The following is a 138,796-nucleotide window of genomic DNA, read 5'->3' on the forward strand; positions in this document are numbered from 1 at the left end:
TCCCCCCGAGCCCGCCGCGCTCCCCGTCCCAAGGAAGGGCTGGCTGGAGCCGGGATTCCCGCAGGGATTCCCGCACAAGCCCGGGCAGGAGCCGGTGCCGGGGCTGACTCAGGGCCCCCGGGGTCAGGGGAGCGCCCAGAGCTCGGCTCTGCCGGGAAAGGCTCTGCCGGGAGCGGCTGGAGCTGCTCTGCTCCCCCAGCCTGCTCACGGCTGCTCCCACCCCAAAATTCCCTTTTTTCCCCTTTCTCAGGGCGCTGCCGCTGCTCGGGGCGATGAGGATCCATGGGTGAGGGGGATCCAAGCCTCAGACACGTCACCCATGCCAGCATTCCCATGGAAAATCTTTGGGAATGCCCAATTCCCATGGCTGAAAGTCCCTACACCTGTCCTATGGCGATGGTAGCAGCCCCAAACCAGTGGGAAGCACCAATTTCCCCCAGGACCGGCTGGAGAAGGGTCCAGGGTGGAGAATCCCTTGGGATTATCCCAGAGAAACTTGGATCAGTGGATACAAACCTACAGGACAACCCCTCCATCCTCCAGGACAATTCATCTCCCGCATTCCAGGATTCCAGCCCCGCTCCCACACCCTGCAGAGCAGCAAAGCGCAGCGTCTGGGGCTGAAGTCACCCCTCAGAAATGACATTTTCTCAGCAAAAGGCGGCTGAGGTCATTTCCAAAGCGCCGCGGGGCCGGGCGGGGCGGGCGGGGGCTGCGGGAATTGCCCAGGCCGGGGATGAAAGAGCGGCCGATGATGCTGGGGGGCTGCCGGGGGGGCTCGGGGGCTGCGGGAATCGCGGCTGGGATGAAAGGAGCGTTTCCAGGGGCTGCCGGGGGAATTCCGGCGCTGCGGGGACCGCGGTGTCCCCGGGCTCCGGTGCCGCTGTCACCGCCTCGTCCCGGGGCTTTTCCCACCCTTCCCATGGCCGTGCCCGGGACAAGGGACTCGGAGCGGCCCCGGGGAGATGCCACAGCTCAGGGCTGGGCTGAGCTGGCCACGGGAGCGGGACAAGATCCGGTGACACCGGCGGGGACACGGGGTGGGCAGCAGGACAAGCTCTGGTGTCACCAGCGAGGACAGAGGGCAGGATGGACAGCAGGACAAGCTCTGGTGCCACCAATGGGGACAGTAGGACAAGCTCTGGTGTCACCAGCAGCGACACAGGGTGGGGTGGGCAGCAGGACAAGCTCTGGTGTCACCAGCGAGGACACGGGACAGGGTAGGCAGCAGGACAAGTTCTGGTGCCACCAATGGGGACAGCAGGACAAGCTCTGGTGCCACCAGCAGGGACACAGGACAGGGTAGGCAGCAGGACAAGTTCTGCCACCTGCGGGGACACAGGGCAGAGATGGACAGCAGGACAAGCTCTGGTGCCACCAATGGGGACAGCAGGACAAGCTCTGGTATCACCAGCAGGGACACAGGGCAGAGATGGACAGCAGGACAAGCTCTGGTGTCACCAGCAGGGACACGGGATGGACAGCAGGACAAGCTCTGGTGTCACCAGTGGGGGTGAGCAGCAGGACAAGCTCTGGTGCCACCAATGGGGACAGCAGGACAAGCTCTGGTGCCACCAGCAGGGACAGGGGGCAGGGTGGGCAGCACGTTCCTCACACCCAGTGGTGCCCACCCAGAGGCCACCAATGCTCCCACCCCAGTGGGATCTGGGGTGGGTTTTGGCTCAGCTGTGACCCGGCCATTCCTTGTGCTCCAGGAGCAGACATGTCACACACCCCAACATTCCCATTCAAAATCCTTGGGATTGCCATGCCTGGAAGTCCCCACAGCTGTCCTTTGGCAGTTCAGTCCCAAAGCCTGGGGTGCAGCACTGCCCACCCCGAGCTGCCACGGCTCCAGAAACAGCACATGGGGATGTTTTCTTGAAAATCCTGGATGAAACAGGGTCGGAACACCCCGGGATGCTCCAAACCTAAAAAGGACCCTCTGCTCCATGCCTGGCCCCAAACAAGTGCATGGGGATGTTTTCCAGCAAATCCTGGAACAAATGGATGAAACAGGGCCACAAAATCCCAGGATGCTCCAACAGCAAACCTAAAAAAGACTTTTTGCTCCAAGCCAGGCTCATCCCATCCCATGGATCCCATCCCATGGATCCCGTCCCATCCCATCCCATCCCATGGATCACATGCCATCCCATGGATCCCATCCCATCCCATCCCATGGATCCCACCCCATCCCATCCCATGGATCCCACCCCATCCCATCGATCCCACCCCACCCCTGCAGCCCCCCGGGCACCGGGACTTTGCCCGGGCTCAGCCCTGGGAGCCGCTTTAAGGCTCTGGAATTCCTGCGAGGCTCGGGAAGCACGCGGGGAATGCGCGGCAGGGGGGCCGAGCGTGGTGACCCCCCCTGCCAGGACACAGGGTGGCATTCCGGACATGCCCTGCCACCCCTGCCAGGACACAGGGTGGCATTCCAATTCCGGACATGCCCTGCCACCCTGTGACCCCCCCTGCCACCCCTGTTGGGACACACGGTGCCATTCCGATTCCGGGCATGCCCTGCCACCCTGTCCCCGCTGCTCGGCGAGGGGGAGGAGGCGCGAACGGCCCCGGTGAGCCCGGCTGGACGCGGGGGATGCTCACGGGGCAGCCGAATGGATTTCCGTGCCAAAGGGGGAGAAGGGAAAGGGTGGAGAGGCAGCTCCTTCCACCAAAACACGGGGATTTCCCCCAAATTCAAACCCACGGAGGTTCAGGGATGTGGGAGGGGTTTGGGAGAGGGGGTGGGATGGAACGGGGGGGCTGCTCGTGGTGGGGAGAGAAAGGATCCTGATCCCCACTGTTCTGCTTCCATCACAGCTTTCCCTAAATTTTGGGTTCTGTTTGTCCAGCAGCTGCTCAGCCTTAAAATCTGGATTTCCCAACCCTGCCTCAGGGATGTGAGAGGGGTTTGGGAGTGGGGATGGGACAGGGGGAGTTGCTGGTGGTGGGGAGGGGAGAAGGGATCCTGATCCCCACTGTCCTGCTTCCATCACAGCTTTCCCTAAATTTTGGGCTCTGTTTGTCCAGCAGCTGCTCAGCCTTAAAATCCGGATTTCCCCACCCTGCATCAGGGATGTGAGAGGGGTTTGGGAGCAGGGCTGGGACAGGGGGGCTGCCCACATTGGGCTCCTCATCACGACTTCCCCGAAATTCTGGGTTCTGTTTGTCCAGCAGCTGCTCAGCCTGAAAATCCCCAATTCCCACTCCCGGGAGCGCTGAGCCCCCACACCAGCGACGTGTCCAGGCCCAGTTCAGCACCAGTTAAACCCAGTTTGAGGAGGGGCCGAACACACAGAGGGACCCTGCAGGACGTGTCTGAGCCCAGCCACCCTCACCTGGGCTGGAGCAGGGCCCCATCCCAGCAGGAAAGGGACAGGGACACAGGGACACAGGGAGAGGAACAGGGACACAGGGACACAGGGACAGGGATACAGGGAGAGGAACAGGGACACAGGGACACAAGGATAGAGACAGGGACACAGGGACAGCCCCATCCCAGCAGGAAAGGGACAAGGACAGGGACACAGGGACAGCAGCCTCTCCCTCAGCCCCAGCAATCACAGTGACAACTCAGCTTTACCGTTTGCTTTAATTTAACGTTTTTCTCCAGCCCGTGCTGTAGGAAGGAGGGAAAACACAGCAGCCTCCCCCAGAGAGGGGAAAGGGCCAGCGAGCACTCGTGGCAACAGTGCAAGGGAGCCTTGTGTGACACAAGGACACAGCCACCTCCCCAGAAACACCCCTGGACGGCCTCTGTGGAGCCAGACACATCCTGTGCTGCTGCCCTCCACACCAGCCTGGGCCAAGGCAATAAATCAATAAATAAAGTCACGGTGCCTCACCAAAGGCACCTTTTTTTTTTCTTTCTTTTTTTTTCTTTTTTTTCTTTTTTTTCCACATTACAATGAGAGATGTTGGCATCACAGCATTTCCCAGCCTGGGCATTTGGCCACAGGCAGTTTCTCAGCACTCAGGAGAGGGCAGAGCCGTGGCCTGGGTGCCCCCAGCACCTCCCAAAGCCCAGCCCTGGGGCAGCACCTTGGAGCCCTCACCAGCACCCTGCTACATCTGCAGCTTGTTTGAGGTATATCACCCACCCCCTCCTTTACCTTGTGCAGCCAAAAAACAGTGCAAAAAACCCCCAAAAATCCCCCCCAACCCCTTGCTTACACCCCCAGTGATGAGATGAGCCTGTTTGAGAGGGAAGGACGGCAGCGAGGACCCCCGGGACCCCCCAGCCCCTCCTCAGGGACCACTCTGGGGGCTTTGGTCCATTAAATGTCCTGGCCCTGGGGCATTCCCTGCCCTGAGGCTGCCAAATGAATCCTGGGATGTGGATCAGCAGCACCGGCAGCCCTGGGGAGGGAAGGGGAAAGAAGGGAAGGGAAAAAGAGAAAAAAGGGAAAAAAAAGGAAGGAGAAGGTGGGAAAAGGGGGAAAAAGGGAAAGGCAGAAAAGAAAAAAGGGAAGGGAGGGAGGAAGGAGAGGAAGGAGAGGAAGGAAGGAGAGGAAGGAAGGAGAGGAAGGAAGGAGAGGAAGGAAGGAGAGGAAGGAAGGAGAGGAAGGAAGGAGAGGAAGGAAGGAGAGGAAGGAAGGAGAGGAAGGAGAGGAAGGAGAGAGGCTCAGCCCCCTCCCCAGAATGCACCCCCAGGGCAGCCCTGGGGAGCGAGGTGGGCTCAGCTCAGCTTCCCCCCGACGGCCACCGCTCGCCGGCAGAGCTCGGTGCCGCTGTCACACCCGGCCAGGGACGCGCTGCTCCCGGCCAAGGGGCTGCGGCAGTGGGTGACAGTCCAGCGGCGCAGCCGCCGCCCTTCCTCCCGCTCCTCCTCCTCCTCCAGCCGCAGGAGGCTCTCGGCGGACGCGCAGCCCCGCATGGCTGCCCCGGGGGGACGGCGGGCGGGCAGCTCCAGCTGCTCGAAGGACTCTGTGGACAGGATGCTGTCCTCGCTGACGGCGCTGCCGGGCCGGGCGCGGGGGCCCTGCGGCAGCGACACCTCCCCGAAAGCCCCAAAACCGCTCCCGGGGGGGGTCCCGGGGGGCTCGGCGCCGCCGCCCGAGGAGAATTTGCCGTTGTGTTTGAGGATTCCTTTCCTGCGGGCCGGCAGCCCCTGCGGGGCCGGGCAGGGCTCGGCGAACACGGGCCCGTCCAGGTCCAAGCTCCCCGCGTCCAGAACATCCCCGGAGTCGCTGCACTCCAGGGACGAGTAATACCCGGACTCCCTGGCCGAGGGCTTCTTCAGGATTCCCTTCCTGGGCGCCGCTCCCGCTGCTCCCGGCGGCTGCAAGAGCCGGGACAGCCCCGCGGGGGGACCCTCGCCACCCTCCCCGGCCGGGGCTCCAGGGCCGGGCACCTTCTGCTCCACAGAGTTCCTCTTCTTCAGGATGCCCTTGGGCCGCTTGAGGACGGACTTGGAGGGGTTCTCGGGCCCCGGGGGCACCTCCTGAAGGGCGTGCGAGATGTCGTTCTCCTTCTTGGATTTCTTGAGGGAGCGCTGGCGCTCCAGGGCCGCGCCGGGCAGGTGCTGCTTGAGGAAGCAGCGCACCTTGGAGCCGTTCTCCAGCAGGGGCCGCGAGGAGCGGCGCAGCCACTCGGCCACCGTGGCCAGCCGGGATTCGCCGTCCCGCAGCAGCTCCTCCTGCTCGCCCAGAGGCGTTTTGTAGCCCCAGTTGACCCACCAGTGCGTGGCGATGTCCTCGATGGTGGCGCGGCGCTCGGGGTTCACCATCAGCATCCAGCGGATCAGCCCGCAGGCGTCTGCGGGAGGAACGAGTCAGGAACGGGAGGGGACGCGGGGAGGGACAGGTCAGGAACGGGAGGGGACACGGGGAGGGGACAGGTCAGGAACGGGAGGGGACACGGGGAGGGGACAGGTCAGGCACAGGAGGGGACACGGGGAGGGACAGGTCAGGAACGGGAGGGGATGCAGGGAAGGGACAGGTCAGGCACAGGCAGGGACAGGTCAGGAACGGGAGGGGATGCAGGGAAGGGGGACACACAGGGGGACGGGGGTGTCCCTACCTGAGAGCTTTGTGGGCTCCCGGTAGTCCCCGCTCGTGATCTGCTTGACCAGAGTTTTGTAGTCGTGGCCATCAAAAGGCATCGTGCCGTGCACCAGGATGTAGAGGAGGACACCCAGGGACCAGCTGTCCACCTGGGAAAGGGACAGAGGAGCCTGGAGGGGACAGCAGGACCGGGCTGTCCTGGTCCCCACCCCAGCAGGGTCTCATCGGGACTCTCCGCAGCCACCAGGGAAGGGACAGAGTGTGGGGCAGGACCCCAGCACACCCAGCAACCCCACAGTGCCCGGGCTCAGGGGTCCTGTCGGCCCAAAATGCACTGGGAAAGCCCCAGAGCCATTCCCACACCCCGCAGGGAGGCAGAACCCACCTCGGGGCCCTTGTAGGGGCGCCCGTTGATGATCTCGGGGGACGCGTACAGGGGGCTGCCGCAGTAGGTCTGCAGGAGCTTGTCCTGCTGGAACACGTTGGACAGCCCGAAATCGGCGATCTGGGGGACAAACACAGCTGTCAGCCAGACCAAAGGCCCCTTGCCCAAAGGCCCCTTGCCCAAGTTCTCCTTTCCCAAAGCTCCCTTGCCCAAAGGCCCCTTCCCCAAAATCCCTTTCCCCAAGTTCCTGTTTCCCAAGCTCCCCTTTCCCAAGTTCCTCTTTCCCAAAGTTCCCTTTCTCCAAAGTCCCCTTCGCTAAGTTCCTCTTTGCCAAAATCTCCTTTTCCAAGTTCTCCTTTCCTAAAGCCCCCTTTCCCAAGTTCCCCTTTCCTAAAGCCCCTTTTCCCCAAAGTTCCTCTTTCCCAATGCCCCCTTTCCCAATGCCCCCTTTCCCAATGCCCCCTTTCCCAATGCCCCCTTTCCCAATGCCCCCTTTCCCAAGTTCCCCTTCTCCAAAGTCCCCTTCCCTAAGTTCCTCTTTGCCAAAATCTCCTTTTCCAAGTTCTCCTTTTCTAAAGCCCCCTTTTCCAAATCCCCCTTTTCTAAAGCCCCTTTTTCCCAAAGTTCCTCTTTCCCAAAGCCCCCTTTCTTAAGTCCCCTTTCCCAAGTTCCCTTTCTCCAAAGCCCCATTTCCTAAGTTCCCCTTTCCCAAAGGCCCATTTCTCAAGTTCCCCTTTCCCGAAATTCCCTTTCCCAAGTTCCCCCAGGGCTGAAAGCTCCCCTGGAGCTCTCCAGGGATAACCCTGCTCCAAGCCAGGGCTGCCCTTGGTTCTGAATCCCCTCAGCCTGGTTCTCCACCCCTGAGCTCGCTCCCGCTGCTCTCTGCCTCCCAAAAACGTCACCTCAGGAGCTGCCCTGCGGCGCTGGCAGCGGCAGCAGAGTGGGGAGGTGAGGCTGGAAGCGCTTCCAGGCTCTCCTCCAGCTCATTCCCAGCCACCCCGGGCTGCAGCGGTCCCCACCTCGCCCAGGTGCTCATTATCCTCATTAGAGCTGTCACCTCCCAGCCAGCACGCGCTTCCCTGGCTGCCCTCGAGCTCCCAGTTACTAAATTATCCCTGGTGGAGATAAACCCCGCTATCAGTGACCGCAGGGATGCCCAGGCCAGGCCCTGCCCTTCCTCCCTGGCAGAAATCACCACTGGGGGAGCTGGGATTTCCTGGCTGGCACACACAGAAAGCAGGAAAAGAGCCAGTGCTGATCAGGGCGCTCAGAATTTGCCCTTCTCATCCACCAGTGCTGATCAGGGCGCTCAGAATTTGCCCTTCTCATCCACCAGTGCTGATCAGGGCGCTCAGAATTTGCCCTTCTCATCCACCAGTGCTGATCTGGGCGCTCAGAATTTGCCCTTCTCATCCACCAGTGCTGATCTGGGCGCTCAGAATTTGCCCTTCTCATCCACCAGTGCTGATCTGGGCGCTCAGAATTTGCCCTTCTCATCCACCAGTGCTGATCTGGGCGCTCAGAATTTGCCCTTCTCATCCACCAGTGCTGATCTGGGCGCTCAGAATTTGCCATTCTCATCCACCAGTGCTGATCTGGGCGCTCAGAATTTGCCATTCTCATCCACCAGTGCTGATCTGGGCGCTCAGAATTTGCCATTCTCATCCACCAGTGCTGATCTGAGCACTCAGACTTTGCCATTCTATGCCAGTGCTGATCCGGGTGCTCAGACTTTGCCCTCTTATCAGCAGATAGGATCTGCTAAAGCCAACAGCAGTTACGGCTCCACCACATCTGCCAGGCTCTGCCAGCTCTCCACAGAGTTCCAGGGCGTGCCAGAGCTCAGCGCCCCGAGGGGACTGAGGCCCTGTGGGCACCTCCAGGCTGGGCAGCTCCCCCTGGGTGCCACCCCAGGCCCCTCACCTTGATGTTCCCGTTGGCATCCAGCAGGATGTTCTCCAGCTTCAGGTCCCGGTGCACGATCCCGTTCTGCGGGAAGAGAAGGGGTTAATTCGGGCAGGGTTGGAGGCAGGGAAAGTCCTGCACGCCTGGAGGTCACTGCCGGGCAGGGCAGGGCAAAGAGGAGCCACAAACAGCCCGGGTGTGGGCCTGGCATGGGTGGCCCAGCCTGGGTGGCACCAGCTGGGCAGCAGGAGCAGGGAGGTGCCAGCACCTCCTCCATTGTCACCAGCTGCGGCAGCACTCAGTGCCAGCCCCACCTGGGCACAGCTCCTGCTTGGGCAGGGCCTGCTGTGCCCAGCTGAGCCAGTCCCTGATCTGGTTTGGGGTCAGGAGCTGCCCTGACACCCCCTGATCCCACCGAGGGCTGGGGCACAGCCTGGGAGCATCCTACAGAGAGACCCTCGGGCTGGAGGCTCCTGCCAGGGCTCCATCCATACCCTGGGGAGGGTCCTACAGAGAGACCCTCGGGCTGGAGGCTCCTGCCAGGGCTCCATCCACACCCTCAGGAGGGTCCTGCCAGGGCTTCATCCATACCCTGGGGAGGGTCCTGCCAGGGCTCCATCCACACCCTCAGGAGGGTCCTGCCAGGGCTCCATCCACACCCTCAGGAGGGTCCTGCCAGGGCATCATCCATACCCTCAGGAGGGTCCTGCCAGGGCTCCATCCACACACAGGGAGGGTCCTGCCAGGGCATCACCCACACCTGGGGAGGGTCCTGGCAGGGCATTGTCCACACCTGAGGAGGGTCCTGCCAAGGCATCACCCACAGCCCCAGGGAGGTCCTGCCAGGGCTCCATTCACAGCCTGGGGAGGGTCCTGCAGCTTCACACTCCCATCAGGAACGGAACAGGTGACCCAGACAGGACAGGTGACCCAGGCTTGGCTTCCAGCCCCGAGGGCAGCTCTGGGTGTCTCCTTCTGCTCTGGAGGCAGGGGAGGTGACGATGCCAGGTCGGGTTAGTCACCCTCACACCGTGGCAGCCAGGCCAGGAGCTCCCAAAAGCTGCCGGGGCACTGCCACACCCTCGGGACTCAGGATCAGCCCTTGCGTGGGGAAGGTGCAGAGCCACGAGATCCTCTCAGCTCCCATGGGGCTGCAGGGAGGAGCTCGGGGAGCACATCCAGCAGGGAAACCCTTGGGAGGAGGGCTCAGGAACCCACCCTGCTGGGAAACCATTGGGAGGAGCACTTGGGAGCCCATCCCACCAGGAAACCATCAGGAGGAGGCTTCAGGAGCCCATCCAGCCCAGAATCCATTGGGAAACCATTGGGAGGAGCACTCAGGAGCCCATCCCATCGGGAAACCATTGGGAGGAGGGCTCGGGAGCCCATCCAGCCACTCTCCCACCAGGAAACCATTGGGAATCCCTCAGGAGAAGGGCTCAGGAGCCCATCCCACTGGGAAACCATCAGGAAACCATTGGGAGGGCTCAGGAGCCCATCCAGCCCAGAATCCATTGGGAAACCATCAGGAGGAGGGCCCAGGAGCCCATCCAGCCCCAAATCCATTGGGAGGAGCACCCAGGAGCCCATCCAGCTGGGAAACCATTGGAAGGAAGGCTCAGGAGCCCATCCAGCCTGGAATCCATCGGGAAACCATCAGAAGGAGGGCTCAGGAGCCCATCCAGCCACTCTCCCACCAGGAATCCATCGGGAGGAGGACACGGGAGCCCATCCCACCAGGAAACCACCAGGAAACCATCAGGAGGAGGGCTCAGGAGCCCATCCAGCCACTCTTCCACCGGGAAACCCCTGGGAAGCCCCAGGCAGGGCAGTGTCACCCACCCTGTGGCAGTGGTGTCACCCACCATGTGGCAGTGCCACCCACCCTGTGGCGGCGGTGCCACCCACCTTGTGGCAGTAGTAGACGGCAGACACGACCTGGCGGAAGAAGTGTCGCGCCTCCTGCTCCGAGAGCCGCTGTCTCTCGCTGATGTACTCGTACAGGTCGCCCTTGCTGGCGTATTCCATCACGATGACGATCTTGGCACTGTTCTCAAACACTGTGGGGCGCAGGAAAGGGTTAAAAGGGATCCCCAAACCTCGTTAGGGGATTCCTGTTAATGAGCAGGTGGAGCATTGATTGACCCTAACGCCAATCCCTGCCCTCAGTCTTGGGTTAAACGGGGACCTGCAGGTCAGGGGGGGCCACCAGAGCTGTCACCCACCCACAGCCCCCAGGGCCACCAGGGCTGCTGGCCCAGCAGCTGTGCCACCCCTGAGGCTCTGCCACCACCGAGGCTCTGCCACCAAGGCTGTGCCACCACCAAGGCTGTGCCACCACTGAGGTTGGGCCACCATAAAGGCTCTACCACCACCAGCTGTGCCACCACTGAGGCTGTGTTATCAGCAACTCTGCCACCACCAAGGCTGTGCCACCACAGAGGTTCTGTGCCATCACAAAGGCTCTGCCACCACTGAGGCTCTGGCAGCAGAAAGGCTCTGCCATCACTGGCTGTGCCACCACTGAGACTGTGCCACCACCAGATGTGCTAGCACAGCAGCTGTGCCACCATAGAGCTTGTGCCACCACCAAGGCTCTCCCACCACCAGCTGTGCCACCAGAAAGGCTCTGCCACCAGAAAGGCTCTGCCTCTGCCACCACCGAGGCTCTGCCTCTGCCACCACCAAGGCTCTGTCCCCACAGGTGACTCAGGCGTGCTGTCTTTGCTTGAACCCCGGCCAAGGGGAAGGTGACAGCGCCGGCACAGCCGTGACCTTCCTGCCCGCTCCCATCGCTCCCAAAAAAGGCTCTGCTGGAGCCAGGAGCGATTTTTTGTGGGTTTTTTTTTTCCTGTTTTTAGCGAGGCAGCCTCGGTGGTTTTGGATTCCAGGCTCAGCTGTGAGTCAGCCCTCGCAAACAGCGCGGAGGAGCTGCCAGCCCCGCTCGCCTTTGTTTGCAGGACAAAAGGGCCCTGGATCCCTCACAAACACCGGGAGCAGGAGCAGAACCAGCCCCAGGAAAGGCTCAGCCCAAGGATCTGCTAAGCCTGACCCAGCTGCGGGTTTAGGCTTAGTCTGGTTCTGGTTCAATTTGCCCTGGGTTATCCCCAAGCCCAGCCCTGGCCATAAAGCCGAGCCCGGCAGCACCAGGAACTCTCCCAGCAGATGTGGTTTGGTTTTCCAGCGCTCCAGGGGAGGGAATGAGGAGGACTGAGATTAAATTAAACCCTGCCTCGGGCTCAGAGCAGATCCAGGGAGATGCCAGAATCTCCGGGATGAGCCACACTCAGCCTCCCTGCACAGCCCCAAAAATCCTCATTTGTGAGCAGGGGCTGAATGTGGGTTTTGGAATTCACCAAAATCCACCAAAATCCACAGGGAGCAGGGGCTGAATGTCCAAAATCCACATTTGTGAGCAGGGGTTAAATGTGGATTTTGGAAACCACCAAAATCCACATTTGTGACCAGGGAGCAGGGGCTGAGTGTCCAAAATCCACATTTGTGAGCAGAGACCAGGGGTTAAGTGTGGGTTTTGGAATCGACCAAAATCCACATTTGTGAGGAGGGAGCAGGGGCTAAATGTGGATTTTGGGAGACACCCTGGGGCTCTGCAGGGAGGCTGAGCAGGGAGCAGGGGCTGAGTGTCCAAAATCCACATTTGTGAGCAGGGAGCAGGGGCTGAGTGCCCAAAATCCACATTTGCAGCTGGATTCCCTGTCTGGGAAGGAGGGGATGGGACAGGAAGGGCCATTTCTGGAGCAGGTATTTCCCCTCGCTGGGGAAAACACAGAAACACAGCCCGGGAGCATCGGGAGTGGCCAGAAACAGGAGCCAGGTCCTGGAAGGGAGGAGAGGGCTGGGCTAAACCCACCCAAACCGAGCCCAAAACCCACCCCAAAGAGCCCCCAGGGGTACCCACCCCATTCCAGAGGCTGGGATCGTGGAAAAGGGAAGGGAGAGGAGGCCTCACCTTCGTGCACAGCGATGATGTGGGGGTGGTTGAGGGAGGACATGATCTCGATCTCCCTGCGGATGTGGACGAGGTCCTGCTCATCCTTGATTTTGTCCTTCCGGATGGATTTGATGGCCACCTGTGGGGGAGCAGCACGGAGGGGGCTGTGAGCTCCCCAGGGAAGGGATTCCATCCTCCCCTCTTCTGGGAAACACCAGAAACACCACAAACACCATCCCCAGGAGCTGAGCAGGGCAGCTCCATGGAAACAGCGCCCAGAAAAGCCAATTTTACCCTTTTGGGGTTTATCCTTCCCAAATCCTGCTGCTGAACACCAGGGGGAAGCTGCCCCTGAGGGACACCTGTGACATCTCCTCATTTTTGGGGCTCTCTGAGCCTCCTCCCAGGTAGCCCAGATGTGATTGTTGGGGCTCCCCAGGATTTCTCCATCAGGTAGCCCCGCTCCAGATTTTTGGGAGCCCAGCTCTGGTTTTTAGGGCTCTCCAAGATTCCTCCATCAGGCAGATCTGCTCCTGATTTTCGGGGCTCCCTGAGCTCTATCAGGCAGCACAGCCCAGATTTTTGGGGCTCCCCAAACCTCATCCCACAGGTAGCCCAGCCCTGCTCCTCATTTTTGGGGCTCCTCCATCAGGCAAACCTGCTCCTGATTTTTGGGGCTCCCTGAGCCTCTTCCCAGGTAGCCCAGCCCTGACTTTTGGGGCTCCCCATGACTCCTCCGGGGTAGCCCAGCCCTGATTTTTGGAGGCTCCTCGAGCCTCCTTCCAGGTACCCCAGCCCTGATTTTTGGGGCTCCCTGATCCTCCTCTATCAGGCAGCACAGCTGTGATTTTTGGGGCTCCCCAAGGCTCCTCCTCTCAGGTAGCCCAGCCCTGATTTTTGGGGCTCTCTGAGCCTCCTCCCAGGCAGCCCTGGTCCTGATTTTTGGGGCTCCCAGGATTCCCCTATCTGGCAGCCCAGCCCTGATTTTTGGGGGCTCTTTGAGCCTCCTCCCAGGCAGCCCAGCCCTGATTTTTGGGGCTCCCCAGGACTCCTCCATCAGGCAGCACAGCCCTGATTTTTCGGGCTCCCTGAGCCTCCTCCCAGGTGACTCAGATGCGATTTTTGGGGCTGCCCAGGACTCCTCCTCTCAGGTCACACAGCCCCGATTTTTGGGAGCCCAAGCCTCCTCCCGGGAAGCCCATCCTGGATTTCTGGGGCTCCCCAAGGCTCCTCCTCTCAGGTAGCACAGCCCCGATTTTTGAGGCTCCCTGAGCCTCTTCCCAGGCAGCCCTGGTCCTGATTTTTGGGGCTCCCTGATTCTCCTCTATCAGACAGCACAGCCCCGATTTTTGGGAGCCCAAGCCTCCTCCCGGGAAGCCCATCCTGGATTTTTGGGGCTCCTCGAGCCTCCCCCCTCAGCTCACACAGCCCCTCTCCCGATTTTGGGGCTTGGCAGTGATCGTGCCCTGCCTCAGGAATGTGCCCAGCACGCAGAACTCGGGAGATAACAACAACAACCACAACAACCACAACAGCAGCAGCAGCGGCCAATTCCTGACGTCGGGAAAAAGGAATAAAACCCCCACACCTCGCTTTTTTGTTGGTTTTGTTTTTAGCCTCTAAACGCTTCATTTCTACGAGCAGGAGAAAGTTTGGGTGATGAATGAAGCAGATCCCCCTCGGAAGGGGGTGGGAGACCCGGAGTTTTCCAGGCTTTCCTTGGCGTTTTCAGCTTTTCCTCCACGAGGAGATTGAAAAGGGAGGAGAAAGAGATGGGGTAAGAAAAGCCGCCCTCTAATCCCCTTTCAAAGGGGCTGCGGGCACACAAAGCTCTCCCAGGGCTGAATTTACAACTGAATCCACCAGAACCTTTTCATTTTTTTTCCTTTTTTTTTTTTTTTTTCTCTTTTTTTCTTCTTTTCCCCTCCCAGACAAGAATGCGGAACAGTTTTAATCCCGTCAAGGGACCCTCGCTCCGGTCTCCCAGCAACGGGAGAGGGGCCCCGGAGCCGGGGCGGCCCCCGAGGGGCGGGAGGGATGCTCAGCCCCGTCCCTGCCATGCAGGGGCCTTGCAAACCTCGCTCCTCAAAGCCCGGCCCAGCGGGCAGCTGGGCTTTGCTAAGCCAGGCCTGAGCCCCCCGCAGCAGGTGCTAAACCAGCGAGGCTTCTCTGAAAGGGGGCTCAGATGGGCACCTGAGGTCCTTTCTTGGCCCTAAATCCCATTTTTGTGGACCCAAATCTCATTTTTGTAGCCCCAAATCCCATTCTTGTGCCTCCAAGCCCCATTTCTCTAGCCCCAAACCCCATTTTTGGTGGCCCCAAACCCCATTTTTGGTGGCCCCAAACCCCATTTTCGTACACCCAAATCCCATTTTTCTGGCTCCAAAACCCATTTTCTGGCCCCAAACCCCATTTTTCTGTGGCCCCAAACCCCATTCTTGTAGCTCTAAGCCCCATTTCTGTGGCCCCAAACCCCATTTTTCTGTAGCCCCAAACCCCATTTTACTGGGGCCCCAAACCCCATTTTTCTGGGGCCCCAAACCCCATTTTTCTGGGGCCCCAAACCCCATTTTTCTGGGGCCCCAAACCCCATTTTTCTGGGGCCCCAAACCCCATTTTTCTGGGGCCCCAAACCCCATTTTTCTGGGGCCCCAAACCCCATTTTTCTGGCCCAGCCAGGGCAGGAATTGCTCCTGGAGGATCCAGCACGTGGATCCAGCGGACTCTGCCCAGGAGAAGTTCAACAACGCCGGCCCAAGTTTCTCGCTACAGCAATTCTGGAAGCGTTCAACGCTTCTGGGAAGCCCAGCCAGGTTTCCTTTCCCCTGACCTTTGCTTTACAGGTTAAATTTTAACAATATTTTCGCTGCTGCCCCAGTTCCCTGAGCCTTGCAGATCCTTCCTGCAGCCAGGCAACCTCCCAGATTCCTGCTGCCTCCTGCAAAGCAAAATGCCCCACAATTTTGGGGCATTTTGGGGCATTTTTGGAGCATTTCCTTGCTGCCTCCTGCAAAGCCTGACACCCTGCCCAGCAGCCAAAATTTTGGGGCATTTTGGGCCATTTTTGGAGCATTTCCTTGCTGCCTCCTGCAAAGCCTGACACCCAGCCCAGCAGCCAAAATTTTGGGGCGTTTTGGGCCATTTTTGGAGCATTTCCTTGCTGCCTCCTGCAAAGCCTGACACCCAGCCCAGCAGCCAAAATTTTGGGGCGTTTTGGGCCATTTTTGGAGCATTTCCTTGCTGCCTCCTGCAAAGCCTGACACCCAGCCCAGCAGCCAAAATTTTGGGGCGTTTTGGGGCATTTTGGGCCATTTTTGAGCATTTCCTTGCTGCCTCCTGCAGAGCCTGACACCCTGCCCAGCAGCCACAATTTTGGGGCATTTTGGGGCATTTTTGGAGCATTTCCTTGCTGCCTCCTGCAAAGCCTGACACCCAGCCCAGCAGCCAAAATTTTGGGGCGTTTTGGGGCATTTTGGAGCATTTTAGAGCATTTCCTTGCCGTCCCAGCCTCTCACACCCCCAAAATTCCGAGCCAGGGCTCAGGCCAAGAACCACAATCCATAAAAAAGACGGAGCAGCTCCAGGAGATGCCCCTGGCTGGATCCAGCACCATCCCAAAACTGTGACCTGCAGGCACAGGTGGAGCTGTCCCATCCTCCCCCAGGGGTGCCAAGCAGGGATTTGTTCCCAAATTCTCCCTGCCCAAGGGGTTTGGGAGCAGAGGGAGGGAAAAAGGCCACCCTGGAGCTGGGGACAGGCAGTGGCACAGGAGAAACAGCCCAGAAACGCCCCTGGAGCTCGGGAGAGCTTTCCAAGTCAAAAAAGGGCTTTGAATTCCAAGGTTTTGGGGGCAGAACAGGTATTTTCAGCAGCTGCTGAAAGATGCATGAGGTTGCAACCCCAGGCAGCGCTTCAGAAGTTGTTCCAGACTGCTTGGGGAAACTGGGGTTTAAACTGGGATTTAAATTGGGATTTAAATTGGGATTTAAATTGGGATTTACATCCAGCCGGGAACGGAGCAGGGTCGGGCCCTTCCCGCAGATCAAAGGAGGCTCTGGAATATTCCAGGTGCTGCTTTCCCGGCTCCGAGTGGCGCTGGGGACACCGGGAGAGTCCCACGGGAGGTCCCCGGGCGTGTTTGGCTTGGCTGAGGGCCAGGGATGGGGAACCGGGCTGGGAAAAACTCCGGGCTGGGAGGGAAAAAAGAGAAAAGAGCCCCGAGGCTGCTCGGGATACAGGTGGGGGGAAAGGGGAGGGAAAAAGGGAAGGGGAATAGAAAAGGAGGGGGGAGAATATAAATAGAAAGGGAAGGGGGGCAAATATGAAAAGGGAAGGGGGGAAATAAAGGGGGAAGAAGAAAAATAAAAATAAAGGGGGAAGAAGAAAAATAAAAATAAAGGGGGAAGAAGAAAAATAAAAATAAAGGGGGAAGGGAAAAAATAAAAAGGGAAAGGGAAAAATAAAAAGGGAAAGGGAAAGTAGAAATAAGAAAGGAAAGTAAAAGAAAAAGAGGAAAGTAAAATAAAAGGGGAAAATAAAAGAAAGGGGGGGAAGTAAAAAAAGGGGAAAAGTAAAAATAAAAAAAAAGGGGGGGGGGGAAGTGAAGGGAAAAAAAGAGAAGGGGGGGAAAAAGAGAAGGGGGGGAAACCAACCAACAATTCCCTCCCCACCTGATATTGCAGGGATTTTTGTAAGGATTGGGGAAGGCACTGAGCAGGAGCATCACTTCAGATAAAGGATTCCTAACAGGAAAAAAAAAAAAAAAAGGATTTTTCCCAGACAAATAATTCATGGAAGTCCCAAAACATCCTCCAGCTGCTGGAGCCTGGAATTTCCTGTCACCTTCCGAGCAAATCAGCCTGCCCTGAGTGCAGGGATCGGAAAATTCAGGGAGGAACGAGAAATGCGGGGCGGTGAAAGGAGCGGGATCAACACCCAGCGCCTCTGTCAGAGGCGATTCCCGCTTCGCCAGAGGCCAAAAATCCCCGTGGATGGAGCAGCTCCAGCTTTTCAGCCCCAGCCGGTGCCGCGAGGCGATCCCTCACATTTTGGGAAGCGAAAACCACTCGGGGAAGGAGCAGAACAACAGCGGAGCTCGGGATAAAGCTGCAGATGAAGGCGGCTCGGAAACGCTGAAGGAATTTGTGGGGAGAGGAGAGATTTTGGGGTTTGGAGTCTCCTGCTCCTCCAGCAGGGCCGGGGAGGGGCTGCTGAGCAGAACCTTGGATTTTCTGCCGCCTTGATTGAGGGCTCCGTGGCCCGTGGGTTGGATTTGCGTGAAAACAGAGCGATCCCGAGGGGTTTGCAGGGAACGGAGATTTCCGAGCTGCAGGTGCGGGCAGGGGAAGGAGAATTCGCTCGCCCGTGCCGAGGGGAGGGGATCCGTGCAGCTCTGGGGGTGGAAGTTGCATTTCCAGGCCCTGATTATGCAGCAAAGCAGCGGCTCGGATGGGCAGAGCTGCCTTCGGATCCGATTTCATCGAGATCATCGTTTCATCAAGGAAAGCGGCGGATTCGCCGCTTTTCCCCCGGCGTGTCCCCGTGGGATGGCGCTGATCCCATCTCAGCCCCTGGCAGGGCCAGTCCGGCCACTCGCAGCTCATCCCCCCTGCTCAGGCCGGGTTCCGAGGGGTTTTGGGGTCTCTCCCACCCTCCCAGGCTGGGGGTTCATGTCCGAGGTGGAATCTTTGCAGATTCCCACAGGACACAGCAGCACCGGGGGTTCCGTCCCGGGGTTTCAATATTTGGGGGTTCAATCCTGGCGGTTCAACCCTGGGGGATTCAATTTTTGGTGTTCAGCCCTGGGGATTTCAGTCCTGTGGGTTCAGTCCCAGGAGTTCAGCCCTGGGGGTTCAACCCCGGGGATTCAACCCTGAATGTTCAGTCCTGGGGGTTCAATCCCGGGGGTTCAGTACCGGGGGGTTCAGTTTTTAGGGTTCAGTCCTGGGGGGTTCAATCTCAGGGGTTCAATTTTTGGGGTTCAGTCCTGGGGGGTTCAATCCCGGGGGGTTCAACCCTGAATATTCAGTCCTAGGGGTTCAATTTTTGGGGTTCAATCCCCCTTTTTCCCGAGGAAATCTGAGCTGGGCTGAGCCGGAGCCACTTTCCCGCCGCGGCCTGGGGTGAGTCAGGATTTTGGCTGCACCCCGGGTGCCCCACACCGTGAGAAAGGCAAACCCAGGGTGAGAGGAAGGGAAAAACCCTTCAGCCTGGAGTGCGCTGTTTGCTTTGGCGGCCGCGTCCCCGCCCGCTCCTTCCCCCAGGAAGCGCCACCGCGGTCAAGTGGGCGAGAGGAGCCGCAGCCCCCCGGGACGAGGGGGGCGAGACCCCTCGGGGGTGCCCCCGGCCCCGCTGAGCCCCCCCTGAAACACGGCAGGGGCAGAGCCGCAGCTTCCCGCAGGCTGCGTGGGGAGCGGGGCCCGGCCGGGGCTGCGGAGAGACGGGAGCGGCGGCACCGGGGAGGCACCGGGGGCTGCACCGGGCTGGGGATGCACCGGGAGAGGCACCGGGGGCTGCACCGGGCCGGGGATACAACGGGGATGCACCGGGAGAGGCACCGGGAGAGGCACCGGGCCGGGGATACAACGGGGGCTGCACCGAGGGACGAAATGCTCGGAGCGGGGGATGCTCGGGGGTCCGTGAGGATGCTCCGGGAACGGATTGAAGGCGGCAGCACCGGAGGGGGAGGCAGCCGGGCCAGGCTGCGGGAAGCGGGGGCAGCTCGGGGACCGCCGAAAACCACGGCGGGGATGCAGCGGGGACAGCGAGGGACGCACCGAACCGGGGGGGGGGGGACACACCGGGAAAAAACTACAGCAAATCCCAGGGAAAAATGGCACCAAATCCCAGGGGAAAATGGCACCAAATCCTAGGGGAAAACTGCTTCCAAACCCAGGGAAAAATCACCCAAATCCAGTGAAAAACTGCAGCAGAGGACAGAGAGGGACGCACCGAACCGGGGGGGGGACACACGGACGGACGCACGGACCGGGGTATACACCGGGGACAGGGGATGCTCGGGGACCCCTCACGGTGACGATGCCCCCCCAAGGGGATCCTTACCAGCTTCCCGGAGCGCTCCCGAGCTTTCTTCACCTTCCCGTAGGTTCCTTTGCCCAGCGTTTCCAGGAACTCGTAGCGGTGCTTGAGGTTGTGTTTGTGGTGGTGCCGCTTCACCGCCTGCTTCTTCATCAGCGGCCGCGGCGATTTGATCAGCCCCTCGGCCAGCGAGGAACCGGGGCCGGCCCCGGGCCCTGCCGCCCCCTCCATCCCGATCCCGGCTCCGGTTCCGCCGCCTCCCGGCTCGGCCCCACCGATAAAGGCGGCGGCGGCTCCGGCGGCCGCGCCCCCCCGCGCCCATTGGCGGCTGCCGGGGCCGCCCCGAGCGGGGCTGGGACGGGAACGGGGCGGGGGACGGCAGCGGGGAGACCCCCACGGGCAGCGCTGGGAACGGGGAACCCACGGGGAAGGCGTGGGAGAGAGACGGGGAGCACCCCAAAAAAATTGGGGTGAGGGAGGGGGTGTGGAGAGGGGGGGAAAGGGAATTAAGGGGGTAAAGGGGGTGTGGATAAGGGGTGGAAGAGGGAATCCAGGGCACAAAGGGGGCACAGGGCTGTGGAGAGGGGGGGCAGAGGGAATTCAGGGGGCAAAAGGGGACACGGGGGTGAAATAGAGATGTGGAGAGGGGGGAAGAGGGAATCCAGGGGATGAAGGGGGTGTGGAGAGGGGGGGAAAAGGGAATCCAGGCACAGGGTGTGGAGAGGGGGGCACGGGGAATTCAGGGGACAAAGGGGGGACACGGGGGTGTTTCCAGGCTGGGGATTTTCCAGGGGATGGTGCAGGGAGGGATTTTCACCCAAAGGTTGGGAAGAGGGGCAGGCCCAGAGTGCTGGGAGGGGCAGAGGGGGTTTGGGAGTGCCAGGACAAGGGGGAATGGGTTGACAGTGACTGAGGGCAGGGTTAGATGGGATATTGGGATGAAATTCCTCCTGTGAGGGTGGGCAGGCCCTGGCACAGGTGCCCCTGGATCCCTGGAAGTGCCCAAGGCCAGGTTGGGCAGGGCTTGGAGCAGCCTGGGATAGTGGGAGGTGTCCCTGCCATGGCACTGGGTGATGTTTAAGGTTCCTTCCAGCCCAAACCATTCCATAATTCCATCATGGGGAGCAGAGCACCTGGATGTCCCACTGGGGGCAGAGGGACATGTACAGCCAGGCAGGATTTGCTGTGAGGAGTCCCAGGCACCCAGATCCCAGGAAAAAACTGCAGCAAATCCCAGGGAAAAACTGCACCCAAACCAGAGGAAAAATGCACAAAATCCCAGGGAGAAACTGCACCAAATCTCAGGGGAAAACTGCAGCAAATCCCAGGGGAAAACTTCATCCAAACCTAAAGAAAAACTGCACCCAAATCCAGGGGAAAACTGCACCCAAACCCAAGGAAAAACTACACCCAAACCCAAGGAAAACCCACCCAAATCCCAGGGAAAAACTGCACCAAATCCCAGGGAACAATTGCACCAAATCCCAGGAAAGAACCACCCAAACCCAGGGAAAAAATACACCCAAACCCAGGGGAAAAACTGCACCAAATCCCAGGGAAAAATGGCACCAAATCCCAGGGGAAGCCTGCACCAAATCCTAGGGGAAAACTGCTGCCAAACCCAGGGAAAAATCCCCCAAACCCAGTGAAAAACTGCACCCAAACTCAGGGAACAACTGCACCAAATCCCAGGGAAAAAGTGAATCAAATCCCAGGAAAGAACCACCCAAACTCAGGGAAAAACTGCACCCAAACCCAGGGAGAAACTGCATCCAAACCCAGGGAACAACTGCAGCAAATCCCAGGGGAAACTGCACCTAAAGCCAAGGAAAAACTGCTTCCAAACCCAAGGAAAAACTGCTTCCAAACCCAAGGAAATCTGGCATTTAGGGCAAAATCAGGGAGAGGAGAGGGCTGGGTGAGTGCAGCCTGTCCTCACTCTCCACAGAGCCCCCTTTGCCCTCCTGGACACACAGGCTGGGAGGGAGGAACCAGAACATTCTCCAAGCCCAGAGCTGGGGAGGGAACAGCAGCTGAGGCTCCTCAGGGCCATCCCAGCTCCCTCAGCAGCACCTTCTCCCCGTGTGGTCTCCCTGCGGTAAATCTTCCTTTGGAGATATTAAAAGAATGCAATTATTTCCCAGAAGAGCCAAAACAAAGGCGCTTGCCCGGCTCTGGCCTGGGTGAGGACACCCTGGATCGATGGCAGAGGGAGATAACTGCGGGATTACTCACCCAAACCTGGATTTTCCCACCGCTCCAGGCAAGCTCTGGCAGAGCAGGGGGTCCCAAATGCCTGCCAGGGATGATTTAAACCCTGGCTCCTCTCTGCGGGTTTTGGAGGTGACACAGAGTGACACAGAGTGACACAGGGCTGTCAGGACAGAGCCAGGCGGGTGGCACTGTCCCCTGGCTGGTTTTGTCACCGAGGTGAGGTTACAGGGTGACCTTTTGAGGAGAGGTGTCCCTCAGGGAAGGTGGGACCACAAAGTCATGGGCACAGCCTTGTACCAAACTGCTCCCCACGGCTGTCACCTGTCCCAGACACATTAAATGTCATTTTGGTACCATTGAGCCTGTTCAAGCACACTGCCACATGCATTAAATGTCATTTTGGTACCATTGAGCCCCTCTCCGTGGCTGTCACTTGTCCCAGTGTGGTGCCACATGCATTAAATGTGATTTTGGTACAACTGGGCCACTCTCTGTGGCTGTGACTGGTACCAGCAATGTCCCACATGCATTAATGTCATTTTTATACCATTGGGCCAATCTCCATGGCTGTGACCAGCACCAATGCGGTCCCACACACACTAAATGTGATTTTGGTACAACTGGGCCACTCTCCATGGCTGTCACCTGTCCCAGCACTGTCCCACATGCATTAAATGTCATTTTGGTACAACTGGGCCACTCTCTATGGATGTGACCAGTACCAATGCAGTCCCACATGCATTAAATGTCATTTTGGGACCATTGGGCCACTCTCCATGGCCATCATCTGTCCCAGCATGGTCCCACACGCATCAAATATAATTTTGGTACCATTGGGCCACCGTCCATGGCTGTCACCTGTTCCAGCACTGTCCCACACACATTAAATGTCACTTTGGCACAATTGAGCCACTCTCTGTGGCTGTGATCAGTACCAATGAGGTCCCACACACATTAAATGTGATTTTGGTACCTTTGGGCCACTAACCACGGCTGTCACCTGTCCCACACACATTAAATGTGATTTTGGTGCCAATGGGCCACTCTCTGCGGCTGTCACCTGTCCCAGCGCTGTCCCACACACATTAAATGTGATTTTGGTGCCAATGGGCCACTCTCCGTGGCTGTCACCTGTCCCAGCACACTGCCACACGCATTAAATGTCATTTTGGTAAAATTGGGCCACTCTCCATGGCTGTCACCTGTCCCAGCATGGTCCCACATGCATTAAATGTCATTTTGGTAAAATTGGGCCACTCTCTGTGGCTGTCACCCGTCCTAGCACAGTGCCACACGCATTAAATGTCATTTTGGTAAAATTGGGCCACTCTCTGTGGCTGTCACCTGTCCCAGGGCTGTCCCACGCACATTAAATGTCATTTTGGTACAACGAAGACACCCAGGTCCCTTCCCCTGCCACTGTCACTGTTTTTTTTGGCCACTTCAGTTCCTCACAGGGACGAGCAGCTCCGGGCTGCTCCTTCCCACCTCCAGCCTCTCCCCCAGCTCAACAAACCAGGCACAAATCTCTCTCTCTCTGCTCATTCCAAAAACAGCCCGCGACATCCGAAGACGATCCCCGAGCCGCAGCAATGGCGATAACGAATTGCGATAATGGATCGTGATAAAGAACGGCGATAATGAGCGGCGCTAATGAATTGTGGCCATGAATTATTCACACCGAGCAGCAACAGGAGCCGTTTCCAAGGGCCACGGGGGAAGATGAACACGGCGGGGAGGAGGAGCTGAACCCGAGTGCGGCAATTTCAGCCTCAAAGCAAACAGGATCCTGTCCGGGCCAGCCAAGGGATGGCACCGGCCCGAGGGGAAAATGTCACTGTCGCCGTCGTGGGATTGTTAAAAATAGCTTAGGAACGGTTGTAAAATAGTCGATAATTGTTATTGAGCGCTGTTAGTTGGGTTATTATATTGTAAAAGGGGTTTAAAGGGTGGTTAGAAGAAATTACACATAAGCGAAGGTTTTCACACCATCCCCAGAGGCTTTTAAACCTTTTCCAGAGCATTTCCCAGCTTCTCCAGGAGTTTTCCCAGTTTTTCCAGAGCCCCAGCGAAACGGGCTGAGCTGTAATGGCCAATCAAGGCCTGAAACCTTCATGCAAATGAAGGATCCAAACAGAAACCAATCCAGAGGGACAAAAAACAGGATAAAAAGGGACATCTGAGCCAGGGAAGCTGTGCCCTTCCCCTGGGACATGGGGACATCGCTGCTGCTGCATCCTCGGCCCAGTGCCCCTTGCTTTGGGCCTTTCTTTTTATTGTAATAAATGCTGAAATCACTTTTAGCACCATTGTTTTAGACCTTTCTTTTTATTAGAATAAATGCTGAAATCACTTATAATAAATAAATAAATAAATGCTGAAATAACTTTTAGTACCCCTTGGTTTAGGCCTTTCATTTTATTAGAATAAATGCCGAGATCACTTTTAATAAATAAAATTAATAAATAAATATTGAAATCACTTTTAGCACCGTTGTTTTAGACCTTTCTTTTCGTTAGAATAAATGCTGAAATCACTTTCCATAAATGAAATAAATAAATAAATAAATGGTGAAACAACTTTTAGCACCCCTTTCTTTGGGCCTTCCTTCTTATTAGAATAAATGTTGAAATCACTTTTAATAAATGAAATAAATAAATAAATGCTGAAATCACTTTTAATAAATAAAATAAATAAATAAATGCTGAAATCACTTTTAGTACCAGGAGTCTGGTCCCGTTTTTAACAGGATCTCTCCGGCCCCGTGTTTGGGGTCCCGGTGGATTTCTCGGGATGCCTTTCCCGAGGATTCCCCGCATTGTGCAAAGGCCCCACGGAGTTTCTGTTTCCAGCAGATAAATTCCTCCCAGAATCCAGAGGATTCTGTGCTGCTGTGGGAGGGAGGGAGGCTGGGGGATGTTTTTTTCCTCAGGAAGCCTTTCCCATTTTCATGGAAATGCCAAGGGACGCGGAGGGAGCCCGCTGGAATCCGCTGATAAGGATCCCCCATTGTGGCAGCGCCCACCGCTTTCTGCTTTCTCCGCTGGGGAAATCCACCGAAATTCCCCTGGAAATCCCAAACTGGGCTTGTCCCGTGGCCCCACTCTGTGTCCACTAAAACCAACCCGAAATCCAGCCAGGAATTTGGCTCCGTGTCAGAGAAACCTGCTCCGAGCACAGCTTGGTGCTCGGTCACAGCGCTGTCTCGGAGACCTCCCACAGGGAAAGGAAGAGTCATTAAAATGCCAGAGACAACAAAAAGCTGAATGCTCACCCCTCCTTCGTGGCCCTGAGCCCCAGCATTCCTCACCTGCTGCCGGGGATGCTCAGGCAGGTGTGGAACCCATTTTCCCTCTGAAAACCCCGGAGAAAGCCGGGAATGCTCTGATCCTCCCCATCCATCAGCAGGAGAAGGGAAACTCATCAGCGCCAATGGGAGCCTGTGGAAAAGTCATTTATGGCCTTTCAGGGATGGTGAGAGCAGCAGAGGCCACCCCAGGAGTGCAGCTGGGGGTTCCATCTGTCCGTCCATCCATCATCCATCCGTCCATCCATGGATCCATCCCTCCATCCATCCATCATTGATCCATGGATCCATCCATCGTCCATCTATGGATCCATGCGTGGATTCATCCATCCAGGGATCCATCCATCATCCATCCATCCATCCATCCATCCATCCATCCATCCATCCATCCATCCCTCATCCATCCATCCATCCATCCATCCATCCATCCATCCATCCATCCATCCATCATTGATCCATGGATCCATCCATCATCCATCCATCCATCCATCCATCCATCCATCCATCCATCCATCCATCCATCCACCCATCCATCCATCCCTCATCCATCCATCCATCCATTCCTCCATCCATCCATGGATCCCTCCATCCCAATTTTTTCACAAATCCACCCCTCCAAGGCTCCCTTTACCACAGATCCACCCCCCAGGTGTCCCTGTCACCCTCCTGGGCACTGGGGGTGTCACAGCACATGGGGCTGCAGAAACCCCGAGGCATTTTGAGGAAAAAGAAGAAAAATTCCGCTCAAAAATAACCCATAAAAAACCCACCAAAAGCCCACAGAAACCCACAAAAAAAGCTGGAGCTTTTATTTTCCAAGCAGGAAGCGTCTGTCTCTCAGGATGGTGACTCCACATCCGCTCCAGCGCCAGCACATTCCCAGGAATGGGAACAGCCGGGGGTGACTCTGCTGCTGGTGGCCCCACAGGGTTGGGGACATCCCAGGGATGAGGATGGCAGCGACAGAGGTGATCCCAGAGCTCAATTCCCAGCTCTCCAGAGAGGAATTCCCAGCTGAAGCTGGAGCAGCTCTCCCACAAGCCCGCATCGGGCTCCTTTTGGGAGCTGCCACCACAAACTGACCCCAAAAAGCAGCACTGACCCCAAAAAGCAGTGCTGACCCCCAAAAATATTGTCCCCACCAGCCAGGGCCAGCCCAGCCGCGTGTCCTGAGCCCATGGCAAGGTGCAGGAATCATTTCTGCTCCACCCCATCCTTTGGAGGCTGCTCCTTGAGGAAGTTTCCTGTTTGAACAGACAGAGTCTGCTCGGGGACGATAAATGAGGATTTTTGGCAGCAGGGCCAGCTCAGCCCTCAGCCTCTGTGCTGGAGCAGCCACCAGGGCTGAAAAGCCTCTCAGTAAACTCCGAGCATGGGGAGTTCAGGCGAGGACACGGCCGGGGCCGCTCCGGGATTTTTTTGTCGCTGGAAAATCCAAATGCTCGGCTGGGTTGGGATAAAGGAGGGGGCGCGGAGGGTCCTGGGGGCACAGGGACCATCCCAGGGCTTCCTGCAGCCCCCCAGGGCCAGGCTGGTGACAAAACCAACATTCATCCAGGGAAAGGAGCTCCAGGGCACTCTCATCCCAAGGGATTCACTGCAGAGCTCGGGGAGCTGCAGCCCTGGAGGCATTTCCTGGGCAGCAGCATCAGGGACTCTTCCGACCCAAATCCAGCCCTGTCCCAACTCCTGGACCCAAACCCAGCCCTGTCCCAGCTCCTGGATCCAAATCCAGCCCTGTCCCAGCTCCTGGACCCAAACCCAGCCCTGTCCCAGCTCCTGGAAGGTGTTTGGGTTCCTCGGGGGTGTCTTTCTACGGGAATAAGATACTGGAGGAGACGCACAGCACCCAGGTTATTTGTTGGATCTTGCAGCACCTGAAATGGGATTTTCGAGCTGCCCCGGTCCAGCGCCACCCGGGCAGGGCAGCCCAGGACAGCGGCAGCGCTGCCGGAGGCGCTGCTGCAGCCGCAGCTCGGCCCAGGGGTGCCATCTGCTGTTCACAGCGCTGGGAGGAGACCTGGGGCTCACCCAGCCCAAACCAAACCACCCGAACCCGCTCAGATCCTCAAGGATGCCATCTGCTGTTGACAGCTCTGGGAGGAGCCCAAACCCAACCACCCAAACCCGCTGAAATCCTCAAACCCGCCCTGCACGCACAGCCAGGAGCGCCCGAGCCACCCGAGCTGGGCTCAGGTCAAATCTCCGGCAGCTCTTGTGCCAAACCCAGGGAGGCCGTGTCCTGCTGGATCCCATTTCCCTGCAGGAGCATCCCGGGAAAGGGCAGGGATGAGGCCATCCCCACCTGGCACCCGGCAAAGGCGGAGGCTGTGCCAGTTCTGTGCCAATGCTGTGCCAGTTCTGTGCCAGTTCTGTGCCAGTCCTGTGCCAATCCTGTGCTAATCCTGTGCCAATCCTGTGCCAGTCCTGTGCCAGTTCTGTGCCAGTTCTGTGCCAATCCTGTGCCAATCCTGTGCCAGTCCTGTGCCAATCCTGTGCCAGTCTTGTGCCAGTTCTGTGCCAATCCTGTGCCAGTCCTGTGCCAGTCCTGTGCCAATCCTGTGCCAGTCCTGTGCCAGTCCTGTGCCAGCCCTGTGCCAGCAGAGAGGAGCCAGAGCAGAATTCACCCTCGGGAGCAGCCCCTGGCCCCAGCTCCTGCTGGAATCCCAAGGATCAGCCACGGACGGGATTGCAGGGGAAGGCAGAGAGCGATCCCGGATCCTGCTGCAGGTTGGGAGTTTCCTCTGGGAGAAAATCCATAGGGAAGCACTTGCAGATCCCAGGATGGAGGAGGACACCACCACTGTCCCCCCTGAGCCACCACTGACCCCTCTGGGGAGCCCCAGTGTCACCTGTGACCAGGATGGCTGCAAGGACACAATTCCCACACAGGGATCTCCAGACTCCTTCCCGTGGGGAGCAGCTCCTCCAGCTGGGTGTCCCCACGGAGATGTGAGGAGCAGTTCCTTGAACTGGGTGTCCCCACGGAGATGTGAGGAGCAGTTCCACCCCCATGGAGATGTCGGGAGCAGTTCCTCAGGCTGATGTCCTCATGGAGCTGTGACAATGACAGGAGGGGACCCCTGGCCAGTGTGGGGGTTCCTCATGGACAGCAGTGCCAGGAAGGGAGGCACCAGAATCCCTGGATGTGCTTCTGGAGGAGCTGCCAGCACTGTTGGATGCATCTGTCCCAGTCCTGGGAGCTTCCAGTGCTGTCCCCAATGCCACCACTGGGGACAGGCAGAGGCAGGGCCCTGCTCCAGGTGGGATTCTCCTCCAGGTGGTCTCAGATCAGGAGTCAGAGAGGCACAGGAACCTGTTCCAGGTGGGATTCTCCTCCAGATGAGTTCCAATCAGGAATCAGACAGGCACAGGGATCTGCTCTAGGTGGAATCCCCCCTCAGATGGGTTCCAGTCAGGAATGAGAGAGGCACAGGGCCCTGTTCCGGGTGGGATCCCCACTCAGGTGTGCTCAGATCAGGAGTCAGAGAGGCACAGGGCCCTGTTCCGGGTGGGATCCCCACTCAGGTGTGCTCGGATCAGGAGTCAGAGAGGCACAGGGCCCTGTTCTGGGTGGGATCCCCACTCAGGTGTGCTCGGATCAGGAGTCAGAGAGGCACAGGGCCCTGTTCTGGGTGGGATCCCCACTCAGGTGTGCTCAGATCAGGAGTCAGAGAGGCACAGGGCCCTGTTCCAGGTGGGATCCCCACTCAGGTGTGCTCGGATCAGGAGTCAGAGAGGCACAGGGCCCTGTTCCAGGTGGGATCCCCACTCAGGTGTGCTCGGATCAGGAGTCAGAGAGGCACAGGGCCCTGTTCTGGGTGGGATCCCCACTCAGGTGTGCTCGGATCAGGAGTCAGAGAGGCACAGGGCCTCCACGGCCGTGCTGAGCCCCTGGCTGACGCCCCCCACGGCCAGCAGGCAGTCCCTCAGCACGATGCTGGAGCAGGCGCAGCGCGGCGTGGGCATGGGGGGCAGGCTCTCCCACTTGTTCTTCTCGGGGTGGAAAGCCTCTGCCGACTCCAGCACGCTCGGCTGATTCCCTGGAAGCACAAAAGGAGGCGCTGGATGATCTGGGAAGCACCATCGAGCTTCTCTTGGCTGCTCTGACCACATCCCCTTATGGGGTTTGTTTTCCCTGCTCCCTCCCACCAGCCAGCACCGGGATTTCTCCTTTTTTTGGGGGGGTGACAACAATTCCAAGACCTTTTTAAAGGGTTCCCAGAGTCCCAGAGCCTCACCCAGGCCCCCAGCCACCACAACTCTGCCTCGCAGGTAGCCGGCCACGAAGTCTGCTCGCCTTTTCTTCAGGTAGCAGGAGCGCTCCATCTTCATCCACCCACCTGGAAGGACAGGACACGCCGGGGCTGGGGGATCACCCACCCCTGGAAAGGCACCCACCCCCTCTGAGCCCCTGCCTCTGGAAGGGCAGTTTGGCTGCGTCACCTTGGGGTGATAAAACCCCATGGGGTGGTTGGGTTTGGCCCCTGTTATCCCACTGTTGGATCCAGCTGCCTTGGGATTGAGGTTTTCCCATTGCACTCAGTAATCCTGACTGGAAATCGTCCTCTAAGCTGAGCTCAAGGCAGCAGCAGATGGGGGCTCTGTGCTCTGCAAGGGTGGCAGAGCCCCAAACCCAGCCCTGTGTGACCCCAAACCCCAAACCCAGCCCTGTGTCCTCAAACCCAGCCCTGTGTGACCCCAACCCAGCCCTGTGTGACCCCCAAACCCATCCCTGTGTTTCCCCAGACCCAGCCCTGTGTGCCCCAAACCCCAAACCCAGTCCTGTGTGTTCCCAAACCCCAAACCCAGCTCTGTATGACCCCAAACCCCAAACTCATCCCTGTGACCCCAAACCCCAAACTCATCCCTGTGACCCCAAGCCCAGCTCTGGGACCCCAAACCCCAAACCCAGCCCTGTGTCCCCAAACCCAGCCCTGTGTCCCCAAACCCAGCCCTGTGTGACCCCAAACACAACCCTATGTGCCCCAAACCCAGTTCTTTGTGACCCTAAACCCTAAACCCATCCCTGTGTCCCCAAACCCCAGACCCAGCCCTGTGTGTCCCCAAACCCCTCGGGAAGGTCCATGGCCGGTCCAGCTCCCACCTTGCTCCAGGTCGAAGACGTCCACGGTCCTCATGAACTTGGGCTGCCGGTAGAGCCGGCCCTGGCGCAGCCCCCCGAGGCTGAAGAGCTTCTCCTCGGTGGGCACGAAGCTGGAGAAGGCTCTTTTGGTGGGAATGTTGGGGAACCTGCTCCAGGAGCGCGTGTCCGTGTCGAAAACCTCGAAGGCGTTGACGGCGTACTTGGATTGCCTTCCCCCTGGGGAGGAGAGGGAATTGGGACGGAAGGGAAATTGAAATGGAGGAGGAGTTGGAGAGGAGAGGGAATTGAAATGGAGAGGGAATTGAAATGGAGAGGGAAGTGGAAAGAAGAGGGAATTGGAAAGGAGAGGGAATAGGAAAGGAGAGGGAATTGAAATGGAGAGGGAATTGAATTGGAGGGAATTGAAATGGAGAGGGAGTTGAAAAGGAGATGGAATTGCAAAGGAGAGGGTATTGAAGTGTAGAGGGAATTGGAATGGAAGGAAGTGGAAAGAGAGGGAGTTGAAATGGAGAAGGAATTGAAATGGGGAGGGAATTGGAAAGGAGAGGGAATTGGAGGAAGAGAAAGGATGCAAAAGGAAGCAAATGGAAAAAAGTGAAGGAGAAGGAAGGACAAGGAAGAAAAAGGAACAAAAATTAAGGAAAAGGAAGGAGAAAGGAAGGAAAAGGAAGGAAGAGGAAAGGGAAGGATGGAGAAGAAAAGGGAAGAGAAAGGAAGAAAAAGGAAAGAGAAGAAGGAGAAAGGATGGAGAAGGAAGGGGAAGCAGGAGAGGAGGAGGCAGGGCTGCTCCTTACCCAGCACGTAGATCTTGGTGCCCCTCAGGATGGAGGTGGCCGCGTAGCGGGGGGTGGGCATGGCAGCCAGGGACACCCAGATGTCCTTGAGCACATCATAGTGCTGCAGGAAGTTGTGGGGCCGCAGGTCCGAGCCCATCCCGCCTGCTGCGTACACCCTGTAGTCTGGATGGGGCAAAAAACCCCCAAATCCCATGAAATTATTGGGATAATAAATTATTGTAGGGAAGCACGAGAAATCCCCCTCCCCTGCTGTGTTAACCTGTGATCTGGATGGGAAACACTTGCCTTTGGCTGCCTCTGAGATGCCCATGGCCACCTCGTGGAAGCTTTCCACAATTTATTCTTCTTCTTCTATATCAAAACCTGCTTCCACCTCTACTCCACCCTCAGCTTCTGCATTCAGAGACCTTCCTGCCATCTGCGAAACTTCCTTCCCAAACTTTCCCTCTTTCCCACACTTGCCTTTGGCCGCCACCGCGATGCCCATGGCCGCCTCACGGAGTGAGCTGTGCCTCAGGGAAGCTTTCCACAATCCATTCTTCTATATCAAAACCTGCTTCCACCTCTATTCCACTCTCAAGTTCTACATTCAGAGACCTTCCTTCCATCTGTGAAACTTCCCAAACTTTCCCATCTTTCCAACTTCCCAACACTTGCCTTTGGCCACCACCGAGATGCCCATGGCCACCTCAGGTAAGCTTTCCACAATCTATTATTCTTCTATATCAAAATCTCCTTCCATCTCTATTCCTCCCTCAACTTCTACATTCTGAGACCTTCCTGCCACCTGTGAAACATCCCAAACTTTCCCTCTTTCCCACACTTGCCTTTGGCCACCACCGCGATGCCCATGGCCGCCTCACGGAGCGGGCTGCGCTTTGGGGAAGCTTTCCACGATCCATTATTGTATATCAAAACCTGCTTCCACCCCTATTCCACCCTCAGGCTCTACATTCTGAGACCTTCCTGCCACCTGTGAAACCTCCCAAACTTTCCCTCTTTCCCACACTTGCCTTTGGCCGCCACCGAGATGCCCATGGCGGCCTCGCGGAGCGAGCTGCGCTTCCTCCAGCGCCCCTCGTCCGTGTTGTACATCTCCACCACCTTCAGCGGCAGCTGGTTGGCGCCCACGCCGCCGATCACCATGATCCTCTTGCCCAGCACGGTGACGGCCACGCCGGCCCTGGCCGTGGGCATGGCGGGCAGCGCTGCCCACTGGTCGGCCTCGGGCGAGTAGACCTCGAAGGAGTCCACGGCGACGCCGTTGTCGTCGCAGCCGCCCACGGCGAACACCTGCCCGCCCGCCTCCACCAGCGTGGAGTAAACCCTGCGGCTGGGCAGCGGCGCCAGGGACTTCCACTGGAAGTCCTTGGTGTTGGGCAGCTCCATGGTGGCCGCCGGGAAGGGGTTGGTGCTGGGAAAAAAGAGAATTCCGGAATTGTTGAGGGTGGAGAAGTTCGCCAGGATCGGCCAAGTTCTGCCACTGAGTGCCACCTCCAGGAATTCCTTGGACACCCCCAAACCCCCCTGGGCAGCCCTTCCAGCCCTTTCCAGGAGGAAATTCCTGCTGGTGTCCAACCTGAGCCTCCCCAGCCCAGCCTGAGGCCGTTCCCTCTCCTCCTGTCCCTGTTCCCTGGGACAAGATCCCAAATCCCCCCGGCTGTCCCCTCCTGGCAGGAGTTGTGCAGAGCCAGAAATTCCCCCTGAGCCTCCTTTGCTCCAGGCTGAGCCCCTGCCCAGCTCCCTCAGGACTCTCCAAACCCTTTCCGAACTCCCTCAGGATTGTCCAAACCCTTCCCCAGCTCCCTCAGGACTCTCCAAACCCTTCCCCATCTCCATTCCCTTCCCTGGACACGCTCCAGCCCCAAAATGTTCCCCCTGAACTGAGGGAAAAATCCCAGAGTGCAAACCCCACCCTGGCAGGAGCAGAGCGGGACCAGAGCTGCCCTCCCACTGCCACCTGTCCCCTTGTGCCACCCCCAGAGCGCCACTCCCGCCTGTCCCCTGTGTCACCGCCACCTTTCAGCGCCTCTCCATCAATCCTGCGGCTCCAGAGCCGCCTCAGCAGCTCACGCAGAGACCGAGCCTAAAAATAAAACAAAACAAAAAGAGGTGGGAAAACAAAAGACAAAAAAAAAAGGAAAAAACAAAAAGCAAGCCAGGCGAGAAGGTTGGAGTCTGTTTGTTCTGCTGCTTCCCCGCCCCCAGGTGACTTCAAGCCAGGCTCTGCTCCCTCCGCGCCTGTTTTCCTGCCGGCTGGGGAACCTTTCCTGCTCTCACCCACCGGATTCCTCCTCCTCACCTTCCTCACATCCCCACCCTGAGGAATGCGAACCCCCGGCTCTGCAATCCCGGGGCGGAGAGCTGGGAACCCGCGGTCATTGCTCCATCTCCTCTCTCCTTCATTAAGCGCGATGCAGATGAGCTTAATTAGCGAGAGAGGGCGAAGGGAGAGGGACAAAAGCAGCGCTGGGAGGAAAATCCCTTCCCACCCTTCCCATCCAACCCCGAGCCTCCATAAAATCCGATTAATCCGAGCACGGCTGTTTGTTTTTATTATTATTTATCATCCCAAATAAATGTTCAGGAGCACACGAAACATAATTTACTGCATGAGGAATTAATAAATAAACGAAGAAATCCTGCTTGGGCTGCCAGCCTCCAGCAGCAGGAGCTGCTGTGGGCCCATCCACAATTCCCGGGGCAATTCCAGGAAATTCCCGGCTCCAGGGGGACAAAGGGACACGAAGCCACGATAAAAAGCAGCAGCAGCAGCACATCAAACCTCCCAGAATCCAGGGAAAAAGCAGCGAGCAGCAGCCCAGACTGCTCTGCCCTCCCTGAGCAGCATCCCCGGGATTTGTGCCCTGGCAGATCCGGGGTTCTGCTCCCTCGGATGATTGATTTCCTTTCCAGGTGAATTTTCATGGATAAACTCACCCTGGCCTGGTTAATTAGCAAAGCAGAGCCAGCTCCCGTTTCCAGGAGCTCGATGGATTTGCGTTCAGACGTTCCTGACCTCTAATCCTTCAAATCCAAACTGCTGGGATGAGACACAACCAGCACCAGCCCAGTGCCTGCCAGCAGCAGAACCTGCCTGGGGCCAGGCAATTTCTCCGTCCAAAACTCAGAAATAATTGCCTGAAATGGCCTAAAAATTCCTTTTCGACATCCCAGCAGGCAGAGAGCGCTTGGAGAGGGATGAGGAATTCTCCAGGCAGGTCCTCCATGGGAATAAAGGAGCAAAGAGCCGGGAATTCTGCTGGAATGCAAACCCCTGCCTGAATTCAGCTGCCTTGGCACACAAAGATTCTGCTCCTCTTCCCTCCCTTGCTATTTAAAGGAAATCAAGGTCAGGCTCACACCCTGAATTCCTGAATTCCTTCGCCTCCAGATCTCCAAAAATCACCTGGATTTCACCGAGAAGCGACACCAGCGCCGTGCTGGGATCTGGCAGAGTTTCCTGAGGCCAAATTCCCCTCCCAGACCCAGGGAATTATCGCCTCATCATCTCAGACTAATTGACATTGGAAATCCAAAGGAAGGAAATTGCGGAGCTGGGGCTGAGCCCTCTCCACTCCTTATCCCTGCAGGATGAAATTCCTTGATTCAAGGGTGGAAAGGATGAAATTCCTTGGTTTAAGGATAGAAAGGATTTAATTTCTTCGTTTAAGGATTGAAAGGATGAAATTCCCTGGTTTGAGAAACCCTCCGGGGTCTTTTCCAAGTGGATTTGGAGCATGGATGGGCAGGGGCAGCACCCCCAGAGAGGGGTCAGGGCTCCAGCGGGATTTCTCCCTGGATATTCCCTCCAAGGAAAACCCATCCCTCATTTTGGAGATCCCCTGGATGTGTGGCATTTATGGACCTGCAATATTTTGGGATTTATCAGAGCCGGGCAGGTGGAATTCCAAGGGATTCATGGGATGAACAGGGGGAGATGTCAGAGCAGCTCCTTCCCCTTCCCATCTCTTTTATCTCCAGGATTTGGAAGTTTTGCTGCCCCAGGGTCGAAATTCCAAGGGCTGGAACCCAAATCTGCTCCCATTTGGGAGCGGGGCAGAGCCAGGGTGATGCTCAGAGCCCCCAAACTCGCACCAGGAGCGGGTCAGACACACCCAGCCCCTCCTCAGCGGGGCACAGAAATCCACTGGGGAAACTTCGGGAAAAAGATTCCTCCTCTCCCCACCCGTGTCCCGAGGGAAAAGGGGCTGGGAACAGCCGGGTCCTGGTGCTTTTGCTCCAACCGCGGCAGCTGGGAATGAAAGGAACAGGCTCGGAATTATCAGCCGGGGATTCCTGACCTCCCCCCTCGCCATAGCAACAACCACCCGGAACACCACCACAACAACAACAACAACAACAACAACGAAACCTCACCGGATCCCCGCCTCTGCCTGGAAAAAAAAAACCGGCAAAAAGAGCAAAAAACCACTGGGATGAGAAGAGATTTCATTGTGTGGAGCAGAGCGGCGCTCTGAGCTGTTTTGTACCCCCCGATCCCGAGCATCCTTTGGGATGCGGGAGCGGCTGGGGCCGGTCTGGCCTCCCCCAGGCTTCACCCCTTCCCCCATCCCGGTCCCTCGGGAGCCTCTGCAGCCTCCTCCTGCCGGCTGCGATCTCCTGAGGGGAGGGACAGGGGCTGTGGAAGGAAATATTCCCCCACGGGAGCGCGTCAGGGGCGTCACAGCTCCGGGACGGGGGCAAAATCTGCTTCGTTTTTTGAAAGAGCCCAAATCAGCCTTCATTAAAAACCCTGAGTGGGCTGAAAGAACAGCAGAGCAAGGTGAGGTTTGCTCATGTCACAGCTGAGCTCAGGAGTTTGAATTTAATTTAAATAATGTAATTTCATTTAATTCAAGAGCAAGAACCCACCTGCAAGGGCAAAGGGGCTCCCTTCCCCACCCAGCTCCCACCAGGATCCTAAATCCCCTTCCTCACCCCCAAAAGCTCCCTGTGCCCCAGCAGCTGCTCTGCTGCACGGGTCAAACACAGAAAGGCGTTTCCAAGCCCTCAGGTCTCTCAGGTTGTGTTTCCAGAGCTCTTTTTTCTCTTTATTTCAGCTGCAGAGGGAATGGGGAGAGCTCGGGCCAGATCACAGCTGGGGGAGGTCACAGCGACCCCATCCCTGCCGGGCCTGGTCTGGGAGAAAGGCTGGAAAAAGGGATTGGGGATGCTGGGAGGAGAAAAGCTGAAAATGTGGAATTTTTGGGGAAAAAAGTACGGGAAAAACCCCATCCTTTTCCACAAAAAGTAAGGGGGGGGGGGGGGAAATTATCGTTCCCCACCCAATTTTTGGAAGGGAAACACAAACTCCAAGCTTTGTTTGTGGCTGTTCCTGGGGTCCCAAAGCATCCCCCCCCCCCAAAACGACCTCGAGTGAGGAATTCCCTTCCCTCCCTCCTTCCTTGCCCAGGGTTTCTCAGGAATACTCACAGCTCCGCTGGAGCATGGCTGGAAATGCTTCGGATTTTCCCAAATCCTCCGAGCATCCCCTTCCTCCCACTCCCCGCCGGGCTGCGAGCGGCGCCGGGAGCAGCCGGGGCTGGCAATTGCTGCGTGGGAAGAGAGAGGGGGAAAAAAAATAATAAAATAAATAAAATAAATCCGCGTAAATCCAGCGGCGCTGCTGTTCCCCCTCTGGAAGATGTAGGACACTCAGGGCGGGGAGGGTTTCCCCAGCTGGGCTCCTCCTCGGGGCTGTGCGTGCGAATTCCCGGCGTTCCCGATCCATCCCTGAGCCTTTTATGGCTCCCCACGCTCGCACAGGATGTTCTGGAACCGCCGCGCTCCCCGCCCTAAAGCGGCACCGGAGGAATCGCCCGGGGAATTTTGGCCAAAAAAAAATCGGGAAAGACGGAGCTGAGAGGAGGCAGAGATTGTCCGGGAAGGGATGGGTGGATCCCAGGGAAGAGCCCATCCCGTGGATGTCACCCCAAAATGGGGGAAATGGGCACGGCAAGGGCAGCTGGGGCGGCAGAACCCCAAAATTCTGCTCCTGCATCCCACAGGGAGCTCGGAGGAAAGGGATGTTGGAGCCTCTGGAGCTGATCCCCAAAATTCTGCTCCCTTCAGCTCCCACATCCCACAAGGAGCTTGGAGGAGTGGGGTGTGGGAGCCTTGGGAGCCAATTCCCAAAATTCTACTCCCCACATCCCACAGATTTGGAGGAATAGGACGTTGGAGCCTCTGGAGCTGCTTCCCAAAATTTCTTTCCCTGTATCCCAAAAGGAGCTCATGGGAGTGAGATGTTGGAGCCTTTGGAGCTGATTCCCAAAATTTATTCCCCTGCATCCTACAAGGAGCTCACAGGAGAGGGATTTTGGAGCCAATTCCCAAAATTCTGCTCTCAAAGCCCACAAGGAGCTTGGAGGAGCAGGATTTTGGAGCCCTTGGAGCTGATTCCCAAAATTTATTTCCCTGCTTGCCACAAGGAGCTCATGGGACTGAGATGTTGGAGCTTCTGGAGCCAATTCCCAAAATTTCTTTCCCTGTATCCCAAAAGGAGCTCATGGGAGTGAGATGTTGGAGCCTTTGGAGCTGATTCCCAAAATTTATTCCCCTGCATCCTACAAGGAGCTCACAGGAGAGGGATTTTGGAGCCAATTCCCAAAATTCTGCTCCCTGCAGCTCCCACGTCCCACAGGGAGCTTGGAGGAGAGGGATGTTGGAGCCCTTGGAGCTGATTCCCAAAATCCTGCTCCCAAATCCCACAAGGAGCTTGGAGGAGCAGGATTTTGGAGCCTTTGGAGCTGATTCCCAAAATTCTGCTCCCACATCCCACAAGGAGCTTGGAGGACTGGGATGTTGGAGCCAATTCCCAAAATTCTGCTCTCAAATCCCACAAGGAGCTTGGAGGAGCAGGATTTTGGAGCCCTTGGAGCTGATTCCCAAAATTTATTTCCCTGCTTGCCACAAGGAGCTCATGGGACTGAGATGTTGGAGCTTCTGGAGCCAATTCCCCAAATTTATTTCCCTGCATCCCACCAGGAGCTCAGAGCGGAGGAATGCTGAACCCTTTGGAGCTGATTCCCAAAATTCTGCTCCCACATCCCACAAGTTGCTCGGAGGACTGGGATGTTGGAGCCAATTCCCAAAACTCTGCTCTCACATCCCTCAAACTCACAGGAGTGGGATTTTGGACCCTTTGGAGCCAATTCCCAAAATTCTTCTCCCACAAGGAGCTCAGAGGAGCGGGATTTTGGATCCTTTGGAGCTGATTCCCAAAATTTCTCTCCCTGCATCCCACAAGGAGCTTGGAGGAAAGGGACGTTGGAGCCTCTGGGGCCAATTCCCAAAATTCTGCTCCTTGCATCCCACAAATTCAGAGGAGCAGGATTTTGGATCCTTTGGAGCTGATTCCCAAAATCCTGCTCCCACATCCCACAAGGAGCTCACAGGAGAGGGATTTTAGACCCTTTGGAGCCCATTCCCAAAATTTCTCTCCCTGCACCCCACAAGGAGCTCAGAGGAGCAGGATTTGGGAGCCTTTGGAGCCCATTCCCACCCTGCCACCCATCCCAGGATTTTGCTTCCCTGACCTGGTTCTCTCCAAAGCTGTTAAAATCATCTTTTTCTCCTCAAAGTGCTGCAGAATAACTTTGTGGAAAAATCTTTCAAGGATTTATTATTATTATTATTATTTTTGGTGCTGCTTCAAAAAAGCAGATTTTTTGTTTACCTCACCCTGCTTGGGAATGATAAAGGAAGTGTTGATGTTAAAGGGAAAAATAAATTATTAACAGTCCTGAAAATCGATGAAATCCCTGCAATTCCACATCTGTTTCCATGGGAACAGCAGGAGAGGTGCAGGAATTCCTGCAGATGACACCAGGGAGGTTTTAATTCCCGGCTTTAATTCCCTTTTTCTCACCTGTGGCACCTCAGGCTGAGCCAATTCCATCCCAAAATCATTCCTGGGATGGGAAAGGGGGAAAGAGCTGAAGGAGGAAGAAAAATGTGGGGGGAAATAGGAAAAATCAGCTGGGGAAATGGAGAAAAAGGGGCTTTGGTTGGTATTTTCTTCTTGAAGAAATAATAGTAATAATGATAATGATGATGCTAATATAAAGTAATTATTTTAATTAATCTAACAGCAATAATTTTAATAACAATCTAAAATAATATATTATATATAATTTTAATAATAATTTTTAAAAATAATGTTGTAGGTAAAGAGGGAAAATGGATTTTTTTTTGTGGCTAAAGAGGGAAAACAGGGATTTTGTTGTGCCAGCAAGGAGAAAAATACAGGGGATGGGAGATCCCTCATTTTTCCCAGCGATTTTTCAAGCTGACAGTTAATTAAGGAGTTAATTAAGGAATTTTTCAGTGCAGGCAGTGCCTTAATCCGTGCAGACAGGAGCCCAGAACTCTGGGATTTCTCCATCAGATTTTCACCCGTGGGGAGAAATCCACCAGCTGTGCCTGCCCGAGTGACAAACACGGGGAGACAGCGCTCCAGGCAGGCAGGAGCTGGGGAAAACAGGGAAAAAGGGAAAAACAACCCCAAAAACCATCCCAGAAACACCACAAAACCCACCACAAAACCATCCCAAAACCATTCTAAAACCTGTCCCAAAAACCACCCCAAAACCATCTCAAGCCCCCTCCCAAAACCACCCCTAAAACCACCCCAAAACCATCTCAAACACCACCCCAAACCCCTCCCAAAACCACCCCTAAAACCACCCCAAAACCGTCTCAAAACCACGCCAAAAACCACCCAAAAACCACCCCAAAACCATCTCAAAACCACCCCCAAAACCACCCAAAACCATCCCAAAACCATCCCCAAAACCACCCAAAACCATTCCAAAACCATCCCCATAACCACCCAAAACCATTCCAAAACCACCCCAAAAACCACCCTAAAACCCTCCCAAAACCATCCCAAACACCACCCCAAAACCCTCCCAAAACCACTCCTAAAACCACCCGAAAACCGTCTCAAAACCACGCCAAAAACCACCCAAAAACCACCCAAAAACCACCCCAAAACCGTCTCAAAACCATGCCAAAAACCACCCAAAAACCACCCCAAAACCATCTCAAACACCACCCTAAAACCCTCCCAAAATCACCCCAAAAACCACCCCAAAACCATCTCAAAACCACCCCAAAACCATCTCAAAACCACCCCAAAAACCACCCCCAAAACCACCCCAAAAACCACCCCCAAAACCACCCCAAAAACCACCTCAAAACTCATCCTAAAACCCTCCCAAAACCATCGCAAAAACCACCCCAAACACCACCCAAACACCACCCAAAAAGTACCCCAAAAACCACCTCAAAACCATCCCAAAACCACCTCAAAACCACCCCAAACCTCCCAAAAACCACCACAAACACCACGCAAAAACCACCCCAAAACCATCACAAAAATCACCCCAAAACCTCCCCAAAAACTATCCCAAAACCACCCCAAACACCACCAGAGCTTTTTCACCCAACTCTGTTCAATCTTAGAAAATCCCATAAAATCTGATTTTTACACCGATTTTCCCGCCCAGCTGCTCCTGGCCCTTATCTCTGCCATCAATGATTAACCCTGAGGAGCAAAGTCCCTCTGGCCTCTCTCCTTTTCCTTTTGGCTCATTCCCAAACCAAACTCCAGGATAAATCCAGGGGATTTTCTGCCCCGCTCTGGGATTTATGACCAGGAAGGGGATGCAGGGAATGAGCCCAAAAAATTAAATTTAATTAATTAAATTAAATTGTATTAATAAATAAATTAATATTAATTATTAATTAAGAAATAAATATTTATTAATTGCTACCCAATAAATTCAATTTAAATTCCTATATTGAATCTAAATGGATATATAAAAATAGAGATAAGTATTTTTAATTTTTTATTTAAATATATATTATTTATATATTATATATTATTATTATATAGAATAATTTTATTTATTTATTTGGTTATGTTATATTGTATTATGTTATGTTACATTAATAATATGATTTGATTGATCTATTCTATTCTATTCTATTCTATTCTATTCTATTCTATTCTATTCTATATTATTTATAATCTTTCTTCCCACCCTGCCCTCTTTCAGGGGGGCAAAAATGAAATGCAAGGAGATCCCACAGAAGCTGGGGCGCTGTGCTCACCCCCATATCTGCAGCATCGCAGCCTGAACCCCCCAAAACCCCTGAATCAAAGCCTGAAAAATTCCCTTTCATCACAAATTTTTTAATTTTTAGGGTTTTCTTTCCCCGCGGTGGAAAAGGGAGCCCCAACCGGGGCCCTGACCCCGACGTGATTCGAACACGCAGCCTTCTGATCTGGAGTCAGACGCGCTACCGTTGCGCCACGAGGTCCCGGCAGCGCCACCGCCGCCCATGCTGTTAAACCCTCAGCGCCGCCCCCGTGCTGACTCCTGCTACATATCGGGGACTCTCCGTACACCGGGAATTCTCTGCACATTGGAGGCTCCGCGCTCCGGACGCTCCGGTTTTCCCGGGACGGTCCCGGGGCAGCGGCCGCGCCGCCCTGAGGGCTCCGGTCCCGCCCGCCGCGCTGGCCACGCCCCCTGCCCACAGCTCCACGTGTGGGCTGTACCACCCGCAGAGGGGCGGAGGGGTGGAGAGACCGCGCCAGCTGCGCCCTGCAGCAGAGCGGAGGACAAATCCCCCCCCCCCGCCCGCGGTGGGCTGCGCGGGTTTAAAGGGGCCGCGCACGGAGAGGGGCCCGGGACGTGCGGAGAGCTGGGGGCGTTCTCAGCCTGCTGGAACCCAGGGCTTTATGTATTGTTTATATAATAAATCTATTCTATTCTATTCTATTCTATTCTAATTTATTTATTTATTTATTTCTAATAATTTAATTATTAATAAAATAATTATTATAATATATAATATACAATAATATACAATATATAGTACATAATAAATATACTATCTAAAACATATAGAGTGTATATATAATATATATAATATATATAATTATATCTATTATATATAATAGATATAATTATACATAATATATATAATTATACATTATATATGTTTTTATATGTAATATATATTATATATTATATACAATAATTATATATAATCATGTATTCTATATTAATAATGATATTATATATAATATATATTATGCAAAATAATTATAGAAAAATAAATAAATAAATATGTATTAATATAATAAATATTTCTCTGCCTGTCCTGAGAAGTCCTGACCCCCAGGGGAACTCTGCTTTTAACCTTTGTCCATGCAGAAATCTTCCAATACTTTGGAATGAACAGGAATCTCCAAGTGGGTTAAATGGATAGTGGTGGATCCTTTCCTGATTCTCAACCACCACCCCAAAACCCTCCCAAAACCATTGCAAAAACCACCCCAAAACCCTCCCAAAACCATCCCAAACAGCACCCCAAAAACCATCCCAAAAATGGGGATCCCCCTCTGATGTCTCTGGATCCCTCCCTGGTGCTCCTGGACCCCTCCTGGATCCCTCCCTGCAGTTCCTGGATCCCTCCCTGATTCTCCTGGATCCCTCCCTGATGTTCCTCGATCTCTCCCTACTATTCCTGGACCCCTCTCTATTCTCCTGGATCCACCCCCAATGTTCCTGGATCCCTCCTTGGTTCTCCTGGATGCTTTCCTGACATTCTTGGATCTCTCCTTGATGTCCCTGGATTCCTCCCTGATTCTCCTGGATCCCTCCCCAATGTTCCTGGATCCCTCCCTGACGTTCTTGGATCCCTCCTTGATTCTCCTGGATCCCTCCCTGCTATTTCTGGTTCCTCCCTGATGCCCCTGGATCCTTTCTTAATGTCCCTGGATCCCTCCCCAATATTCCTGGATCCTTTCCTGATGTTCTTGGGTCCCTCCTTGAAATTCCTGGATCCCTCGCTGATTCTCCTGGATCCCTCCCCAATAGAACAGGAACATTCCCCAAATCCTCCTGGGAAGGGGGAGCAGCCCAGGACAGGATGGATCACGGCAGAAAATCCTCCAGGAAAACGATAAATCCCAGCCAGTGATGCTCGTTAAGATGGAGCCCAATAATTAGTTATTCAAATTAACCTGTTGGGATTTTATCCCATCTGACTTCCAAAGGTTTGGCTGGGAGCTTTCCTGACATCTCAGGAATTGTTGTGGGGTTGGTTTGTGCTTTACCAACTCCTGTGCCCTTCCCCACATCCGTCCCACTCCCAAACATCCGGAATTTGCATTTCAGGCCTTTTTTGAAAGGCGAATTTTGGCGTTGGTTTTGAAGAACCAGCCAAGAAAAAGAGGGAGCAAAACCCCTCAGCTCCAAAAGACCATAAAATCCACACTCCAAAAATTACCATAAATATTTTATTTATTTTTTAAATCAGTTATTAATTGATTTATTTATTAATTAATGTGTTTCTTTATTCTTCTAGCATAGGAATTCCTATAGGAAGCGCTCTGCTCTGTGCGTGGAAGATGCCTGTGCTTATTTACAAATGCCATATCTATTTTTCTCCCCATAAATAAAATAAAAAATAATAAAATAATAAAAAATTAAAATAAATACCCCCAAAAAATAAATGTACAGTACAGATTCCTATGGCTCCTTGGCTGGGAGATTCCCCAGGGACATCCTGGGAGTCCCTTCCCAAAGAAATCCGGGCAGCAGGGATAAAAGAAAAGGACAATAAAAAGAGATTTAATGCTTTGATCCGTGTCAGGAGAGGCTGCAAGGAGGGTTCTGAGCCTTCCCCTCCTCGCCAGGGATCGATCCAGGCTGGAATCAGGAAAATCGGTGGGGTGGAGCAAAACCCCGAGGCAAAGCCTAAGGTTTAATCTGGGCTTTGTTGAGTCAGGACCTGCTGCTGAGCTGGCTTTGTTCTTGCTGGTTTTTTTGTGTGTTTTTGCATAGGAAAAACCTGGAGAAACAGGAGAAATCTGAGGCATGGGAGTCAGTCCAAGCTGGTTTCTCTATAATTAATATTTTTCTACATATCTCAGTGTCCCTTTGGATTTATCCTGGAATAAAACAAGGCCGGAATTCCACCCTTATCTTTACACCCCTGCTCATTTTCAGAGCAGGGATTAATCCCAACTTGTTTAAATCCTTCAACACATCCCTCGTGTGGCCACCACAAATCCTTGTGCAATAAAATAAAGTTACATTCAGGAAATGCCCTTGGAGTTCCACCGACTTCCTTGGATTTTGGGGTTTTTTTGGCCCAAATGTCCTCACCAAGGGCTGTGCTGGGGATGAAAGGTGGAACGGGCTCTGCTGATGTGCAAAAATAGGAACAGGACAAAATCAGCATTTCCCAAAGCAACTGGAGATGTCCTGGGCACACCTGGAGCTTTGTCCTTGGCATAACATTCGGAAAAACACCAATTTTTTGGGCAGCCACCAATTATTTTGGCCTATAGGAAGACTGGGAATACCTGGAAGAAAATCCTCCCTGTGGAAGGGAGGAGGGACAGCTTTGACCAGGAGAGAAAAATATTAAAAAAGGGGATTTTGGTTTTGGGTTGTTTTTTTGGTTTTTTGTGGTTTTTGGGGGTTTTTTATCTCTTGGCTGCCACCAGGATGCAGGAATTGCCCAAATTCCCAAATTCCCAGTGGGAACATGAGGAGGGCAGCTCAGAGGGAAGCTGGATCCTTTCCTTGCTGTGTTGGGGTTAAAAAAGGATTATTGCTGCTGGGAAAAAATTCATTTTTCTGCCTTCCCTCGGAGTGGAGGCTCCTTCCATGAACACCAGGAATCCGTGGCACTGGGATTTGTAGGAATTTGTAGTCCTGGCAGGGTGGCGGTGGCACCTCGGTGACATCCCCGGCAAGGACAGGGCAGGATCCAGCTCTGCCCTGGGGAGAGGAAACAGTGAGAGAATCTGGGTGATAAATGGGGAAATATGAGGGACAAATGGGAGAATATGAGGGATAAATGGGAGAATATGAGGGATAAATGGGAGAATATGGGGGATAAATGGAGAATCTATGGGGTGAATGGAAAATCTGGGGTGTGGACGGAGAATCTGTGGGGTAAATGGGGAATATGGAGGATAAATGGAAAATGTGTGGGATAAATGGGAAATCTGTGGGGTGAATGGGAGATAAATGGAGAATCTGTGGGATAAATGGGGAATCTGTGGGATAAATGAGAGAATATGGGGGATAAATGGAGAATCTGTGGGATAAATGAGAGAATATGGGGGATAAATGAAGAATCTGTGGATAAATGGCAAAACTGGGGGATAAATGGGAGAATCTGTGGGATAAATGGGGAATCTGTGGGATAAATGGGGAATCTGTGGGGTGAATGGGGAATCTGTGGGGTGAATGGAGAATCTGGGGGATGAATGGGAAAATATGAGGGATTTAAAGGATGAGCTTTAAGGTCCCTTCCCACCAAAAGGGAGGATCTGTGGGATCCGTGGAGGATCTGTGGAATAAATGGGGAATCTGTGGGACGAAAGTGAGAATCTGTGGGATAAATGGGAGAATCTGCGGAACAAATGGAAAATCTGTGGGATAAATGGAGAATATGTGGGATGAATGGGAGAATATGGGGGATAAATGGGAGAATCTGTGGGATGAAAGAATCTGTGGGATAAATGGGGAATCTGTGGGATAAATGGAGAATCTATGGGATAAATGGAGAATGTGTGGGGTGAATGGGAGAATATGGGGGATAAATGGGAGAATCTGTGGGATGAAAAAATCTGTGGGATAAATGGGGAATCTGTGGGATAAATGGAGAATCTATGGGATAAATGGAGAATATGTGGGATGAATGGGAGAATATGGGGGATAAATGGGAGAATCTGTGGGATGAAAGAATCTGTGGGATAAATGGAGAATCTATGGGATAAATGGAGAATGTGTGGGGTGAATGGGAGAATATGGGGGATAAATGGGAGAATCTGTGGGATGAAAAAATCTGTGGGATAAATGGGGAATCTGTGGGGTAAATAGGAGGATTTGTGGGATCATTGGGGAATCTGTGGGATAAATGGGGAATGTGTGGGGTAAATGGAGAATCTCTGGGATAACTGCACAGACCACGCAGCCCTCTCTGTGCTCCCCCAGCCCCTGATCACTCAGCTCCCTTCCACCGCCACCACCCCCCCGGACCCTTTATTTCAGCCCCTGAGCCCCCCAAACCCCCCAGACAGGGCAGGCAGAGGTGACCCCGCCTGGGGGCTGCTCCTCGCAGGGCTGAGAAAGAGACACCCGAGGTTCCCCGGCAGTCCCGGTGTACCCAGGGGAGCAGGAGGGTCCCGGGCAGGGCCGCCCCTCACACGGCCGTCTCCTGCCCCCCGCCGGCCTCCTCCTTCTTCCTCTTCATCTTGCAGAAGCCGTGGAGGCCGCAGAAGCAGGCGAAGGTGAACTGGGGCATCACCGGGAGCTGGAGACCTGGAGGGGAACAGGGAGAGGAGGCAGGGCAGCAGCTGGGGGTGCACGGCCCCAAAATCCCAAACCTGGGGCATCACCTTGGACTGGGACACCCACCCAACTGCCTTCCTTCCTTCCTTCCTTCCTTCCTTCCTTCCTTCCTTCCTTCCTTCCTTCCTTCCTTCCTTCCTTCCTTCCTTCCTTCCTTCCTTCCTTCCTTCCTTCCTTCCTTCCTTCCTTCCTTCCTTCCTTCCTTCCTTCCTTCCTTCCTTCCACCACTTCCGCCACTTCCGCCACTTCCTTCCTCTTTTCTTTTCCGCTTTTCCCCTTTTATCACCTTTTCCCCTTTTTTTCTCTTCTCCTTCCCTTTTCCCCACCCTTTTTTCACCCCTTCCCTTCCCTTCCCTTCCCTTCCCTTCCCTTCCCTTCCCTTCCCTTCCCTTCCCTTCCCTTCCCTTCCCTTCCCTTCCCTTCCCTTCCCTTCCCTTCCCTTCCCTTCTTTGTGTCCGTTTTTTGCCGTTTTTTTGTTAAAAACTGCCCCAAAGCCCAGCCCAGGCCACGGCCCAACAGCTGCAAAATGTAATTATGCAAATGCAAGGCTGGGGGGGGATTTAAATAAGTAACAAATCCTGGCAGAAACGCTGTCTGAAGGCAAAGCTTCCTTCTCTCCCTGCTTGAATCCTCAGCTTTTCACCAAATCACAGAATCCCAGACTGGGCTGGGTTGGGAGGGACCTTAAAGCCCATCCAGTGCCACCCCTGCTGTGGGCAGGGACACCTTTGTCACCATCCCGGGGTGCTCCAAGCCCTGTCCAACCCGGCCTTGGGCACTGCCAGGGCTGGCAGCATCCCTGGACACCCTCCTGGGCCGTTTCCCGATGATTTTACCCCAAAAGAGGCAGCGCTGGTGTTAAGGGGGTTTGGACTCCGGATCAGCACGAAGTGCATGAGGAGCGAGGGCAGCACGCAGGATTTGGGGCTTTGTCACCTCCCCAGGCTCTGGGGACCCCCATTTCCCCACCCTACAGCCCTGGCAGGGTGGCAGGATTCTGAACACCCTCCTGGGCAGTTTCCTGATGATTTTACCCCAAAAGAGGCAGTGCTGGTGTTAAGGATGGTTTGGACTCAGGATCGGCACAAAGTGCATGAGGAGCGAGGGAAACACGCAGGATTTGGGGCTTTGTCACCTCCCCAGGCTCTGGGGACCCCCATTTCCCCACCCTACAGCCCTGGCAGGGTGGCAGGATTCTGAACACCCTCCTGGGCAGTTTCCTGATGATTTTACCCCAAAAGAGGCAGTGCTGGTGTTAAGGATGGTTTGGACTCAGGATCGGCACAAAGTGCATGAGGAGCGAGGGAAACACGCAGGATTTGGGGCTTTGTCACCTCCCCAGGCTCTGGGGACCCCCATTTCCCCACCCTACAGCCCCGGCGGGGTTTGGAGCATCCTGGACACCCTCCTGGGCCGTTTCCTGATGATTTTACCCCAAAAGAGGCAGCGCTGGTTCTCAGGGGGAGCTGGACTCAGGATTGGCACAGAGCCCAGAGAGGTGACAGGATTTGGGGCGCTGTCACCTCCCCAGGCTCCGGGGACCCCCTTTCCCCATCCCACAGCCCCGGCGGGGTTTGGATCAGCCGGAATTCCCAGCCGGGAGCAAGCGGAGCAGGCGGAGCGAGCCCCGGCGGTGACAGCGGTGACAGCGGTGCCACATCCCCGCCCTCCCCTCGTGCCCCTTTCCGCGGGTGCAGCTGCAGCACAAAGCCCCAAAAATCGCCTTGAGTTCCCCCCTGCGGCCGCGGCCATCTGGGAACCTGCGTGAGGATCCCAAATTCAAACCGGGCACCGCTGGAGCTCCCGGAGCACCGGGAGGGCAGCGGCTCTGAGAGCCCCGCTCGGAAATGTCCCTTTGTGTGCTCGGGAGCGGCACAGAGAGAAAAGAGCTCGTTCTGATAAAGAGGAAATTTACATTTATTGTCTCAGATAAATTTTATATATATATATGTTTATTTATTTATTTATTTATATTCATTTATTTATATATATATTTCTATCTCTTTATAAATATATATTTATATATCTATGTATGTATATAAATATGTCTGTATATCTATGTATATGTATATATATATAAATAAATAAATAAATAAATAAATATAATGAAGAGGAAAATTCTTTTCTCAGATAAATTTATATATGTAAATATAAATATATATTTTTATATAAAAATACAAGTATATATAAATATAAGTATGTATAAACATAAGTATATATATATAATATATAAATATAAGTATATATTAATATATATGTAAAATATATACTTATATATTCTATATATTTTATTTATATGTAATACATATAATATATAAATAAATATGTAAATAAAATGTATATGTATATAATAGATTTATAATATATATTTAAAATATATATTATATAACATATATTATATATAAAAAATTATGTATACGTTTATATCTAGATAAAAATTTATGTGTACGTTTATATCTAGATATAAATTTTATATCTAATTTATAGATATATATATATCATTTATCTGAGCATTTTTCTGAGAAAAAGGGCCAGGAAGCCCATGGTACTTTTGCAAAGCATCTGCAAGGAAGAATTTTCCTCTCCCCCGTCCTTATTTGTTGCCAGGGGGCAAAAAATTTTGGGCCAAGGGGCCCGGGGGGACAGAGGGGAACAGGAGGGGGAACAGGAGGGGACGGGGACAGCGACAGGGACAGTGCGGGGCCGCTCCAGCCCTGCCCACCCGGCTCTGGCCCATCCTCTCCTGGCTGCGGGGCTGTTCAATAATGAAATTAAACCACGCTGCCCATAATCCCCAGAGAAACCCCAGACCTCCCAGGCAGGTCCCCAGGGGCGCCCTGTGCCACCCCACGTCCCCGTGTCCCCCCTCCGCCTCCTTTTACCGACACAAAACCCCCCCGAGAGCCTGGGGGGTCCGGCTGGGACCCCACCAGGGACCTTTTGAGATGTTCAGAGGGGTTGGGAGCTTTTCAGGCTGACCCTGTGCCTCCCATTCAGGCTGGGGACAATGATGAATGAGCCCCGGAGAATGGAGCAGCCCAGCTGAGGCTGTTCCCCTTGAAAAGGTGGAAAAAGGGATGGTGGAGGAGCAGCAATAATGAAAAAAAAAAATGAAACGAGCTGGTTTGGGGAGAGCTGACAGGAGCCCGGGCTGATTTGCAGGCTCGCCAGCCCCGCGCTGCCCTTTCCATTCAAGGCAGAAGATCCTGGGGATAAAACTGGGAGAAAATGAGCGGAGCATTAAAAATGTAAAGCCGGAGAATTCTCTTTTAGCCAACTGCATCACCCCGGGCCGTGTTTGTCACTGTCACGGTGATGAATTGGGAGCTGTCTGCAATCAGCACGCTCACTTTCATAATGTCACTTTTCCCCGAGCCCGGAAAAATGTCTGAGGCAGCTGGAGCGAGTCTGCCCCTCAACACAGCGATTCCCGTTTTTTCTGGGTTTGCCGGGCCTCAGGAAGCTCCTGGCACCGGGAGGGAAGGGCAGCAGGGGTGGCTGGGCTCAGGTGACGCTCCCAGGTGACACCAGCGGCCGCCAGCCCCTGTGGGATGCTCAGGCACCCGTACCTTTCATTCCAGCTGCTTCTTCTCCCTCAGCTTTCCTATTTCTGGGAGACACCATCTTTTAAAAATTCACTTTTTAGGGGATCCGTTGGAAAAACCAGCAAGTTTTGCATTGGAACCCCTGGATTTCAGAGGTTTTTCTCCCTCAGCTTTCCTATTTCTGGGAGACACTCTCTTTTAAAAATTCACTTTTTAGGGGATCCGTTGGAAAAACCAGCAAGTTTTGCATTGGAACCCCTGGACTTCAGACGTTTTTCTCCCTCAGCTTTCCTATTTCTGGGAGACACTCTCTTTAAAAAATTCACTTTTTAGGGAATCTGTTGGGAAAAACCAGCAAGTTTTGCATTCGAAGACCTGGATTTCAGAGCTGCCTTTTGCTGCTGGGCTCTTTCCTTAGGAAAGATTATTTGCAATGGAAATCTGAGCTGTGTTTTTTTGGCAGGGAGCAGAATGAAATTAAATAATTTGTGATGAAACGGAGGGAAAAATAATTTTAAAAAATAATAATTTCATTTGCCTTTCGCCATAACTGCTACATCCAGTTTTTCAATCGAAGCTGAATTGATTGAATATACCCAATGTATTCAATTGGGTATTGAATTGGTAAAGCCAAGGATTTGAGGAGGGACTGATGGTTTTGGGATCAGCAGCCTGGTTTTTAAGATCCCCCGTGGAAGGGTCACAGCTGGGCCTTCCCTGCTGAATCCTGGGCGTTTCTGGGTGATGGGGATGCTCCATCCACAGAGTTTTGCCTGGGGTGTTTTTTTTGTTCCTTTGATTTTTAAGCATCCAAAGTTCAGCTCCTGCCTCCCTCCTCTGTTGTGACATCCTCCCTGTGTGGACACAACCCCTTTCCCACACTCCTCACCCTCTTCCTCCCAGCCCCAAAATCCACCCAATTTAACACTTTTTCAGCCAACTTTTCAAACCCATTATTTCCTAGCCTGGCTTTTTATTCCCCCCCCCCAAAAAAAATAATAATAAAAAAAAATACAAAAAAAATACAAAAAACTCAGACTTTTCGCTGCTTACAACCAATCCTGAGCCAAACCCCAACTTCAAAGCCGCTTCTCTAATGAGCAGCCGAGCATTAACAACCCAACAACAGAGGAGCCAGAGGAGGGGATAAAAACCGACCTGAAAAGCAGCGCCATCCCTTTAAGGGGAGATAATGAAGGGAGAAGATGTTGCCTGGCATGTTTGCAGAGAATCGCTAATTAAAACATCGCTTCTGTAAAGTCTGCTGATGCCATTGATTCTTCCCCCCACACGGTTAATTTGCTGCTGGCGAGGCAAAGTCGCCAGGGTCCTCATTATAAAAATTTCACCGGCTGCAGCTAATGGTTGTAATTAATAGGTGCAATAAATTTCAAATGGGCAGCCGGGGTGTTCATTAGCTCGGGGCTGACTCAGCACCGGTGGCCTCACCAGTTCCTAAATAATCCATTCCCAGGCAGCCGGGAGGAGGAGGAGGAGGAGGAGGAGGAGGAAGGTGGCACAACCGGTGCAGCCCAAATTCCCCACCCCAAAAAAAAAAAAACTTTTTATTTTTTTTAAATAAAATATCCGGCAGAGCTGGATAAATAATTCCAAGATTTGTCTTTTTTGCCTCTTTTTTTTATTATTATTTATTGTCCTGCTGGTGAATTATCAGCGCAAAACTTCCCCAAGCTTTTCCCAATTTGGGGTGGGATCAGCGCTCCAGGAACTGAACCCTCTGAGGGAAAATATCCAACACCAACTCCTCACAACCAGGCATGGATCAAAGCCAGGCGTGGTTTGGGTCGAGGATATTTGGGATTTAACGTGGATTTTAATTTCCTGGCTCTTCTCCCGATCATCCTGAGCCAGGATTGAGCTCCAAACCACCCCAGGCTCCTCCTGAGCATCATTTCCCCCCCTGGAAAATCCCATGTGAGCACCAACCCTCCCAGAGGGGCTGAGTGTCCCACAGGGCTCAGCTTTGATCGAAAACCTCTCCTTTTCTGCTCATTATCATCAGGCTGTAATTAAAATATTCATAATTGGCACCCAGATTATCATCCCCTGGCACCGGGAGCAGCGGGGCTGGGTGACCCAGCAGGGAGGTGCTGCTGCTTCCCTGCGCTGCCAGGCCCAATCCCAGAGGCAATTTGGGAGCTGCAAATTGCAAAATTTGGGATCAATTTGGGAGCTGGTGCTCCCGCGCCTGCAAATTCCTCAGCCAAAATTTGGGAGCTGGTTCCGCTGAGCCTGCACGTTCCAAAATTTGGGATGAATTTGGGAGCTGGTGCTCGGTGCCTGCACATTTCTGAGCCAAAATTTCGGTGGAATTTGGGAGCTGCCACCTCTGTGCCTGCACATTCCAAAAATTTGGGATGAATTTGGGAGCTGCCACCTCTGTGCCTGCACATTCCTGAGCCAGAATCTGGGAGCTGGTGCCCTGAGCCTGCAAATTCCAAAATTTGGGCTGAATTTGGGAGTTCCTGCCTCTGTGCCTGCACATTCTAAAATTCAGGATGAATTTGGGAGCTGCTGCCCCTGAGCCTGCAAATTCCAAAATTTGGGCTGAATTTGGGAGCTGGTGCTCCATGCCTGCACATTCCAAAATTTGGAATGAATTTGGGAGCTGCTGCCCCTGAGCCTGCAAATTCCAAAATTTGGGCTGAATTTGGGAGCTGGTGCCTCGTGCCTGCACATTCCTGAGCCAAAATTTAGGAGCTGCCGCCTCTGTGCCTGCACATTCCAAAATTTGGGATGAATTTGGGAACTGCTGCCTCTGTGCCTGCACATTCCTGCTTGGAGCTGCTTCACCTACAGCAGACCCCAAAATATAACGGGAAATTTGGGGTTACCCCATCCCTGGAAGTGTCCAAGGTGGGGCTGGACAAGGCTTGGAGGAACCTGGGGTGAGCTTCAAGGTTCCTTCCCACCAAATCATTCCAGGGACCATCCAGAGAGGATTTTCCTCCCCACCACAACATTTTGGGGTGCAGCAAAGCAAAATTACCAAACCCAGGGTGGTTTTGGTTGGTTGGCCCCGCTCTCCTCTCCTTGGGACCCTCATTCCAGGATCCCATTCCCGTTTGGAGCAACACTTAGGGGGGTAGAGGGGCCAAGCCAAGCGTGAGATTTGGGGTTATCCCATCCCTGGAAGTGTCAAAGTGGGGTTGGACAGGGCTTGGAGGAACCTGGGATGAGCTTCAAGGTCCCTTCCCACCAAATCATTCCAGGGACAATCCAGAGAGGATTTTCCTTCCAGGGATCCCCAAGGAGACAGCAGGGACAATCCAGAGAGGATTTTCTTCCCCACCACAACATTTTGGGGTGCAGCAAAGCCAAATTACCAAACCCGGGGTGGTTTTGGTTGGTTGGCCCCGCTGTCCCCACCTTGTCCCCCTCATTCCAGGATCCCATTCCCAATTTGGAGCAGCCCTGGAGGGGTGGGGACAGAGGGGCCAAGCCAAGCGTGTCCCCCTGAATGGCTCGGGGCAGGCATTGTCACGGGTGAATTTTCTGAATGAGCAAATCCTCATTAAAAAATAATTAAAACAGCCCGGCGAGATTGGCTTAATTCCTTTCATTTTGACGGATGGTGTTTGGTTTTGATGATTTATGTGCCAGCTCTCCTGCTCTCATTGTTGGAACTCATGGGATTTCATGATTTTCTTCCTTCCACACCTCCTTGAGTCATGGGATTACAGCTGAACCTCAGCTTTTTTTCCCTTTTTTTTAAAATTTTTTTCTCCCTCCAAGGACTTTTATTTTTAAAGACGCATTCCAGGCTGGTGAAATAAACTTGAAAGCCTGACACCCAAATGAGTCAAAGCTCAGGAAGTGAGAAAAGAGAAACTAAAGGAGGGAGAAACTGCTCGTTTCCTGCTCAGCAAGGGGGGGGAACCCCACAGGGCTGGCGGGGGCTGCAGGAATGGGGTGGGGTCTGTGGGGTGGGGATTGTGTGAATGGGGCTTGGATAAATGGGGTCTCTGTGGGATGGGATCAGCGAGAATGGGGTCTGTGGGATGGGGTTTGTGGGGTGGGGTTTGTGCAAATGGGGTCCATGGCAGTGGGATCTGCAGGAATGGGATCTGTGGAGTGGGGTCTGGGTAAATGGGGTCTGTGTGATGGGATCTGCAGGAATGGGATGGGATTTGTGGGAATGGGGTGTATAGGATGGGGTCTGTGGGGTGGGATCTGTGCAATGGGGTCTGTGTGATGGGATCTGCAGGAATGGGATCTGTGGGGTAGGATCTGTGGGGTGGGATCTGCGGGAATGGGATCTGTGGAATGGGATCTGTGGGGTGGGATCTGCAGGAATGGGATCTGTAGAATGGGATCTGTGGGATGGGATCTGTAGAATGGGATCTGCAGGAATGGGATCTGTGGGGTGGGATCTGCAGGAATGGGATCTGTGCAATGGGGTCTGTGGGGTGGGATCTGCAGGAATGGGATGGGATTTGCGGGAATGGGGTGTATGGGATGGGGTCTGTGGGGTGGGGTGGGGTTTGTGTGAATGGGGTCTGTGGGGTGGGGGCTGCAGGAATGGGATGGGATTTGCGGGAATGGGGTCTGTGGGGTGGGATCTGCAGGAATGGGATGGGATTTGCGGGAATGGGGTGTATGGGGTGGGGTCTGTGGGGTGGGGTTTGTGTGAATGGGGTCTGTGGGGTGGCCTCTGTGGGACAGGACCTACAGGAATGGGGTCTGTGCGATGGGACCTGTGGAAATGGGGTCTGTGCGATGGGACCTGTGGAAATGGGGTCTGTGGGATGGAACCTATGGAGTGGGGTCCCTGGGGTGGGATCTGCAGCCCCCCTCCTCCCCCACCCCCCGGACCAGCAGATTTTGCCTCTGCACTTTTACAAATCCCGATTTGCCGAGCCCTGCCCTGGAGCTGAACCCTTCCTCCTCCTCTCCTGCTCCCGGCCACCCTCCCCAGCCTCGTGACACCAGCCAGGCCACGGCCTCCTGGCAGCTGTGGGGCAGCCCCTGCCTGCCACAAACCCCAGCTCTGCTTGGGCTGAGTGCCCAAATTGCCCTGAACCCCCTTTTCTCCCACGCGGGCAGCACCCACAACCCTGGGAATGCCCTTGGAAATGCCCTTGGCCTCTTCCTGGCGCTTTTATTCCAGGGGATGCAGGTGGGGATGCTTCGAACCCTGTTGGAAAAGCTCCAAAATGCCAAAAAAACAAAAACCTCTCCCTCGGCCGGCGCTGAATGGGGACGGCCCCGCTGCCCCCGGGCGCCTTTTGTGTCCCCACCCGTCTGGTAAAGGCCTGCGAGGCTTCAGTGCCCCCTTTCACTCCTTGTTTGACCCCAAATCAATCCCAGCGGCTCGGAAGGGGCTCGGGGAGGTGGTGAGGAGGCGCCTGGAAGGTGGAGTCCCTCCCCTGTGTAGCCCATGGCTTTTCGCCCTACATGAGTTCGGGAAAGCATCACATAGGAATAAAAAGCCATAGACCACAGCAGAGGGCTTGGCAGGAGAGGCAGCGGCCTGGGGGAGAGGGGAGGGCAAAGGGAAAGGAGAATGGGGGGAAAAACGATTCTCTGGGCTAAGCTGCCCTCCCTCCCCGTGACCAGCTGGGAGCACAAACCCAAAACCACGGCGGGCTCCGGCCACAAAACCAGGCTGGGCTCCCCCCACAAAATTAGGGTGAATTCTCATCCCAAAGCCAGGCTGGGTTCCCATCCTAAAACCAGGCTGGGCTCCCATCCCAAAACCAGGCTGGACTCCCATCCTAAAACCAGGCTGGGCTCCTCCTATCCTAAAACCAGGCTGGGCTCCCATCCTAAAACCAGGCTGGGTTCCCATCCTAAAACCAGGCTGGGTTCCCATCCCAAAACCAGGCTGGGCTCCCCCCACAAAATTAGGGTGAATTCTCATCCCAAAGCCAGGCTGGGTTCCCATCCTAAAACCAGGCTGGGTTCCTATCCTAAAACCAGGCTGGGCTCCCATCCTAAAACCAGGCTGGGCTCCCATCCTAAAACCAGGCTGGGTTCCCATCCTAAAACCAGGGTGAGTTCCTATCCCAACACCAGGCTGGGTTTTCACCCCAAAACCATGATGGGTTCCCATCCTAAAACCAGGCTGGCCTTCCACCCCAAATCCAGGCTGGTTTCCCATCCCAAAACCATGGAGGAGGAGCTGCTGGAGCCCGCGGGATCAATCCCAGTTTTAGGGGACAAAGATAAATCCCATTTTTAGGGAGAAAGATAAATCCCATTTTTAGGGGACAAAGATAAACCCCATTTTTAGGGAGAAAAATCCCATTTTTAGGGCCAAAGATAAATCCCATTTTTAGGGCCAAAGAGAGATCCCATTTTTAGGGACAAACACTCACCTCCGAGTGCAGCCTCCCCCTGCCCAGCAGAAGAAAATCCTGCAGATTTTCTTGTGAAAATCTGACTTTTCGGGCCACCACGGGACCGGGCCAGGAGCAGGAGCTGCAGGAGCTGCCCCCAGAGCTCACCTGGCTGCAGGGGCGGATGCTCGGCCAGGTTCACCCAACAGAGCCGCCTTTGTGGGCTCAGACAAAGGCCCAAAGAAAGGTCTGGCTGCCAACCCTCCTTTCCCCCCCCCTCGGGCCTTTTTCGGGGGAGTTTCCGTCTCTGGAGCCACCAAAAGAGGCGCTCAGGACAAGGTGACGCCGTTCAGCTCGGCCGGGAGCCGGGCACGGCGGGGAAAACCTCAGGAAAACCTCGGGGAAGCTCCTGGGATGGCACCAGCAGTGCCCAGGTGTCCCTGGATGAGCTCTGTGCACACCTGGGGTGGCACCAGCAGTGCCCAGGTGTCCCTGGATGAGCTCTTTGCACACCTGGGGATGGCACCAGCAGTGCCCAAGTGCCCCTGGATGAGCTCCGTGCACACTTGGGGTGGCACCAGCAGTGCTCAGGTGTCCCTGGATGAGCTCTGCACACCTGGGGATGGCACCAGCAGTGCCCAAGTGCCCCTGGATGAGCTCTGCACACCTGGGGTGGCACCAGCAGTGCCCAGGTGTCCCTGGATGAGCTCTGCACACCTGGGATGGCACCAGCAGTGCCCAGGTGTCCCTGGATGAGCTCTGCACACCTGGGATGGCACCAGCAGTGCCCAGGTGTCCCTGGATGAGCTCTGCACACCTGGGGAAGCTCCTTGGTGTCACCAGCAGTGTTCAGGTGTCCCTGGCAAAGCTCCCTCCCCCCCTGCCAGGACCCCGCGCTCATTAGCCGCTGTTAATTCGTTAATTGCCGGGGGGGCTGATGAGCTCAGGGTGGGAGATTCCCGGAATTCTTGGGAAATCCAGGCTCAGAAATGCAGGTTCTGGGAAATTCAGGTTCTCGGGGAGGGATTCTCTGCGGTTTGCAGCGGATAAGAGAACACGGCTGTGACCTACAAAGAGCTCCTGGGGCCAGGGCAGCTCTGAGCTGGCGTTTTCCCAGGGTTTTCCCTCTTTTATCTCCCCCGAATGGCGAGGGGGAAGGGGCACGGGGTGTCCCACCTGTGACACGGCCACGGGACCCTCCAGCCCCTCTCCAGGACCCCCCCGGTGTCCCAAAACATGGGGCTGCTCCAGAGCATCCCAAAATTCCATCCTTGGGAGCAGGTGCTGGGCTGGGGGGATCTTTGGGGGAACCTCCCAGGTGTGGGGGGCACGGCAGGACCCCCAGATGGGACTCTGCCCCTGAGTGTCCGGGGCAGTCCCTGTGGATCAGCCCCAAACCCTACGGGATAGCCCCAAACCCTATGGAACAGCCCCAATCCCTATGGAACAGCCCCAATCCCTATGGATCAGGCCCAGTCCCTGTGGATCAGCCCAAATCCCTACGGAACAGCTCCAAACCCTACAGATCCTCCCCCAAACCCTACAGAACAGCCCCAAACCCTACAGATCCTCCCCCAAACCCTATAGATCACCCCCAAACCCTACAGAACAGCCCCCAAACCCTATAGATCCCCCCCCAAACCCTACAGATCAGCCCCAAACCCTACAGATCCTCCCCAAAACATACAGAACGGCCCCAATCCCTACAGATCACCCCCAAACCCTACAGAACAGCCCCAAACCCTACAGATCCTCCCCCAAACCCTATAGATCCCCCCCCAAACCCTACAGATCAGCCCCAATCACTACAGATTAGCCCCAAACCCTACAGATCCCCTCCAATCCCTATGGAACAGACCCAAACCCTACGGATCCCCCCCAAACCCTACAGAACAGCCCCAAACCCTACAGAACAGCCCCAAACCCTACAGATCAGCCCCAATTCCTACAGATCCCCTCCAATCCCTATGGATCCCCCCCAAACCCTACAGATCAGCCCCAAACCCTACAGATCCCCCCCAGTCCCATCACGGACAGTGACAAATCTCTCGCTTGCTCCTTTGCAGCTCCTCAGGATGCGGCCCTGGCAGTACCCACGGAGGTGGCACCTGGCAGGGCACACCCTGCTGTCCCCAGCACGTGTCCATCCCGGTGCCACCGTGCCCTGGCCGTGCCGCAGGGACCCCAGGGGTGGCCGGAGCCGCCGGCCGAGCGCGCTGAGCTCACCTTTGGCAGCGTGGCACGGCAAGGGCGCGGTGCCAGCGGGCACGGGGCTGGCATGGCGCTGCCATCGCCCTCTCCGTCCTCTCCTCCCCGAGCCCCCCGGGGCACGGCGCCGCTCGGGGGGGGTCACCTCGCTGCTCCGAGCCTGTTTTGGGAGCTTTCCGTGGCTGCGCGGGCACAGGGATGGGGTGGGTGCGCTGCGAGGGGCTGGGAGAGGAGGGAGGGAAGGAGGGAGGGAGTGGGGTCAGGTATTTCTCCATCCCTGGCTCGGCAGGGCCGCTAACAAAGGCGCTATTGAAGTGCAGCCGCTCCGGTCTGTGAAGCAGAAACCTCTTGTATCTCCTCCGGTGCCTTTGATCTGCCTCCCCCCGGTGGGATGGAGATTACTCATGTCCTGCTGCTGCTGCTGCTGGGGCACGGCTGCCAGCGAGCCACGAACCCCCGGAATGTCCCGCAGGCATCGGCACCCAGCACTCACCCCACTGCTGCCGTGTCCCCAAACCCTACGCCAAATCCTACAGAACGGCCCCAAGCCCTACAGAACAGCCCCAAGCCCTACGGAACAGCCCCAGGTCCTGTGGATCAGCCCCAAACCCTACAGATCCCCCCCAATCCCTACAGATCACCCCCAGACCCTACGGAACAGCCCCAATCCCTACGGAACAGCCCCCAAACCCAACAGATCAGCCCCAGACCCTATAGATCCCCCCCAATCCCTACAGATCACCCCCAAGCCCTATGGAACAGCTCCAAGCCCTACGGAACAGCCCTAAGCCCTATGGATCAGACCCAGTCCCTACAGTTCAGCCCCAAACCCTGTGGAACAGCCCCAAACCCTACAGATCAGCCCCAATCTCTACAGATCAGCCCCAGACCCTACAGAACAGCCCCAAGCCCTATGGATCACCCCAAAACCCTGTGGAACAGCCCCAATCCCTACGGAACAGCCCCAATCCCTATGGATCAGCCCCAGACCCTATGGATCAGCCCCAAGCCCTATGGATTACCCCAAAACCCTATGGAACAGCCCCAATCTCTATGGAACAGCCCCAATCGCTACAGATCTCCCCCAAACCCTAAAGATCGCCCCCAAACCCTATGGATCATCCCCCACTCCCTACAGATCACCCCCAGACCCTATGGAACAGCCCCAATTCCTACAGATCCCCTCCAAACCCTAAAGATCACCTCCAAACCCTATGGAGCAGTCCCAATCCCTACAGATCCCCCCCCCCAGTCTCTAGGGATCACCCCCAGTCCCATCAAGGACATGTCCACGGATCCCCGCAGATCCCAAACTTTGTGGGATCCGCGCCGGCGGCGCTCGGCCAAGCGCAGGGATCGGGAGGAGCCGCGCTCCGGGCCTCGCATTCCTCGGCTGTAATTAAAGCCGCTGCGCCGGGCGGAGGGGGAATTTCCCAAAGGGTTTTTCTGGCGTCTGGACAAGGGTCAGACAATGAGAACATTTGACAGGGTGCCCAAATCCGCTGTAGCTTGGATACGCTCAAAGCCTCCCCCGTGCTCCTCCTCGGTCCCAGGCGCTGCTTTGGGGGAGGTTTGGGCAGGTTCGGGAGGTGGGGACGGCGCTGGGGGCTCTCACAAAACCCTCACGGCCCTCAAATCAGCCAGGCTGCCCCAAAAATGCCAAGGCTTGAGCAGCACAAAGGCTGGCAGCACATTCCCGGCGGGATGCGCCTGGAAACCCCCGGGGGAGGCACCAAACGCACCTCGGAGACTCCCAGCGCTCGGGTCGGGCTTTGAAAAGGGCTTTGCTGCCTTCAGCAGGTCCCTGCCTCGCTCCTCGTGGATCCAGGGGGGTCATCCTGGTTTTTTCCAGCCCCGGGGGATATTTGGGGTGCTCTGAAAGCTTGCACAGAATCCATCCCAGCTTCCCCAAAGCGCCTCCGGAGCACTCAGCCCCTCCTGCCTCTCTGGTGGGTTTGCAGCTCCTGTGGCACCCAGAGGGAATTCCCACAGGAGCAGGGAGGCCCCTGGGTGCCCAAATGAAACCACCCAAAACCAGAGCTCAGGAGGATCCTCCACAGACCCCAGCACCATTCCCAAGGCTCATTCACAGCTGTCACCCGCACAGAAAACCATCCCAGCTTCCCAAAAGCGCCTTTGGAGCTCTCAGTTCCTCCTCAGATCCTCTCTGCTGGGTTTGCAGCAATCCCTGGGTGCTCCTGTGGCACCCAGAGAGGCTCCAGTGCGAGCAGGGAGGCCCCTGGGTGCCCCCAATGGCAGTGCCCAAACCGAACCACCCAAAACTGGAGCTCAGGAGGATCCTGCAGAGATCCCAGCGCCATTCCCAAGGCTCATTCACAGTTGTCACCTGCTCAGAATCCATCCCAGCTCCCCAAAAATGCCCAGAAATTTTAAAGTTTAACCCTGGGATTTTGGGGAGCAGCTCAAGCCAGAGTTTGGGCAGGGATCCCTTTGGGGCTCTCCCTCCCTGCTGCCTCTCGGGTGGATTTGCAGCAATCCCTGGGTGCTCCTGTGGCACCCAGAGGGAATTCCCACAGGAGCAGGGAGGCCCCTGGGTGCCCAAATGGAACCACCCAAAATCAGAGCTCAGGGGGATCCTCCAGAGATCCCAGCACCATCCCTGAGGCTCATTCCTGCTTTTCCCAGCTCCCAGGAACGGGGAGAGCCCAGGACACACGAGATGGACAAATCCAAGTGAGAGATAGACACAAATAAAAACCCCCCAAGAGAGCTGGGGATGGACAGGAGGGATGGACAGATGGACAGACAGATGGATGGACGCTCCAGAGCAGAGCCTGGAACACCTCAGTTCCCCACTGAGATCCTCCCCAGTTGCATCCCAAGGAGGCAGGAACAGGCTCAGGTTTGGGGGATCAGCTGCAGCTCCCCCTCCCCAGCCCCACACTGGCTCGTGACCCATCAGGCCCCAACTCCTGGGGGATTTTTTCAAAGTTTAACCCTCAGATTTTGGGGAGCAGCTCAAACCCTGGTGGGTTTTTCAAAGTTTAACCCTCAGATTTTGGGGAGCAGCTCAAACCCTGGTGGATTTTTTTTAAGTTTAACCCTCAGATTTTGGGGAGCAGCTCCAATTCCTGGTGGGTTTTTTTAAAGTTTAACCCTCAGATTTTGGGGAGCAGCTCAAGCCAGAGTTTGGGCAAGGATCCATTTTCAAGTGGCTCCAGCCCAGGCAGATTAGATCCCCTAATCACATTTCCAAATGGGGGATTTAGAGAATATTTGTCGTTGTAACAATGTCCTTTCCCAGCCTTTCCCTCATTACACCCAGACTTTTTGGTTTCGTGGGAAAAGAGAGCTCTGGAATTATCTGTGGTGCAGCTGAAGCTGCACTGGGTGTCTGTCACTTGTACATCCCATGGATGGGGTGATTCTGGGGTTATTTATGGATTTGAATCAGCTTTCTCATCACCACCCAATTTTCTACTGAGAGCTGCTTGAACAGAACCCAAATCTTTGCAGAATTCCTGATAAATCTTCCAGGAATTAAAAGGAAGAAGGTGAGGAACCCCCCAGATCCTGCCAAGCTCAGCAGAGCAGAGGCCAGGGTGAGACCACAGCATCTCCAGCGCCTTTGTGGGGCCATTCCAGGGAAATGTGCCCCAGAAATCCCAATTTCCAGCCACAGCAGCACCACAGCTCCCTTCCCCATGGAAAATCCACTTTGGGAAGGGCCAAACCTCTCCTGAATTTCCAGGTGCACACAGACACACCCCCACAGGCTCCTTGCAGAGCACAGGATTTTCCACCCCTGGCTACTTCTGCACTTCATTCCCATTGGGATGCTCCTGCCCAGCCCTCTCAGGAGCACAGGCATTGCTCCCAGGCAGCTCAGGAAATGTTTTCCTTTTCCACTGGCAATTCCAGGCATTCCCCACATCGGGAATTTTGTGTGAGGAGTGGGGCTGGGGCGGTGCTGAGGGGACAGGGCTGTCCCCACACCAGTGGCTTTTCCTCAGTGCCTGAGCTTGCAGAAATGTTCCCCCAGGACAAGGAGGGATATTTTATATTTTACATTTTACATTTTATAATTTTATTTTACATCTCCAGTTTGTTTGTCCCACTCAGCTTCAGGCACAAAACCAGCCTGAGGGAGCTGCACCCTCTCCTTCCCACTTTTCCATCTGCAGCAGCTCGCCACTTCCAGCCCTCCTTCCCTCTCCCCCACTTATTTTAGGTGAAAAGGTTTTTGACTTATGACTTATTTTAGGTGAAAAGGTTTTTTTCTTTGTACCAAGAAAAAAAAAAATCCTCCAGCCCTAAATAATTTCATTCTCAGCTTGCTGGAAAAATTCCGGATAAATTCATTTCTGTTTGACCCAACAAATCCATCCTGAGCGGGGAAGTGACCCTTGGAGATGCCCCAGGATCCCAAAATCATCACTTGAGAGTGCCAGGTCCCAGCCCAAAGCCCAAATCCCTCTACTCCCCTTTGCAGAGAGAGCGCTGATCCCTCTGGATTTATTTCCAGCTGGAAGGATGGGAGAGGGAAGGGATGAGGTGATAACCCAGGTCTGTTCTGCCCACTCCATTCCTGCCAGCAATTCTTCCATGCAGCCCATGAGGAGAGGGCAGCAGCAGCTCAGCAATCAGGTAAGGCCCCGGCTGACCAGACCCTCCTGGGCCTTTTAGCACAACTGTGGTCACAGATATTTCAGCTCCTGCTGCCCCAGCTGGAATCAAGTCTGGGCTGTGAGCAGGAGATGCTGGAGGAGCCGGGGGGATTTGTCTGGGTTTGCCAGAGCAGCCACAGGGATGGTGAGGGATGGGCAGGGATGGGAGGTCAGTGGTGGGGATCACTCAGGGATGGGGATTGATGGTGTGGATGGGGCTGGGATGGGAATTGATGGTGTGGGTCTGGATCTGGGTCAGTTCAATGGTCTGGATCACTCAGGGATGGGGATTGATGGTGTGGGTCTGGATCTGGGTCAGTTCAATGGTCTGGATCACTCAGGGGTGGGGATTGATGGTCTGGGTCTGGACTGGATCAAACTCAATGGTCTGGATGGGGCAGGGATGGGGGATTGATGGTCTGGGTATGGATCTGGATCAGGCTCAGTGGTGTGGATCAGCAAGAGATGGGGAGATTGATGGTCTGGATGGGGCAGGGATGAGGGGTCAGTGGTGGGGATCACTCAGGGATGGAGGATTGATGGTCTGGATATGGATCTGGGTCAGTTCAATGGTCTGGATCACTCAGGGATGGGGATTGATGGTCTGGATGGGGCAGGCATGGGGATTGATGGTCTGGGTCTGGATCTGGATCAGGTTCAATGGTCTGGCCCTTGCAGGGATGAAGGGCTGATGGTCTGGATCAGGCAGCGATCAGGGGTGGATGCTCTGACTCCATCAGAGATCAGGGGTGGATGTTCTGGCTCCATCAGGGATCAGAGGTGGGTGTTCTGGCTCCATCAGGGATCAGGGGTGGGTGTTCTGGATCAGGCAGCGATCAGGGGTGGATGCTCTGACTCCATCAGAGATCAGGGGTGGATGTTCTGGCTCCATCAGGGATCAGAGGTGGGTGTTCTGGCTCCATCAGGGATCAGGGGTGGGTGTTCTGGATCAGGCAGCGATCAGGGGTGGATGCTCTGACTCCATCAGAGATCAGGGGTGGATGTTCTGGCTCCATCAGAGATCAGGGGTGGGTGTTCTGGCTCCATCAGGGATCAGGGGTGGGTGTTCTGGCTCCATCAGGGATCAGGGATGGGTGTTCTGGCTCCATCAGAGATCAGGGGTGGGTGTTCTGGCTCCATCAGGGATCGGGGTGGATGTTCTGGCTCCATCAGGGATCAGGGGTGGGTGTTCTGGCTCCATCAGGGATCAGGGGTGGGTGTTCTGGCTCCATCAGGGATCAGGGGTGGGTGTTCTGGCCCTGGCAGGGATGTGGAGCTGCAGCTGAGCCACCCTGGGCAGTGCAGGGGCTGGACCCTGCTGAGGAGGTCCCTGCTCCCCTCAGAGCTCAGGGACTGGGAGATGGGCTGAGGGTTCAGTGGTCAGGAGTGAGCAGAGCACAGGGAACACAGAGAGCAGGAATGAGCAGGGCCAGGGGAGGATGGAGCCCCTGGGGGTTTGTCCAGGGGTAAATTGAAGGCAGGGTGAAACCATCAGCTCCACAGGGGCCACTCCAGCCCCCCTGGGAGGAGCCTCCCGTGGGATCAACCCCATCTTGGTGACTCCAGGGACACCACCCTGGGCACAAACTTGGCAAGGAAAGAGATCAACCCTTCTCCCACATCACCCACCAGGGCTGAGCCCTCCAGCACAGGCACGGGGGGGGCAGTTTTGGGGATTTAGAGAATATTTGTCATCCTAACAATGACATTCCCCAGCCTTTACCTCATTCCCCAAGCCAGGACTCTTGGACTTTTTGGCTTTGTAGGAACACGTCCCATGGGAAAAGGAGGCTGCAGAGCATTTCTCATGCAGCTGAAGGGCAGAGGGTGGCCAAGCTCACACAGCTTCTGCTGCTCTCCCAGGGGTTGGGAATCCCTGCCTGGGCGCTGAGGGGCCGGGTTTGCTCTGGGTTTGGGGTTTCAGGGTCCTGCTGAGCACAGGGAAGGACCTGAGAGCCAAGCTCAGCTCCTCAGGCCATCACAGGTGCAGCAGGCAGGGGTGGGTGCAGGAAATGTGGGACTGGGATCAGAGCAGCACATGGATTAACCCCTGCAGGGCCAGCCTAGAGCCCGCTGAGGGCTGGGGGCACTCAGAGTGTCCGAGGGGAGGCAGGTGTGGGACATTTGTGCTCTGGCTGCTGCCAGCCCTGTTATTCCCTGTAATTTCCTGGTTTTCCCTGTTATTCCCTGTTATTCCTTGATATTCCCTGTAATTCCCTGTTGTTCCCCATTTTTCCCATTTTTTCTTGTTGTTCCCTGTTGTTCCCTTGTAACTCCCTCTTATTCCCTGTAATTCCCTGTTATTCCCTATTATTCCCCATTGCTCCCATTTTCCCCTGTAATTCCCTGTTTTTTTCCCCATTATTCCCCGTTGTCCCCTGTTATATTCCCCATTTTTCCTGTAATTCCTTGGAATTCCCTGTTGCTCCCCATTTTTCCCATTCCCTGTTATTTCCCATTTTTCCCTGTAATTCCCCTGTTATTCCCCATTATTCCCAGCTATTCCATGTTTTTCCCCGTTGTCCCCAGGGCCTGCTCCCATCCCACTGCCCCCTGGAGCAGGAACTGACCCGCACCCAGCGTCCCTTCGCCACCCCGAGCTGTCCCCTGCCCTGAGCAGGGCCCTGAGTGCCGCTGTCCCCTCCCAAGGGACAGCCACACCCGCGGGGGACACCCAGACCTGTCCCAAACCTGTCCCAAACCTGTCCCCGAGCTGCTCTCCCCGCCTGGAGCCAGCCCAGCCACCCTCCCTGGGGACACACAGACACCGGGAGGGGACATTTTTGGAGCCCCTCTGAGCACTCCCTGCCCTCTCATCCGAAAAGGGACCAGGGCTGGGCTCGCCCTCCCCTCCCCTCAGAGGGAATTTTCCCTTCTGGCAGGGAAAAATCCTCATTTTCCTGAGCGGTGCACACACGTGCGAGCCCCGCGGCGCGCACAGAGACCCCAGAGCAGCCCCCAAATCCCTGCAGGAGCCCAAACCCCCTCGGCACCACCACACACCTGAATGAGCAGCGGCTCCAGGTGACGCCGAACCCGCGGCAATTCCCCTCTCCGAGCCCTTAATCTGCCGTTCCCCGGCTGACATCACCGCTCAGGTTGATACACGCACCGCTCCCCTTATCTTTCTTTGGGATTACCTCATCGGAGAGGGCTCGCAGAGCCTTCCTCTCACCCTCATCCTCCTCTCCCAGCTCGGAGCTGCAAGTTTGCCCGGAGGAAGGAGCGGCTGGATGCGGCTCCAGCTCTTCCCTCCCGCATCCTTCCAGCATCCAGCAGCTCCAGACCTGCCCGGAGCCCTTCGGAAACCAAACCGCACCTCGCGCAGCCTCCGCGGGGTTTATTCCCACCGCGAACAATGCCCGAGTGTTTCACGCACACGCACAACCCCGTCCGGCTTGGCCTGGGCGAGATAAAAAACTTCAATTCCCATTCCGGCCCTGGAATGCAAGAGTTAACGAGCTCACGTGTAATTAACTGCTAACTACGTTAACATGTGTTGCATGTAATTCTCTGTCAACATAAATAAAGGGAATACAACACGAATATACCCACACACCTCCCAAATATTCATACAGAGACGAATTTCGGCCAGTTCGGGATTATTTTCACCCAAAACAAAGCCAGTTTCATGATTATCTTTCCTCCCGAGCTACCTCCACAAGAACAGAGCCACAGCAAGCCACAACCGCAACACCTCCACGAGAATGAAATCCCCACATTCCCACATTTTCAGCTCGGATCGCTTGGGGATGCTCCGGGCTGGGGATGCTGCCCAGGTGGGGAGCGGGGGATGCCGGTGCCCAGCGCCGATCCCAGCGCGGGCCGAGCGTTCCCCCGGTGCCCCCCACGCACCCAACTCCTGCAGGCAACGCTCCAGACAAAGAAAACCAGAGAAAAAAAAATAAATAAACGAAAAAAAAAAAAAACCAAAACGCCGTCTTACTTTTTTTTTTTCCTTTCCTCCTCTTTTTTTTTTTCCCCGCTTTTCTTTCCCCTTCCTCTCTCGTCCCGCAGCTTCACCCGCGGGGACTCCAGAAATTCTTTTTTTTTTGGGGGGGTGGGGGGAATCTTGCAAAGCAACTTCAGGAGGCGCTCGGAGCTGAGAGGAGGCACCGGGGAGGGCTCGGCCAGGCGGAGAAGAGAAGGAACAAAAGCCCGAGCGGTGCTGAATAAGGTGCCTTCCTAATTGTGAAGGGGATTGTGGTGAGGCTGTGTGCGGCTGCGGGGCGGGAGGGGGCGGGTGAAGGGGCGATGGGGAGAGGCCTCGCTCCCTCCCTCCCGCAACCCCCGAGCCGAGCTGCTGCATAAATTCTCTCCTGGCTCTCCATCCCTCGCCTCCCATCCCCGGCGCTTTCCCATTCCCCGCACGGCGGATGCGGTACCCAGGGCACGGCCCCTTCTGCCCCCCACCCCGGGCACCGATTCCGCCTCTCCGCTGCTTTTCCCGGCTCTCCCAGCTGGGTTTTTCTCCCGTTTTCCCCCCCTTCCTGCTTTGTCTCCGGCCCCGTCTCGCAGCCGAGCAGACACAAAAGAGCCTCTGACCTGGGAGGAGAAAATTCCCCTTTTCCAAAGGGAAAAAAAAAAAAAAAAAGCCCACCCGAGCTCCCCGCGTTTTGAGCAGCGAGGGGAATTAAAAATAGCTGGGCTAGTTCGGGCTGGGAGTTCATTGCTGCCCTAATGAGTGTAATTAGCGGGGTGAGGGTGGAAGCGGCTTCCCCTGCGGCTTCCAAGGGTTTTTGGGGGGGAAACGGCGTTTTCCCGCTTCCAGGAGCTGTCCCTGGGTCACCTCAGCCTCCAACCAGCGGGGTTCAGACAGGATTAAATCCCAAACTCATCCCGAGTCCTCCGGGGCTTGGCAAAGCAAAGACGAGTCGGATTTGGGACTTTTTTTTTTCCTCTCATTTTCGTTGCTATCCCTGCACCTCAGCTCTCCCAAATCCCGGCTGGCAGCGGAATAAGGGGGGATTCAGCGGGGATTTAGGCGGGCTCGGGAGCCAGATCCTCCCCCCGTGGCATCGCCTCAGCCCCAGCGGGAGCGGGGCTGCTCTGCCCCGGGCACACGGGAGGCCCTGGGGGTGGGCAAGGACCCGCCGTGCTCTCTGCCCTCTAAATAACCCCAAAAATCCGAATTTCAGCCGTTCATTTCGGCTGTAGGGCTGCGGTGAGGATGGAGCAGGGTCCATCCTGTGCACCCTCCCCTTAAATAAAGATGGGATAATTGATGAATTCCCCTGATGCGCCGGGCAGCTCATTAACTGCCGGGCCTAATGAGCTGCTGGGCTTGTCCGAAGAACCAGGAGGGTTGGGATGGGGGGATAATGTTGGACCTGGGCATGGGATTGCCAGAGCAGGAGGTCCAGGAGTGGGCTGAGCCCTCTCCAGCATCTGCTCCTCTCTGACATTGTGCTCACTTGGGCCTTTATTTATTTTTTTTTTTATTTTTTTAATTGTCTTGATGTCCCTCATTTGCATAATCCCCCATAATGCAGCGCAGCAGGACTTTTGCTCTGAGCTAATAAATAGACGACAAAAATAAATGTGTCATTTAAGATTTGCTTCCATCCCTTGCCTTTGTGAGGGAGCTTTCAGCCGGGAATGACGCTGCCGGCGTGGATCTCACAGGAGCTGTCAGCCCGGCCTTCCCCTCGCCCCTGGTGCTCAACTTTGCCAGATGTTTTCAGCAGAACTCGGCAGCCAGCAGCAGGAAAAGGTGGCTGTGGAATACCGGGATGCGCTCCTGGCAGCCCAGGGATTGCTCCCAAAGCTCTTTCCCCAAATCACCCCACGCCAAAAATATCAAAAATATCCCCCAGCCCAGCCAAAGGCGCCTTGTTGTGGTTCTGTGTCCCGTGATGGGCAGGCAGGTGGCTGAGGTGTTTTATTTTTGGAGTGTTTAATTCAGAATTCCGGAGCGCTGTGATTTCCTCGCCTCCCCTGAGCCTTGCCCGGCTCTCCTCTCACCGTGGTGTTGAATTACTGATGAAATTCTGTTCCCTGAGCTGAGAAAAGGAGGAATTGCTGGGCCATGAATATCCGAGTGGGCTCAGGAAATGCATCTTTTTGCTGCAGGATTTCCCCCTCGGGTTCCACGAGAATCGATTTGTCCCCTTCCAAGAAATCGTCTGGATGGAGCTCGGGATATTGGTGGGAACAGCAGAGATCCCATTCCGAAGCAGTCAAAGCAGGTCCCGGGTGTCAAAACAAGATTTTAAAATAAATTCGCTTGGTGTTTTCCCAGGATGGAGCTGGGCTGGAAGATCCCAGGAATGCAGAGCACCCCTGGAATGTGAGGACGTTTGGGTCTGATGGAGCAGTGGGAGCCCTCAGATCCCTGGAGGTGTGGAAGGGACGGTTCCTTTGAAATCCTTTCACACCTCGTGCATTCCAGAAGTTGGGTTTTCCCTCTTTTTCCCCCCAGCCTTGTGATCCTGGAGGATTCTCAGCCCTGACCTCAGAACACTTCAGCATTTTTGCTGAGAAAAGCCTGAAAACACCAACCCTAAAGGCTAAAAGCCACAAGAGAAATTAAAAAATAAAAATTAAAAGTAAAATAAAAATAATGGGCAAGGTTGCTTATTTTTCTTTTAAACCCTGACCCATTTCAACTCATTTCTATGGCTGACTCTGGGGTGGGAGATGGAAAAGAAATTCCATCCACAACAAATCCTCCCCCAGCTCATCCTGGCGGTGAAATCTTCATCCCCAGGGTGTGGACCAGCACCAGATCCGTGTGCTGGGATGGGATAAGGGAGCTCAGGGATCCATGAGGATGGGAGGAAGGGAAACCCATCGGGAATGAGACGAGGCAAGGGCTGCATGGCTGTGGAGTCTCCCTGCAGGATGCAGAGAATAATTTCCCTCTTCCCCCCAGCAGCAGGGCGAGAGGATGGGATCATCAGTCTTCATTACACGGCCAGAATAGGCTCTGTCAGGTTCTGCTGTGAAACCAATCAATATTCCCTTGGCCTGGCTGCCCAGAGCTCCCTGCCAGGGTGGGCACTGGGACATGCCAGGGACAGCAAGGTCCCCCCCATGGGGCTGGGGACACGCAGGGAGACACAATTATTGCCACACATTTTGGGGCTTTTAAAGGAATTCGGGGGGGTTTCTCATCCAGCTCCTCAGGGGTTTTCCTTTGCCATAAAATGTGCAGAAGAAACAGAAAAAACGGAAGGGAAGGGAAGGGAAGGGAAGGGAAGGGAAGGGAAGGGAAGGGAAGGGAAGGGAAGGGAAGGGAAGGGAAGGGAAGGGAAGGGGAAAGGTGAAAAAAGGGTGGGGAAAAGGGGGGGAAAAGGGAAGGAGAAGGCGGGAAAAGGGGAAAAAAGAGAAAGGCAGAAAAGAAAAAAGGGAAGGGAAAAGGGGAGGGAGGGAGGGAGGGAGGGAGGGAGGGAGGGAGGGAGGGAGGGAGGGAGGAAGGAAGGAAGGAAGGAAGGAAGGAAGGAAGGAAGGAAGGAAGGAAGGAAGGAAGGAAGGAAGGAAGGAAGGAAGGAAGGAAGGAAGGAAGGAAGGAAGGAAGGAAGGAAGGAAGGAAGGAAGGAAGGAAGGAAGGAAGGAAGGAAGGAAGGAAGGAAGGAAGGAAGGAAGGAAGGAAGGAAGGAAGGAAGGAAGGAAGGAAGGAAGGAAGGAAGGAAGGAAGGAAGGAAGGAGAGGAGTTTTTTAGGAAGCAAAAATCACCTGTTTTGCCCAGTTTCAAGCACAAAATCCCTCCCTGCCCTGTCCCTGTCCCTGCAGTGCCACCCCCGGTGCAGCTCCAGCCTCACGGGACGCTCCGGGCGTTCTCCCCCGTTTATCACGGGCATCTCCCGGCATTTTTATCAAGGGCAGATGAATTTCGGGGAGCTCCCGGTTCCCGTTTCCCCCAGCAGCGGCTCTGGCATCGCGTCCTCCCCGCTGCCACTGCTGGAATTCGATTCCGCGGGGCTGCGAGCGCACTCCTGATTAATGGGACTCATTTCTGCTTGAGAGAAGGTTTGAAATGAGCAGCCGAGGGGAAGCGAGCGCAGAGGGATCCCCCCCTGTCCCCCACTCCCCCGGCGTCGCTGCTGTTGGCATTTCCCAGCCCGGGGATGGGCCAGCAGCTGAGCAGACGCGCTGGCCCCGTTTCAGCGCGGCAGAAGGTGCGGGAGGCGGGGAGGGGGGTGCGGGGATGGGAGGGGGGACGAGCCGGGGGATCCCCGGACCCCGGGATGGACGGGGAAGGGACCCCCGGGCTCGTGGTGCCCGGCCCTGCTCAGCGGCACCGGGGGGAAAGGGGGCACGGGGGGGGGACACGGAGGGGACATGGGGGGACACCCAGGGACACGGGGGGAACACAGGGGGACAAAGAGAGGACATGGGGGGATACCCAGGGACACGGAGGGGACATGGGGGGACATGGCGGGGACATGGGGGGATACCCAGGGACACCCAGGGACAGGGGGAACACAGAGGGGACATGGCGGGGACACCCAGGGACACGGAGGGGACATGTGGGGACATGGCGGGGACATGGGGGAACACCCAGGGACACAGGGGGAACACAGAGGGGACATGGGGGGGACACCCAGGGACACGGAGGGGATATGGGGGGACACCCAGGGACACGGGGGGACACAAAGGGACACGGGGCGACACACAGGGGGGACATGGAGAGGACACGGGGCGACACAGGAACATGGGAGACACGGAGGGACACGTGGGGGACACGGAGCAGACACGGAGGGGACACGAGAGGGACACTGGGGGGCACGAGGGGGCTGCACATGGGTGGCCAATGAGCCTAAAGGTGAAGGAAAAAGGGGAACCCCGCCTGCTGCGGGGTCGGGGGTGTCGTGTCCCCTCTCCGTGAGTCCAGCCAGGGCTCAGCCCTCCTGTCCCCAGCCTGGGGTGATGCTCCGAGGGTCGCTCCAGCCGGGGGTCCCCATGCGGGTCCCTCCAGCCGGGGGTCCCCACCTCCCTGGCCGCTGCCGGGCATCCCCATCTCCCTGCCGGGACCCCCCCCCCCGCCGGTTCGGGACTCTCTGAGCCCATCCCGGGCTGGTGCGAGCCCCGAGGTGCCCGCCCGGCTCCCTGGGTGCTCTCAGGCAGGCAGAAGCTGTGGTACCCCTGTCACCCCACGTCTGTGCCCCACAGAGAGGCTGCCCCACGCCGGGGCTCTGTAGGACGCGTGGTGGCCCCGGGAATCACGGGAGATCTCCCCCGAGCCCTCCGGCGTCTCCCCGAGGAGCGGCGGTGCCTCCCCGGCGTCTCCTTTTCAATTTGTTTTTATAAGGAAGCAGAAAAAGAGAGAGAGAGGGAGGGAGAGGGAGTCACATCCTAATCTGGCAAAATGTCAGGGAGTGATTCAGAGAAGAGGCGAGCGGCAGAGAGAGGCAGCCCACACAGGAGACTTGTTTCTGATTTCCAAATGTCAGCATGTCCTTTAATTAAATGCTGATTAACAGGGGACGTGCTCCCCTGTGCCAGGGCTGCTGCTGCTGCTGCTGCTGCTGCAAATCCCGGCTCCAGAGAGAGCCTGGGCAGCTCTGCCACCCCTGGGATGGGCTCTGGGCAGCCCAGTGATGCCTCAGGGTTTGGGTTTTTCTGTTTTTCAGGTTCTGTGCTGCTTCAGCGTGTGGGTCTGAGTTCATGTTAGGAGATGGTGAGCTCTGATCGCAGAGACAAAACAATTCCTGCTCCAGCTGGGGACCAAGGACAAATGATCCAAATCTCAGGCCCAGGAGCACAAACAGCGTGGGCTGGGACTTGATAACCTAAAGCTGTAATTGGACAATTAACTCCAATGTGCAAATGGAGCAGTGACAGACCCTGTGAGCAGTTGTGGTCATGACCCCCACTTTGTGGTCATGCTTTCCACGCTTCTCCTGCCATCTCCACTCTCTGCCTGTGCCACATGTCCCTCCCAGTGCCACCAAAGCCTCTCTGTGTCACCTTTGGATGTGTGAGATGGGGCGGCCAGGGACTCTGGGTGCCACATCTCCCTGTGTCACAGGGACTCTGGGTGTCCCTGTCCCTGTTATCTGTGTCACAGGGTCTCAGGGTGCCACATCTCCCTGTGTCACAGGGACTCTGGGTGTCCCTGTCCCTGTTATCTGTGTCACAGGGTCTCAGGGTGCCACATCTCCCTGTGTCACAGGGACTCTGGGTGTCCCTGTCCCCATTCCCTCTGTCACAGGGACTCTGGGTGTCCCCTGTCCCTGTTCCCTGTGTCACAGAGGCTCTGGTGCCACATCCCCCTCTGTCACAGGATCTCTGGGTTTCCTCTGTCCCCATTCCCTGTGTGACAGGATCTCAGGGTGTCCCCTTTCCCTGTTCTCTGTGTCACAAGATCTCTGGGTGTCCCCTGTCCCCATTCCCTGTGTCACAGGGTCTCTGGGTGTTTCTGTCCTTGTTCCCTGTGTCACAGGGTCTCAGGGTGTCCTCTGTCCCCTTTCCCTCTGTCACAGGGTCTCTGGGTGTCCCCTGTCCCCATTCCCTCTATCACAGGATCTCTGGGTGTCCCTGTCCTTGTTCCCTGTGTCACAGGGTCTCTGGGTGTCCCATCTCTCCATTCCCTGTGTCACAAGATCTCTGGGTGTCCCCTGTCCCTGTTCCCAGTGTCACAGGATCTCTGGGTGTCCCCTGTCACTGTTCCCAGTGTAACAGGGTCTCAGGGTGCCACATCCCCCTGTGTCACAGGATCTCAGGGTGTCCCTGTCCCCGTCCCCGTGCCGTGTGCTGCTCACAGCACCAGGTGCTCCCTCTCCCAGCTCCCGCGGCGGCGCTGCCTGTTCCATCCCCAGGCGCCACCTGATGGCACCAGCTCCGGGAAGGATTTGTTGGACAACATTCCCCAGCCACAGAGCCAGCAGGAATCAGCTCCCAGGGTGGAAATGGGAAATGGGGACACGGAGGACAGCCCTGCCCCACACCGAGCCCAAAGAAAGCAGAGCCAGCTCCTCTCTTCTTCCCAGGACCTCAAAAGTCCTTCCCAGCTCCCCAGGGGGAGGCAGATCCTGCTATCCCTGCCTGGAGGATCCCTACAGCTCCCCTGTGCTGGGGAAGATGGAACAGGAAAGCCTTATAAATATGATTGTCTGGCAAAAGATTTTGAGAATATGGAAACTATAAGTGAGATTGAAGTGAAAGCAAGCTTTGAGATCCCTCAGTTACTGAACAACTGGAAAACAATGGTGTGGCCAGCTGAAGGTGATCCCCTTTTGATGGAACAACACCCTCTGCTTGCAGACAGGCCCAAGGGTCAGAGCAGACCCTGCCAGCTTGGCAGAAGAGGTCCAAAGAGGAGTTTTTAGGGTTTAAAATGTAACACAGTGTGGTAATGTAATGATTCTTATAGGCTGTATGGAAATGCTATAGGATTTGTATCTTGTACTAGATTGGTTAGTGAGAATCAGAATATTCAACACAGAAGAAGATTTATTGTAAGGGGAACCTCGCTCTCTTACCCTTTTAACTCCTCTTATGCTCTTGGTCTCTTACACTCTCACCCTCTCATCCTCTCTCCCCCTCTCTTCTCTCAGTCCTGCTCTGAGCTGTGCCTGGCAGCTCCCAGCAGGGCCCTGCACTTGGCCCTTTGCAATAAACCCCAAGTTCCCAGCCCTGGTTGCAGAGATCTCTCATCTCCATCCATCCCGACGTCCCACCCCCCGATGCTCCTCCACCCCTGGGTTTAATTCCCCTGACAGACCTGAGGAAACACCAAAATCCCGGGAGCAGCAAGCCCCGGACATATCCCCCTGGGAAATGCAGGAAAAGCCACCAGACAAGGGCACTGCCACACCAGTGTCACCTCTGCCCCCCTCGGTGCCTCCCAGCCCGTGTGGGGATCTCAGAGCAGGAGGTTGGGCATCTCCAGCCAGAGGAGAGGGAGGATTTGCGTAACCGGGGCACAGCCAGGCCTGCACCTCCCCTGTCCCCAAAGGGCAGGGGACACAGGTGACAGCAGCCAGCACTGGATCAGGGTCCTCCTCCAGCAAAAAACCTGTGGAGAGGGGAAGGTTGACTGTGCCATGGCCCCGTTTCACCGCTGACCCTCCCCTTCCCTCCCTCACCAGGGAGTGCCTGGTTCCAGACAGGGCAGAGGCTCCAGCTTGGGAGAGCCCCTGGATCCTCCTGTGAGCTCAGCAGGGATCCCCAGGGATGGATTTAGGAGCCAGAGTCCCTGGAATGTGCCAAGATGGCCATGTCTGTCCCCAGGGATGGATTTACCCACCAGGGTCCCTGGAATGAGCCACCCTGGCCATACCTGGCTCTCCAGGGATGGATTTACCCACCAGGATCCCTGGAATGACCCACCCTGGCCATGCCTGGATCCCCAGGGATGGATTTACCCACCAGGATCCGTGGAATGAACCAACGTGGCCATACCTGGCTCCCTGGGGATGGATTTACCCACCAGGATCCCTGGAATGAGCCACCCTGGCCATGCCTGGCTCCAGAGCCCACCCAGCCCGCAGGGACCACCCTGTCCTGCTGCTCTCCTCTCTCCCTATTTTGCCAGGCTCGGGGAGCACCAAACCCCCCAAAAACGAAGAGATGCAGAGACTGCAGCGAAGTGTCGGTGCTGGGAGGGACCGGGAGGGGAGAGCACGCACAGGGGGAGGGGAGGTGGCGGCGCTGGGGAAGGGAGGGGAGGAATCATTCCGAAGGAGCCAGATTTCCATATTCCCCCTGCTGGAAGATTAAAGTTTGCATCCCAAATGTGATTGCTGTCGGCTCCCTGCCTCGGAAGGCACGTACCTGTCTCAGCAGCCGGCCCTGGCGGGCTCAGGGTCCATGCTGGCTACCTGTCAGCAGGCTGTGCCTTCTGTTCCCGCTGAGCAGCATCACTGCTCTGCTCCGCTCTGCTCCGCTCCGCTCCGCTCCGCTCTGCTCAGCGAGGGAGTTCAAAGCTGCAACTTGAGGACTCGAGGGTGTGCGGGGAGATGGACGCGCTCGCTGAGCATGAAAAGCAGCCATTGGCTCTGCCTCGCCGGCTGCTCTGCCGCTGGGCTGGGCTGAACATGTGTCATCCTTCCCCTCGGCACGGCATGGCACGGCCGGGGCTTCACCCGGGAGAAGGAGTGGGGTTGAGGGGGTTAACCCGGGAGAAGGAGAGGCAGGATTGAGAGGGTTAACCCGGGAGAAGGAGGCGCGGGGTTGAGGGGATAACCCGGGAGAAGGAGGGCGGGGTCGAAGGGGATAAATCTTGGGAAGGAGGGGCATTATTGAGGGGGACAGCCCTGGGAAAAGAGGGGCGTTATTTGGGTTATGGAGGGGGGATGACCCTGGGAAGGAGCGGCATTATCTGGGGGATAACCTTGGGAAGGAGTGTTTTTATTGAGGGGGCACAACCTTGGGGAAGGAGGGGCGTTATCCCAGGGGGGATGAACCCCAGGGAAAAGAAGCGCGTTATCCTGGGGGGATGAACTCTGGGGAAAGCTCTCCCTGTATCCCACTGGGATAACCCACGGGAAGCTCTCCCTTTATCCTGGTGAGATAACTCACAGGGCTGACTGCCTTTATCCCAGTGGGATAACTCACAGGAAGCTCTCCCTTTATCCAGCTGGGATAACCCACAGGAAGCTCTCCCTTTATCCTGCTGGGATAACCCACGGGAAGCTCTCCCTTTATCCCGCTGGGATAACCCACGGGAAGCTCTCCCTTTATCCCGCTGGGATAACCCACAGGAAGCTCTCCCTTTATCCCGCTGGGATAACCCACGGGAAGCTCTCCCTTTATCCAACTGGGATAACCCACAGGAAGCTCTCCCTTTATCCAACTGGGATAACCCACGGGAAGCTCTCCCTTTATCCCGCTGGGATAACCCAGGGGAAGCTCTCCCTTTATCCCGCTGGGATAACCCACGGGAAGCTCTCCCTTTATCCCGCTGGGATAACCCACGGGAAGCTCTCCCTTTATCCCGCTGGGATAACCCAGGGGAAGCTCTCCCTTTATCCCGGGTCTGGCCCCCCCGCAGCTCGCACCTGCCCGGGGCAGATGCGGACGCCGCTCCCGACGCTCCACTCCCTCCTGGGGACGGGCAGCATATGGTGCCTGAGTTTTAATTTCCTCGGCTCGTGTGGCGACTGGCAGGTTCCTCACAGGCCTCTGAATAACCCCCCGTAGGTCGTGGCGTGCCAAGTGTCCGTATGGGCTGGACAAAGCGCTTCCCATCCCACCGCTCCTGATTTCCTGCTCATTAACGGGGCTTGAGCCCCGGCCAGCAGAGCGGGAGCCGAGTCCTGGCTGCCTTTAAAGCTGCCTCTCCCCACGTTGTGGCACGAGGAGGAGCCTGGCTGTGCCTCTTTGCAAGCCCTGCCGACGTGTTACCTGTCAGGATTTGCCATGTGGAATGTCTCATGCAGCAGCCACGGGAGAATATAGGTTTTCTCTCCCGGGCTCCCTGCAAACACGAGTGGAGTTTCGCTGGGAAAGCTTCCACTGCAGCCAAACCCACTTTTCCTGTGAAATTTGAGGTCTTTTATTCCATGGGAAATTACAGAATTCACAGAATGACCAGGCTGGAATAGACCTTAAAGATCATCGAGTCCAACCCAGCCCAAACACCTCAACTAAAGCCTGGCACCCACTGCCACATCCAGGCTTTTTTAACATTTTTTAAATTAGTGCACCCCTCTGACAGTTCCCTATGTGATTCCAAGGCACCGCCATTCCCAACAACACAAACGGAGCTGCAGGGCTGCTCATCCCCGGTGTTAATTCCCGATTCCTCTCGGGAATTCCCTTCACAGCAGCCTGGTGGCGTCCCCTGGAAGGATTCCGATGTCACCTCAGTGCGGGATCCTGGCGGGAGCACCCCTCGGGGGGGTTGTGAGGAGCAGCTGCTCCTCGGGGAGGATTTGGGGTGAGCCCAGCTTGGGTCCCCCATTGCAGCACCCTCAGGTCACTCTGCTTGTCCCCCCGGCATCATCAGAGGGAACAATCCCGCTGGGTTTCTGCAAAAAAAAAAAGGAGCCTGGCAATGGGTTTGCTGTCTTCATGGGCTTTGGTTTCTAACAGGAGTAAAAACTGCTAAAAATGTCATTGGTTTATGTGACAAAATAAAGCAGAGTCTTGCCTGTGCCCATTCCTTGGGACAGCAGATTCCATCAGGGGATCCCTTCTGTTTATTTTGTGTGGCTGCCCCTGGATCCCTGGCAGTGTCCCAGGCCAGGCTGGATGGGGCTTGGAGCATGCTGGGGCAGTGGAAGGTGTCCCTGCCTTGGCCCTGGATGGGCTTCAATGTCCCTTCCATCCCAAACCATCCTTGGATTCTGGGATCCCATGAGACCCCAGAGCTGTGTGAGAGCCCACAGTGTTTTCCTGGATTACTGGAGATCAGGAATCTCCTCCATTGGAGCAGAGGAGCCATTCCCTGGTGGCACAATGGGGACAGGGACCCTCACAGGGCTGTGACCCACCCCATTCCTGCAGCATTTCCAGGGGATGAGTGAAGCCCTGAATGCCACCAGGTGCTTCCCAAAGTGTGCCCAGGCCTCTCCCTCTGTGCCCACCCCAGCTCCTGCACAGGGGGATTTTGGAGGGGCTCCAAGAGAGATGGTGCTGTCTCCTGGCAGCTCCAGCTGAGCTCTGCCAGCCCTCGTGTGCTGGGAGCACTGGGGGGACTGGGCTTGGACTGGGTTAGGACTGGGTTTGGACTGGGTTAGGACTGGGTGTGGATGGGTTTGGACTGGAAGGACTGGGTTTGGACTGGGTTTGGATGGGTTTGGATGGGTTTGGATGGGTTAGGACTGGGTTCGGATGGGTTTGGACTGGGTTTGGACTGGGTTTGGACTGGGTTCGGATGGGTTTGGATGGGTTTGGATGGGTTTGGACTGACCACGAGCTCCTCCAGCTCCTCCCCAGCCCTGGGGCAGCCCCGGGGCCGCAGCACCCGGAGCCGAGCGGGGGCACCGGGCAGCCCTGGGTGAGCAGAGAGGGTGGCACGGCCACGTTTGTGCCCAGCTGGGTTTTCCCGGAGCCCCCGGGCTCTCCCAGGCCGGCGTTTCTCCACAGGGCCACGAGGTGGAAGCATTTTCCAAAAACTGCCGCCATCTCCGCGGGGCTGGGGACAAGGCTGGAGCAGGGGACAGGGGCTGGCCGTGGGTGGGGAAAGGAGCTGGGGAGGGATCAAGGAGGGACACGGGGAAAAAGCTTCAGGAGGAGAAAGCTCCAGGGAAAGGCTGCTGCAAGTCTACGTGATGGGAACGGGACGGGATCCAGGGAAAAATGTCCTGTGTCCCTGTGTCCTTGTGTCCCCATGTCCATGTGTCCCTATGTCCCCATGTCCATGTGTCCCTCTGTCCCTCTGTCCCATGTCCCTGTGTCCCTGTGTTCCTGTGTCTCAGTGTCCCATGTCCCTGTGTCCCTGTGTCTCTGAGTCCCATATCTCTGTGTTCCTGTGTCCCTGTGTCCCATGTCCCTGTGTCCCTGTGTGTCCCTGTGTCCCGTGTTCCTCTGTCCCATGTCCCTGTGTTCCTGTGTCTCAGTGTCCCATGTCCCTGTGTCCCTGTGTCTCTGAGTCCCATATCTCTGTGTTCCTGTGTCCCTGTGTCCCGTGTCCCTGTGTCTCTGAGTCCCATATCTCTGTGTTCCTGTGTTCCTGTGTCCCTGTGTCCCATGTCCCTGTGTCCCTGTGTGTCCCTGTGTCCCGTGTTCCTCTGTCCCATGTCCCTGTGTGTCCCTGTGTGTCCCTGTGTGTCCCTGTGTCCTGTGTTCCTCTGTCCCATGTCCCTGTGTCCTGTGTCCCTGTGTCCCTGTGTCCCTGAGTCCTATGTCCTGTGTCCCACATCCCTGTGTCCCTGTGTCCCTGTGCCCTGTGTCCCATATCCCTGTGTCCCTGTGTCCCTGTGTCCTTCTGCCTCCTAAAATCCCAAACGTTTCAGACACCACAGCTGGGCTGGCACAGGAGTGAGGGTGGCACAGTGCCCACCCTGCTCCCAGCTTGGCCCAGAGTCTTTCCCAAACCCATCCCTGCCCTCCCAGGGATTTCTCCTCACTGCTCCACCATTCCCATGTCCAGCCCTGCTGCCCCAACCCATCCTTGGCTCTGTTTTTGGGAAACATTCTCACATCCATCATCCCCCTAATGCCTGCTGAAGTTTATGCCTGCACCAATGTTTTGGGAAGCCAGAGCTGGGCTGGATTCCTGGTTTAGGCTGAAAATAGCTGAGCAGGCTGTGAGTCAAACTGCAAATTCTGGCTGAACATCCCGAGGTTGTGCCAGCCAGCAGTGAGGGAGTCCCTTCCTGGTGCCACCCAAGCTGTTCCTGCTGTGCTGTGCCAGCCCCTGCCACAGCTCCTCCTGCTCCATCCACCTTTGGAATGTTATTTCCTTTCGGGAAGGGAAATGAAACCCTGCAACCCTGAAAAGAAAAACTTACAAACACTCTGGGAAGAAGATATGATCAAATGAAATGCAATTGAAAAAAAAAAAAACAAACAAAAAAACCCCAGAAAATCGGGAGTTTTAGTGACTACAAGAAAGTGGTCTGGGAGAAAATGAGGTGCAGTGCAAAGGGCCAAAACATGCCAAAACTAACCTGACAGATGTTGCAAAAGCAGGGGAAAAAATCAAAGAGGAAGACACAACTCTGAGGAGAAGAGATGAGGGACCTTAAAAAGAAAAAATAAAATATATCAAAAATCGATCTTCACCAAAGTGAAAGCCATCAAAAGGCATGGCATGCCACCAAGTGCAGGGTCTTGGAACAAAGCTTGCCAAAATGGATCCATGAAAATCCCAGAAAGAGAAAAGTAGGATTTACAAACTCTCTGGAAAGAAGATGTGATCGAATGAAATGCAGATGAAGGAAAAGAATCCTTGTGGCCAAAAGTTCAGAAAATCCTAATTATCCTCCAGCCAGACCTCCTCCACCACAGCACTGCCTCCTGCTAACAGGGTTTGCTGCTTTGGGCTGGAAATCCCCAGTTTGTGCTCTGATGTCGCTATAGGACACAAAAGAACACAAGCTCACACCACTGTTCTCAAGGTGAAGGAAAAAGGGAAGTTTATTTTCTGACTCCAACACTTATAGTTTTCCAAAAGTGACAGCGGATTGGAGGGTGACAGTGCCACCTCTCCAATGACACTGGACAAACCAACAGTCCATCAACTTTCTCTTCTTCCATAAAGGAATGCAAAACAATGAGTTATTTACAGAAAGTGTGTGAGAAAGTTCCCTACAAGAATGTCAACATCAGAAGGCTTAGAAAATCTCAAAAAACCAGGGTGACATTCTGTTCTCAACCCCTGGGTGTTGCTGGTCCCAGCCCAAGCAGGGACTCCCAGTTTGTGGCAGCAGGAAAGCACCAGGCCCTTTGCTGGTGTGTTTGGTGTGCTCTGGCAGGGAGAAAGACCTGCTGGGTTTGCTCAGACACATTTCCCTGCAGGACTTTAGCCTTGCTGCCTGTTGGGAGCAGCTCAGAGCCCTGGATGTGCTCCCTCAGCCCTTCCCTGGAGCGTTCAGCTCCAGCTCACCCCGTGACCTGCCTGGGAAGAGGAAGTTTGGCAGTGACTCAGTGGGAGAGATGGATGGTGCCCTGAAAAAAAAAAAACAGCTTATCTGCTCCCCGTGCTTCGAGCAGGGTGACAGGGGGCAAGGTTCACTCACGGGAGCAAACTGTGGTTCTTTTGAAACTGCTGGGGTGGTTTAACCCCTGGGAAACAGCTGCTGGAAACACCTGGAAACACCCAGGCACAGCAGTTCCTGCAGGCGTGTCTTGGTTTGGAAAGCCAGGTGCCTGCTAAGGAAGGCAGGAGCTTCCCCTGAAATGGAGAATGTAAACCCTCCCCACCCCTCCAAATTGCAATAGATTTTTAATTAAGGGGCTCTCAGGCAAAAATATGGGAGCAGGAAATAACAGTTCTTTATTAGGGAAGAAAAAATAAAAGGATAAAATAAACAATGCAGTAAACCAAAACAGCACTGCCAGAGTCAGAACCCAGCCTGACACCCTGTGGGTCAGGCTGTTGGCAGCAGAACCATTGGAATTGTGGCTCAGCCCTCCTGCAGTGCCAGGGCTGGTTCTGCTGGAGCAGGGATCCTGGAGAAAGGTGCAGTCTCTGCCTCTGAAGATCCAGGGGCAGAGGCAGCTGCTGTTCCTCTGGGCAATCCAGTGCAGAGGCTGTGCTGGTGTTCCAGAATCTCCAGATTCTATCCGGGTAGGAATGCTTGGCTCCTCCCTGTGGGCTCACATCTGCCAATGGGATGCTGTAGCTCTTATCAGCCATGCAGGGACATTCAATGGCTGTTATCAGCACAGGTCCCCTCCCGAGGGAGGAGTGACTGTGGTCACTCAGAGAGAGATAAAGCAAACTGCCCACTGGACAAAGGTAATCTGCCATGCAGATGGCAACTGAAAACATCTTGCCTCCAATCTGGAACAAGGTTCCAGACTTGGTGACAATGAGAGCTCTCAGGGGTGGCAGCTCAGGTTTTGTGTGTGCTGAGTTTTCCCTCTGTGGGAGGGGAACCACGCAGTGAAACACCAAAAACAGCAGCCAAACCCTCCAGTGGCACCACAAGGGAGGCTTTTGGCACGCACCCCTTGGGGCAGAACTTTTGGGATTGTGGTGCTCTGGCTTTGCCATTGCAGCTCTGCACACCCTCAGCAGGACCGTGCAGGAAGGACTTGGTGCAGGTTTTGTTGTTTTTTTTTTTTTTTTCGTACTTTGTTTTGCAATTTGGCAGCTCCTGGTTGCTAAGGGCCTGGATCTGTGGTGTGGATTGGTGGAGCTGTTGTTATGGTGATGCTCCATTGGGCAAAATTCAGAAGAGAGATGCTGCTGGATTCAGTGGTTTGCAGTCGGCCTCGTGGTTGCCATGGTCAGCAGTGCTGGGCACCTTGGGGACAGAATTTTGTGTCCCACAGCCCTGGGAATGTCAATTCAGTGATTTCCAGTGGTTTTGGGGGAATTTGGGGCTCACAGAGAGCTTCAGGAGAGCTGGAGAGGGACTGGGGACAAGGGATGGAGGGACAGAACACAGGGAATGGTTTTAAGCTGGAAAAGGGGAGATTTAGTTTGGATATTGGGAAGGAATTCCTGGCTGGAATGATCAGGACAAGGGGGAATGGTTTTAGGCTAGAAAAAGGGAGATTTCAGTTGGATATTGGGAAGGAATTCCTGACTGGAATGACCAGGACACAGGGAATGGTTTTAAGCTGGGAGAGTGTAGATTTAGATGGGATATCAGGAAGGAATTCCTGGCTGGGAGTGAATTCCCAGAGAAGCTGTGGCTTCCCTGGGCCTGTCCCAAATCCAGCATGGGACAGGAACAGCCTGCAGTGATCTGGGCTTGGAGATTTGCAGGGATACCCTGAGGAGCTCCCTCAGCTCTGGGACAGGCACAGGGAGATCCAAACATCCCCATTTCTCCTGTTACTCAATTCACCCACTTTTAAATGGGAATAACAATATTCCATCTGTCCTGCCCCTTCTGGGAGTGGCAGCACAAGGGGGAATGGGTTCAGACTGAAAGAGGGGAAGTTAAGGTTGAATAAATGTGAAAAATCCTTCCCTGGGAGGGTGAGGAGGTCCTGGCAGGGGCTGCCCCATCCCTGGAAATGTCCAAGGCCAGGCTGGGCAGGGCCTGGAGCAACCTGGGATAGTGGGAGGTGGAATTTTAGGCAAAATGATCTTTAAGGTTCTTCCCAACCCAAACCATTTTATGACTGACATTCCCCAAGTCTGTGAACCCACCAGAGGTGCTGTTGTTAAATCAGGGTGTCCCTGTGCTCAGGGACCCCTGAGCCTGGGCTGGGCTGTGACCCTGGGCTCATTTTGCCTCTCCTGTGAGCAGCTCCTGCTGAGGCAGGCTGGGCACTGGAGCATGGCCCCATTTCCCAGCTCTCCTCGATTTAGCAGCCAGCTTTCACCCCAGCCCTGCTGAAACACAGCTCTGCTCTCCAGGCAATGATTTCCACATGCCTGCATGTGCCTGGGGGGAGCAGCCAGGCCAGGGCAGCAGCAGCAGGAGGAGGAGGAGGCACTGAACACATTTTTCTTTCCATGACTCGCTGCCCACGCTCCTATGGAGTGGCAGGGCAGTGGGGAAGGGATGCAGTGACTGTGAAATGTTCCCTGCAGAGCCCTGGAGCTCTCCTCGGGAGCTGCACACATGTGAGGCCATGTGAGCTGCTGAGGGCTCTGCATCCTCAGCGAGAGCCCTGCAGCACGAAAACAGGGGAATGTTGTTAAAAATAGGGTGGAAACTGTTGGGAAACAGTTAATAGATCGTTAAGCATGCGCTGTTAGTTGGGTTATTATATTGTAAAAGGGGTTTAAAGGGTGGTTAGAAGAAATTACACCTCAGCAAAGTGCACCCACCCTTAGTGAAACGAGCCAGCCTGGGCTGAGCTGTAATGGCCAATCAAGGCCTGAAACCTTCATGCAAATGAAGGATCCCAACAGAAACCAATCCAAAGGGACAAAAAACCGGATAAAAAGGGACATCTGAGCCAGGGAAGCTGTGCCCTTCCCCTGGGACATCGGGGACATCGCTGCTGCTGCATCCTCGGCCCAGTGCCCTTTGCTTTGGGCCTTTCTTTTTATTGTAATAAATGCTGAAATCACTTTTAGTAGCCCTTGTTTTAGGCTTTTCTTTTTATTATAATAAATGCCGAACTAACTTTTTGTACCCCTTGTTTTAGGCCTTTCTTTTTTTTAGAATAAATGCTGAAATCACTTTTAGTACCCCTTGCTTTGGGCCTTTCTGTTTATTGTAATAAATGCTGAACTCACTTTTAATAAATAAAATAAATAAATAAATGCTGAAATTACTTTTAATAAATAAAAGAAATAAATAAATGCTGAAATCAATTTTAGTACCCCTTGCTTTGGGCCTTTCTTTTTATTATAATAAATGCTGAAATCAATTTTAGTACCCCTTGCTTTGGGCCTTTCTTTTTATTATAATAAATGCTGAAATCAATTTTAGTACCCCTTGTTTTAGGCCTTTCTTTTTATTATAATAAATGCTGAAATCAATTTTAGTACCCCTTGCTTTGGGCCTTTCTTTTTATTATAATAAATGCTGAAATCAATTTTAGTACCCCTTGTTTTAGGCCTTTCTTTTTATTGTAATAAATGCTGAAATCACTTTTAATAAATAAAATAAATAAATAAATGCTGAAATCACTTTACTACCAGGAGCCTGCTCCCGTTTTTATCAAATGTTGCCCCCCCACCAGAGCTTCCTGCAGGAGCCAGGCACATTCCTGTTGCTGTTTCTCCACGGCCTCACTCTGAGCTGTCAGGTTTAATCGACTTTCTGCATTTGCTGGCCATGGCCAGGGCTCTTCTGGGCTGCAGATCGAAGCTCTGGAGCTGTCCCCAGGGACACAGCGGTGCCTGCCGGGTACGGCTCGCTTTGGAGCTGGGATCTTTCTAGGCTGGTTCCTGAACCGGGTGTGCTTACACCAAAAATTCAGTGGTTTTACACCAAAGGATGCTTGGCATGTCCCCTAATTGTTGTCACATTCCTGCCCTTTGCACGGTGCTTTCTCTGAAGTTCCAGTTTGGGGCCTTCAGTTTCATTTGCCGGAGGTTTTTTCTGGGAATCTCTTTTCCTGGGAATCTCTTTTCCTGGGAATCTCTTTTCCTGGGAATCTCGTTTCCTTTCAGTTTCAAACTGGATTTAAGGCGCCAGGTGGTCTCGGGGCTGTGGTATGGAAGGAGTGGCAGCAGTTGTTGGGAATGACCCAGAAGTGCCTGAGACATCTCCCCCAGGGTGACATCTCCCCTCTAAACGGAGGAAAAGGGTGAATGTGGAAGTCAGAGCCATGGCAGAGGCTGGGATGTGGGAAACCTCCCCCAAAGTGCCGATTGTGCAGCAGGAAGGGAGCGGGATGGGCACTCCCAGGGCAATGAGTGAGCACCCACATGACTGGGTACTCATTGACCAGGGCTGAGGGGAGGGCAGCGGCCACAGAGCCAGCCTGGGTGTCACACACAGCCCTGGGTGTCACACAGAGCCTGGGTGTCACACAGAGCCCTGGGTGTCACACACAGCCTGGGTGTCACACAGAGCCCTGGGTGTCACACACAGCCTGGGTGTCACACAGCCCTGGATGTCACACAGAGCCCTGCGTGTCACACACAGCCCTGGATGTCACACACAGCCTGGGTGTCACACAGAGCCCTGGATGTCACACACAGCCTGGGTGTCACACAGAGCCCTGCGTGTCACACACAGCCCTGGATGTCACACACAGCCTGGGTGTCACACAGAGCCCTGGATGTCACACACAGCCTGGGTGTCACACACAGCCTGGGTGTCACACACAGTCCTGGGTGTCACACAGAGCCCTGGGTGTCACACACAGCCTGGGTGTCACACACAGCCTGGGTGTCACACACAGCCCGGATGTCACACACAGTCCTGGGTGTCACACAGAGCCCTGGGTGTCACACAGAGCCCTGGGTGTCACACACAGCCTGGGTGTCACACACAGCCCGGATGTCACACACAGCCCTGGGTGTCACACAGAGCCCTGGATGTCACACACAGCCTGGGTGTCACACAGAGCCCTGGGTGTCACACACAGCCTGGGTGTCACACACAGTCCTGGGTGTCACACACAGCCTGGGTGTCACAGCCTGGGTGTCACACAGAGCCCTGGGTGTCACACAGAGCCCTGCGTGTCACACACAGTCCTGGGTGTCACACACAGCCCTGGGTGTCACACACAGCCTGGATGTCACACAGAGCCCTGGGTGTCACACACAGCCTGGGTGTCACACAGAGCCCTGGGTGTCACACAGAGCCCTGGATGTCACACACAGCCTGGGTGTCACACACAGCCTGGATGTCACACCATAACCCTGCATGTCACACACAGCCCTGGGTGTCACACATAACCTTGGATGTCACACAGAGCTCTGGGTGTCACACCCAGTCCTGGATGTCACACATAACTGTGTATGTCACACATAACTGTGCATGTCACACATAACTGTGCATGTCACACAGAGCCCTGCATGTCACACCCAGTCCTGGATGTCACACATAACTGTGCATGTCACACACAGCTCTGGGTGTCACACACAACCTGGATGTCACACCATAACCCTACATGTCACACACAGCCCTGGATGTCACACACAGCCTGGGTGTCACACACAGCCCTGGGTGTCACACAGAGCCCTGGATGTCACACACAGCTCTGGGTGTCACACACAGCCCTGGGTGTCACACCCAGCCTGCACATCACACCCTGCACCCACATCACCCCTGTCCCCACCTTTGCTGCTCCTCCCAGAGCCCTGCAGAGCCAAGGATGCCAATCCCCATCAGACACAGGTGACAAATGATCTGCTCACCTGTGTCACCAAGGATGGCCTCTCACCATGTCCCTGCTGGGTCACTGGGCCTCAGTTTGAGCCCCTCACCTGCTCAGCCCCCGAGGGGCAGCCCCAGCTCAGAGGGGCTGGTTCAGCTCCTGCTCCCACTGAAGGTTTTACCCCACTCCCAGGGCACCCAAACATCGCTGAGGGCCTCAGGGGTGCTGCCCTGGGACGGGCTGAGGTGACCAGAGGAGATGGATCCTTCTAGAACATCCCTTCCCTCCACGGGGGCTCGGATTTGATGCTCCTGCTGCACCATCTGGGAAGCACTTCCCCACTCCTCGAGGTGTCTCCCAGCCAGCCTGGTGGTTCTGAGATAAGAAATGAGAGTCAGCAAGTCCAGCAAGACTCCCACGTCTGAAAGGAACACGGGGAAAAGGAGTTCTGGCAGCAGCAGAACTGAGGAAGTCCAAATTTGTGTCTCCTGGACTGTTTTGTTTTGTTTTTTCGGGGTTTTTTGTGGAATATCCAAGTCTGGAAAGAAGACCCTAAAGGTTGGATTTCCCCCCACAGAATTTGAATCCCCTTCCATCCTCCTCGCCATCCCTGCTGTGCCCTCGGTGCTCCCGCTCCCCACACTCTGTGGAGATGGATTTTGTGCCTTCCCTGCCTCGGCTTCCCCCTGCCCTTCCCCACCACCTTAAACCTCCTGCACATCCCCCAGATTTCGGCACTAATCACAACAGCTCTGCTGACAGACAGGGCTGCGTGTGCAGGGAAGGCGAGGATTAATATAGCCGAGGATATAAGAAATTAATTACTCTCAGGCAGACAATGTTGGCACCTCCAGTCAGCCTGATGTATTTCCATGGCTGCTCTATTTTTGGCCAACCCAGAATGTTTGACTAAATATACGACAACAAGGAGCTGGAATGGGTGGGGGAGCCGCTGCTAAATCCACAACCCCGAGAGGCTGAAACCCGCACGGCTGCCGGTCCCGGTGTCTCGGGGTGCCCCAGGAGGAGCAGGAGGAGCCGCAGGAGGGAGCTGGGCCGTAGAGCGAGGCGGGGATCGCCGTGTGTTTGTGTGTTTGTGCTCTCCGAGCGCGGCTCCTGCCCGGGCCGGCGGGGCCGAGCGGGCTCCGGCTCCCGGGGCTGCGGCGGGGAGGAGCCAGCGCCGCACGGAGCCGAGCGCCGGCAGCGCTCCCGCACCGCGCCCGCACCGCGCCCGGCTGCCCGGGCTACGCTACCGGCACCGCTCCAATTCCCCCAACACCGGCACCGGCACCGCTCCCGTTCCCCCGGTACCGGCACCAGCACCGCTCCAATTACCCCGGCACCGGCACCGCTCCAATTCCCTGCTACCGGCACCGGCACCGCTCCGACTGCCCGGGCTCCGCCACCGCTCCCGTTCCCCCGGTACCGGCACCGGCACCGCTCCAATTCCCCTGGCACCGGCACCGTTCCCGTTCCCCCGGCACCGGCACCGGCACCGCTCCAATTCCCCCGGCACCGGCACCGCTCCAATTCCCCCGGCACTGCTCCAATTCCCCCGGCACCGGCACCGACACCGCTCCAATTCCCCCGGCACCGGCACCGCTCCAATTCCCCCGGCACCGGCACCGGGACCGCTCCAACCCTTTCCCTGCTCTGGCACCAGCACCGGCAGCTCTGCAGCTCTCCCGGACCGCTCCAAGCCTCTCCTGCTCCGGTACCGGCTCCAGCATCCGGCCCGCTCCGGTGCCGGTGCCGCTCCTGCCGCTCCCCGGTGCCGGGCCCGCTCCGGTGCCGGCCCCGCTGCGCTCGCAGCCCGGTCCCGTTCCCGGAGCGGCCCCGCGGCTCCAGCAGCACCGCCCCTGCTCTGCCCCGCAGGAAGGAGGAAGGGACACGGCAGGAAGGAGGGAGAGCGACCTGCTCGGCGCCCGGTGAGTGCCGGGGTGACCCCGCCGCGGGCAGGGGACCCTGCTCACCCCTCCAGCTCCCCCGGGACCCTGCCCGTACCCCCAGATCCTCCGGGGTCCTTCTCGCCCCCGCAGCCCCTCCGGGAACCCTGCCTGCTCCTCCAGCTCCTCCAGGGACCCTGCTCGCCCTCCCAGCCCCTCCGGGGTCCCTGCTCGCCCTCCCAGCCCCTCCGGGGACTTTACTCGCCCCTCCGGGGTCCCTGATTGCCCCCCAGCCCCTCCGGGGACCTTGCTCGCCCCTCCGGGGTCCTGCTCGCCCCCCAGCCCCTCCGGGGGCCACCGCCGCTGCCTTTGGGACTGGCGAGGCACAAAGTGCGAGGGGAGGGGAGAGTTGGAGTTGGAGATACGGAGAGGGAGGGTTCAGCTCGGTACGGATTTGTTCCCCGGTGCTCCCTGGTGAGGGAATTCCTGCGCGTGTTCGGTCCTAAATCTGTTCCAGGGAGCTCAGGTCAAGCCCAGTGTTGGATTGTGATGGGCATCCCTGGGTGGGTCCCACTGAAGGGCCTGGGGGGACCCTTTCAGTGTGGAAGTGACCCCCAGGGTCTGTCCGGTGGGAGGGAGCCCTGCCCCGGGCTGGCAGCTCGGCATTCCCCTGGCGCTGCAGTTTTTGGCGGCTGTCACCATCAGCTGCATCTCTCCAGCAGCGCTGCCTGTTGCTGTGACAAGTTCCCAGGGGTGTGCCCCAGAATGTGCCCCCCTCCTTGTCCCCAGACAGCCCCTTGAGAGCTGCCCTCCGTGCCAGGGCAGCATGAAAAGCTTTAACAGCCTCGTCTCTCGGTGAAAACAACCTGGGCTGAGCGTGTTGGCACAATGGTGGCATCAGCTCTGAGAGGAAGAAAGAATCAGGGTCAGGCCTGGGGCTGCTGGCGCTGGGTTTTGTGCTGTGCATCAAGATGTGATGTGTGCTGGGCTTGGAGATGGTGCCTGAAGGGGGAAAAGCTTTGAGCAAGCGTCAGGCAGAAAGTTGGAGCCTCTGGATGAGGTCTGTGAAAGGGCAGGAGCCGTCAAACAGGGCCCTGCGAGGAACTGGGATTCATGAATTCCCTCCTCGGTGGTGTGGGGCAGATTTGGGGTGTGGATCTGGGACGTGCCAACACGTGGGGCTGAGATGTGGTCAGTGCAAGCAGAGTCCTGTTCTCCAGCCTCACCAGGCTGTGACAGCTCCTGTGGGGCAGGGGAGAGGTCGGGAAAAGCAGTTCCCATAATCCTGAAGAGATTCCCTCCAGGAATATGGGCACTGGGTAATGGACATGGTGTCAGCAGGCACACACAGAAATCTCAGTGCATTTGTGGTGTGGAGCATCCTTTCCTCCCTGGGAAAAGGTGGGAGGGGATGTCCAAGAGTCCCAGAAGGAAGAGGCAGGAATAGGAGAGCACCTGGCTCACCTCATCCATGGAACTTCCTCGGTGTGTGAGGCACCCAGCTCAGAGTTTGCTGATTTCCAGGCTCTCTGTCTCAATCTCTCTCTGCCAGAAGATTTCTGAGCAAGTTTTGGTGTCCGTGCTCCAGGCAGGGCTCACAGATTTGTTCCCAAGTTCCCAGGCTTACTCACTCACACTGGAAAATATCAGTACCACGTCCAAATGGGAGCAGTCAATAAATGAGTAGTGGAACAACCTCGCCAGAAATCCTGGGAGTTCCTCCTCTCTCATCCTGCTGGGATAGAGAGGAAAAGAGGAAAAATTACAACTAATCAGGGCTCTGGAGACCTCCCCCTGTCCATGGCCTTGCCAGGGATTCTGCCTGGCCTTGGCCACGTCACCGCCGTGTCCCCACGTCTGAGTCCCCCCAGCTGGCAACTCCTGACCTTGCTTTGTTCTCAGGGCTTTGCTCCCTGAGCTCTGCAGAGCTCTGGGATGCTGGCAGGGATGGGAAGCACTGAATCCTCATCTCCCTGCCGTGGAGGCCCCTTTCACTGAGGCAGCTCTTTGTGGAGCCCTGAATGGGCCCTTCAGAGAGGCTGTGCTGGTGACAGAGTGACAGAGGGGAGGGATGGTGTCACACATTGCTGCTTACAGGTGGCTGAAGTGCAGCTGGCTGCTTTTTATTGGCTTCCAAACGAGCTGCTTTAAATCTTGAGCTGCTGCCCCTCTTGTGCATTCCTTGCCAGTGTCCCTTGTCCCCTGGGATGCAGAGGGTGCTTCAGGGGACAGTGAGTGTCCCTTGTTCCCAGGGGACAGGCTGGGGTGCAGAGGGTGCTGCAGGGGACACTTTCTGCCTTCCCTTGCTGGCATTGGATGAGAGCAGCTGCATTTGGCACAGGGGTAAAACACAGAGGCTCAGGGTGCTACAGAGAGCTCAGCTGAGTTTTGATCTCCTAAATCCACGAGGATCCTTCAGTTCTCCCCGTCCCACCACCTGGTCAGGAAGAACCCTGGGTGTCCACTCACTGTGTGAATTAAAATCTCCACGTTGCAGTTTTCACTGAGACCATCATCCCCTTGGTCTGGCCTTCTGGGAGAAATGAATGTTTGGTCAATGCCTGTAAACCCTGGGACATTCCTCTGGCTTCCACAGAGCTGAGGTTTGGGCCAGGAGGGCTGAGAATCTCCAGAAAAGCTGGGATCTGTTTGCTTGGAGTCATGTCCAAGAAGAGTAAGAGTTTCCAAAAGGGCTTAGGCTCAGTAGGAGCCTCCCAGATTCTCCTTCCATCCTCAGGGAAATTGAGGCAGCTCCTTCAGGCAGCAGGACAGGGGAGCTTGGCTCAGCTCAGAGGAGATCCCGAGGCTGGAGTGAGTTCTGCTCTGTAATTCATGTGCTCACACCCCAAAAGCTCAGCTCAGCTGGGCTGGGTTTGCCTCTGTGCAGGCAGGGAAGTGATGAGAGGGCTCTGTTGGAGTTCAGGAGTGAACCCTGTCCAGGCAGAGCTTTGCCCTGCTGGCTTTGCTCCCCTCTAAATCCACTGGCTCCTGCTGTTTGTCCAGGAAACCTGATGGCAGGAAGCAGCCTGTTGATGGATGTGGCCCAGATCCCAATCTGGTGAACAATTAACTTTGCAGAGTGCTCTGTAATCAGCCCCAGCATCTTTTGCCCTCTCCCAGTCTCCCAGCCCAGCCTTCCTTCCAAGGCAGCAGCGTTTTGCCCACAGCCAGTGCTGCTCATCTGCTGCTTGTTTGCTCAGTGGCTCCCAATCTCTGGCTCCTATCTCTTGTCTGGCTGGAAGAGAGACTGGAAACTGCTGCAGGATGATTTTGGAGGCAGGGAGCAGCACGGGAAGCCCTGGCAGAGGGCTGGGGTTCATCTGTGCTGCTGCCACTGCTGCCACCTCTCATCTGTCTGCTCGTCCTTCACCTCCCTCCCTCCACACAGCTCCTTCCAACCCCATCCTCAGAGCTTTCCCTTTCCTCCTGCCTTTCCCTGCTCTTTTAGGGATGAGCTCCAGGCCACCACAGGATTTTCCCAGCCTCATTCTCCACTGGGAATTGCCCACATCTCTTCCTGATCCATGCTGGGAATCTGGGTGTTCCTTCCCACACCTGAGCAGCAGCTCTGGGTGCAGAGTGCAGCTCCAGGGGGAGGCAGGACCTGCAGGGATGCAGCTCAGGAAGCAGGAGAATGCTCCAGGAGCAGGCAGGACTGTGGGGATGCAGCTCAGGAAGCAGGAGGATGCTCCAGGAGCAGGCAGGATTGTGAGGATGCAGCTCAGGAAGCAGGAGGATGCTCCAGGAGCAGGCAGGATTGTGAGGGTGCAGCTCAGGAAGCAGGAGGATGCTCCAGGAGCAGGCAGGATTGTGAGGGTGCAGCTTAGGAAGCAGGAGGATGCTCCAGGGGCAGGCAGGATTGTGGGGATGCAGCTCAGGAAGCAGGAGGATGCTCCAGGAGCAGGCAGGACCTGCAGGGATGCAGCTCAGGAAGCAGGAGGATGCTCCAGGCACTCAATCCCACTGCCAGCACCAGCAATTCCATCTTTGGTTGTGGCTTTTGTTCCCATTTTCTGCCATTTCTGCCACCCCCGGGGTGCTGGGGGCAGGAATAACTTGGGAATTGTTCAGAGGGGGGTGTTTGAGCTGCTGTTTGCAGGGATTGCTGCTTTTTGGATCCAGGAGCAGCTCAGATGGGACATTTCAGGGATCTCAGCTGGGTCTGCTTCCCTTTCCCCTCCCTGTGTAGGTTTAAAGCAGGGACAATTCCTCATTTGTCACCGTGACCCCTCCATCCCTGGGGCCTGCAGGCACTGCCACAACAAAAATCATAAATTGAGTGGTGAATTCCCAATCCAGAGCTGCCAGAGCTCGGTCCCTGTCACCTCTGCTGGGACACCTGGGTCACCTGAGCTGCTGCTGAGATGCAGAGAGGGAAAAACAGGAGGGAGTGGGGTTGGATGTCTGCCCTTTCCTGAGTCCCTGGGAAGGGAGAGCTCCTGTGGGCACCTGGAAGGATGCTGTTAATGAAGACACACCAATTAATGGCATTTTCAGGTCATTATTTTGTTAGTTTTTAAGTTTTTCCCTTATTTATTTTATTGGTGGCACCCAAACCTTCCACCCTTGCACCGCCCTTGTCATCTTCATTTATCAGCTGGGAAACTGAGGCACGGAGTTTATTCCTGGGGTGGGGAAAATCCCCTCACTGGCAGCTCTGGATCTCAAACCTGAGACCTAAAACTCCCTCCAGGATGTGTTGGTCTGAATCAAACAGCTCCTGTCTCGCTGTGCTCTGGGTTTTATGAATTTAATTCATCTTTTGGGCACTTTTTCAGTGTTTTTATTATTGAACCCTCTCCATGAACCCTCTCCCTCTCTTTGTTCCCGAATCCCTGAAATCCTCAGCCATTTCCTATAAAACAACCCAAATTTTCCCAGCTGGATTGGGGCAGGGCTCTGGCCTTGAGCAGTTTTTTTGTGCTGATTTTGCCTTGAATTGCTCCATTTAAAAGGAGAGGCTGCTGAAGCCGACCATAAACACCAAAACCCCCAAAGAAATCAAAATGTGCCTTTTTTGGGAAGCAGGGAAACATTCCCAGTGCTCCTTTTATTTCTGCTCTTTCTCCATTTTGATTTTAATAGTTTATTTTCTATTTAATTATTTGGACAGCATTAATGTGCTGGTCACTCAGGGGTTGGAATTCCTGATCCTGGGGGGATTTATCCTCAAAACACCCCCCAGCTTTTCCCTCTCTCCTGTTGCTCCCAGCACTTCCCACTCTCGGAGCCGTGGCTTTTTTTAGTTGCTAAATCTGACAAGGTTTGTGAGCAGGAGCCTTGATTCTGCACTTGGGAACACGCACAGGAATATAAATTCAGCACTTTGGGGCTTTTTTCCTGCATTCCAACATGGAACATCACCTGGAGCTTGGATTTATGCCATCTATGACTGAAATTATTGGGTGGAAAACCTTTGAATTTGGTGGTTTATGGGCCAAGCCTGTGCTGGAGCAAATGTAGATCCAGAGGGATCTTCAGGAGATCTCAGGAACTGAGGATCCAGCCCTGATCCAGCAGATCCATGATCCATAAACAGCAGAACCAAGGAAATGGTCTTGGTGTGCCTGGGGACTCTGAGGAGGAGGAGGAGGCAGAACTGGAGAGTTTGGTTTGTGTCTGGTTTGTGTCTGGTCCAAATTAAAATGCAAGGAGAGTCTCTGTGACAAACTGAATTGAACAAATCAGCCCAACACCAGCCCACACCCTGCCTGCCACATCCTCTGCTGAGCAACGGCTCCCAAAGGCCCTGGGGACAGCAGGAGCAGCAGGAGCTGTCCCATCTCTGTCCCATCATTGTCCCATTGCTGTCCCATCATTGTCCCATCTCTGTCCCATCATTGTCCCATTGCTGTCCCATCATTGTCCCATCTCTGTCCCATCATTGTCCCATTGTTGTCCCTTCACTGTCCCTTCACTGTCCCACTGCTGTCCCATCTCTTTCTCATCACTGTCCCACCACTGTCCCATTGCTGTCCCATCATTGCCCCATTGCTGTCCCATCACTCTCCCATCATTATCCTATTGTTATCCCATCTCTGTCCCATGCTCTCCCATCACTGCTCCTTCACTGTCCCATTGTTATCCCATTTCTGTCCCATCCCTGTCCCACCTCTGTCCTGTCACTGTCCCATGCTGTCTCCTCACTCCCATGGGTGCCCTGTCCCTGCAGAGCCTGGCTGGGATCTTCTGGATTCCCCCAAATTTCCCCACACAGGATGGGCAGAGCCATTTCCTCAGAAAAGTGCCCAGAAAAGGCTCATTTGGGGCATTTTAATTCCAGGCAAACTCAGCACAGCATCTGAGGGGGAAGGAGCATTTTTATAAATCACCATTAGCAGCACGTGTGCTGTTTAAGCACTTAATCCCTCCCAATCCCCCCCTGATTAACGATTAATTGTGCCACTAATTGCGCTATCATAGCATGGCAGGCCCAGCCTGCAGCAGGCACAGGCAGCCACACCAGTGCTGAACCACATCACAACTGGGAGCACTGGGAGGCCCTGCTGAGAGAGCCTGGGCCAAAATCCCTCCTCTATTCAAACCTCAGGGTTCTAATGCTGCCTTATCTCCAGCGTTTCCTTATCAGCTGGGAGGCAGGAGAGGAGGATTGGATGCACTTGGAACAGCCCTGCTCGGTGTCATCCCCTTTTTTAATGGGGATTTTCCTCACTCCTGTGAAAACCACATGGAAATTGCTCTGTTTTGATTTGGAGTGGGGGAAAAGCACAATATTTGAATTTATTTCCATTATTTTTACATTTTTGATCTCTCTTTAATGCATAGCAGACTGCAGGCCAGCACCTCTCCCTGACAGTGTCCAAGGCCCTGCTCGGTGTCATCCCTTTTTTAACGTGGATTTGCTTCCACTCCTGTGAAAACCACATGCACATTCTTCTATGTTTTGATTTGGAGTGGGGGGAAAAGCACAATATTTGAATTTATTTTCATTATTTTCTGCTTCTGATGGCTGCAGTGTCCAAGGCCTCTCTCCCTGACAGTGCCCAAGGCCCTGCTCGGTGTCATACTTCTCTTAGTGTGGATTTTCCTCACTCCTGTGAAAACCACACAGAAATACCTCCATGTTTTCATTTGGAGGCAGAGGAAAAGCACAATATATGAATTTATTTTCATTATTTTTACATTTTTGATCTCTCTTTAATGCACAGCAGACTGCAGGCCAACACCTCTCCCCGAGAGTGCCCAAGGCCCTGCTCTGTGTCATCCCTTTTTAGTGGATTTTCCTCGCTCCTGTGAAAAACACCTGGAAATTCCTCTATGTTTTGACTTGAAGTAGGGGAAAAGCACAATATTTGAATTTATTTCTCTTATTTTTACATTTCTGATGCCTCTTTTATGCACAGAAGGCAGCAGTGTCCAAGGCCTCTCCCTGACAGTGCCCAAGGCCCTGCTCAATGTCATCCTTTTATTAGTGTGGATTTTCCTCACTCCTGCAAAAACTACATGGGAATTCGTCTATGTTTTCATTTGGATTGGGGGAAAAGCACAATATTTGAATTTATTTCCGTTATTTTCCTGTGAAAACCACATGGAAATTCGTCTATGTTTTGATTTGGAGGCAGGGTGAAAGCACAATATTTCAATTTATTTCCATTATTTTCTGCTTCTGACACCTCTTTCATGCCCAGCTGTCTGCAGTGTCCAAGGCCTGGGGGCCCAGCCATGACTTTTCCTGGGGGAGATCCCTCTCTTTTCCTTTGTTATCTCTCTCTGGGCTCTGTTATCTCTCCAAGGCTTGTGCAGGAACCAGCCTGGCTTGTCAAGGACACCGGGGCTCCCTCCCCCAGCGAGGCTTTTATAGCAGAGAGAAGCTGGGATTGAAGTGAAAAAAATATTAAAAATAAAATATTACATTATTATTATTAAATAAATTATATTAACTATAATATTGAATAATATTAAATATTAATATTATTCAATATTAAAATGTATTAATTTATTTTATTAAAATATAATAATATTACAAGGAAAATTAATGCTTTTCAGCCCCACCAATGTATTTGTTTTGTCTACAAGTGACACCACAGCTTTGAGGACACGGGGCTGGCCTTGGCTGGGTGGCACAGATGGCATTTACAGTTTAACAAGGAGCAAGGTTTATCCAAACACTCCGTGCTCACCCGGGTTCCCAGACTGGCCTGAAACATTTCCTCCCCAGAAAGGGGATCAGAGCTTGCACTGAGGCAGGAATAATCTGTTTATTGCACTTGGGATCTCCCTATTCTGTTGCCTTTTTCTTAACTTGGAAGTGAAATTGGAGATCATTTTAATAAGGAGTTAACATAAAACTGGATTTTTGTTTGAAGGTTTTTCAGGGGCAGTTATGGAAAAGTTTAATTTTTTAGGGGGAAAGCAAGGACTGGGATGATCCCTTCCCTCAGCTGGGAAGCAGAGCCAGGCCAGGAGGATCTCACAGACCCCACAGACCCCACAGATCCCACACATTTGGGGCTCTGAGATCATCAGGAAGGGTCAGGATGAAAGGTTTTGCAGGATTTCCCTTTCTAGGAGAGAGGGATCAAAAAATAATCATGTTTCTATATTTATTTAAATAAAAATAATACTGATCACAGCCCCTGCTGTGCTTGCAAACCCTCTGGTCCCTCAAATGTTGGCTCCTCCTCACCCCCCTCCCTGTGGCTGCTTTTCCTTCCCATCCCAGGGGGAAATATGGGACATTCCCCCATACACACAGGGCCCTCCAAGGATGGGTGCAGGGCTGGTTTAAGGTTTAATCCCAGCTTAGTGCAGTCAGGGTTTGCTCCCTCCCTCCCAACCACGTGACCCTCGCAGGGCTTTAAATAAATCAGATTTCCAACCCTTCAGCCCAGGGGGGTTTTGTGCCTTTAATGCCAAACTGTGACACTGCTGCTCCAGAGCTTTGTCCTGGGGGAAACCCTGGCCATAGCTGGGACTGGGAGTGACTGGAGGGGGGGCAGGAGGTCAGCAGCAACATCTCCTCTCCTTCCATCCCTGCTCTGCAGGAAAATCTGTCCCAGGGTGGTTTGGGGCTGGTTCAGGAGCAGTGGCAGCTCCGAGGAGCTGCTGGAGCAGAGCTGGGATCCTGCTGGGAGACGATGGAGCTTTAATCCCACTGAAGGCTCTCCAGCTCTTCCTCCAGGATGTGGAAATCCAGGTGTCTCCAAGCTGTGGAGCAAAACAGGCAGAGATTTCAGGTTTTTTTCCAAGTCCTTTTGTCAAGACAAAACATTTCCACTCTCCTCAAAAACGCATGGCAAAGCGCCGAGCTCTTAATTGCTCTGAGTGCTCTTGGTGCTGCTGCTCCTCCACAGAAACCTGGGGTTTTGTTTAGATTCCAACTGTTTCGTGGGGATTTTCTTTTTTTTTTCTGGGAAATTTAATCCTGTCCAGAGCCTTTGAGGCCAGGATCCCTCTGGAAAGGTTTTTCCCAAGGATCTGACTTCCCTTTCTCCTCTGCACTGTTTCTGTGCTGCTCTTTGTCCCCCTCCTTTCCCGTGTGCCTGAGGTGGCTGCATTTCTCAAATTCCACGGGGCTATTGGGTGTCCAGGATGTCATTCCTGGTGCTTTAAATATCTTTATGGAAAGGGGAGCTGGGCTGGGATCCCTGTGCTCAGCTGTCCCTGCTGAGCTGTGTCACCCCCCTGGGTCAAACCCAGCTCCTGGGGCCGCTCCCACCCTGCAGCTCAAGGCATTCCTTTCCCAAATATCCTCATTTTGCACCCAAACTTCCTCTCAGCCTCGTTCTCCTGTACCAGGAAGAGGCCTTGGGGCACTGGAGGAAAATTCCTGTTCAATAGAGAGTGGAAAACCTTTCCCACTTCCAGCCTTTCTGGAGTGAACCAGCAGTGCAGGGCACCTGCTGATCCAGGGGCTGTGACTCCCTGAGTGTGGGGATCCTCAGAATCCTCAAGATTGTGCCCAAGGGAAAAATTCCTGCTCAGAGTTTTGCTGACATTTCCCACTTCCAACCCTTCTGGAGCGAACCAGCAGTGCGGGGCACCTGCTCATCCAGGGGCTGTGACTCCCTGAGTGCAGGGATCCCCAGAATCCTCAGAATTGAGTCTGAGGAAGAAATTCCTGCTCAGTTTTTCCTGACATTTCCCACTTCCAACCCTTCTGGAGTGAACCAGCAGTGCAGGGCACCTGCTCATCCAGGGGCTGTGACTCCCTGAGTGCAGGGATGCTCAGAATCCTCAGAATCCTCAGAATCCAGGCTGCTCCTGCCCTGGGGATGCTGCAAGTACCAGGGAAGCACTGACACGACCCTGGCAGGGTGGGGACAATGCCAGCCCTGAGCTCTCCCAGCACTGGGGTGGCCCAACTGGCCAGCAGTGGCCCCATTGTTGCTGCAGCTGAGCTCTGGCCACTTGTCCCAGGTTAGGGAATAAGTGCCCAGTGTTCTGAGCTGCTGGAATAATGGCTGGCATTGGGATGCCTCGCTCAGAGCTGCCCTGAGCTCACCAGGAGCCCAGGCAGAGCTGAGGGCACAGAGAAAGGCAAAATATCCCAGAACAAAGGTCCTTTGTGTGCTCCCGTTACTGGGCTCCTTGTCAGCTCCAAACCCAAGTGGGAATGTGCATCCAGCCAAGGGCTGCCCTTCCCTCCCATCCCTGCAGCCAGCACAGGTTGGAATCCCATCCCTGGGAGAGGCCAAGGGCAGCTTGGAGCAACCTGAGGATGTCCCTGCTGAGGGAATGGGATGAGATCTAAGGTCCCTGTTTATGGGAACGGGATGGGCTCTAAGATCCCTGTTCATGGAAATGGGATGAGCCCCAAGATCCCTGTTTATGGGAATGGGATGGGCTCTAAGATCCCTGTTATGGGAATGGGATGAGCTCTAAGATCCCTGTTCATGGAAATGGGATGAGCTCTAAGGTCCCTGCCCATGGAAATGGGATGAGCCTCAAGATCCCAGCTCATGGAAATGGGATGAGCCTCAAGATCCCAGCCCATGGGAATGGGATGAGCTCTAAGATCCCTGCTCATGGAGATGGGATGAGCTCCAAGATCCCTCCCAGCCCACTCCATCCTGTGCTTCCATGAGTCTATAATGACCTGGCAGGAAGTTTTCCGTGGATCCACCTTTCCCAGGCTACCAACCTGTTCTCCTGACTCTCAGGATGTGGCTTTGTCTCTTAACAAGGAATTCCTGGCTGGAATTCTGCAGGGTGGGATGGGAACGCTGTGAGCCCGGGGTCTCACATTCCCCAGGCTCTCACCTCCCAAGGGAATTCAAACCAGCTGACAGGGGGAGGATGCCTTGCCATGATTCCTGATTTATCCCTGTGGCATTCCAAGGGTTTGAGATAGGAATTGTTTTTTTTTTCTCTGAGGCTTCTCAGCTTCCCAGGAGGAAAAATCCTGGGCAGAGGGATTTTAACAGAGAATGTGAGTGCTACAGGTTGGATATTAGGAAAAGGTTTTTTTACAGAAAGAGTGGTAAAGTTCTGGAATGTTCTGCCTGGGGAGGTGGTGGAGACCCCATCCCTGGGGGTGTTTAACAAAGCCTGGATGTGCCACTGGGTGCCAGGGTTCAGTTGAGCTGTTGTGGCTGGGATGGACTCGATGATTTTTAAGGTCTCTCCCAACCTGGTGATTCTGTGAAATCCGTGAATTCCAGCAGGGTTGGTTGGGCCCTGCAGCCACACACAGCGTTGCAGGATTGCCGTGTTTGCTGAGCAAATAAAAGCTCCACGAGGAGGAGCAGAATTCCCCATTTCTCCGGGCCTTGCAGGAGTGAATCGATGCCACCTCACAGCCAGGAGCACAGAGTGCTGAATAGGCCTTTTCAGTTTGCCTTGTAAACACCACTGGTAATCTCTCCGGGGATTAAAATATAAATAAATAAATAAACAAACAAACAAAAAACGGTTTAAAACAAGGAAACTTTTCCCTCCAAGCCTTCCTCTCTTTCGGCTGGGAAATGGGGACAGGAATCTGGTAAAATGGTAAGGAAGAAAAACAGAGAATTGATATTTTTTGAGAGGCAATAGTTAGTGCTGGAAAGCTTTGCTGGAGGAGGGAGGGGGCAGCTCCATACTCTGGTGATGCCTAAAATACCTGGCTCAGGAATTCCAGAGCAGGGAAGCTGTAGAAACTCAGGACAAATCCATTCCCATGCGGAACAATTCACCGAGGAACTGCAAAGGTGATTTCCGGACACAGCCTTGAGGGCGACATTTAAAGGATCCTTAACTCCTTGTCTGGCTCCCGTGAGGAGTTTTCCTGCTGGGATTCACCTTTGGGGCTCTTTGAAGTGTTCCAGCCGGGTATTTACCCTCCACCCCAGTTCCAGTAAATGCAGATCACTCGCCCTGCTGGCTTTAATCCTGGTTTTTGACCGGGTTCCAAGCAGGGTGATTTCATTTTTATGCCTAAATTCCTCATTGCCGTGTGAAACTGCTCCTTCCCCTCGTGTCATGTTCCTGCCTGCTGTTAATTATCCGGCTCTCGCTCTGCATCCCCGGCAGCATCCAGGGATTGCTGCCGTTCCTGCCAGGCTGTAAAAGCAAAAGTGACAAAAGTGATGTCATGGCTTTGCTTAACAAGTGTCACTTTCCCTCGGAAAGTCAATAAATGCCACCACTTCCTTTAGCACACTGGGGGGGAAAAAACCCCGACAAAATTAAACAAAATTAAACAAAATCAAACAAAACAAGAGGTGGTCGCTAAGAGTTCCTCCTTTGAAATCCGTGCTGGGGAGAGCAGCTGTGAAAAGGAATTTTGTTTTTATCCCACAAGGAATGCGGCTGGAGGGTGGGTGAAGCTGCTGGAACCCCGGGGGGCTGTGGGGCACCCCACATTGCCCAGCCCGACCCTAAATTCCCCCTGGAATCCCACATTTCCTGCCCCAGCCCGACCCTAAATTCCGTCTGGTACGAAGGTTGTGGGTGCTTTGCTTGCAGCAAATCCCAGCTTTGGGACCCTGTATGGATCCCATATGGGACAGGGTGAGTTCCTGTCGGAGAGGAGCCTAGGGCTGGGGACAAGCACAATCCCATAAAAGAATCCCATAAATCCCAGCTCACAATCCCATAAATCCCAGCTTTGGGATCCTGTATCCATATGGGACAGGGCAAATTCCTGTCAGGGAAGGAGCTGAGGGCTGAGGACAACCACAATCCCATAAATCCCGTAAATCCCAGCTTTGGGATCCTGTATCCATATGGGACAGGGCAAATTCCTGTCAGGGAAGGAGCCAAGGGCTGAGGACAAGCACAGTACCATAAATCCCATAAATCCCAGCTCACAATCCCATAAATTCCTGCTTTGGGATCCTGTATTCACATGGGACAGGGTGAATTCCTGCTGGGGAAGGAGAATTCCTGTCAGGAAAGGAGCTGAGGGCTGAGGACAACCACAATCCCATCAATCCCAGCTCACAATCCCATAAATCCCAGCTTTAATGTGAACTCCGAGCAGGTCCAGGTGTAGCTGGAAAAATGAGCCCGGGGATGCGAGACCACGGGCAGGGAGAGGCTCGGGTGTGGCAGGAGAGGCTGCAGCGAGCCCGGGGCTATTTTTACCCCTCTCTCAGCTCCTCTCCTCTCCCAGGTTTATATTTAGCAGCCTGGAGCTGCTGGCATTCCTGCAGGAAGGGTTTGGATTTGTGGAGCAGTTTTGTGGCAGTGAGGAGCTGATTCCCTGTAAACCATCCACAGCTTTTTAGGGAGGGGAAAGAAGATGGAGACACCACTTCTCCTCATCCTCCTCATTCACCCGAGTGTTTTTCCTGTTCCCTGCATCTTTCCTGGCCCAGATTTGATCCTGACCAAAGGATCAAAGGAGGTTATGGATCGGCTCAGTGGGGGATGATCAAGGCAGGAATTGCTCAGCCAAGCACCTTCCCTAGATTCCAAAATCCTGCTTGATGTCCTGCTTATCCCATTCCAGCCCCTGCCAGGCTGGGATTTTGTCCCCAGCGCAGGACCAGGAGCTGGATTCACTTCTGGATCTCCTGAATCTTCTTTGGAGCCCAGAGCATCCTCACTGTGCCTGAGCACGTTTCTGCAGTGCTGGGAAAACATTCCAATGTCTGAAACCGGGAGTGGAGGTGTCTCAAACCCTCCGACCTCCCTTCCCACCCCCGGCAAACCCCCCCAGCCCCGACCCCAGGCACGGCACGGCCGAGCCTTCAGCCTCAGGAAGGTGGGAGCTGAGTGGGGGCAGGGAATCACCGGGATTCAGGTGAATTCCCGGGATTTTCAGGGGATTCACCCACTGCAGGGTGCCGTGCCTCACCGCAGAGCCTGGCAGGCGCCCAGCTGAGTGTTTATATTGCTGAAGGATCATCTTTTAAAGCTTTCACAGGCAGGCACGCCGGGCAGGGCGGTGCCGTTGTCCTGGCGACGGGGATGCGGTGTGAGATCAGTCTGGAGCGCTGCGACCGCCCTTGGGCCGTGCTGATGAGGCTGGGAGGGGGCTGGGGGGGCTCCCGAGAAGTTTTGGGATGATTGAGCTCTTCAGATTGGGCTGGGGGCTGAGAGCAGTGTTACAGTCAACAGTGGTGCTGATAAACCCGGGAGGGGGCTGGAGGGGCTCTGGGGACAGCCAGGGGAGAGCAGGAGTGGGGGCACCCAGGGGGAAGAGGCTGAGCTGCTCCAGACACGGGATGTTCCAGAAAGAGCCACTCCTTGTTGGGAAAATCATCCCTGAGAAGTTTTGGGGTCTGGTACCAAGGGGTGATTGAGCTCTTCAGATTGGGTTGGGGGGTGAGAGCAGTGTTAGAGTCCAGGGTGGTGCTGATAAACCTGGGGGGCTCTGGGGACAGCCAGGGGAGAGCAGGAGCAGGGACACTCAGGAGGAAGAGGCTGAGCTGCTCCAGACACGGGATGTGCAGGAAAGAGCCGCTCCTTGTGGGGGAAAAATCCTCCCTGAGAGGTTTTGGGGTCTGGTACCAAGAGGTGATTGAGCTCTTCAGATTGGGTTGGGGGGTGAGAGCAGTGTTAAAGTCCAGGGTGGTGCTGATAAACCTGGGGGGCTCTGGGGACAGCCAGGGGAGGGCAGGAATGGGGACACCCAGGAGGAAGGGAGGAAGCTGCTCCGGTGATCTGGGATGTGCGGGAAAGAGCCGCTCCCTGTGGGGAGAACAAACATCCCTGAGAGGTTTTGGGGTCTGGTACCAAGGGATAGTGCTGCCAGGATGCTGCCAGGATGATTGAGCTCTTCAGATTGGGCTGGGGGCTGAGAGCAGTGTTAGAGTCCAGGGCTGTTGATGGAAAATCCCCTGGTGGGGATGTCCATAGGATGAAGGATGCAGGAGGAGCATCCCCACACTTCTGGGCTTGGGAAGAGGAGAGGAACAGACCCAAACCTGCTCAGGCCTGAGGCTGGAAGGGGCAAAGCTGTGGCTGGTTGGGGGTGGGACACTGATGTCCCATCCCTGGCAGTGCCCAAGGCCGGGTTGGACAGGGTCTGGAGCAACCTGGGATAGGGCATGGCGTGAGATGAATCCCAAGGTCCCTCCAACCAAACCGGTCTGGGATTCTGGGATTTCGTGTCTGTAAATCCAAGGAGTGCTGGATCCCTGCTGGATCCGTGCTGGGCAGGAGGAATTGCAGCAGGGCTGGAGCCCAAACCCTACACAGGCAGCACTTCCAGCCTGATCCTGGCAAGAACCAAAGCAGGAAAGGCAAAGCCGTGCCCGGGGCCGGCTCCGTGCCCCGAGGGTTTTCTTCCTTTAAGGGTTTTATTGCCTTAATCTGATCTGCGGTTAAGGCGATTCTGACGCCCAGCGGGAGGAGGCCCCGGGAGCTGGGATGGAGCTGGGATGGAGCTGGGATGGAGCTGGGATGGAGCTCAGAGCATCTCCCAGGCTGGGATTTGGGGCATCCCCCCTGCCCATGCTGCCCCTCTCAGCATTTCGCTGCTGGCTCTTTGTTGCAAGGGCAAAGCCGAGGCCACACTGTCAGGGGAGAGGAATCTCATTTTCCTGGGAGAAACGTGGGATTGAGTCTTTTCCATCATTGTTTTGTCTTTTTCTTGTTTTCCTTCTGTTTTCACCCTGCATTCCCCCCTGCCCAGGCATTCCTGGAGTTTCCAAGGCACAGCCTGTGAGTGACTGAGTGTGCACAGCCCTGCCCTGGGCTCAAAAAAAAAAATCACAAAAAATCATCCTCCCTGCCCCTGCTGATCAGAGCCTTAAAAACACAAAGAACCCAATTTCTGTGGCTCCTCTTCTGCTCTGACCCAGAGAAAGGATGTCCCAGGGACCCCTGGTGGGGGGGAGGGGAGAAAATTCATGTCCAGACATTGCCATCCCCAAAGAGCAGCAGTTGTGGTGTGGGAATTGGGGTGGGGATGCTGCCAACCCCAAAAAGCAGCAGCCTTGGGGCTGGGGGCCCATCCTGGTGTTGTCCATCCCTCTGAGCCTGCTGTCCCCTTTCCCTGCAGGGCTCTGCCGTCCCTGGCAGCTCGAGGGAAGATGAACAAGATGAAAAACTTCAAGAGGAGATTTTCGCTCTCGGTGCCGCGCACGGAGACCATCGAGGAGTCCCTGACGGAGTTCACGGAGCAGTTCAACCAGCTCAACAACCAGAGGAACGAAGGTGAGGAGCCCCTGGGCTGGGTGAGAGCCTCTCCAGCCCTCCCCAGGCACCCTCGGGGGCTGTGGAAGCATCTGCCCCTCGTTCCGTGTGAGTAACACCTCGGTTAAAGCTGCAGAGAGATTTATCCTTCACCAGGAAAGCCGGAGGATGGGAGGGAAAGGAATTTGCACAAAATGGGGAGCTGTGGTTAAGGTGGAGAGTGGGAACGTGTGGGATCTCCTCCTGCCTCCCCAAAAGAGGGGGGTGACCCCTTTGGGGGCTTCAGCTGCTGTTCCCAAAGCCAAAGGGGCTGTTCTGTCCTGGGCAGCACCCGGGGCTCGCTGGAGCAGCCTTTGCCCCTCCTTGCGCGTTGGTTTTTAGCAGGCAGGGAGATGAAGGGTTAAATCCAAACCTGGCTCATCCCCTGAACAAACACAACCCCCAGGGCAGGCCGGGGCACATCTCAGGGAGATGAGGGGTTAAATCCAAAGCAGGGCACATCCCCTGAGCAAACACAGCCCCTGGAGCAGGCAAGGGCAGAGCCAGGGCTTAAACCCAAAGCTGGGCACAGATGCAGGCTGGGGCAGGCTCAGGGCAGGCTGGGGATGCTGCAGGCACTGGGAGCAGCCCAGCCTGGGCAGCCGTGCTCGGGCAGAGCTTGGGCAGAGCTGGGCTGGGCTTGGGCAGAGCCTGGCAGAGCCAGACAGAGCTTGGGGAGCCAGGCAGAGTTGGGCTGGGCTCAGGGAGCTGGGCAGAGCCTGGCAGAGCTGGGCAGAGCTCGGAGAGCTGGGCAGGGCTCAGAGAGCTGGGCAGAGCCTGGCAGAGCTGGGCAGAGCTCTTGGGGAGCTGGGCAGAGCCTGGGGAGAGCTTGGGCAGAATCTGGGAAACCAGACAGAGCCTGGCAGGGTTGGGCAGAGCCTGAGGAACTGGGCAGAGCTCTTGGGGAGCCGGGCAGAGCTTGGGGAGCTGGGCAGAGCTGGGCAGAGCTTGGGCAGAGCCAGGCAGAGCCAGGCTGGGCTCAGGGAGCTGGGCAGAGCTTGAGCAGAGCCAGGCAGAGCTGGGCAGGGCTTGGGGAGCCAGGCAGAGCCTGGGGAGAGCCTGGGGAACCAGGCAGAGCTGGGCAGAGCTTGCGGAGCCAGGCTGGGCTTGGGGAGCTTGGGCAGAGCTTGGGCAGAGCTTGGGCAGAGCTTGGGCAGAGCTTGGGGAGCCGGGCAGAGCCGGGCTGGGCTCAGGGAGCCAGGCAGAGCCTGGGCAGAGTCAGGCAGAGCTTGGGGAGCCAGGCTGGGCTTGGGCAGGGCCTGGGGAGCCAGGCTGGGCTCAGGGAGCCGGGCAGAGCCGGGCTGGGCTCAGGGAGCCGGGCAGAGCCGGGCTGGGCTCAGGGAGCCGGGCAGAGCCGGGCTGGGCTCAGGGAGCCGGGCAGAGCCAGGCTGGGCTCAGGGAGCCAGGCAGAGCCGGGCTGGGCTCAGGGAGCCGGGCAGAGCCAGGCTGGGCTCAGGGAGCCGGGCAGAGCCAGGCTGGACTCAGGGAGCCGGGCAGAGCCAGGCTGGGTTCCCTCCTGGGGTAAATGCCAGGCACACGCGCTGCCTCCTGCCAGCTGTGCCACAGCCTGGCCCTTCCCGTGCCCCCAGCTCCCTTCCAGGCTCTGTTTGCCCTCTCTGAAGGGGCTGAGCCCTGATGTCAGTGCCTGGCACTGGCACTGCCCAGCAGGGAGGGCCCGGCTGTGCCAGCCAGGCTGCCCAGGGTGCTGGAAGCTCGTTCAGGGCTGCAGCTTTTCCTGGGGCTGTCTTGGGCTCTCTGTGTCCCCATGATCCAGAGCCCACCCTGCTGACAGCCAGGGCCAGCTCAGGTGGTCCTGGCTCCAGGGACAGGGGCAGATCCCAGCAGGGATCAACACCTGCGCTCTCCTTTCCTCAGGGAATTGCCTGGAGTTTGTTTCCCTCCAGCCTCAGAAATCCCAGGCTCTGAAAATCCCAAACTCTGGTGGCTCTGAGTGCCAGAATCACAAAGTCAGGGAAGATTTGGGTTGGAAGGGACCCCAAAGCTCCTCCCATTCCACTTCCAGCATCCCAGGCTGCTCCAGAACTGCTCTGGCTCCTGTGAGGGGACAGGCAGGGGACAAAGCTGCCCCATCTGGTGAGAAATCCCCAGCCCTGTCCTCCCCATCCCCTCATTCTCACCACCTCACCCCCACAGATGCTGATAAAAGAAGGAAAACAGGTTTGTTTGTTTGTTTGTTTGTTTGTTTTCCAGGCTGGAAAATCAAATAGCTTTCCAGCCTGGACACATGCTGTCACCAGCAATGTCACCTTGGAGGAACCTGAGGCTGTTTGTCACAGAGGGATCAGGGCTTGGTGGCTTTGATAAGAGCTGGGGGCATCCAGAAGCAGCTCCCAAACACCCACAGCCTGCTCTGCCCTCCCAAAATTCAGTGTTTGGGCTGGAAAGGACAAACCAGAGCCACCAGGGGAACACCAGGCCCTGAAGAAATGATGATGAGGGGGAGGAAGGAGGGTGAAGAACCCAAGCTCAGAGCCTGGAGAGGAGGCAAAGAAATTCCAAGTTCTAATTCACACTCAGCAAAGGAATTCAAAGTTCTAAGGCAGGCAGGCAGAGGAGGGTCCTGGCCCCTTTCCTTGGGAGATCAAAGCTTGTTTGGGCAGAGGAGGAGTTGAAATATATAAATATATTTATAAAAAGGGCTGCCTGTGTCTGCTTCCCTTCCTTTGATATGGCAGCAGCCTCCTTCTTTCCCTGCCAGGGAATTCTGCCCGCCCACAGCTTCACCCTGCAAGGTCCTGCAAGGTCCTGCAAGCCCACAGATTCACCTGAGCTCCCTGCAGGGTCCTGCAAGCTCACAGCTTCACACCAAGGTCCTGCAAGCCCACAGATTCACACTCAGCTCCCTGCAGGGTCCTGCAAGGTCCTGCAAGCCCACAGATTCACTCTGCAAGGTCCTGCAAGCCCACAGCTTCACCCTGAGCTCCCTGCAAAGGTCCTGCAAGGTCCTGCGAGCCCACAGATTCACCCTGAGCTCCCTGCAAGGTCCTGCAAGCTCACAGATTCACACTGAGCTCCCTACAGGGTCCTGCAAGCTCACAGCTTCACCCTGAGCTCCCTGCAAGGTCCTGCAAGCTCACAGATTCACTCTGCAAGGTCCTGCAAGCCCACAGATTCACACTCAGGTCCTGCAAGGTCCTGCAAGCCACAGATTCACATTCAGCTCCCTGCAAGGTCCTGCAAGCTCACAGATTCACACTCAGCTCCCTGCAGGGTCCTGCAAGGTCCTGCAAGCCCACAGCCTCACACTAAGGTCCTGCAAGCCCACAGCTTCACTCTGCAAGGTCCTGCAAGCGCCAGGGGCAGCTCCAGCCCTGGGGGATTGGGAATTTCCCGGTGGCAGAGCAGGGCAGGGAGGGCTGGGCTGGCCCATCCCCACCCCAGGGCAGCCCAGACACCTCTCCCCTCACCTCCACCAGCCTTCTGTGAGTTTTTGCCTCATTTCCCCATCCTTTAGGATCCACTTGTCAGGAAAATCACTCCACAAACACCAGAGGTTTGTGCCCAAAAAGGAGACAGAGGAGTCCTTTGACTTTATTCCAATAAAGGCAGAGGCCATGGGGCATTCCCCTGGGATCTCTCCCATTTTTGGAGGACGCAGACTCCTTTTTATCCCAATTTCCCTCTCTCTTTCCCCATTTCTGAGGTACCTGAGAGGTTCACAGTCCCCAAAACATCTGATACCAAAGATTCCCTTCTAATGTACAACCCTCCCTTTTCATTTTTAATTGTTACAGAATTTAGGGGTTTCCACCACAGTTTCTTTCACTTTTCAATATCCAATTTCATTGATCAGCAAACCTAAAGTTTATTTGTAAAAGCAAAAGATCTTTTCCCATTCACCAATCAGTGGAATCCTTCCCATTGTTTATCTCTCATTTTTTTTAACACTCATCTGTTTATCTCCTGGTTTTATCTACCAGCAGCCCCACAGCTTGTTTAGAAAGACAAATCCTCCATTCCTCTCACACTGGAGTATCCAGTTTGCAGATTTACCTCTGATTTTACATCAAATATGACAAAAGTTTGATCCACTGCTCCCAGAGCTGCTGGTTTGCAGGCTGCACCTTTTACCCAGCTTTGTTTTTGTTTCACCTCTGGGAACCAGCACAAATTCACCCAAAATATCATTTTCAGCAGGTTGGTCAGCCTCCATTCAGCCAGACCTCAAATGTCCTTTGCTTTCCTTGATTAAAATTTACTTGGCAAACGAGGAAGTTCAAAAAGATTCGGTTCAGTTGAATTAATCCACATTATTTTCATACCTGTGGTTAACTCAGGGGACGTTTCCTGATTGTTGCTGTAAAAACAGATGGAGGGGAATGGACAGGGAGCAGAGGAGGGGTTTTACCAAAGCCCTGGCACCGTTTCAGCCCCTCTGAAGCCCGCTGGCACTGAGGGCTGGGCACCCAGGATCCCCCAGCTCTGCCCTCCCTGTGCCCGTGGCACAAACCCACGGCCCTTGCCAGGTCACTGGCCTGCCAGCTCTCATCCATCAGCCCAGCAAACTGCAGCCAGGGCCCAGCCCTGCTCAGCAGCCCTGAAAATCCAGCCCTGCCTCCACAGCCATGAGATCATCCCTGCAGCCGGGATTGTCCCCAGGGACAGGGCAGGGACAGGGCAGGGCTCAGCCTGGGGCACTCCCCGGGGACTTTCACTGCTCTGGGGAGGAAAAATCCCTCTGGGGGTGTTCATAGGGACAGGGAAGGGATGAGAATCTTGACTCCAGGCTTCAGAAGGCTGATTTATTATTTTATGATAGATATTATATTATATTATATTATATTATATTATATTATATTATATTATATTATATTATATTATATTATATTATATTATATTATATTATATTATATTATATTATATTATATTATATTATATTACATTAAGTTATATGATATATTACATTACATTACATCATATTACATTATATTATATTACATTACATTATATTATATTACATGACATTATATATTACATGACATTACATTGCATTATATTATATTATATTACATGACATTATATATTACATGACATTACATTTTATTACATTACATTCTATATATTATATTACATTATATTACATTACATTACATTATATATTACATGACATTATATATTACATGACATTACATTGCATTATATTATATTATATTATATTATATATTACATTTTATTACATTACATTCTATATATTATATTACATTATATTACATTACATTACATTACATTACATTACATTAATTATTACCCCGATTTAACAAGTATGATCACAGAGAGGCAGAGGTCTCTCTGATAATGGCACAAAAAGCTTCTGTGTGTATTTTAACACAGCTGCCATCTGAATTCGAAAATGCCATGGAACAACCAGGGATGAGGAAAAGGTCGATGTTTGTCTCTGAGAGGGACAAACAAGCTGTCATAGCAAAGCATGAAGTCAGCAAAGATGTTGTCTGAACTATCGTGGGCTGGACCGTGACAAGGAAAGGACAGCGCAATTTCTTGGGAATCAAATGCAATTCTACCAACAACACTTTATCATTTTATCATAACAACATACATATCATTATAAGAAAATGATATATTAAAACTATACTAAAAGAATAGAAGAAAGGATTTCATCAGAAGGCTCGAAAGGAAAGGAATGGAATGATAAGAAAATCTTGTGACTGATCAGAGTCCTGATCCAGCTGGACTAGGATTGGTCATTAATTAAAAACAACCACGTGAGACCAATCAAAGATGCACTTGTTGCATTCCACAGCAGCAGATAATTCTTGTTTTTCTTTTACTCTGAGGCTTCTCAGCCTCTCAGGAGAAAATACTGGCAAAGGGAATATCATGGAGACAGATCCCCTTTTCTGCAGGGATTTTGGGGGATTTTGGGGGTTTTTTGGAGCATGGCTGCAAAGCTGGGAGGAGGGAGGGATTTGCTGCTCCATGCTGCTTGACCTTTTCTCCACCCCAGCACATCCAGTGCATCATCCTGGCTCCCAGCACACCCAGTTTGGTGCTGCCTCCTCAGGAGCAGCCCCTGGAATCATCCTGGTAAAAACAGGACCACACTCCCTGTACTAAAGTGATTTCAGCATTTATTTAATTAATTTATTTACTAAAAGTGATTTCAACATTTATTACAATAAAAAGAAAGGCCCAAAGCAAGGGGTTCTAAAAGTGATTTCAGCATTTATTATACTAAAGGAAAGGCCCAAAGTAAGGGGTACTAAAAGTGATTTCAGCAGTTATTTATTTATTTATTAAAAGTGATTTCAGCATTTATTCTAATAAAAAGAAAGGCTCAAAGCAAGGGATACTAAAAGTGGCAGAGCACTTTTTAGTGATTTACATTTGGGATTTCTGTCACAGCCCTGTGGCAGCAGGCTGTGCTTTGGCAATGCTGAGGGTGGCAGAGCCCCAGGAATCCGGAGCAAAACTCAGAATTCCTTCTGGATATAGAGAAGGAAGAAGAGATTCCCCAAAGCATCCCTGCCCCGCTCTGGCTCCTTGGTGCTCCTGCCACCCCTCCAGCAGCTCACTCTTGTGAAAAACGCCAATCGCTTGTTTGTAAAAGTTTAAAAGTTTAATAGTAATAAAATGGTTATAAAAAATAGTAATACAATTAGAGTAATAACAATTTGGACAATTTGAATTAGGACAATATGAGACAATAGAGACAAAGGGTTATGGATGTCTGGGTACCTTTTCTGGGCAGCATGAGCCTGAAAAAGGCCCCACATTAACAGAGGATTAACCCTTAAAAACAACAGCCTGTTGCATATTCATACACCTCATCCATGATGCATAAATTCCAGTCAAACACAGGATTCTGTCTGGGCAGGGTCAGCTTCTTCCTCTGAATCCTGACAGCGCCTTTGAGGCAGGAAGAAGTTCATTTCTCCTGATAATGGAGCAATAAATTCTTTTTCTCTGAAAGATTCAGGTGTCCCGTGGCTGCTGTCTCACTGCGAGTCCTTTCTTTAAAAAAAATATCTTACACAGCACAGTTTCTATTTTAACATTTTGTTATAACCTAAAACTATATTTAACACACTGCTTAAGAGAATCAATACAGCATCACTTTCTAACACAACACATATAATATTCATTTGAATATTTGCGAAAAGCCAATCATAAAATACATGCATTTTTCACACTCTGCTTTCTTTTCATCCCCAGACCTGGCTCAGGGGCACCTGCAGCTGGCACAGCTGGGCAGGGAGGTGGCAGCTGACGGCAGCCCCGTGTCCCCGCCGGAGGGACAGGGCCGGTCCCCAGTGGCCGCCGTGCGCTACCGCAACCACGGCCAGCGCCGCTGCTCCATGGAGGCAAGTGCTGGGGACAGGGGGACGTGGGCACAGCTGGGTAAGTGCTGGGGACAGGGGGACGTGGGCACAGCTGGGTGTCACCTCCCCGCTGGCTGGGACGTGGCAGTGTCACACACGAGCCCTGGCATCCTCTGCTGTGACTGCCACCGTGTGCCACCACACCCTTCCCTTGAGTGGCACTGTGGTGGTTGAGAGGATTTCAGGACAAGGGAAGAGATGAAAATCACTCCATATTCTTAGAAGGCTGATTATTCTATTCTATTCTATTCTATTCTATTCTATTCTATTCTATTCTATTCTATTCTATTCTATTCTATTCTATTCTATTCTATTCTATTCTAGGATACCGACAGAAGGCTACAAAGATTGATAATGAAAACAAATCACTCCTTCCAGAGTCCCAACACAGCTGGACTGTGATTGGTCATTAAGTTAAAACAATTCACATGAAACCAATCAAACACTCACCTGTTGGATAAACAATCTCCAACCACATGCCAGAGCAGCAAAACACAGGAGAAGCAAATCAGATAATTATTGTTTTCCTTTTTCTCTGAGGCTTCTCAGCTTCCTAGGAGAAGAATCCTGAGCAAAGAGGATTTTCCAGAAAATATGATGGTGACACTGCCACATCAATGGCAGAGCTCTTCCCTTTGGAATTCCTCGTGTCACCTCCCTGTCCTCTGTCCCCTTGAGGAGGTTCCAGGTTGAGGGTTCCAGGACGAGGGAAGAGATGAATCTGACTCCATACTCTTAGAAGGCTGAATATTATGTTATGTTATATTATGATGTTATATTATGTTATATTATGTTAAATCATATTAATTCTATTTCAATGATGTGACACCTGCCACATTCCAAAGCAGCAAAACACAGGAGAAGCAAATCAGGTAATTATTGCTTTCCTTTTTCTCTGAGGCTTCTCAGCTTCCCAGGAGAAGAATCCTGAGCAAAGAGGATTTTCCAGAAAATACGACGGTGACGCTGCCACGTCAATGGCAGAGCTCTTCCCCTTGGAATTCCTCGTGTCACCTCCCTGTCCCCTCTCTGTCCCCTCCTGCAGGACGTCAGCAGGCGCCTCTCGCTGCCCATGGACATCCGGCTGCCCCCGGAGTTCCTGCAGAAGCTGCAGATGGAGAGCCTGGAGCTGCCCAAGCCCCTGAGCAGGATGTCCCGCCGGGCCTCCCTCGTAAGTGGCACCGAGCAGGGGGGGACAGTGCCAGGCACGGCACCCCCGAGTGTCCCCTGTCCTGCTGTGCCAGCTCCCCTGGCTGTCACCGAGGTCCCCTCATGTTCCTGCCCAGTCCCAGCCCTTCCTGCAGCACTGGGAGGAGCTGAGGGAGCTGGGAGGGGTTTGGAGAAATCTGGGAAGGGAATGGAGAGTCCTGAAGGAGCTGGGAAGGGTTTGGAGAGTCCTGAGGGAGCTTGGAAGGGTTTGGAGAGTCCTGAGGGAGCTGGGGAAGGGTTTGGAGAGTCCTGAGGGAGCTGGGGAAGGGTTTGGAGAGTCCTGAGGGAGCTGGGAAGGGTTTGGAGAGTCCTGAGGGAGCTGGGCAGGGGCTCAGCCTGGAGCAAAGGAGGCTCAGGGGGAATTTCTGGCTCTGCACAACTCCCTGCCAGGAGGGGACAGCCGGGGGGATTTGGGATCTTGTCCCAGGGAACAGGGACAGGAGGAGAGGGAACGGCCTCAGGCTGGGCTGGGGAGGCTCAGGTTGGACACCAGCAGGAATTTCCTCATGGGAAGGGCTGGAAGGGGCTGCCCAGGGGGGTTTGGAGCGCCCATCCCTGGAGGTGTCACCTGGAGGTGGCACTGAGTGCTCAGGGTGGGGATCGGGCACAGCCTGGACTCGATGATCCCACAGGGATTTTCCAGCCTCAATAATTCCATGATTCTCCCTTCCCCACCTGCACCTGCTGGACCGTTCCCACCTTCCTCCCTCCCCTGTGCACACCTGGCTGCCCTCTCAGCCTGGCTCCTTCCCAAAGCAGGAGAGAGGGAAACCCTCCTGCAGCTCAGCCCAAATGCAAATGTGGATAAATAATGAATCAGCCTTGGCTCCAGTGCTGGCATTTCTGTTCCTTTGCTGCAGCAGCAGAAATAGGAACAAAAACTCTGTGCACAACAAAACAGGAGCAAAATCTCCCTGTGCAGACATCAGGTGTGCCCAGAGGTGCCCAGGTACCACAGCCAGGCCTCAGGAGGCATTTTGGGACCCAAGGTGCCCGTTCAGGAGGAGGAGGAGGAGGGAAGGAGAGCTGGAATTTACCTGCCTGTGCTGTCTGATCAATAAAACAAAGCCTGGGCAATGTGTCATTAATATTCATGAGCCCCTCATGAATAAGGAATGTGGCTCTGGGGGTTGTTCCAGCACCTTCACTCCCCTGCTCAGGATGTGGCTTTTCCCAGGATACACAGAAGGTTTGGGCAGTAAATGGAGTAAAAATCCCAATTGTCAGTGCCCAGTGTCCCTGGAAAGCCTCCTGGAGGTGAAGCCATCCCTGCAGGAGGTTCCCTCCTCCCCAGTGACGTTTTCCTTTCTCTCTCACAGTCGGATATTGGCTTTGGGAAGCTGGAAACCTACATTAAACTGGACAAACTGGGAGAGGTGAGTAGTCTGTGACAGCCCTGTAAGGAATTCAATGAAATTCAAAGGGCAGCTCGAAGCACAAAGGGCAAGAATCCTCAATATCCAGACATTTCCAGAGCAAGTTTTCCTTGTGGAGCTCAGACCTGCTGCTGTCACCTCCAATGGTCCTTCTTCTAAAAGTTTTGGGCACACCAGTGCTGTGCCACCCTGGTGTTAGGAAAATCACTCCACAAACACCAGAGGTTTGTGTCCAAAAAGGAGACAGAGGAGTCCTTTGACTTTATTCCAATAAAGGGAGAGGCCATAGGGCACTCCCCTGGGATCTCTCCCATTTTTGGAGGACACAGCCTGCTTTTTATCCCAATTTCCCAGCTGCATTTCCCTTCTCTCTTTCCCCATTTCTGAGGTACCTGAGAGGTTCAGTCTTCCCAGAACACCTGATCCCAGTGATTCCCCTCTAATGTACAACTCTCCCTTTTCATTTTTAATTCTTATGGAATTTAGGGGTTTTCCTTCCCCATTGCTTCTTTCATCTTTCAATGTCTAATTTCATTGATCAGCAAACCTGAAGTTTATTTGTAAAAGCAAAAGATCTTTTTCCATTCACCAATCAGTGGAATCCTTCCCATTGTTTCTTTCCTCTCCCAGTGCTGGTTTTATCTACCAGCAGCCCCACAGCTTGTTTGGAAAGACAAATCCTCCATTCCTCTCATACTGGAAGTGTCCAGGCTGTGGATTTACCTCTGATTTTACATCAAATATGGCAAAAGTTTGATCCACTGCTCTCAGAGCTGCTGGTTTGCAGGCTGCACCTTTTACCCAGCTTTGTTTTTGTTTCACCTATGGGAACCAGCACAAATTCACCCAAAATATCATTTCCAGCAGGTTGGTCAGCCTCCATTCAGCCAGACCTCAAATGTCCTTTGCTTTCCTTGATTAAAATTTGCTTGGCAAACGAGGAAGTTCAAAAAGATTCGGTTCAGTTGAATTAATCCGCATTATTTTCATACAGGGGACGTTTCCTGATTGTTGCTGTAAAAACAGATGGAGGGGAATGGACAGGGAGGAGAGGAGGGGTTTTACAAAACTGAATTAATCCTTGTTTGTAAAGACAAACCCAGCATTCCTCTCACTGGGAAATGTCCCTGTGATGGTGTTCACACGGGTCCCAGGATGAGGGAAGAGACGAGGATCTGACTCCACGTTTCAGAAGGCTTGATTTGTTATTTTATGATATATATTACATTAAAACTATACTAAAAGAATAGAAGAAAAGGTTGCATCAGAAGGCTGGCTGAGAATAGAATAGCAAAGAATAACAAAGTTTTGTGGCTCAGACAGTCTGAGCCAGCTGGGCTGTGATTGGCCATTAATTAGAAACAACCCCATGAGACCAATCCCAGATGCACCTGTTGCATTCCACAGCAGCAGATAACCATTGGTTACATTTTGTTCCTGAGGCCTCTCAGCTTCTCAGGAAGAAAAAACCCCAAGGAAAGGATTTTTCATGAAAAGATGTCAGCGACATGTCCCCATGTCCCCAGGGCACCTACGCCACGGTGTTCAAGGGCCGCAGCAAGCTGACAGAGAACCTGGTGGCGCTCAAGGAAATCCGCCTGGAGCACGAGGAGGGCGCTCCTTGCACGGCCATCCGGGAAGGTGAGGCCGGCAGGGGCCTCCCCCAGACCCCCAGGGGGATTTGGGGTGGCTGTGCCCCTGCTCAGCCCCGGGTCCTGCCCCGCTGTCCCCGCAGTGTCGCTGCTCAAGAACCTCAAACACGCCAACATCGTCACCCTGCACGACATCATCCACACCGAGCGCTGCCTCACCCTCGTCTTCGAGTACCTGGTGAGTCTGGGGGCTTCTCTGGGGGCTGGGGGGGGTGAGGGAAGGACAGACTGACGCGTCCTTCCCTCTGCAGGACAACGACCTCAAGCAGTACCTGGAGAACTGCGGGAACCTGATGAGCGTGCACAACGTGAAGGTGAGGGGCGTGCAGGGACCCCTGCCCTGTTCCTCGTCCTGACTGGGGGGTTTGGGGCTGGGAGAGGCTGGAGATCCCCTCAGTTCTTGCTCTTTTTGCCCTTTCTGAGCCTGGAGATCCCCTCACCCTCCAGTTCCTGCTCCGTTTACCCTTTCTGAGCCTGGAGATCCCTTCACCCTCCCGTTCCTGCTCCTTTTACCCTTTCTGAGCCTGGAGATCCCCTCACCCTCCAGTTCCTGCTCCTTTTACCCTTTCTGAGCCTGGAGATCCCTTCACCATTCAGTTCCTGCTCCTTTTACCCTTTCTGAGCCTGGAGATCCCTTCACCATTCAGTTCCTGCTCCCTTTGCCCTTTCTGAAGCTCCCCCAGCATTTCCACCCTAAATAAAAATCACTGCACATTCACATTTCACTCATCCCATTCCGTGACACTTTCCCAGAACACAGCTCCAAGGGGTCTTTCCTGCCCACAACATCCAAATTCCTCAAGGCAGGTTGATTTTTAGTCCTAAATGCATCCTCATCCTCCTCCTCCTCTGTGGTGGTATTTGTGGGTCCCCAGGACGAGGGAAGAGATGAGAATCTTGACTCCATGTTTCAGAAGGCTGATTTATTATTTTATGATATATATTTTATTATATTATGTTCTATTTATTATATTATATTTATTATATTAATATATTAAAACTATACTAAAGAAAAGAGAAAGGAGACATCAGAAGGATGGAAAAGGAAGGAATGATAATAAAATCTTGTGACTGCTCAGAGTCCCAGCACAGCTGGACTGTGATTGGCCATTAATTAAAAACAACCCCATGAGACCAATCAAAGATGCACCTGTTGCATCCCACAGCAGCAGATAATTATTGTTCACATTTCATTTCTGAGACCTCTCAGCTTCTCAGGAGAAAAATCCTAGCGAAAGGATTTTTTCAGAAAATATGTCTGTGACAATTCTCCTCCTCCTGCAGATCTTCATGTTCCAGCTGCTCCGTGGCCTGGCTTATTGCCACAGCAGGAAAATCCTGCACCGAGACCTCAAACCCCAGAACCTGCTCATCAACGAGCGAGGGGAGCTCAAGCTGGCTGATTTTGGTAGGTGAAACCCTCCAGGGGTGATGCAGGATTGGGAAAAAAAGGGGGGCAGCTCCTTGATGCGTGTCCCTGCCGCCCTCAGGATTAGCCAGGGCCAAGTCTGTCCCCACCAAAACCTATTCCAACGAGGTGGTGACGCTCTGGTACCGGCCCCCCGATGTCCTGCTGGGCTCCACCGAGTACTCCACGCCCATCGACATGTGGTGAGCACCGAGCTGCCCGGGGGCTCTCCAGGATGGGTCGGGCGCTTCCATCCTCATCCTCACCGTGTTGGCTACAACAGAGGCTGGGGGGCTCTCCCAGAACAGTTTCCCTGTCCCCTGAGGCTGTTTACACAAGAGGGTTTGGGGCTCTCCCCGAGCAGATTTCCCTGTCCCTTGGGGCTCTCCCAGAACAGTTTCCCTGTCCTCAGAGCTCTCCCAGTGCAGATTTCCCTGTCCCCAGAGCAGATTTCCCTGTCCCCAGAGCTCTTCCAGAGAAGATTTCCCTGTCCTTGGGTCTCTACCTGTCCCCATGTCCCCAGAGCTCTCCCAGTGCAGATTTCCCTGTCCCCAGGGCTCCCCCAGTGTGGATTTCCCCTGTCCCCAGGGCTCTCCCAGTGCAGATTTCCCTGTCCCCAGGGCTCCCCCAGTGTAGATTTCCCCTGTCCCCCTGTCCCCAGGGCTCTCCCAGTGTGGATTCCTTGTCCCCATGTCCCCAGGGCTCCCCCAGTGTGGATTTCCCCTGTCCCCAGGGCTCTCCCAGTGTGGATTTCCCTGTCCCCATGTCCCCAGAGCTCTCCCAGTGTGGATTTCCTTGTCCCCCTGTCCCCAGAACTTTCCCAGTGAAGTTTTCCCTGTCCCTAGGGCTCTCCCAGTGCAGATTTTCCTGTCCCCGGAGCAGATTTCCCTGTCCCCATGTCCCCAGAGCTGTTTCCCCATCCCTTGGGTCTCGGGGTCGCTCCGTGCCATCCCCACCCCGCTGGGAGCGGTTCCACCTCCCGGAGCCGGTCCCGCTCCACCCGCGGGCTTTGTCCCCCGTGACCCCGGGGTTTGTCCCCCGTGACCCCGGGTGTCCCCTGCCCTGCAGGGGGGTCGGCTGCATCCACTACGAGATGGTGACGGGCCGGCCGATGTTCCCGGGCTCCACGGTGAAGGAGGAGCTGCACCTCATCTTCCGCCTGCTGGGTGAGCGCCGTGCGCTGAGCGCGCTCCCCGCGCGGGGGCACTGCCTGCCCGGGGAATGGGGAATGGGAACGGGAATGGGGAATGGGAACGGGAATGGGGAATGGGAATGGGGAATGGGGAATGGGAACGGGAGCGGGAATGGGGATCGGAACGGGAACGGGAATGGGAGCGGGAACGGGGAATGGGAATGGGAGCGGAATGGGAACGGGAGCGGGAATGGGGAATGGGAACGGGAATGGGGAATGGGAACGGGAATGGGGAATGGGAATGGGAACGGGAGCGGGAATGGGAACGGGAACGGCACCAGGCGGGGCAGGGTGGGATGGGATCATGGGATGGGATAGACAGGAATGAACGTGGATGGGGTGGGATGCAGTGGGGAGGAGGGAAAAGGGAACAGGGATGAGCTGGAGTGAACAGGGATAGGATGGGATCCATGGGAAGGAGGGAACAGGGATGGGATGGACAGGAATGAACAGGGATGGGGTGGGAAGAAGGAAACAGGGATAGGATGGGGTGGAGAGGAATGAGCAGGGATGAAGTGGGATGCGGTAGGAAAGAGGGAAAAGGGATGGGGTGGAATGGGATGGGCAGGAATGAAAGGGGATGGGATGGGATGGGGTGAGAAGGGGTGGGATGAAACGGGCTGGGGTGGGCTGACAGGGGTCAGCTGGCACGGACAGGGGAGGACAGGGGTCAGCTGGCACGGACAGGGGTGGGCAGGGGTCAGCTGGCACGGACAGGGGAGGACAGGGGTCAGCTGGCACGGACAGGGGTGGGCAGGGGTCAGCTGGCACGGACAGGGGAGGACAGGGGTCAGCTGGCACAGACAGGGGTGGGCAGGGGTCAGCTGGCACGGACAGAAGCTGCCTGCAGCCCCCTCCAGGCTGGCACAGGTGTAAGGATGAGAAGCTCCCTGCTGGCACTGCCACCCCCTGGGCACCTCAGTGCCCTCTCTCAGGGACAGCCCCAAACTCCTGGAGGTTCCAGCACACCCAGTGCCCATGGAGGTCCCCTGTCCCCCCACAGGAACCCCCACAGAGGACACCTGGCCTGGGATAACGTCCAACGAGGAGTTCAAGGCTTACAACTTCAGCCAGTACCGAGCCCAGCCCCTGATCAATCACGCCCCAAGGTACCCCAGGGGCAGGGACAGAGAAAGACTGGGGGGATTGAGGGGGTGGAAAGGGCAGCCCAGGCTCCTTTCGAGGCTGCAGTGCCACTCGTCCCTCCCTGTGGTTGTTGCAGCCTTCTGGGTGCAGCCCTGGTGCAGTTTTGGTTTTGTTTCCCCTCTCTCCCAGGCTGGACTCGGAAGGCGTCGACCTGCTGACAAATCTGCTGCTGGTGGGTGCTGGGGAGGGAAGGGAAGGGAAGGGAAGGGAAGGGAAGGGAAGGGAAGGGAAGGGAAGGGGCACCTGGAGCAGGGCAGTGCCACGATGTGGGTGGGTGGCACTGCTGGGATGGCCAGGGTGCCCAGATGTGTGATATGAATGTAGAGAGGTGTATAAATGCAGGTATATGAATGTAGAGAGGAAATGTGTGCTGTGAATGTACAGGGGTGCCCAGATGGGTGAGGTGAATGTAGAGAGGTACCCAGTCTATGGTGTTAATGTAGAAAGGTGCCCAGCTGTGTGGTATAACTGTAGAAAGATGCCCAGCTGTGTGGTGTAAATGTAGAAAGGTGCCCAGCTGTGTGGTGTAACTGTAGAAAGGTGCCCAGATGTGTGGTGTAACTGTAGAAAGGTGCCCAGCTGTGTGATGTAACTGTAGAAAGGTGCCCAGCTGTGTGGTATAACTGAGTGTTTCTGGCTTTTCTGGGGCGTTGTGCAGTACAGAGCCAAGGGCCGGATCTCAGCCGAGGCAGCCCTGCAGCACCCCTACTTCAGGAGCCTGGGAGAGAGGGTGCACCTCCTGCCTGACAGTGAGTGCTGGGTGCTGCTGCCCCCAAAAATGGGGAAAAAAGGGTAAAAAAGGGTAAAACAGGGGCTGCAGGCACCTCCCTGCTCCCTCAGGGGTGCCTCTGCAGCAGGGTGGGGCAGGGGCTGGTGGCTGTGGGAGCGAGGACTAATAACAATAGTAATAATAATAATAATAATAATAATAATAATAATAATAATAATAATAATAATAATAATAATAATAATAATAAGCTACTACTATTACTGAAAATTAAAATAGTAATAATAATAATCATCATCATCATAAATGCTACTACTAATAATAATAAATTATAAATCATTATAATTATAAGAACCATAAATACTTAAAATGCTAATAATACCATATTATTACTACTAACACTAATAATAAAAAATAATAATAAACAAATAATAAACACTACTACTACTAATACTATTATAATAATAACCATAAACACTACTACTACTAATAAAATAAAATAAATAAAAACCTAATAATAATATTGATAATTATTAATAATAATATATACTAATAATAATACTCATAAATGCTACTACTAATAATAATAAATATTATAATAATAACAACCATAAATACTAATAATAATACTACAACTAATAGTAATAATAATAAATAAACACTACTACTAAAAATAATAATATAATAATAACCATAAATACTACTACTAATAATAAAAATTTAAAAAATAACAGCAGTAATAATAATAATTATAATTAATAATAATAATTGATAATAATGATAATGATAATAATAATAATAATAACAACAACAATAATTTGGGTGGGACGGGACGGGCTGACAGAGGAGCTCCCTGGAGGTGCCACCCTGGGGCAGGACTGACCCCTCTGTCTGTGCCCCCTCTGCCCAGATGCCTCCATCTTCTCCCTGAAGGAGATCCAGCTCCAGAAGGACCCCGGGCACCGGGGCTCGGCCTTCCAGCACTCAGGTAGGGCCGGGCAGGGGCCGGGCAAGGGCAGGGGCCGGGCAGGGGCCGGGCAAGGGCCGAGCAAGGCCTGGGAAAGGGCCGGGCAAGGCCTGGGCAAGGACCGGGCAGGGGCCGGGCAAGGCCTGGGCAAGGACCGGGCAGGGGCCGGGCAGGGGCCGGGCAAGGACCGGGCAGGGGCCGGGCAGGGGCCGGGCAAGGCCTGGGCAAGGGCCGGGCAAGGCCTGGGCAAGGGCCGGGCAAGGCCTGGGCAAGGACCGGGCAGGGGCCGGGCAAGGCCTGGGCAAGGACCGGGCAGGGGCCGGGCAAGGCCTGGGCAAGGGCCGGGCAAGGGCCGGGCAGGGGCCGGGCAAGGCCTGGGCAGGAGCCGGGCAGGGGCCGGGCAAGGGCAGGGGCTGGGCAGGGGCCGGGCAAGGGCAGGGGCCAGGCAAGGGCCGGGCAAGGGCAGGGGCCGGGCAAGGGCAGGGGCCGGGCAAGGGCCGGGCAAGGGCAGGGGCCGGGCAAGGGCAAGGGCCGGGCAAGGGCAGGGGCCGGGCAAGGGCCGGGCAGGGGCCGGGCAAGGCCTGGGCAGGGGCCGGGCAAGGGCAGGGCAAGGCCTGGGCAAGGGCCGGGCAAGGCCTGGGCAAGGGCTGGGCAGGGGCAGGGGCCGGGCAAGGCCTGGGCAAGGGCCGGGCAGGAGCCGGGCAAGGGCAGGGGCCGGGCAAGGGCCGGGCAAGGGCAGGGGCCGGGCAAGGGCAGGGGCCGGGCAAGGGCCGGACAAGGGCCAGGCAAGGGCTGGGCAAGGGCCGGGCAGGGGCCGGGCAAGGGCCGGGCAAGGGCAGGGGCCGGGCAGGGGCCGGGCAAGGGCCGGGCAAGGGCTGGCACCTCCCCAGCCGCTGCCAGCCTGGGGCAGCAGAACCCGAACCTGCCCCTTGTCACCCCATCCACCCGCCTGTCACCCCCGGTGTCACAGCTGGGGAACGGCCCAGGCTGGGAACCCCCTGCCCAGAGTGGGGATCTGTGGGGTTTGGGGGCTCTGAGCGGGGATTTGTGGGGTTTGGGGTGCTCAGGGTGGGGGTTTGGGGGCTCAGAGTGGGGATTTGTGGGGTTTGGGGGCTCAGAGTGGGGATTTGGGGAGTTTGGGGGGGTCAGAGTGGAGATTTGAGGGCTCAGGGTGGGGATTTGTGAGGTTTGAGGGGCTGAGAGTGGGGATTCGTGAGGTTTGAGGGACTCAGAGTGGGGATTCGTGAGGTTTGGGGGCTCAGAGTGGGGATTTGTGGGGTTTGGCCCAGGCAGGAGGTGCTGGAAATGCACCTTTGCTCAGATAAGCTGCCCTGCACCCCCTGATTTTTTGGGGAGACCACATTAGGACTGCTGGGCACAGCCTGACCTGGCACTGGGAGCAGCTGGGGCACAGCTGGGGCACATCTGGGGCACAGCTAACTCCCCTTTCCGTGTCCCCTCCCCAGCCCGCGGCAAGAACAGGAGGCAGAGCATCTTTTAAACTGGGATTTGGCGTCGCCCTGGTTGCCATGGAGACGGAAACACCGGGAAAGGAGGGGCTCCCACCCCACCCTGGGCAGAATTCCCGGCTCCAGCAGGACCCCAAAACCCCCCGGGAGCAGCTCCCAAACCCCCCCTGCATGGACCTGGGGCCTTGTTCCCCCCTTGTTTGGGGTTGTCCCCGCTGAGAGCAGCTCCAGGGAGGAGATGCTGGCACCTGCCATGCCCTGGGAGAGTTTTGGGATGGGGATTTGTGGGGTTTTGGGCCTCAGGGTGAGGGTTTGGGGGCTCAGAGTAGGGATTTGGGGGGTTTGGGGGGCTCAGAATGGGGATTTGTGGGGTTTCGGGGGCTCAGGGTGAATATTTGGGGGCTCAAAGTGGGGATTTGTGAGGTTTGGGGGCTCAGAGTGGGGATTTGTGGGGTTTGGGGGCTCAAAATGGGGATTTGTGGGGTTTGGGGGCTCAGAGTGGGGATTTGTGGAGTTTGAGGGCTCAGGGTGGGGATTTGTGGGGTTTGGAGGTTCAAAGTGAGGATTTGTGGGGTTTGGAGGGGTCAAAGTGGGGATATGTGAGGTTTTAGGGACTCAGGATGGGGATTTGTGGGGTTTTCAGGCTCAAGGTGGGGGTTTGTGGGGTTTGAGGGCTCAAAATGGAGATTTGTGAGGTTTGGGGGTTCAGAGTGGGGATTTGTGAGGTTGGGAGGCTCAGGATGGGGATTTGAGGGGTTTTCAGGCTCAAAGTGGGGATTTGTGGGGTTTGGGGGGCTCAGGGTAAGGATTTGTGGGGTTTGGCCAGGCAGGAGGTGCTGGAAATGCACCTTTGCTCAGACAAGCTGCCCTGCACCTCCTGATTTTTGGGGAGACCACATTAGGACTGCTGGGCACGGCCTGGCCTGGCACTGGGAGCAGCTGGGGCACAGCTGGGGCACAGGAACCAGGGCAGCCCCCCAATATTTCCCCTCTGCCTTCAGAACCTCCTTTCCCCTCCCTGTTTTGGTGCCCAAATCCAGCTGAGGATGGAGCAGCCAGAATTCCCCCTGCTGCCCTCAGGCCCTCCCAGTCCCTGCCCCCAAACCGGGACGTTCCTGCCCCCAAACTGGGATGTCCCTGCCCCCAAACTGGGATGTTCCTGCTCCCAAACTGGGATGTTCCTGCTGCCCTCATCCTCTCCCAGTCCCTGCTCCCAAACTGGGACCAGGACTGGCACCTGGAGCTGGGATTGGCACCTGGAGCTGGGTCTGGCACCTGGAGCTGGGGCTGGCACTTTGCTCCAGCTCCAGCTCTCGGTGGGGCTGTTCCCTCCTGGAGCAGGCAGGGATTCCTCCAGCAATCCTTGGGAAATGCTCCATGGGAAGGAAAATGATCCTGGAGCTGCCCCAGTGCCACCCCAGCCCTGCCCCAGCCGAGTCTCCAGACCCTGCATTGTTTGAGCTTTGCCCAGCCCTGCTCTGTTCCCTTCCCGGGATTTCCAGCCTGAATTGTTCCCTAATTGATTCCAGGGCATGGGGAAGAGCAGGAACAGCCCCCAGTGACGCATTTGGGGCCATGCTTTCCTGGTCCCTCCTGGTTCCCTTTTTTCCTGGTTCCCTCTTTTCCTGGGTTCTCCTGGTTCCATTTTTTCCAGGTCTCTCCTGGTTCCCTGTTTTCCTGGTCTCACGATTCCCTCTTTTCCTGGTCTCTCCTGATTCCTTCTTTTCCTGGTCCCTCCAGATTCCATTTTCCTGGTCTCTCCTCTTTTCCTGGTCCCTCCTGATTCCCTCTTTTTCTGGTTCCCTCTTTTCCTGATTCCCTTTTTTCCTGGTCCCTCTTGGTTCCTTTTCCTGGTCTCTCTCGATTCCCTTTTTTCCTGGTCTCTCCTGGTTCTTTCTTTTCCTGGTCCCTCCTGATTTCCTCTTTTCCTGATCTCTCTTGGTTTCTTCTTTTCCTGGTCCCTCCTTATTCCCTGTTTTTCTTGTCCCTCCTGGTTCCCTTTTTTCCTGGTCTTTCCTTGTTCTTTCTTTTCCTGGTCCCTCCTGTTTTCCTTGTCCCTCCTGGTTCCCTCTTTTCCCGATCTCTCCTGATTCTCCTTTTCCTTGCTCCTTTCAGATTCCCTCTTTTCCTGGTTCCCTCTTTTCCTGGTTCCCTCCTGCAGCTCTCCCAGTGCCACCCTTTCCTCCCACAAAGGAATTTCCTTCCTTGGCACCAGAGCTGCCCTTCCCAGGTCTCCTGCCAGGACCTGGACAAGGACAGGGCTCCTTCAGTGCCTGGGCTGAGGAATTCTGCTCTTCCCATGGGAGCAGAGCCTGGAGCAGGGCAGGGACCCTCCCTGGGCATCCCTGACCTCTCTCTGCTCACTTTTCCCGCTCACTTTTCCCATTCCCACAATCCAAACAACAAAATTCTTTTGGAGTTTGTAGATTCAGGACAAAATAAGTGCTTTTTTTTTTTTTTTTTCCCTTCTTCCTTACACAAAAAAGGCAAAAAAAAGGAACTAAAGGGCATTTTCCCAAGGTTTTCCAACTCTGGGAGTGAGAATGAATTTCCAGGGGCACTGGGCCATGCCACATCTGCAGGGGGAGAAATTTACACCCAGATCCAAAATTCCTGCTGGAGATCGAGGCAAACTGCTGGGAGAATCCCATGGAACCAGGACAACATTCCCAGGATTAGGAAAAGCCCTGCTGGATCCTGTTTATCCTTGCACAGCCTTTCCCTTTTTCCCTATAAATCCCCCCAAAAAGGGTGGGGGGGTTTGGGTTAGGGTTTCCACCTTCTGAGAGGATTCCCAACATTTGGCAATGCCCAAAACCTGGGAAAAATGGGAATTTCTTCCCTCCTAAACTTTTTTTTTCCCCTTTCTTTAGAATCCCAGTTTTTCCAAGGAATTTTTGCCAGATTTTTTGGGGGGGATTTTTCCCCTCTGGCATCATGCCCAGAACCCCCCAAGTTTACAGAATTCCAGAGAATTCCAGAGGGTTCCAATTCCCCTGTTACTGATCAGCTGCCAACAGCCCCAATTCCAGATAATCCCGTTTATCCCATGGATATTTGATTCCCACTTGGGAATGTAAATATTTGGTGCCACGCTCTGACCTCCACAGCTGGAAACAAAAACAGAGCAGGGATTAAATCCTGGAATTAAAATCCCTCTTTTCTAACCCTGGCATAAAATTCCAGCCCTTTTAGGCTGGGTTTAGGGGGAGAGAAAAACCCCCTGGATGCCCCATCCATTAAAAAACCCCATTCCTGTCCCATCCCCGAGCAGGATCTCCCAGGTTTTGGAGCACCAATTGGAATTTTCATGGAAATGTTGGGAATTTCTGTGGTTTTCCAGAATTATTTCCCCCTCATTCCATGGATTCTCCCATCCACCGCATCCAGGAGCAGCCACTGCTCAAGGACAGGCAAAAAAGGAAGTTTTGCTGCTTTGTCTTGCACCGGTTTTTCTTGGAATTTTTTCCCTTTTTTTTTTTTTTATTATTATTATTACCAGAAAAGAGGATTTTTGGCTGTGCCCTCAGGAAGTCTGTATTCCTGGTATTCTTTTGTCTGGCCAGCTGATGGTTGGGTGAAGGAATGGAATTAAATCAGGGTTTGGGACAAAAACAACAACAACAACAACAGCACTTGGAGGCAGAGCTCCCACCCCTCCATTCCCACATGGATCCTCCTTTCCTGGCCCAACACATCCACGTGGAGAACCCAAACAACAAAATTCCTTTGGGTTTTGGAAATTCGGGGCAAAATAGATGCATTTTTTTTTCCCCTTTTTTTTTTACACAAAAGATGAAAAAAGTGGAATTAAGGAGTGTTTTCCCGCGGTTTTCCAATGTTCTGTTTGGGTTTTTCTGCCTGATCTCCAGCTGTGCTGCACATCTGGACGCTCAAATGGTGCAAAATTGGAATTGGATTTTGGATGTCCCTCCAAAATTGGATGTTGGAGCACAAACAATAAAAATTCCACATTTCTTCATTGCCTTCCTCCATCCTCAGCTCATCCTCCAGCAGGAGAAATTGATGGGAGGGGCCAGGATGGATCCCAAACTGTGAATTTCTCTGGGGTGATTCTTTGGCAGAAAACTGAGAATAAATGTATTTAACTAGTGCTGTACAAACAAAAGACTTGTTTTAAAATAAATGATTTTAAGGATTTATTCCAAAAGAAGTAATGATTTTTTTATATATATATATAGAGAGAAAGTTTTTCTGGAATAAATGGAAAGGTACAAAAAATAAATAATAAATAATAATAATAAAGGATTTTATCCATCTGTCAGTCTCTTGGTTATATTTTATAAGAATATTTCAAATTTTCTACTTCAGAAAGATAGAATAGTAAAATATTTCGATTTTTCTTTTCCAGACGAAAAAGATTCTATTTTTCTTTTTTTTCTTTTTAAGATTTTTTTATAAGATTTATATTTTTTCCAGATGATTTTGTGCTTCTTTTTTCTCTCCTTTTTTCTCTCATTTTCTCTCCTTTATCTCTCCTTTCTCTCCTTTCTTTTTCTCTCACAGAAAGAAAAAAAAAAAAAGGAATTAAAGAGCATTTTCCCAAGGTTTTCCAATGTTTTGGTTGGGTTTTTCCATCTGACCTGTTGGATTGTGAACTCTCCAAAGTAAAATTTATGGAATATGGGATGGGTTTGTATGGGATGTCTTTTGTATGGGATTTTTCCTCCTTTTTTTTTTTATTTTGATAGGAGAAGGATCTGAGGTTTTTTAGGGTGGAAGGAAGGTGGGAAGTGTCAGGAGTGCAGGTCCTGGGAAGGGTGAGTGGCTCCAGGGAAATCAGCTCTTCCTGCAGCTCCAGCCCCTCTCCCTGCTGGAATTTTGAGCACAAAAATATTGGATTTACAGGGATCCTGGACAGGGAGGAATGATGGATCTGCCTCCATGTTCTCAGAAGGGTTATTTATTATTTTATGATACTATACTATATTAAAGAATGCTAAACTAAATTGTACTAAAGAATACAGAAAGGATACAGACAGAAGGCTAAAAAATAATAATGAAATAACAAAAAGATAATAATGAAATAATGAAAAAATAATAATTAAATACTGAAAAGTATTTAAATAATACTTTAATTACTTAAATTAAAATTTCATTACAAAATAATGAAAACTTGTGACTCTTTCCAGAGTCCTGACACAGCTTGACCATAATTGGCCAATAAATCAAAACAATTCACATGACACCAATGACACAATCACCTGTTGGATAAACAATCTCCAAACACATTCCAGACCAGCAAAACACAGGAGAAGCAAATAAGATTTAAATTGTTTTCCTTTTCTCTGAATCTTCTCGGCTTCCCAGGAGAAGAATTCTGAGAGAAGGGATTTTTCCAGAGAATGTGAATGCCACAGGTTTGATATAAGGAAAAAGTTTTTAGTGAAAGAGTGACCAAGTCCTGGAATGGCCCTGCTGCCCCTGGCGCTGTGTCCAGGCCCTGTGAGGAGGGGCAGCACTGACAGAACCAGAGGACACAGCCCCAAGGGAAATTCAGGTTGGGGTTGGATTTGCAGGGAAACCCCAGAGCAGGCAGGAATGATGAATCTGACTCCATGCTCTCAGAGGGCATATTATATTATATTATATTATATTATATTATATTATATTATATTATATTATATTATATTATATTATATTAATTATATTATACTGTGTTATATTATATTATATTATATTATATTATACTGTGTTATGTTATATTATAATTACATTATATTATATTACATTACATTATATCATATTACATTATATTACATTACATTATATCATATTATGTTATGTTATATTATATTATAGAATGCTATACTAAAACTATACTAAAGAATACAGAAAAAGATACTTACAGAAGGCTAAAAGATAATAATGAAATAATGGAAAGATATAATGAAATAATGGAAAGATAATAATGAAATAATGGAAAGATAATGATGAAAACTTGTGACTTTCTCCAGAGTCCTGACACAGCTTGGCCCTGATTGGCCAACGAGTCAAAACAATTCTCATTAAACCAATCAAACAATCACCTGTTGGATAAACAATCCCCAACCACATTCCAAAGGAGCAAAACACAGGAGAAGCAAAGCAGGTAATTATTGGTTTCCTTTTTCTCTGAGGCTTCTCAGCTTCCCAGGAGAAGAATCCTGGGCAAAGAGGATTTTTCCAGAGAATGTGAATGCCACACAAAAGGAGCTTGGCAGGGAAAACGTCCCTGGTGTCCTTTGCAGGGATCCCAGAGCCCTAAATAAATATTGGCACAACCCTTTGGGCAAATAAAAGCCAAAGCTGCCAGGCCCTGCCCAGGCTTGTGGGGCAGAGCTGGGGAAGAAACGAGCGACAAATTTTTGCCACAAATTTTTCAGGGAAAAAAATTTTCCCTTTTCCCACCAATCCAGCTGCTAAAATCCCATGGGATTTGGGATACCCAGCTCTGGAACCCTTTGGGATATTCCTGGAGAGAACCCTCAGCATTGCAGGGAGCTGGGGAGAGCCAGACTGGGATCTGGGGGATCATCTGTGGGGCCTTTGGGGGATTTGTGGGGTGTTTGGGAGATCTGTGGGGCCTTTGGGGGATCTGTGGGGTGTTTGGGAGATCTGTGGGGCCTTTGGGGGATCTGTGGGGTGTTTGGGAGATCTGTGGGGTCTTTGGGGGATCATCTGTGGGGTCTTTGGGAGATCTGTGGGGCCTTTGGGGGATTTGTGGGGTCTTTAGGGGATCATTTGTGGGGTCTTTGGGGGATCATCTGTGGGGCCTTTGGGGGATCTGTGGGGTGTTTGGGAGATCTGTGGGGTCTTTAGGGGATCATCTGTGGGGTCTTTAAGGGTTCTGTGGGGTTTTGGGGGGATTTGTGGGGTTTTTGGGGGCTCTGTGGGATCTTTGGGAGATCCTTTTGGGGCATCTGTGGGGTCTTTGAGGGATCTGTGGGCTCTTGTTGCTTTAGGACATGAAATAAAACCACAGGGACACTGGAATCTCCAAAGTAAAAAAGAAAGAGGTTTAATTTCTGACTCCAACATTTAACATTTTTTATAACCTAAAACTATATTTAACACACTACTTAAGAGAATTAATACAGCATCACTTTCTAACACAACACATACAAGATTCATTTGAATATTTGTGAAAAGCCAATCATAAAATACATGCATTTTTTTTCACAAGGATGGTTTGGGTGTCCTTCCATCCCTGTCCTTCCATCCTCTCTTCCCTCCCATTTTTGGGGGCTCAGCCTGGCTGTGCCACCCCAGCTTCCCTCCCTGGCACGGATTTGGGCAGGAAGGAGGAGGAAGCACCGGGGTGGCAGCTCCAGGGCACTGGGTGTGGGAGCAATTCCAGCTGGCTGGGAGGGGATCTGGAGGCAGCACTTCCTCCTCCAGACGAGCGTGACGAGCTCTGCCACAGGTTTCAGGCTGGTGTTTGACCTAGAATGGGAGCCAGGCTCCCCAAACCTGCCTGGCTGGGAGCTCCTGACCCCGAAAAACAGGAGGTGAACACTCCCTCTCTGTCTCTCTGCTTTGCTGAGCATCTTTCCTGCAGCCAGCCCCTCACAGGTGGAGTTTTCTGTGTTCTCAGGAATTCCTCAAGCAGGTTCAGTGGTTCAGAGTTATTTTCTTATCAGCTCAGGTGGTGCTGGGATGTGACCGTGTTCTCAGGGGTTCTTGGATGGGGGAAGAGAAGAGGGGATCTGACTCCATCTTTCAGAAGGCTTGATTTGTTATTTTATGATATATATTACACTGAAAGTATCCTAAAAGAATAGAAGAAAGGATTTCATCAGAAGGCTGGCTGAGAATAGAATAGCAAAGAATGATAACAAAGGTTTTGTAGCTCGGCTCTCTGTCCGAGCCAGCTGGGCTGTGATTGGCCATTAATTAGAAACAACCACATGAGCCCAATCCCAGATGCACCAGTTGCATTCCACAGCAGCAGATAACCATTGTTTGCATTTTGTTCCTGAGGCCTCTCAGCTTCTCAGGAGGAAAAATCCTAAGGAAAGGATTTTTCATAAGAGATGTCTGTGACACTGGGATTTTTGTTTGATCCCATCTCCAAATGCACACGGAGCTCCTGGACCCATCACATGTGGCTGCTGGGGTAACTCTGGGGGTTTTAGGGGTCTCTCAGCCCCAGTTTGCCCTAAATGGGGACAGGGAAAACTTCCCCAACATCTGAGCTCCAAGTCCTTGGCCAAGCTGCCAACCCAAACACTGGGGAAAGCCTTGGAGGAGCTCCAGGATTCTGCTGTCCTGTGGGGCCTCAGGTGGTTCCACCCCAGGGAAACCCTTAGAAAATTTATTTTTGGAGCTGGATTTCCCCACTGTGTTGAGCCTGGGCTGAGAGAGGTGATTCCAACAGCGCAACAAATCAGGGCTGGAGCTCTGCAGTCACTGCAAGCAGGGCCCAGCACTGTAAAAATTACTCCTCTGGTTGAAAATAGTAACTTATATGCCTAAAAAAAAATCCTTTCTGCCCAAGAAATGTGCAAGGGCATGGAAAAACCAAAGGATGGTGTTTCCCAAAGGCCACCTGGACCCTCTGGAGCATCCCTGGTGAGCACCAGGGACGCCGTGGCTGCAGCCTTGCCCTCCCTCCATTCATGGTTTCACTCTGCAGCCTGCAGCAAGTGCAGAACTGGGGGTGTTTTAATTCACTGCAAGCACAACATTGATTCCAGTTTGGAAACCAGCCTGGAAGTGCCTCCTCGTGGAGCTAATTCTGGGCTTGCATCTCCTGTGGCTCGCATTTTGATGAGCTCCCTCCGGGGAGAGGAGCTGCATTTCTGTGGAACCAGCAGGGATCTGGGTGTTCTTGTGCTGACTAAACCCACCCACGCCTCGGGGCTTATTTGCAAGCAGATCCTGCACGGCTTGTGTCAGCCCCGATGGAAGGGCCTGATGTTCCTGGGAGATGGCACTGTGATATTCCCAGGAGTGGCACTGTGATATCCCCAGGAAGTGGCACTGATATTTCCAGGAGTGGCACTGTGATATTCCCAGGAGTGGCACTCTGGTATTCCTGGGACATGGCACTCTGGTATTCCCAGGAGTGGCACTCTGATATTCCCAGGAGATGGCACTGTGATATTCCCAGGAGTGGCACTGATATTCCTGGGATCTGGCACTGTGATATTCCCAGGAGTGGCACTGATATTCCTGGGATCTGGCACTGTGATATTCCCAGGAGATGGCACTGTGATATTCCCAGGAGTGGCACTCTGGTATTCCCAGGAGCTGGCACTGATATTCCCCGGAGCTGGCACTGTGATATTCCCAGGAGTGGCACCCTGGTATTCCCAGGAGTGGCACCCTGGTATTCCCAGGAGCTGGCACTGATATTTTCAGGAGTGGCACTGTGATATTCCCAGGAGCTGGCACCCTGGTATTCCTGGGACATGGCACCCTGGTATTCCTGGGAGCTGGCACTGATATTTTCAGGAGTGGCACTGTGATATCCCCAGGAGCTGGCACCCTGGTATTCCTGGGACATGGCACCCTGGTATTCCTGGGAGCTGGCACTAATATTCCCAGGAGCTGGCACCCTGGTATTCCTGGGAGCTGGCACTGATATTCCCAGGAGTGGCACTGTGATATTCCCAGGAGTTGGCACTGATATTCCCAGGAGTGGCACTGTGATATTCCCAGGAGCTGGCACTGATATTCCCAGGAGCTGGCACTGATATTCCCGGGATCTGGCACTGATATTCCCAGGAGCTGGCACTCTGGTATTCCCAGGAGATGTCACTGATATTCCCGGGATCTGGCACTGATATTCCCAGGAGATGTCACTGGTATTCCCGGGATCTGGCACTGATATTCCCAGGAGTGGCACCCTGGTACTCCTGGGAGCACCCAGGCCACCGGTGTGCTCTGGGTAGGGGCTGGGTTGACATTTCTCACCTCCGGACGCTGCCTCTGTGTCCGGGGTGGTGCAGAGAAGCTGCAGAGGTAGGGAGGGCCTTGCTGGGCCATTTCAGGGTTGGGAATTCAAGCCCTGGAGAGCTGATGCTATCCAGAGAGGGGGATGGAGCAGAGTTCAGGTCTCCCAGCTCCCTGGATCTCACTTATCTCCAGATAAAGATCAGGAATGTGGCCCAGGGGAAGCTTTGTCAGTCGTTTCTTTGGGCCATAGCCCCTGGAGTGTGGGACACGAGGATCAGCTCTTCCACCAGTGCAGGGAGATGGATGGGAAAAGGGAGCTGGGAGATGGCAGAATCCTGGAATTGTTCAGGTTGGAAAAGACCTCTGGAGATCACCCAGCCAGGGCCACCTGGAGCAGGTGACACAGGAGCACACCCAGGTGGGTGCTCTGGTGCTCCTGGCTGCTTTTCCCAGCAGTTTTTGATGGAAAAGCTTTGTTACCCCAACCCTGTTGGTAGAAAGGCTTTGTTATCCCAACCCTTTGGGTGGAAAGGTTTTGTTATCCCAACCTTTTGGTAGAAAGGCTCTGTTATCCCAATCCTTTTGGTAGAAAGGCTCTGTTAACCCAATTCCTTTTGGGTGGAAAGGCTTTGTTATCCAACCCTTTTGGTGGAAAGGCTCTGTTATCCCAACCTTTTGGTGGAAAGTTTTTGTTATCCCAACCCTTTTGGTGGAAAGTTTTTGTTATCCCAATCCTTTCTCCCTTCTGCCAGGGGAAGGGAAGCAGAGGCTGCTGCAGCAGCCCGGCCTCAAATCGAGTTTTTGCCCGGCAGGGAGAGCCCCAGGCTGTGGCTCAGCGTCCCCATCCGGGCTGGTTTGGGAGGTGTTTCATGCCCTAATGATAAAACCCGGTTTCCGCCGTGCCCTTGTTGAGTCATGCCCCGTCCCTGAGCCTCATTCCTGCCTGGCCCTGGTCACGCAGCACAAGGACGCCGCTCCCGGCCCTCGGGGCGCTTCGGCTGCTCTTTGATTGTTTAATGGCCTCAGGTGCCTGGCAGCCGCAGGAGCCTCGAGTCTGGGGCATTTTGGGGGGGATGGGGTGCGCTTATCACCCATCCCTCGCTGTCACGGTCCCTTTGTGCCCTGCGGTGCTGGTAGCAGGAGCCGTGCCCGTGTTCTGCGGGCAGCTTGGCACGGAAGAACAAGGGCTGGTATGTAATTTAGGGTTGGCTAAAGATTAAGCTGTGGCCAGGTGCGAATGAGCACCTGCGGCCCCGGAGCGACATTCCAGAGGCACAGGGTCACAGGATGGGCGAGTTCCCGTGCCCGGCCACCTGCAGCCAGCGCTCCGTCATGGCCGAGCTCCGCCGGCTCTTCTCTGCCTGGAAAGAGTGTTCTAAAAATTGCCAGCCTTCCCCAGCTAAAGTAGGTGAAATATTTATAAACCCATCCTCTGGAGAAGAACCTTTTGCGTAAGCATCAACCGCTCCGGCTTTAAAACCCGCGCCCTGCCCCCGCCCCAAGGCGCCTTGTGCTGCTTTACCCAGCGAAGGGGCAACTTTAATTGCGTTTGTCTGGCACGGTGGCACCTTTTCAGGGCCACGGGGAGAGGAGAGAAAGAAAAAAAAAAAGGAAAAAAGAAAGGGGGATTTCTGGATTTCCTGCTCCGTTGTGCTTTATTACATCAACGGGTGTAGCCGGGGGCGGGGGCGGGGGGGAAGGAGAGGGGTCGCCCCATTTTGGGAGAGGATGATGCGACCCCCTGGGAGGGATGAGGAGGAGGAGGATGAGGATGGAGGAGGGGGATGATGGAGGAGGGGGAGGGGGAGAGAGGCAAAGCGCCGCTCTCAGCGCCCGGGGGATGCGCGGAGTCCGGCGGGGCGGCTCCGGGGGCGGCGGGCATGGAGAGAGGCCCCGCTCCGCCCGGCCCCGGAGGCGGAGCCAGCGCCCGGCGCGGCGGGATCGGGAGCAGCCACAGCCCGCAAAGGAGGAGCGGGGAGCGGGGCCGGGCACGGCAGCGGGGCGGCGGCAGCGGGGCCGGAGCCGGAGCCCGGAGCTCGGAGCTCCAGCAGCGGGGCCGCCCCGCGCCGCCGCCAGCGCCACAGCGCAGGATGTGGTGGGACGAGCGGGTGTCGGCGCGGTTCCGGAGGAACCTGCAGCCCACCCTCACCTACTGGAGCGTCTTCTTCAGCTTCGGCCTCTGCATCGCCTTCCTGGGGCCCACGCTGCTGGACCTGCGCTGCCAGACCCAGAGCTCGCTCTCGCAGATCACCTGGGTGTTCTTCTCGCAGCAGTTCTGCCTCCTGCTCGGCAGCTGCCTCGGAGGGGTCTTCAAGAGGACGTAAGAGCCTGGAAAACTCAGCGCTCCTCCATGGGGGGCTCCCCGCTCATCCCCCTCCCTCAGCCCGTATCGCGGTGGGCAGCGCCGGCCGGGCTTGGGGGCTGAGCCGGGCTTGGGGGATGAGCCGGGCTTGGGGGATTGAGCCGGGCTTGGAGGGCTGAGACGAGCTTGGGGGATGAGCCGGGCTTGGGGGATGAGCCGGGCTTGGGGGATTGAGCCGGGCTTGGAGGGCTGAGCCGGGCTTGGGGCGCTGAGCCGGGCTTGGGGCGCTGAGCCGGGCTTGGGGCGCTGAGCCGGGTTTGGGGCGCTTAGCCGGGTTTGCGGGGATGACCCGGGTTTGGGGGATTGAGCCGGGCTTGGGGGATTGAGCCGGGCTTGGGGGATTGAGCCGGGTTTGGGCATTGAGCCGGGTTCGCGGGCTGAGCCGAGCCGTGGATGCTGCGTGGGAAAACCATTCCCGAGTGGAAGCGGGCACGGGGGGGTCGCGGAGGGTCCGCAGCCCTCGGGGCCCCCTCGGGGTGGGAATTCCTCCCCCGGCAGCCCCGCTCGGCTCCCGGTGCGGTTCCATCCCCCGGAGAGGACGGAGCCGCCGCTCCCTGGAGCTCCGCTCAGCCCCAGCGTGAAGTTCCAGCCAGAACTTCCCGCGAGGGATTTGTTTTGTTGTTTTCTGGAATTTTTTTTTTTTCCTCCTTAACCTTGGTTGTTTATCGCCCAACCAAGAATATTTTTGGAAGCGCGTTTTAATAACCTCGGCGTCGGAAATGGTGGCAGCGCCGCGTTTGGCAGGAGTTTGGGAGAACACGTGGAGGGATGCGAGTGGTCCTCGTGGTGTCCTGATGGAGAGGGGGGGACACCGAGCCGGGGGGGACCTGCAGGGGCCCCAAAAGGGACTCGGAGCCAGCCTCGTGCCCAGGATGTGTTGCAAACAAATCACCCGGGCTGGCTCAGGGCTGAGGATTGCCAGGGAGGCGTTTGCTTTGGGGCTGGGTGACAGCTCCGGCATCAGCTGATTATTTACGTTGTCACCGATCCTGGGGCGGTGATGTAACGCGTGTGCGTGATCCACGCACCTGGACGGGAGAATTCCCCAGGAATCCTCGGCAAAACCTCCTTAAAAACCGCTGGGTGTGAGATGTTGGTGGATTGAGGGGAGCCCCGGCTCCCGGAGCAGCTGCGAGCGGAGCTGTCCTGGTGCCCCCAGGGTGGAGGGGACAACTGGGGCATTGGGGACAGCACGTGGGGACCTCGCTGCGGCTCTGCCACAGCCCCGGCAGTGCTGGGCCAGCAGCAGAGCCTCTGCCAGCCCCCGGGGCTGCCTCGCATATGTTTGGAGGAGCAGGGAAGGAAAATGCAGAATTCCTGCTGCCAGCTCCTTCCCAAAGCTCCAGAGAACCCATCGGGGCTTTTGTGCTTGGGGATTCCCAAACTTTGAGCTCCACTGCTGTGTTTTGGGGGAAAAGAGTGTGTTTGGTGCTGGTTGGGGGAAGCAGGATGTGTTTGGGGTTTTGGAAAAAAAGGGATTTGTGGAGTCCCCACTGGGGACTGACAGCCCTGCCAGGCAGGCAGGAGGGAATATTTGGGATATTTGGAGCTTGTGAGTGTTGTGGGGAGGTTACTCAGAGCCTTGCAGCCTCCAAATGTGTGGGAATAAGAATCGTTCAGGCTCCAGGAGCTCCGGTACAATCCCTTCTTCAGGGATGGATGGGCTGAGCCGCCCTGCCAAGGCTTTATAAATCAAATTACGCCGCCCTCAGGGCCTCGGGGCCGCCAGGGAGGAGCACTGGCCAGGTCATCTTTGCCAGCTGGGAGATGGAAAACTGCTGTGGAGCATCCCTGGAGCCTGGCTGGGAGCTGAGTGTGATTCCTGGTGCCTCAGGGACGCAGATTTTGCTGCTTCCTTGGGGTTAAATGGGTCTGGGTGACCCCCGAGGGACAGCAGTGCCAGGCTCTGGGGCAGGAATGGGTGGTGGCACCTGAATCCAGGCTCTCCTGGGTTCTGCTGGGTGCTGCTCCCTGCTCCTGGAGCTCTGGGAGGAGGGATTTCAGCGCTGCTCTGTCCCTTCAGCACGACCCAGCTCCAGAATTCCAAGGAGATGCAAAGTTGGCACTGGTAGGGGGTGGAGGAACGATGCTGCCGCTCTGCCCTGCAGTCCTGGATTGCTGCTGATCCCTTCCCTGGGTTTTGGGGGTGCAGAGGCAGGGCTGGGGGAGCAGCCCCCCTGGAAATGGGGTCTGAGCTCTCAGGGGACACCCCTGGGGTTTGCTGGGAGGTGTGAGGAGCTCAGCTCCAGGAAATGCAGATTTTCCCAGGAAATGCAGATTTTCCCAGGGTTTGTATCCCTGGGGATGGGGCTGGAGCCCTCCTGAGTCCCTGCTGCTGCTGCTGGGGGGCTCCAGGAGCACAGAGAGCCTCCCAAAGGAGCCCTGAACCCCCCAAGGACTCTTCATGCCTGGAATCAGCTGGAAAAGATTCCCAGGAGCCCCTGAGGGGGAAGCAGGAGCAGCTCCAGTGATGGAGATGGGATGGGAGAGCTGGGAGCACCAGCCTGGGCTCAGACACACCAGGGGGAG

The 138,796-nt window shown here is 54.4% G+C and overlaps 5 protein-coding genes and 1 non-coding gene across 10 annotated transcripts in view; 2 read left to right on the top strand and 4 right to left on the bottom strand.

Moving 5' to 3' along the window:
- Window positions 1-4,152: 4,152 nt before the first annotated feature.
- NUAK2 (NUAK family kinase 2) lies at window positions 4,153-19,557 on the bottom strand. Its single transcript, XM_066565372.1, has 7 exons — window positions 19,316-19,557; window positions 12,272-12,392; window positions 10,210-10,361; window positions 8,320-8,385; window positions 6,397-6,516; window positions 6,028-6,160; window positions 4,153-5,763 (listed from the first exon to the last, which is right to left on the bottom strand). The coding sequence occupies exons 1-7, from the start codon at window positions 19,520-19,522 to the stop codon at window positions 4,685-4,687; spliced, it is 1,878 nt and encodes a 625-aa protein (XP_066421469.1). The 5' UTR covers window positions 19,523-19,557; the 3' UTR covers window positions 4,153-4,684.
- A 4,257-nt stretch (window positions 19,558-23,814) lies between these two features.
- Window positions 23,815-36,438, bottom strand: KLHDC8A (kelch domain containing 8A). Of its 3 annotated transcripts, XM_066565119.1 has the most exons (7): window positions 36,153-36,430; window positions 32,736-32,802; window positions 31,730-32,130; window positions 30,714-30,878; window positions 29,920-30,135; window positions 29,054-29,155; window positions 23,815-28,855 (listed from the first exon to the last, which is right to left on the bottom strand). In XM_066565119.1, the coding sequence occupies exons 3-7, from the start codon at window positions 32,103-32,105 to the stop codon at window positions 28,662-28,664; spliced, it is 1,053 nt and encodes a 350-aa protein (XP_066421216.1). In that variant the 5' UTR covers window positions 32,106-32,130; window positions 32,736-32,802; window positions 36,153-36,430; the 3' UTR covers window positions 23,815-28,661. The 3 variants fall into 3 exon arrangements, with proteins under 3 accessions (XP_066421216.1, XP_066421214.1, XP_066421215.1); XM_066565117.1 differs by lacking the exon at window positions 23,815-28,855 and having other exon boundaries at window positions 29,057-29,155; window positions 29,920-30,878; window positions 36,153-36,438; XM_066565118.1 differs by lacking the exons at window positions 23,815-28,855; window positions 32,736-32,802; window positions 36,153-36,430 and having other exon boundaries at window positions 29,057-29,155; window positions 29,920-30,878; window positions 31,730-32,182.
- A 4,538-nt stretch (window positions 36,439-40,976) lies between these two features.
- On the bottom strand, window positions 40,977-41,048 carry TRNAW-CCA (transfer RNA tryptophan (anticodon CCA)). Its single transcript has one exon. It is a non-coding gene; the product is annotated as a tRNA-Trp (tRNA).
- A 1,976-nt stretch (window positions 41,049-43,024) lies between these two features.
- On the bottom strand, window positions 43,025-75,878 carry BLACAT1 (BLACAT1 overlapping LEMD1 locus). Of its 3 annotated transcripts, none has more exons than XM_066565484.1 (3): window positions 75,515-75,878; window positions 45,927-46,081; window positions 43,025-44,530 (listed from the first exon to the last, which is right to left on the bottom strand). In XM_066565484.1, exon 2 carries the CDS (start codon window positions 46,062-46,064, stop codon window positions 45,963-45,965), a length of 102 nt encoding a protein of 33 aa, XP_066421581.1. In that variant the 5' UTR covers window positions 46,065-46,081; window positions 75,515-75,878; the 3' UTR covers window positions 43,025-44,530; window positions 45,927-45,962. The 3 variants fall into 3 exon arrangements, with proteins under 3 accessions (XP_066421581.1, XP_066421579.1, XP_066421580.1); XM_066565482.1 differs by lacking the exon at window positions 75,515-75,878 and adding an exon at window positions 65,798-66,060; XM_066565483.1 differs by lacking the exon at window positions 75,515-75,878 and adding an exon at window positions 65,935-66,051.
- Window positions 75,879-88,250: 12,372 nt separating this feature from the next.
- CDK18 (cyclin dependent kinase 18) lies at window positions 88,251-124,325 on the top strand. Its single transcript, XM_066565442.1, has 16 exons — window positions 88,251-88,968; window positions 105,323-105,477; window positions 112,690-112,838; window positions 113,902-114,027; window positions 115,385-115,441; window positions 116,968-117,082; window positions 117,177-117,271; window positions 117,345-117,407; window positions 118,378-118,501; window positions 118,584-118,704; window positions 119,570-119,667; window positions 120,697-120,802; window positions 120,969-121,011; window positions 121,498-121,588; window positions 122,477-122,554; window positions 124,000-124,325. The coding sequence occupies exons 2-16, from the start codon at window positions 105,354-105,356 to the stop codon at window positions 124,032-124,034; spliced, it is 1,425 nt and encodes a 474-aa protein (XP_066421539.1). The 5' UTR covers window positions 88,251-88,968; window positions 105,323-105,353; the 3' UTR covers window positions 124,035-124,325.
- Window positions 124,326-135,900: 11,575 nt separating this feature from the next.
- MFSD4A (major facilitator superfamily domain containing 4A) overlaps window positions 135,901-138,796 on the top strand; it is a 22,410-nt gene continuing 19,514 nt past the window's right edge. The window contains exon 1 of the mRNA XM_066565445.1: window positions 135,901-136,225. Coding sequence (XP_066421542.1) covers window positions 135,996-136,225 — 230 coding nt within the window. The 5' untranslated portion in view covers window positions 135,901-135,995. The remainder of the gene's footprint in view (window positions 136,226-138,796) is intronic.

Source organism: Molothrus aeneus, chromosome 24, assembly GCF_037042795.1.
Source record: "Molothrus aeneus isolate 106 chromosome 24, BPBGC_Maene_1.0, whole genome shotgun sequence".
Classification (NCBI taxonomy): domain Eukaryota; kingdom Metazoa; phylum Chordata; class Aves; order Passeriformes; family Icteridae; genus Molothrus; species Molothrus aeneus.

Bases quoted from the DNA above. Each gene is read 5' to 3' on its own strand.
- NUAK2 (XM_066565372.1), bottom strand. From the start codon at position 19,522: ATGGAGGGGGCGGCAGGGCCCGGGGCCGGCCCCGGTTCCTCGCTGGCC. The intron at 12,393-19,315 runs GTAAGGATCCCC...GCTCCCCCACAG, and splicing joins GGGAGCGCTCCGGGAAGCTG to GTGGCCATCAAATCCATCCG. The intron at 10,362-12,271 runs GTGAGGCCTCCT...TGCGCCCCACAG, and splicing joins CATCATCGCTGTGCACGAAG to TGTTTGAGAACAGTGCCAAG.
- KLHDC8A (XM_066565117.1), bottom strand. From the start codon at position 32,105: ATGGAGCTGCCCAACACCAAGGACTTCCAGTGGAAGTCCCTGGCGCCG. The intron at 30,879-31,729 runs GCAAGTGTGGGA...TGCCCCATCCAG, and splicing joins CATCTCGGTGGCGGCCAAAG to ACTACAGGGTGTACGCAGCA.
- BLACAT1 (XM_066565482.1), bottom strand. From the start codon at position 65,882: ATGTCAGCCGGGGAACGGCAGATTAAGGGCTCGGAGAGGGGAATTGCC. The intron at 46,082-65,797 runs GTGTGTGGTGGT...GTTCCCCTCCAG, and splicing joins TGGAGCCGCTGCTCATTCAG to GTCTCCAGCTCCCGGTGATG.
- CDK18 (XM_066565442.1), top strand. From the start codon at position 105,354: ATGAACAAGATGAAAAACTTCAAGAGGAGATTTTCGCTCTCGGTGCCG. The intron at 118,705-119,569 runs GTGAGCACCGAG...CCTGCCCTGCAG, and splicing joins TCCACGCCCATCGACATGTG to GGGGGTCGGCTGCATCCACT. The intron at 122,555-123,999 runs GTAGGGCCGGGC...TCCCCTCCCCAG, and splicing joins CTCGGCCTTCCAGCACTCAG to CCCGCGGCAAGAACAGGAGG.